General features: G+C 41.5%; 5 protein-coding genes and 1 long non-coding RNA gene across 13 annotated transcripts in view; 3 read left to right on the top strand and 3 right to left on the bottom strand.

Annotated features, from left to right (window-relative positions):
- Positions 1–560: 560 nt before the first annotated feature.
- Positions 561–10,329, bottom strand: HSD17B11 (hydroxysteroid 17-beta dehydrogenase 11). Of its 3 annotated transcripts, XR_012639239.1 has the most exons (8): positions 10,042–10,329; positions 8,132–8,239; positions 6,602–6,733; positions 5,862–5,968; positions 5,002–5,139; positions 4,593–4,709; positions 3,451–3,610; positions 561–2,180 (listed from the first exon to the last, which is right to left on the bottom strand). XR_012639239.1 is itself a non-coding variant. In XM_074950567.1 (7 exons), the coding sequence occupies exons 1-7, from the start codon at positions 10,249–10,251 to the stop codon at positions 2,084–2,086; spliced, it is 909 nt and encodes a 302-aa protein (XP_074806668.1). In that variant the 5' UTR covers positions 10,252–10,323; the 3' UTR covers positions 561–2,083. The 3 variants fall into 3 exon arrangements, 2 of the variants coding, with proteins under 2 accessions (XP_074806668.1, XP_074806669.1); XM_074950567.1 differs by lacking the exon at positions 3,451–3,610 and having other exon boundaries at positions 10,042–10,323; XM_074950568.1 differs by lacking the exons at positions 3,451–3,610; positions 6,602–6,733 and having other exon boundaries at positions 10,042–10,318.
- Positions 10,330–14,464: 4,135 nt separating this feature from the next.
- NUDT9 (nudix hydrolase 9) lies at positions 14,465–67,823 on the top strand. 6 transcript variants are annotated; one of them, XM_074950562.1, is made up of 10 exons: positions 14,465–14,520; positions 19,674–20,037; positions 21,589–21,794; positions 22,975–23,214; positions 25,028–25,123; positions 28,210–28,296; positions 30,090–30,201; positions 30,652–30,798; positions 32,593–32,677; positions 33,812–35,081. In XM_074950562.1, the coding sequence occupies exons 3-10, from the start codon at positions 21,661–21,663 to the stop codon at positions 33,985–33,987; spliced, it is 1,077 nt and encodes a 358-aa protein (XP_074806663.1). In that variant the 5' UTR covers positions 14,465–14,520; positions 19,674–20,037; positions 21,589–21,660; the 3' UTR covers positions 33,988–35,081. The 6 variants fall into 6 exon arrangements, with proteins under 6 accessions (XP_074806663.1, XP_074806664.1, XP_074806661.1 ...); XM_074950560.1 differs by lacking the exons at positions 14,465–14,520; positions 19,674–20,037 and adding an exon at positions 66,171–67,823 and having other exon boundaries at positions 21,598–21,794; positions 33,812–34,004; XM_074950558.1 differs by lacking the exons at positions 14,465–14,520; positions 19,674–20,037 and adding an exon at positions 35,129–39,869 and having other exon boundaries at positions 21,598–21,794; positions 33,812–34,004.
- On the bottom strand, positions 60,862–88,609 carry SPARCL1 (SPARC like 1). The gene is given in 11 exon segments (XM_074950233.1): positions 60,862–60,890; positions 63,392–63,540; positions 64,153–64,301; positions 66,147–66,305; positions 67,911–68,463; positions 68,465–69,147; positions 70,926–71,097; positions 71,246–71,253; positions 72,052–72,105; positions 72,240–72,304; positions 88,492–88,609. Coding segments are annotated over 11 exon segments (2,139 nt in total).
- A 22,803-nt stretch (positions 88,610–111,412) lies between these two features.
- On the top strand, positions 111,413–118,589 carry DMP1 (dentin matrix acidic phosphoprotein 1). The gene is made up of 5 exons (XM_074950556.1): positions 111,413–111,714; positions 113,199–113,272; positions 113,384–113,431; positions 114,669–115,019; positions 116,394–118,589. Exons 2-5 carry the CDS (start codon positions 113,219–113,221, stop codon positions 117,876–117,878), a joined length of 1,938 nt encoding a protein of 645 aa, XP_074806657.1. The 5' UTR covers positions 111,413–111,714; positions 113,199–113,218; the 3' UTR covers positions 117,879–118,589.
- A 4,592-nt stretch (positions 118,590–123,181) lies between these two features.
- LOC141986256 (uncharacterized) lies at positions 123,182–132,732 on the bottom strand. The gene is made up of 3 exons (XR_012639240.1): positions 132,651–132,732; positions 127,741–127,790; positions 123,182–123,258 (listed from the first exon to the last, which is right to left on the bottom strand). It is a non-coding gene; the product is annotated as an uncharacterized LOC141986256 (long non-coding RNA).
- A 3,931-nt stretch (positions 132,733–136,663) lies between these two features.
- LOC141985775 (uncharacterized) overlaps positions 136,664–144,179 on the top strand; it is an 8,953-nt gene continuing 1,437 nt past the window's right edge. The window contains exons 1-3 of the mRNA XM_074949969.1: positions 136,664–136,826; positions 140,680–140,748; positions 142,127–144,179. The exon at positions 142,127–144,179 is cut by the window's right edge and continues 1,437 nt beyond it. Of these exons, the coding sequence (XP_074806070.1) occupies positions 136,710–136,826; positions 140,680–140,748; positions 142,127–143,026 (1,086 nt within the window). The 5' untranslated portion in view covers positions 136,664–136,709 and the 3' untranslated portion in view covers positions 143,027–144,179. The remainder of the gene's footprint in view (positions 136,827–140,679; positions 140,749–142,126) is intronic.

Raw genomic sequence — 144,179 nt, forward strand, 5'->3', positions numbered from 1 at the left:
GTCTTTGTCACATACATTAGCACTATGAATATCTGTGGCACTATAATTAATAGTAGTTCTTTGTGAGTAGCTACAGAATGCCTCATTCAGAAGCACTGAAGAAATAGACAACATTGATACTTACCAGCATACACACAAACAGCAATGCCCATTTTAGTGAGAAACTTTAGAGGATGGATTCTTCATGAATTCCACTCCGTCTACAGGCCAGAGCTACTTCATATCAGCCCTGTTGTCCCATGTTCATTGGTACTGTCTAGATTTCTGAGGAACTGTTTCAACTGGGAAGCCATTGTTTTGTCCCACAGAACCCAGAGGCATGCTTGTATGTCAGGCCCTGAGTAAATCAACTGTCTGGACTTAACTTCTATCTAAATCTAAAACCATGAACCTCAACCTCTGAAGCTTAAGGATTAGGTCCATAAGGTTCTTTGCTCCAACCACTGGACTGAGACAAAGAGTCATGCTTTGACAGTGTGAGTTACACGTGAATTATGATTTATTTTTTTTAGCCAAGTGTTCGGCTCTATACAAGAAACAAAGATAAGAGTCTCTGTCTACAGAAGCTAACAGTGAAACATCAAAATGTGTGTGATCTGAGGCAGTACAGTACCAGATTTCTCATTTTTCCCCTCTACACGAGTGTGTGGCTGAAATCATTCATGGACTCAATGGCTGTTTGCAGCTGACTTCCTAGTTTGCATGCACACAACCGATTCTTACTGAAATCTGATATGTAACCATCAGCAATGATCTCACAGCTGCTCCATCTGATGCAGAGAGGAATTCTGGCCTCACAGTAGCATCCTCTTCCCCAGGAGCTCCTTTGAGTCTCTCTACAGTTCTCAAGGAAACATGGAATACTCCTGAGACAATACTTCCTTCTTTTGATGGGAGAGGATGGAAGCAGAGAGGAAGAGGAGTAGACAGTGATAAGGAGTGGCAAGGTACATGTACAGCATGGCCTCAGTGATTCATAACTTTGTCACTTCTCCACTGGACTACAGCAATGTGATATACCAACCTGGGCATGAAGACTTCCGTGCTTAGGAAACTCCAACTAATACAAAACACTTCATTGCATCTCTTCAGCAACACAGGCTACTGTGAGCACATCAAACCTGTCCTTTGCTCTCTACACTGACCTCCCATAGAATTTTGAACTAAGTCCAAAGTCTCAGTTCTTATCTTCAAGGTGCTTCACGGCTTGAGCCCAGGATATGTAAACAACTACATTCCTCTGCACAATGGACCCCTCTACAATAAGGGCAAAGTTTGTCCATCCAGGAGACAGAACTTTCTTTGGGGCTCGTCTGGTCTGAGCCTGTGAAGTGAACTCCCCCCAGGAAGTATGCCACTGCATACCTCACCGCTGTTTGCTCCAAGACCAAGGCACATTTCTTTAACCTTGCCTTCTCTAACATAAACATATAGCCACGTGCATAGTTTAAAAAAAATTCCCCCTTCCTCCAGCTAAAAAAACCCACAACCCTCTCTCAAAACAAGACACTCTAGTACACGCGCTTCTCCCCCAGGGGACAGGATGAAAGAACAAACAACATGTGGCAGTCATGTTACTTAGGTGCTCAGATACTATGGTAATGAGTGTGGTATAAGAACCTTTACAGAACAGATAGGATCACCATGATATCTGGGTGCCAACAAAATTAAGCAACATTCAGTCTGAAGGACTGTATTTTCCACTGCTCGCGCATAGTCTGTGTCGTGCACACATGGATTTGTGTATGTGTCTATTTTATTTATTTATTTAGCTTTACAATGATAAAAAGATTTCTACCTAAAGCTCTTGGCACCCTAACATATTACACAATACTAGCAAATCGCAGAAGCATTAAAATAATCACTGTAACAGGAACTCAGCCAGCCAGGCACCTACAGAAATTCACTGATGTTCAGAGCAGTGTTGCTGGGACTTTATCAAGTGTCACTGTTGTAGGAAGGCACCTGGAAAGTGATGGGTCTTCCATTTTCTCTCTGAATGAATCAAAACATTGAATAATTGATCTGAACTCAAAACATGAACCATCTGCAGCCTGTGCGGTTTGAGGGGGAGGGCGATGACCTAATCACTTATGACCCTGTTTCTGTATCCAACAACTGCATCAAATTGAATATTCTGCAGTTTGTACACTGCTGCCAGGGCACGCTCTGGAAGAATGCTGGAAGAGAGATTGAAACATTAAATTGAAATACTGATGAGAGACTTTAAAAGAATTAAATAGCCCAAAGATATGTTATTCCTAGAGTGCAGCCCCATTCCACCACAATCTGCCTCCCTTCATGGGGATTCCAAGGGCCTGTGCAGCATTCCATGGTGACATGGCTCCGTTGCTGGAGGCTCAGGGATGCTCTTGTGCTTCTGCTCAAGGATTTGTATACTGGATGCACTCTTTCTCCCACAGGGCAGCAAACCCTCACACCCTGTTGTTATGTTTTGGTGGCAGCTCCGTGAAGATTGTCCGGTGAAGTTTCCTCCCTCTAGCGTTCCTCCCATGGATTTTTGCATGTCTGGTTACTATTGGGCCCCAAGAAAATAAGGTAAGTAATTTCATTTTTAAAAATTCTTGATTTAGGCTCTCTCAGTGGCAGTTAGTGGCTTTGGTGGGATCCTAAACCCTGAATCTCTAGCCTTCAGAAGCTTTGAGCTTATGTGACTGATCTTATAAGGCACCTTTGAAACTTATCTAATAATAACTTTTTCTGTACAGTTGCCAAAAATTTGTAACTTTGTCTGTCCCCACTGCTGCATGCACATTTTAGCCATGTTAGCTCTCTTATTACTCAATATAATGAGGGCTTTTAGCTCATAAATCTAAAATGGTAAAAATGAGCCAACATTCTAGTCCTTTTTGGAACGGTACTAATCACAGCACATTAATGAACCGTTAATGCACTTCAGCAGGGTCCACGTAGACAGTCTGCAGCAGGGTAGTGTCACACCCTAACAGAAAGTTAGGATTTCTCAGATCAAATGTTTGTGGACACATCTAGCCAAAAGAAACCATATTCTCCTGAGACTAAGGGCTGGTCTACACTGAAAAATAACATCAGCATAGCTAAGTCTTTCAGAAGTGTGAAAAATCTGCACCCGAGACACACTGTTAAGCTGACCTAACCTTGAGGGTAGACAGCACTAAGTTGATGGAAGAATTCTTCCATCAACTTAGATATCACCGCTTAAGGAGGTGGATTATCTGTGCCAATGGGAGAACCTCTCCCCTCACTGTAATAAGTGTCTACACGTAAGTGCTACAATGGCAGCGGTGCTACTGTGGCATTTTAAAAGTAGACGTAGCCAAAGACTTTTTCTGTGGGGTGTGACATCAGTTTGTTAAGGATCCTATGCTCTACTGTCAGCGGTGTTTCATCAAACAGCAAAATAGTTAATTGGAAATGTTATTCTGAATTAGCTAATTTGACATGCAGTACCTGGTGCTGGATCTGCACTCTGGGGCAAATCCTGTAACCAGGCTGGATGTTGGGCAGATGTGCAAGAGGATGTATAGGGGAGAAATCCTACTTCCGAGGCTGTGGAGCAGTTTTGGAGCCATTCCGCAGAAGCTACTTTAGCCTTTATGAGACTGATGGCCTGGAAGGTTGAAATGTGGGTCAGGAAGATTGTGACACAGCAGGATCTTTGGCACCACTTCTGACCTTCTCCCAAGATGCCCATGCCTCACGCTCTGCTCACTGATCCAAGTGGGGCACCATGCTCTGCAGAAAGTGCATCTTCCCCTGCATATCCCCTAACACCTCTAACCACAAATCCGTCCCTCTGTGCACTTATAATCACATTGGTTCCACTGCAAAAGGGGCCCCTCTGAGCCAGTGAGATGGGGACTCAGCTAAACCTTTTTTGTGTAAGAGCTATTAGTATCATCGCAGAGAGAGACAATGTCCTGACTTAAACTATTTTGTGACAGTGCTATTGTTATATTTTAAAACAGTGAATAATAGCAATGTAGTGCTCGAGGAGGTCTTAAGTGTTCATTTTTCCATCTCCCCATGCTGAGGTGGGACCACGTACACCTAGACCAATCATGACATATGTTTGTCTAACCTGCTCCAATGATGGGGATTTCACAACCTCCCTTTGTAACCTATTCTAGTATTTGACTAACCTTATAGTTTGAAAGCTTTCCATAATATCTAACCTAAATCTCCCTTGCTGGAGATTAAGTTGACTATTTCTTTGCCTATCCTCGTTGCACATGGAGAACAATTGCTCACCCACCTCTTTAAGACAGCCCTTGGCATATCAGAAGACTGCTATCTTACTATATATTTTTTGTAAATCATTTTCTGGTGCAGATATGTGCTGTCACAGGAGAATAACAACTATCTGACATCAACATACTTATCAATGAAGATGGGGTGGTTTCGTTTTCTATTGATCACTTATCATTCAAGTTGCTTACTAGCCTGCCATACTTTCTTTTACTGATTTGGTTCCATTGTAATAAAATGAGTGTTTTTCTGAAACAAAACTTTAAGATAAAAAAAACCTTGATGTTTGCACATTCAGAAATAGTTATAACTAGAGTTTGTTTTCTATTATTTCCTGTACTTACTTTTCCATTATTAGACTTATCTTCAGAAATGATGGAACAAAAATAATTTTCTGGTTGGTCAATATCCCCTCTAGCAGTTTATTTACAACCTTCTCTGGCTCCAAAACTTTCACTAATCTGCAATGAAAGGAACATGTTAAAAGTAGTGCTGAATATCATGGAATTAAAAGGGTCAATACAATTCAAACTAGGATGCTTTAAATACTGATGAACCAAGATAATACAAATATAACTACTAAATGGGTTAACTGACATTATGGAGCTGAGATACTATGTATTGATTATCTTCATTTTTACATAATTGAACAGAGCACCAGATCTGCAAATGAGTAAAGTGTAATAGTCAGAAAAGACACTGCTAAGGGAAGGGACTTGAGATTCCCACTGTTCAATGCTCTTCAAATCTTACCTTGTACTTGGATTTTTGACAAAGCCAGTATTTATAAAAACAGGACAAAGGCATGATGTTTTTATTCCATCCTTTCCCAATGCAGAAAGTTCTTGTGTTAGGGCTTTATGAAATCCAACTGCAGCAAACTTGCTTGAACTGAAAGAGAATTACAAATGATCTGGCTGGAAAACAGTTCCCAATCCCAGTTACTTTTGACATAGGCAGAAAATTATCTGTCATGTAGCTCTACTGTATATACAATCCATCAGTAAGCTGTCAAGTAGGATCAGCTGGCTTAGTAACATCATCTTACCAAGTTTTCCTCCTCAAGAGGCTGTGTTGCCTAGTGGCTAGAGCACTGGACTGGGATGCAGAGCTGCCACTGGCCTGCTAGGGGACCTTGGGCAAGTCATTTCACCTCTCTGTGTCTCAGTTTCCCACTGGCTGGAGAAAACCTGTATATCAACTCCCTTTGACATGGCCGGTTTAAACGCATTTTAGTAATTTCAGCACATCTGCATAATCCTTTGTGGGTTGACTGCACATACATTATGTAAGAATATTAATGATCAGTGAATTGCTAGTTTTCCAATGACATATCACATGAGACCTTTATATACAGATTATTATAGCAATAGGGAGTTGGGGTACACTGAGCTGGTCAAAAGCCAGCTGAAACTCACTGCGAGATATCAGGGAGCCCCTTACCTTTTGGTACAGGCACACTGTTACGGTAATATGTACACATTTTGTACATGAGCACATACTTCTACAAGAATCTCTTAGAACTGGAATAGTATCTTTGGTGTTGGTTGTAAGGACAGTGGGAAACAAAATTTTAAAAATGGCGAAGGAGATAGAAATTTGAAATCACATACCAGTAAGTCACCATGAAAGAAGCTACCAAGTGACCAGCTACTGAAGCAACAGTGACAATATGGCCACGATTGTTCTTCATCATTGCTGGCAGAAATGCTTTTGTAGTCTTGAAAAGAGTTAAAAGAAAGAAAAAGTGTGTGTGACAGACAGCAACAGAACAAGCAAGAGAGAAATGTATTTTCTATATGGGTCACTGTTTAGTACATTTTAAAACAAAAGTATTTATTGTCTTTAAATAGTTTTAAAATATATTTTATTAAACTTAACACACTGACACTCTCGTGCAGGGGTGGCCAACCTGAGCCTGAGAAGGAGCAAGAATTTACCAATGTACATTGCCAAAGAGCCACAGTAATATGTCAGCAGCCCCTCATAAGCTCCCCCGCTCCCACCTACTGGCAGCCCCGCCAATCAGCACCTCCCCCTCCCTCCCCGCACCCCCCAATCACCTTTTTCGTGGCATGTAGGAGGCTCTGGGGGGGAGAAGTGAGGGCACGGCAGGCTCAGGGGAGGGGGCGGGAAGGGGTGGGGAGGGGGCGGGAAGGGTTAGAGTGGGGGCAGGCCTGTGGCAGAGCCAGGGATTGAGCAGTGAGCACCTCCCGACACACTGGAAAGTTGGTGCCTGTAGCTCCAGCCCCCGAGTCAGTGCCTATACAAGGAGCCACATAGTAACTTCTGAAGAGCTGCCCATGTGGCTCTGGAGCCAGAGGTTGGCCACCCCTGGTCTAGTGACATTTACCCAGTAATGAGCGAGAGTGTTGACCTCGAACATTTTTTGTATCTGCTGGTCCTGAGTTGAAAGCAGATCAGCAGTTGTAATCACTCCTGCATTATTCACCAAGATGTTAACATCTCCGATGTCTTTTTTCACCTTTTAAAAATTGAAGAATTTAAATACGTAGTTACATGCAGAGCTAGAAATTGTAGAGTTGACAGTGTTATACCAATTAGTTTAGTTGTTTTTAACTTTTGAACTTCAGCCTATTGTAGAACTTTGCTTTTTGCAGAGGAGAAAAATCACCAAAAGAATCAGGATTCATCAGAGGAAATTATGCAAATTCTAAGTCCACCCCTAAGGAGCTCATTGCAGATTTCGGGCTTCAGTGTGAATCAATCTCCAGTATTGGAGCTACTTAGAGAGCTCTAAAAAACCAGATTCAAAAGATATTGAAAGTTACCCACATTAGTTTAACTCATCTGTAGAATTATAGTACTTTTAATACAAAATTCTATGTTTAAGTGCCCACGGTGTTCTTAGTACTGGACTAGATATTAAAAAAAATGACGGTCCCTACTCCAAAGAGCTTACAAGGGGCAGATTCAGAAAAGGCATGATGTCTAGGAGGAAATACAAAGAAGGGCATTAGAATGGACATTTTTTTCCTTTTAATTATTGGTTAACTCCTCCTGAAGAAGGTGGTGGGAAAAGTGAGATTTTACTAATTATCTGAATGAGGTGAATGTGGTACTGTGATGATCAGGGGTCACACACCCCAACGGGAGAACAGAAGGTTTAAACCTCCCAAATGATCAGTAGAATGCATACTGTATTATTGTACTATACAAGCATAGTGAGTAAGGTCTTATGAAAGCAGGTGATGCTCTGATCTTGATGGTCATTATGACTACATATCCAGATTAGGAGGTACGCTGGGAAACTGTTCAGAGGCAATTGGGAACTTGTATTAGGAAAGGGATTTTATCTACTATGGAAGTGTAAAGCCTGAGGCTGTCTCTGTATGTTTCGTTTCTGTGTAACTCATATACATTCGCTCTCCCTTACTATTTCATCTTTGAATCTGTGTTTTTTCTGTTCAGTAAACATTTTGTTTATTTTCATCCCAAGCAGGTCCCTGGTGTGTAAATTGTGGAGTCTTCCAAAGTAAGCTGGTATCTGGCTTCATGCCTCCGGAGGCTGACAAACCAGAGGGGAAAAGTTTGAGTGTCTGATAGTGAAGAACTTGGGGAGGAGGGATCTGGGGGTACTTGGGATTGAAAGGGCTGTTGGTTTCACCCTGTAGGAGTAATTAGGCTGGCAGAAGCCAGGGTGAGATCTTATGCTTGTGCGCTGGCTACTGTTGTCAGGGATTGGAACCACAGATGCACAGCACAAAGGCCCACAAAGTTACAAGGAAGGTAGTGATGGAACCCCTTACTGGTGTGGGGGATCACCAAAACATCACAGGTACCCCCAGCTTCTCTTCCCCAATCTTCACTGAAGCTGTAGCATGCTTGGGTAATCTTTGGGACATACACATTGCAGTCTTACCTTCTCTGCAGCACTGTAGATTTCTTCCCTTTTACTGCAATCCACCACAAAAGCATGAGCTGCGGCCCCCAGCCTTCTGCACTCTGCAGCTGTTTCCTCAATGCCATGCTATAAATGAAAAAGGGGAAAATCACAGATTCTCAGAGGTGCCCGGACTGGATCATATTATTAGGGCACCAGTCGGTCCTCTAATTTTTCACACCCCTAAGCATTGTAGCTATGTAGACCTACGTTTTAAGTACAGATCAGGCGTAAAAGTTTGCAGCCTGGGGGCATATTTTCCTGTTTTTTGTTAAATAGCTTTTTCTCTCCATTGATGCCATACAGCAATGGAAAACATTTTAAAAACAGGAAATATGGTGGCTGAACCATCAACATTGTCTGAGAGACTCAGGCGCAGGCGTAGAACCTGAAAATGCTTAAATTCCCTCCTTCCCCCAAATTGACTAGATTTTGAGATCATGGTGTCCCATTAAAAGAAAACAGAACAGACCGGTATGTTGACTGCAATTCCATTTAAGTGAATATTTATGTGAACCACAGCATAAAATCTTCTGAAGGGGCACAAACCAGTCATTCTACTTACACCCAGCATACCAGTCAGTGCTCTGACTGCCATTCGAGGCAAATGCGGATGTCGAGCACTTGTGTGAATGTGGATGTAAGCCAGGGTCTGAATGAACTCTCCCCTGCCATCTAGCGATGAACCGAGGGTAAAGACTTCAGGAGCAGTGCGTCTCACCTACTCTGCCCAGGTGTTCCGCAGACAGAACTGCTTTGCCAACGGCATCAATTTTGGCTTTTTTGGGTTAAAATTCCCTTTAGTATTCAACTGGCAGAGCCTCAGAACAAGGCATCACAAAGGTGCCAGCAGTGGCAGAGATGACAACAGCAATAGCAAGCAGCGAGTGGTGGCAGATACAGCAGCAGCAGCAAGAGCAAGCAGTGGAAGAAGCAGCAGCGAGCGGCCAACAATGGCAGTAAGTGCTGGCAGCGGCAGAGGCTCCGCTCATCCATTTTCTGGCGCGGGAGGTAAACCAGCCCAAATGCAAACCTGGATTCTGGGGAACGTTACGGACCTCGGACAACAAATGCAAGTGGGGGAAAGGACTAAAGTGTGTTAAAGAAACACTCATTTGTGGGACTTCCACGCTGCAAGGTGGGAAACTGAGGCAAAGGACGCTGCCCAATGTACGGTGTGGCAGATGTTTGTTTATGGTTAAGGTTAAGGTTTTGTCACAGTGATTTTTATTAAAAGTCACGGACAGGTCGTGGGCAATACACAACAATTCCTAGAAGCCCGTGACCTGTCTGTGATTTTTACTAACGGGGGATGACTGAAGGCTGAGCCTTGCAGGGGGTCGGGAGGAGAGATCCCCAGGCCCACTGTGGGACAGGGGAAGGGGTCCAGCACCGGCCGCTGCCATGCTGACAGTTCTGGGGCCCCTGCTGCAGCCCCAGTGGCTCAGAGCTCTTGGGTCCCCGCCACGCATGGTGGCTCAGAGCTCTGGGGTCCCTGCCACCCCCAGCAGTTGAGAACTCTGGGTCTGGTGTCTCAAAGCTCCAGGTGCCATCGCTATCCATGGGGGCTGAGAGGTCTGGGTGCCCCTGCCACCCATGGAAGCTCAGAGCTCTGGGTGCTCCCACCGCCTAGAGCGGCTCAGAGATCCAGGGTCCCCGCCGGCTGAGAGCTCCAGCCCCAGGGCTGGGTGGGGGCTTGAGCTGCTTCTGTTTAGTATTGTTAACAAGGGCCCCTAGATACTGAACCCATCCTTTATTGCTGCCAACACAACCAGGTAGAAGAGTTATATGTACAGTATATGTGTACATTTTAATCTAACCTCCTCTTTCTGATAAAAGACAATAATTTCAGGGTGGGGTGATACTGGAGATGAAGTTTACTACATTACCTTATTGATGTCCCATAGAACCAATCTGCTTTGTCGATTGGCAAATTCATAAGCTGTAAGTCTCCCAATTCCATGACCAGCACCGGTAATGAGAACAAGCTCTCCACTGACAGACTTTCTTTTCACAGGAATGAAAAGCTTCACAAAAGCCTCTATGTAGGAGTAAATTATTATAGGTAAAAGCAACAAAAACTCCATAAAAAGGTTCATTTTTCTACAGACTTTCAGTACTTTGATTGACCCTGATGGTCACTATTTAAAACACTGTAGGTTATTTATTTTTCAGAGACCAAGAAGAGCTCCTCCACTGGAGACAGTGGCTGGAAAAACTGCTGTTGATGTGCACATGCCACTGAGAAAAGTTGTCTGCTGTGTCTGTAAAATTAACTACCTCACTGCCAAATCAATTACATTCAACCTGTTCAACAAGACACAGATAATTAGGACAGGACTGAAACCTGCTTGGAATCTGTCTAACAAATAAGATTGTCTTTATTTTCATGTGTCTGCTGAAATATGACCTCGTGGGATTCAGATTAATAGATTATAAAGCCCGAAAGGACCACTGTGATCATCTAGTCTTCCCTCTTGTATAATACAGGGCATAGAACTATTTCAGAATTAACCGTTTACCCCAGAGCATATCTTTTACAAAAACATCCAATCTTGATTTTAAAATTTTCAATGATGGAGAATCCACTACAGCCCTTTGTAAATGTTCAAGTGGTTAATTCCCTCATTGTTAAATATGATTTTGAGTTTGAATTTGTCTAGGTTCAACTTTCAGCCATTGGATCTTGTTATAACTTCCTCTGCTAGACTGCTAGAAGAGCCATCTATTACCAAACTTCTGTTCCCCATTTAGGTATTTACAGACTATGATTAAGTCACCTGTAACCTTTTCTTTGTTAAGTGAAATAGAGCATGCTCTTCTTGAGCCTCTCTCTGTGAGGCACAGTTTTTTAATCCTTTAATCATTCTTGTGGCTATTCTCTGAAACCTCTTTAATTTATCAACATCTTTCTTGAATTGGGGAATCAGAACTGAGTCTGGTATGAGTGTTCCACTATTTTGCTGGAGATCAATGACTGGCTGATAGGCCTTTAACTCCCCAGATAATTAAGGAATCTTTAATTATTTAGTTCCAGGGTAGATGGTGATATTACATTGCATTGTAACGTGATGATTCAATGGCTCAACATGAAAACAAAAAATTTGCAATGGGATTTTTTTAGGTTTTCAGACTAAATACAAATATAAGGGAATGTTAAAGGGGGAAGTAGAAGTCTGTGTATGCTCTTGATTTAGGGGAGTCCCAGATATTGCCAGGTATTACCAACCTCAAGTGTTCAAAAATCATGAGATTGTCTTAAAAATTGTGAAATTGTAAATAATACACCTTTTTCTTTGCCTTTTGATTACAACTCACCTATGTTTTCAAGCTTTTCTCTGCAATCATGAGAGCTAGAAACTTATTATTTCATAAATTATTTACTTTTTGTTTAACCATTACAGCTACAAAGACTAGTCATTGACCAGGACTCTTGCGCTAGGCCAGGGGTGGGCAAACTTTTTGGGCCACATCGGGGTTGTGAAACGGTATGGAGGGCCGGTAGGGAAGGCTGTGCCTCCCCAAACAGTCTGGCCCCTGCCCCCTATCCGCCCCCTCACACTTCCCACCCTGACCGTCCCCCTCAGAACCCCCAACCCATCCAACCCCCTCTGCCCCTAACCACCCCCCAGGACCCCACATCCTATCCAACCTCCCTGCTCCCTAACTGCCCTCTGGGCCCCCCGTCCCTAACTGCCCCCCCCAGAACCCCACCCCCTATCCAACCCCCCCTGCTCCCTGTCCCCTCTGACCCCCCGGGACTCCACCCCCTAGCCAAACTCCCCCCACTCCCTGTCTCCTGGCTCCCCCCCGCGAACTGCCCCCTATCCCCTGATTGCCCCCCCGGGACCTCGTGCCCCTTATCCACGCCCCCTTACCCTTACCCTTACCAAGCCACTCAGAGCGGCAGGACAGGCTTATTTGAAAGCCTGGGAGGTGGGCGGGCAGAAGCCTGAGTGGCGGTGTGGCTGCGGGGGAGGGGGGGTAAAGGGGGAGGGGCTGGGGGCTAGCCTCCCCGGCCAGGAGCTCAGGGGCTGGGTAGTACGGTCCTGCAGGCCGAAGTTTTCCCACCTCTTTGCTAGGCAATATTCAGATTCAAGCTGGGATTCTCAGGCAACCTCTTGATTACAGAAAATGTGGCTTTTAAGAGAAAATGCCAAATCTAAAATGCAATAATCCAAATGCTGTGAAATTGTGATATAATCAGGAGAGTTGGCAGCACTTTATGAAAAAGGTTGAGAACCCCCTGATCACTCTCCCCCGGGATATGTAGGCTTCCAAAGGAGATTGTGGATCCCCATCTGGGAAAGTTTTTAAGAACAGGTTAGACACACGTGTCAGGGATGGTCTAGGTTACTTGGTTCTCCCTCAGGATGGACTGGATGGCCACTCAAGGTCCCTTCCAGCCCTACATTTCTATACTCCATGCTGCGATTTGGGGTGCATTTGTGTCAGGCGCTCACACTTGCTTTAATCCAGTCTGCACGGGTACCGAGGACAGTGAAGGCGCAGCGGGCTCAGTGTGGGCTCGCTGTCCAGCGCAAGGCCACGGGACAGGAGTAGGGATGGTGAAGCTGCCACACCTTCGCTGCCCTCATGCCCCGCTAGCCCTGGTACCCATGCAGACGCACCTGCCCCTAGGGGCCTGCTGAATAAGTTTGCCAGGCATTCAGTTTTTGACCTGGCTGTGAGAAGTCTCGTGGGTGGTGCAGCATGGACCCGGGGCTAAGGCAGGCTCCCTACCTGCCCTAGCTCCGCACAGCTCCAAGAGGCAGCTGCAAGCTCCTTGTGGCCCCTAGGCGCAGGGGTGGCCAGGGAGGCTCCACAGGCTGCTTCCTCCCTTAGTGCTGGCTCCGCAGCTCTCGTCGGCGTGGAACCACGAGGGCAGTGCGTAGAGCCTCTCATGCGCCATGGGGCTGCATGGCAGGGACCTGGCGGCTGCTTCCCTGGAGCCATGGTAAGCGCCACCGGAATCCTGCACCCCCTCCCAAACCCCAACCCCCTGTGCCACCCCGGAGCCCCCTCCTGCACCCAAACTCCCTCCTGGAGCCTGCACCCCCCCCAACACCCTGCCCCAGCCCTGAGCCCCCTCCTGTACCCCAAAGCCCTCATCCCCACCCCCACCCCAGAGCCCGCACCCCCTCCCGCACCTCAAACCCCTCATCCCCACCCAGAACCCTCACCTAAACCCGCTGCCCCAGCCCAGAGCCCCCTCCTTCACCCAAAAGCCCTCATCCCCCCCACCCCCCGCCCCTCATCCCCACCCAGAACCCTCACCTAACCCCCCTGCCCCAGCCCGGAGCCCCCTCCTTCACCCAAACTCCCTTCTGGAGCCTGCACCCCCCCAACACCCTGCCCCAGCCCTGAGCCCCCTCCTGCACCCCAAAGTCCTCATCCCTGGCCCCACCCCAGAGCCCGCACCTCAAACCCCTCATCCCCGGCCAGAACCCTCACCTAAACCCGCTGCCCCAGCCCGGAGCCCCCTCCTTCACCCAAAAGCCCTCATCCCCCCCGCCCCAAACCCCACCCAGAACCCTCACCTAACTCCCCGCCCCAGCCCGGAGCCCCCTCCCGCACCTCAAACCCCTCATCCCCAGCCCCACACCCCCCTCCGAGCGTGGTGGAGAGCGAGCAGCCGAGGGTGGGGGATTGAGGGGGTGGGTCAGGGGTGTCCGGTTTTGGGGGATAAGAAAGTTGGCAACAGTCTTGCCAAGCAGCCATGGCCCCACAGCGGCATGGGGAGGTGTGCACACACGCCCCACGGCAACGATAGCTGCAGGCCGGCCCTGGTGCACAGCCCTTCCGCCCCCAGTATCTGCACAGCTGGGACTATATTTCCCTCAATCTCGGAGGCACCCCTCCAGCCTCGAATCGAAGCCGCGAGTTCGCGGAAGGATCTCTATTGTGAAGCTCCAGGAATCCGGCGCGCAGAAGGCGGGTGAATGCGTGCGCAGCACCCTACCGCTGCCGAGAGCGCAGCCAATAGGAAGGGGCGTTCGCTACTCTGGCGGTGGGACTGGGAGGAGTCCAAGCGCCGTCAGGTAAGAAGCAGGCAGCACGTCACAGCGGCTCGCGCGATAGGTGCAGACGCGAGCTCCGAGGGGAAGCGGCAGCCGGTCGCTGCCCTCGTCGGCGCGGTACGGGCCTGCCCGCTTCCGGCTGTACTCCAGTCAGAGCGAGGCTGGTGAACGACGCCTTGCTCGTTTCCATGGCGGCTGGCGTGGCCCCAATCGGCTGCCAGAATGAGGCTTGATTGACGCGGGCATTGCCCTATCGCTAGTGGAGTTTCAGGGCGAGGGGGAGGTCCAGGCTAGTAGCCCTGTGAGCCCGGGGGTGGGACGGAAGGAGGCAGCCAGCCTCGCCAGGGGGTAAGAGGCCCTCCCGGCCAAGGCGGAGGCCGCCTGGGGGTGAGGGGGGGCTGGGCGAGCAGGCGGTGTCAGCCGGGGAGCGGGGTGATTCCCGTCTTCGCATCGGGCCTCCCGCTTCCTGGCCTGCACCCACCCCCCGTGGGGTCCCGCGGGGCGGCCTGGTGCGGGCGGCCCTGGGGGGCAGCAACATCCCCACGCGGTCCCGGGTCCCCGTGGAGCAGCCTGGGCCCGGAACGGCGGCAGCAGGGCCGCGGTGGGCTCCCGGTCACGGGCGGTCAGGGCTGGCTGTGTTACCGGGCCCTCTGCCCTGGGAGTGCCTGTGGGGAAGGCCTGTGGCCTGTGCTGTGGAGGCGGACAGACTCGATCGTGGCAGGGGAGGGCTGTAGACCCCAGCGCACAGCACGCTGCTTTGGTGTCTGTCACAGCTGACTTAGACCTGGCCTCTAGGGGCTCTTGCATGTGTCAACCTGCGGGGTTCTTGTAACGCTCCCCTCCTCTCCCCTTCCCCGCTCCCCAGTGGCGTGTAAGGAATTAGCTAGCGCCCCTGCTCTTTGATGGATGGCTTCTGAATTGCTGACAGGGAGGCTAGCTCGTTCACCTGCACATCTACCACTGTGATATATGCCATCATGTGCCAGCAATGCCCCTCTGCCATGCACATTGGTCAAACGGGACATAAAAGAATAAATGGACACAAATCAGACGTCAAGAATTATAACATTCAACAACCAGTCGGAGAACACTTCAATCTCTCTGGTCACTCGATTACAGACCTAAAAGTGGCAATTCTTCAACAAAAGAACTGCAAAAACAGTGACTGCTGAATTGGAATTAATTTGCAAACGGGATACAATTAATTTAGACTTGAATAGAGACTGGGAGTGGATGGGTCATTACACAAAAGTAAAACTATTTCCCCATGTTTATTCCACACCCCCCCCCCCCCCCCCCCGTTCCTCAGATGTTCTTGTCAACTGCTGGAAATGGCCTACCTTGATTATCACTAGAAAAGGTTTTCTCCCCCCCCACCCCCCCACCCCCCACTCTCCTGCTGGTAATAGCTCATCTTAAATGATCACTCTCCTTACAGTGTGTATGGTAACACCCATTGTTTCATGTTCTCTATGTATATAAATCTCCCCACTGTATTTTCCACTGAATGCATCCGATGAAGTGAGCTGTAGCTCATGAAAGCTTATGCTCAAATAAATTAGTTAGTCTCTAAGGTGCCACAAGTACTCCTTTTAGCTCTAGGGATGGGGTCCTGCTCTTTTAGAGCAAGAGCATGCGAGTTGTGTCCCCACTGTGTCTGGATTCCAAGCGGCCACAGAAGGTTGCCACACAGTGACAGCTGCCAGGTTCCTGGGTGACTGTGAATTTGTTAAGACTTTCAAAATAAGCAGTTAAAGGAAACACTTGCACAGGGCTGGCCTACAACATTTTGGCACCTGAGACTGAGGGCTCAAATGACGCCCCCCTGCCACCTCGCTTGGGCCAAAACTTTGAAAGGTCTTAACTCTGCCTTCTTCCTGTTCTTCTTCTCTGATGGTACTGCTCTGCTACCTACCCCAATAAAGGACAACTAAGAACGTAAAATGCCTTGTGCAAAAAATTTTAAGTAACACTTAACTTTCAAACGCCTGAACAGCAAATGTAACTTTTCTTGTGTGCATACTAAACACTAAAAAGAAAAGGAGTACTTGTGGCACTTTAGAGACTAACCAATTTATTTGAGCATAAGCTTTCGTGAGCTTCATAAGCATCCGATGAAGTGAGCTGTAGCTCACGAAAGCTTATGCTCAAATAAATTGGTTAGTCTCTAAAGTGCCACAAGTACTCCTTTTCTTTTTGCGAATACAGACTAACACGGCTGTTACTCTGAAACCTATACTAAACACTGGCATTTTTATCTGAATACTCAAAGTGGTGCTTTCTGTGCCTTCTTGGCTGCAGAGATTTGAACTGCTTCCTGCTGAAGGTCCACAGTCTGGGCCAGCTCATGCTCTATTGAGATGTTTGCAAGGCCGACCATTGTGGAGCGTAGGTGTGTTTTTATTAACTTCAGCTTGGAGAAGCTGCGTTCTCCATTGGCAACTGTTACAGGAAGTGTTAGAAGTATGCACAGAGCAACAAAAGCATTTGGAAAGAGGGTTGGTCATCTTATTTGTGTACATTCCAGAACAGCCTTTGGAGTTGATCCTGCTGAAATGTATCTTGAAAGGGCTTTCAGTTCATCACCTAAATCACTCGCATCAATATCGCGCATGTCCTCATGTGTCAACATTGTCTCTAGTGCCCTGCATCGCTGGTGTAGGTATTCTTCAGGTATAGTGAGGAGTTTTGGAATATCATACAACATCCCAAATACACTGCTGTGTTCCTTGAGCTGTATGAAACATTCTTCAACTGACTGTATTGCACAATCTAGCACCTGGTTAAAGAATTCAACTTTGAATTGTTGTTTGGGGTCTCTTATGGGATTATCCCGTGCCTCGTAATCAAAATGTCATCATCTTCGGTGACTCTTGTATTCTTGAATGGGTGGGAAAATAGCTTCAGCGTGAAGTTCCTCCGCCAACTTCTGTGCACTCTTCAGAACGTTTTGAAATCCCTCATCTGACTGGTAAGACTGTAGGTATGACTTTGCTTTGTCCAGTTGTTCCATTGCTCCACATATATAGAGGTCAACACCTTGGAGTCTCTTGCTTACAACATTTATTTCAAATAGTATGTCATGCCACAACACTAAGCCACACAGAAATTGGAAGTTATGTATGTTTCTGGTGATTCCATTTCCCTCTGACATTGTTCTCCCATGAACAGTTCCTGTCATAGCATTACCCTCCATAATGGCAACTATGGCACCATCTATCTTTCCAATTTGGTGTTTGTTAGGCTTTATCGCCTCCACTCGACTTTCCCATCGTGTGGCACTCGGTGGTTTCTTTGTCAGAGAGGATGTTCCCAGATGTTGCTTCAAAATTGGCCATCGATGAGTTGATGCAGAGAAAAATGCTTTGAATGACATTAAAAAATTCAGCAGCCTCACTAGAAGCAGATGCTGTATCACTGACCACCAAGTTCAATGAATGAGAACTGCATGGGACAAAAAAAGCTTGAGGGTTTAACTCTCGGATCCGTGTCTGCACTCCTCTGTTCTTTCCTCTCATGTTGGCACCATTATTATAGGCCTGACCTCTCATGTCACAGTTCCCGTATCTTCCAGCTTTTTAAGAAGCACATTTGTCATACCAGATCCTGTAGTATCATCAATGTCAATACATTCTAGAAAATGCTCTCTGACACTCACCATTGCAGAGACATTTTCCCTAGGTTCTGTTGTTGTTGCAAAACGCACCAGTAAAGTCATTTGTTCCGTATGGCCGATGTCAGGCGTGCAGTCCAGAATAACAGAGTAATATCTTGCTGACTTCAGATCTGCCACAATCTTCTGTTTGACTTTTCTTGCCTGTAACTGTATGATCTCATTTTGAATTGTTTTTCCAAGGTAGTGGTGTGTGTACATTTCTTGGATGGTGACTTTTCTTAGATGCTCCTGGAGTACAGCATCAAACTCAGCCATCAGCGCCACAATTTTAAGGAAGTTTCCATTGTTTGGCACGTACAGCTGATCTGAAGTGCTACGCTGTGGTAGGTTTTGGGTAGCAAGCATTCTTAGCATGGCAATGAGCCCTTTCAAAACATTTTGCCAGTAAAGAGGCTCTGATGCAATCTTCTCTTGATGCTGATTGTCTGTGGTGGCTTTTAACCTTAGTCTCATCTCAAGCTCTTTCCACCTATGGAATGCTCTCTGGTGATTTGCTGCTGTCTCATGGCATGCCAGATTTCTAGCCAGGTTTTTCCAGTCCTTTGTTCCTGTAGAACCCAATGTGACTGGAAGAGTTTGCAACAAAAACAGTATGCAGCATTCTGGGTTTTGGAGCACATAAGCCATGGCCTCTGCACTTTGTCACCATTAGGGATTTCACGCCAGTAATGTGTTGGATGGAAACTTCTATTTTCATTGTCTTTGGGGAACATGAAGTTTTCCACTTGCTGTGGCCCATGCAGTACAAGGAAGTCCCTCAGGCTACTGCTCAAGTGGGTCCACAGTCCTGGATCATCTAGACTTAAGGAACTAAACTCAGCAGCAGCTGTTTCTTGCGCCTCCACCAAACTCTTCTCTGATCTACACTTTTCTTCAGGAATGTGCATGGTTACATCCATTTGAAATGGAGATATGGATGCTGCAGTAGCTGCCAGGTCACCTGCACTCTGACTAACTGGAAGATCATGCATCTCCTCACTACTCACATCCTCACTGGGGCCAGAAGGCTCACCGTGAACATTTGTGTCTATGTATCTCAGGAGAGCTCCTTCCTGCTTAGATAGAAAAGCTTCCTTTGCTTTCTTTCTTTTTCTGAATGCCGCCCCCGAGGGGCGTTTTCTTCTTTCCCTCATGACTGCTGTTCTGTGCCAGCTATCGTGGGTCTCAACACTCAGTTGAAGGGTGTGACAGGTTGAATCACAGAAACGCCCTTGGGACTGCCACCTGATGTGCCAAGACTACTTCTGCTCCTGCTTTCCTGCCCTGTCACTTCGGACATTAGTGCCCTGCCTGGTTTGAGCCAGACCCGCTAGCCTGCTGCAAACCCAGATCCAGGTCTGAACCACGTCCCCTAACAGCGATAGGCTTAACTGAAAGCAGCTTACAGATGTGTTCCTGTCTTTAACAATCAGATGCCCAACTCCCAGTGGGTTCCAAACCATAAATAAATCCGTTTTACCGTGTATAAAGCTGATACAGGGTAAACGCATAAATTGTTCGCCCTCTAAAACACTGACGGAGAGATATGTACATCTGTTCCCCCCTGGTATTAATACATACTCTGGGTTGGTTAATAAGTAAAAAGTGATTTTTATTAAACACAGAAAGTAGGATTTAAGTGGTTCCAAGAAGTAATAGACAGAACAAAGTGAATTACCGAGCAAAATAAAATAAAACATGCAAGTCTATATCTAGTACGGTAATAAAACAGAATACAGATAGAAACCTCACCAGTTCCAGTAAGCTTTCTTTTACAGACTAATCTCCTTCTAGTCTGGGTCCAGCAATCACTCACACCCTGTGTGGTTACTGTCATTTGTTCTAGTTTCTTTCAGGTATCTTTGGTGGTGGAGAGGCTCTCTCTTTAGCCAGCTGAAGACAAAATGGAGTTTTGGAGTCACCTGGGCAAGTCACATGTCCATGCATGACTGAGTTCCTTACCAGCCAAGGCATATTCCTGGGAAAGCCCAGCTGTGGATTGGCATCTCCAAGTTCATTGTTGGTTATACAAATAAGCAGGCTGGTCACAGGGCCTGAGTGAGGGAAGATATCAGCGTTTTAAGGGCCTAACTGGCTCCTACTACTTCAGTTGACTGCCTGTTCTCCTCAAGTGGGTTCAGGGAAGCCACACAGGAAGCTTCCTGAGAAGCTGGTGTTAATCAGTCCAGGCTCCTGGGGGTGCTAGAGAGGTACATAAGAGGCTCCTCCTCCTCTCTCTCCCTGCGGTTCCTGCTGCTTTCTGTTGTTTCCTCTCACTGTTTCTCCTGCCTGCCTGCCTGCCATGTGTCTTGTGCCCTCCTTCCTCTAGCACAGCACTCCACCATCTCTGTGCATCTAGAGCAGAGAGAATACATATGCGCCAGCAGCAGACACAATTTTCTACATTCTGGGCCCCCCACAGTCTGGCACCTGAGGCGGCCTCAGTTCGCCTCATGGTAAGGCCAGCCCTGCTCTTGCAGGTCATACGGTGTCTCGGATAAACATATACAATGTGATAGTTTACCTGTGCCAAAAAACAACTAAAAAACTGCCCTCCCCCTTTTTTTTTAAAGACATCCTTAACAACAGGTGAGTTGTTTTGAAACCTACCAAAAACTTCTAGCTTATACCCTGAACTAATATTAAACAAACAAACAAACAAAACCAAAAAAATCCCCACCACTTTTCCTTTGGATAGTTATAATGGGAGTGAACCTACTGTTCAAAATGGAACCCTAGTTTTAACCTTAATTATGGAGCTTGTGCATAGTGGCCCTGTTCAGGTTAATTTTTAATGATCTGCTACTCAAAAACAGCAGTTTTTTTTCCTAGTATCCCATCTATTCATGTTATGGTTTTGCAGGGCACTGGAAACAGCAGTCAGGAGCCACTTTGCAATTAAGGCACTTCTATAAACATAATTACTAGATAATCCTGACAGACCCGCACAGCAGGGACTAGAACTGTGGTCCTTCACCTGTCAAAACACATGCCTTCAGCTAAAATAAAACCTCAGTCACATTGTTGAAGTACAGATGGACGCTTGGACGTGATTCTCCACTGTCTTGGACCTTGCATAGTCATGTATACACGTACGTAGTATGTGTAAAATATTACCAGATCAGAATAATCATATTTTATGACCACTTTGCACAGGAATAAATGATTACTCAAGGTCTCAAGCTTTGGCCAGCAATGACAGGGCACACAGTGCTATCGCCCTGATCCTGCAAATACTTCATGCATGTACTTTTTTCATGTAAGTATTGCATGGTTAAATTTAAGCACGAGTGTAAATCATTGCAGCATTAGGACACGTAACTCATTCCAATTAGATAAAACAATAATTAATAGCTTAGTCTTCAATTAAACCTTCTGCACATGTTTTCAAGAGATTTAACTGTGGAAAGGGGTAAAATAAGTCACTTTGATCGTTAAATGATGAGCAGCGACCTGGTAGTTTGTTAGCACAATTCTGTTTGTTTAAAAAGGTTTAAAACGTACAGTTTTAAAATTGTTGGACCATTTGTCTAAATCTAGTGTGACTTCCCTGAAGTCAGTAGAGTTGCACCTCTGCAAAACTGGAATAACTGACAGTACAATCTGGTTTACTATTTCTGTGTTTAGGATTCCCCCTCCTGCCCTACCCCACAAAGAATTCAACTTAAGTTATACAATAAATTAATATGGCTCTTCCTTGAGTGAGGTGGACAAGACGACACATCCTGCAATCAAATGTTTCCTACTTCATCTCCTGACAGGTCAGGTCACTGCATGGCTGTTGGGCACTGTGTTCTGGGGAGACAAAGTTTCCTGTGAGCATCCTGCATGTGATGGCAAGGTGGTGTCTGGCCCGGACTGTTACTGCGGTGTCCCTCACTGTAACTCTGTCTGCTGTTGCTGTCAGGTACCCTAGCTGCCGACTCCTCCACCCACTACTCCATCCATTCAGAGAGCTAGCCTACAGGTATTTAAATTATAACACAGCAGTGACATAACCCTGCTACTTCCCATAAACAATAAAGCTAGGTTGAGGTCTAAGGCCTTGATCCTGCAAATATGTATGTGCGTGCTTAACTTTACATGAGTAGTCCCACTGAAGTGTCTCGTGGGACTATTTGTGTAAAGTTATGTCTGTTTTGGCATGATCAGGGCTTATTTATCCCTGTTATTTACTTATTTACCCCGTTACACTTTCGATGGAGTGGCAGGGTATTTCAGATATTAAAATCAAAATTCTGCCATCAGATCTGTTGAACTTGGAGTTGCAAATATGTGAGTTGCACATGCATATCCAATGAGTGAATTTGGCCCTTAGTATGGTACATAGTTTTGGTAAAATCCCGAAAAGCAGCAGATGATTTTAAGTAAGTTTGTTGCAAGTAGTTACCATTGGAGACAAGTTACTTACTTTTGCATATGTTTACAGTTTTGGGCCTATTATATAATTTTACTGAAAGTCATGACAGTCTTGATGTATTAATTTTTCATTCTTGTAGAGAGGAATTAATTTTACCAAATTATAGGAAGTATAGCTAGGAAAAGAGATCTCAGATGGAAAGGTTGTGGGTCTAGTTGAGGAATGGGGCAATATTATCGCCTATTTATTCATTTGGATTTGTACGCTTTTTTATAAATAAAATAAAAAGAAGCAACATGACAATTCCTGATGTGTGTATTCATAATACTTACGTAACACTATAATGTAATTCCAATGAGCTGAACTATGCTGTATTTTTGGAATGTCACCACTTCTTTACTCAAAAAGTATTTTTGGTCATATAATGAGTTAATCTGTTGAAGAATTATGCTGCAATTTTGCTCATATCATCCAGTTTTTTTGAGTTTCTTTGGTTTTAGTAAAAGTGCGTTGTTTGGCTAGGGCTGAAAAGGTATTCAGTATTCAGAGCCTGTGAGTAGATAGATCAGACGAAGAAATTTCTCTGGTTTACTCAACTACAGCTTAATCACTGGGCAGATGGAACTGGCTGTATATTTGTAAGCTTAATATGTTACTACGACTTTAACAATTTTAACACCATGTCTTTTTTTTCTCTCTTTACAATTTGGAATTCTAAAACTTGGAATTAAATAACTTCATTAATATATTTTCAGGAGTGTAACACTTACTCTTTTCCACCCCTCAGTAGCTCAGTTCCAGTACATTGGTTCCATTTTTACCCTGTCAGCATGTTGAGCTGTTACAATCCAAATGAAAATGTCCACAACAAAGCTCACACCTCCCCATATCCAGGGTCAAAGGTTGAGCGCAGCAAAGTACCTACTGATAAAGTGGGCTGGCTAGTTGAGTGGGAGGATTACAGACCTGTGGAATACACTGCAGCCTCTGTCTTGGCGGGACCTACGTGGGCAGATCCGCAGATCAGGTGAGCAGTGTCGGACCAAAATAAATTGGGGGTTCTTCTAGATGAATGTGGTTCTGCTACCCAGTGTAGAGAAAGGAAGGAATTTGTTTTAAATACAGCTGATAGAGAGAAGTTTGATCTACTTCTGTTTTAAATATCTTTCCTAAAATTACATGTGCACCTGGTACTTGTGAAAGTGAAGGACTTAATAATCCTGGCTAGAGTACTGTAGAATTTGGATAGGCTCTGTGAACTGTCCAAACATCTTCTACTGCACTGCACCTGTGACTATGGAATAGGTAGTAATTTTCTTCTAGAATGAACGGGTGTACCAGGCACAGCCGGATATTCAAATGAAGCTAGTTCTGTAACACATGCACATTTCTATGGCAGTGAAAGGGGTTAGTAACATGAGGAGGGAGCTTCCTTTCTATATGGGATAAAGATGAGTAAAATCTCAGTCTTGCTACACTGTCCTTTCAGTCGTTATCGACATCAGGGGTAGAATGCTGCTGCAGCAGCTATATAGAGGCAGAGAAAGTGTTTCATAATATGTACATTTCCATTTGTTTGTTTGTATTTGTATATGAAATGCAAACAGACAGTAATAATACAATGTTAGAATTCTAGAATTGACCACTTGGATTCAAGAAATTCAGAAGTTAAGGTTCAGTGCCCAGCTTTAACTCCGCTTGCTTGTACATATGTATATCAGTCCTGTCTAATATTGTAATCATACACTATTTATTAAAGAATGCAATCTACATATTCTGCAACACTAGATATGTATGTGTCTAAGATATCTTGTGATGCTGTATTTAAACTGTATGCAAACACATGCACAAAAGGGGAGAAATAAAGTTAGTTAGTGCTTCAATCTTAATTTTCATGTTTCCTGACTTTGCGTTAATATTTGATTACATTTATTATTATAGTATTATTTGCACAGCATCTAATACCAAGGACTCTTGTAAGACTTAGGGTAGAAATGACTATACTGTGCTAGTGCAAAGTAGCCATAGCACAGGGTATATTCTCCCTCTAAATGTTCATAATTCTTAAAAGTGCTGATCCAGATGTTGTGTGTCAGTGTAATCTTCCAAGCAAGCCAGGTTTGACGAAAACTGGGTTAATGGTTGTAAAGTTATGAATATTTGATGAAAAAACCTTTTGAAATATGCACATTCTATATGTCTGTGTGTGCATGCCCCTCTATAGACTCGTGGCGTGATTTTCAAAGGCACTGATGGGAATTAAATGCAAACTCCGAAAGTCAGTGATTTAATTGGAAAAGTGTTTAGTGTGTATTTTTCATATGCTCATAATTTTGATAAATCACAGCCAATCAAAGGTCTCCTCGGGGATTGTATCTATGTCAAGTTTCAAAGCTTGGCTATTTTGTCCTGTAGACCTGGCTCCAAAAAAATTGGTTAAAAAATTATAAAATGGGAAAAATAAATGTTTGCCAAATTCAAAAGTGGACAAAGGGATTTTGTTCAAACTTTAAAACAAACACACACTTTTGGGCCAGAATCAGTCATGGAAAGTATCATCCCAAAAGGTGGATATTTTAGAAATTTAAAATGTCAAATCCATATATCACCTGTTAGAAGTATTGAGAGATTCTGCAGTTTGCAAATACTGACATTTTAATGGGGGCAGGGGAAAAGCTTAGAAAAATAGGGCTGCAATTCAGTTTTAGATATTTTGGTTAACCAAGTGCCAGCCCTGAGACTTTTGGTGTTTCAGATCCTTTGGATGGCTTTACAGCCTCTATAAATAACAGCTGTTGGTTATTTAGTAACTTACTCTATACTATTCTTCCCTGAAACAGTGCCAAAAACTTTTCTCCCAGATTCAATGAGAAGGATGGACAAGTGGAGAGGAGGAGTCTGAGTGGCTTGTATGAGGTTGAAAATGGGAGGCCCAGGTAGGTGTTTTTACTCCTTAATCTTCTGTGACAATGTTGTGACACTGCACCACATACTGTCATAGTAATATTATTATGATATGATTATGACATAATTATGGTGCATTTTGTACAAGATAAGTCATGTGAGATGTCATTGAAAAAGTTATGATTTGCTGAATGTGGTTAACTATTTGTATGCATGTATCATTTTTGTAGCTGAAGTTATGAATATTGACTCTGTATCTGTATTTCAAATGTAGTTACACCTGTGTAGTGCCCACTAGACAAGATGCTTTCAGTCTAGATGGCTGGTTGGGGAGAGCCTATTCAGGGCAATGAGCCATTAGGGAAAACAATAGGCCTTAGGAGAAGCTTATCTCCCACTTGGTGAGCCTTTCTGAGAACACTCCAGACAGCCTGTAAGTAATGGCTGCTATGACTCTACAAGGACATGTGACCCAAGCCACATGATTCTGGATTCCATCTTGAGATATCAATATTACAACGACTGAACTGGGGGAAGTGCTGGACCCCGGCTAAAGGAATTTCTAGCCTGTATATGAAAGACCTGGGGATTCCAAGCTGTCAGGCAAGTGCAGCTTGTCCCTTAAGAATCTGCAGCCTGCTTGTATCATCAGCTAGGGTGAGAATTTGCTAATTCATGTCCTGTCTTTCTAGTATCTTAGACTTAGTTTGTGTTTTTGTTTATTTATTAGGTAATCTGCTTTGATCTGTTTGCTATCACTTAAAATCTATCTTCAATTAATAAACTTGTTTTTGCTTTATCTAAACCGGTGAGTTGGAGTGAAGTGCGTGGGAAATTGTAGCTCAAGGGGCAAAGGCTGTTGCATATTCTTCTCCACATTGAGGGGATGGGGAGGTGCTCTCTATGAGCTTACACTGTACAGTTTCCTGTGCAGCTCAAGACGATATAATTTTGGGTTTATACTCCAGAGGGGGTGCGTGCCTGGGGAGCTGAGAGTTACCTTGGCTGTAGCCTTTCTATTGTTTCGTGCAGTGGCTAGGCAGAGAGCTTGCATGTAACTGCAACTGGGTGTGTCCCTAGGGTGTATGCTGGTGGAAGTGTAGGACTGGGGGCATGTCTGCAGCTTGTCACAACAGTGCAATGTGAGAGGGGGCCCAGGCTGGTGGGTCAGAGGGCTCAGTGTACCCCAGTTCCTGGTGGCACCCTGAGGGGAACTCCTCACAAATGTCATTTGAGAAGGTGTGTTTTTAATGTCTTTTTTATCTAATTTAGCATGTGTTACATACTAGACCAGAACAGCACATTGTCTGTGCTGACTTCACTGGTGCAAAGTCCCACACCAGAAAGTTTGCTTAGAAGAGAACTGTAAAGGAGCAATGAAGTGGTGGGCCTGTAGCTAACCCAGCTCCCAAGATTGGAGGATGGGTTGGATGTAGATCTACACGTGTGGGAGAATGTGCTGTAGGATGTGTTGCATCAGTGCATTCCTGCTTTAGCTTCTGCTGGCAGAACTTCTAAGGAAACACCACCTCCTTCCCTGAGGTGTAAGTCTCTCAGACTGGATGCAGCAGTTCTCATTGACACAGGAAGGTACAGTTTGTACCTCTCTGCAGCAGAGGTGAATCTAGCACACTATATTTAAACTGTTTATTCTCTATAGGTAAGTGTTTATAATAGATCTCCATTCTTGTGTTTCACACATCAGAGATGAGATTGGAAAGCTGGCTAGCAAGCTGAGGGCAAGATTGTGACCTTCCCCTACCTGCTAGTATACAGTGTTTCCTTACTCTTCTCGATGAACTACCCACATAGCCAGCCCATGTGTGAGGCTAGAGAAGACTGTGAAGGGCTGCTACTCCCCCCAGCAAAATGAGGTTGGGACCTTGACCCCTATACCCTGACATGTAGAACTGCTCTTGCAAACCAGTCACAATTCCTTCCTAGACTGCTCCTGGGATGGTGCAGCTACGTGTTCCGTCCTCTTTACTCTTTACCTTGGAGTAGGAACAATTTAGACCCTTCAGGAGAGTTATAGTTGTGATCTGGAGGTGAGACTACTTTAGTTCTTTAACATCATTTCATTTTTTCCTGTGTTTGGTTACAGTATTTAGATTCTAAGGTAAAAGAACAAACCAAAGAATGTCCCTCCAAAGTTCCAGGATGCCTTGCTATATTTTAAAATACAGCATTATAGGAGTTTACAAAACAAAGTTTTGTGGTTTAACTTTCGTATTTTATTGTCAAATTTAGGAAATGTAATGGAGCTTGATCTCACTAAAATGTTTAATAATATTTTCTGTCCATACCTTGAGAGAGAGAGAGAGAGAGAGGCTGAGGTATATGTCGACACTAAGAACTTGACAAAATGTACATTGTTATCCTCCTCTTTCCTTCTTCTGTAGTTCCTTATTATTTGAATGAAGCTGACTTCCCAGAATATTTGTACATATGGGTGTTAGGGTTCCCTCCCCGCTCTGAACTCTAGGGGTACAGATGTGGGGACCTGCATGAAAGGCCCCCATAGCTTATCTCTACCAGCTTAGGTTAAAACTTCCTCAAGGCACAAATACTTTCTTGTCCTTGGAACGGTACTGCTGCCACCCTCAAGTGAGTTAGACAAAGATTTAGGAAAAGGACCTCTTGGAGTTCCTGTTTCCCCAAAATATCCCCCCAAACCCCTTCACCCCTTTTCCTGGGGAAGCTTGAGAGTAAACAAGGTGAGCACAGACCAGCCCCTTGGCTCTTTAAGACACTAAAAACCAATCAGGTTCTTAAAAGCAGAACTTTATTATAAAGAAAAAGTAAAAGAAGCACTTCTGTAAAATCAGGATGGAAGGCTGTTACTTACAGTTTGTAATCTTAGATGCTCAGTTGAGGTATGGCTTTAGGAGTTGTATTTTCCCTGCCCTGGTTCCTTGCTGTCCCGGAGAGAACACAAAGAAGCACAAAAAAAAAACCTTCCCCCACAGATTTGAAAGTATCTTCTCCCCTTATTGGTCCTTTCGACCAGTTTATCTGAGCTTCTTAATCCTTTACAGGTAAAGGAGGGATTTTATGCTACTCTTAGCTGTATGTTTATGACAATGGGGGATTTCATATGTACCACCTTCTCTTTCAGAAATCCGTCAGGCAGGACGGGACTGGTGGGTCGAGGATTATTAGGGCGCTGGGGACCAAACCATGCTGCAGATCCTATTATAACTAGGTAAGGGAGACAGGATCAGAGGATGATAGGCCAGCAGAATGGAAAAATGTAGAACTTGCATTCATGTGTACATGTCAGGTACCTGTATATGAAAAACTATGATTATATTTTGATAGGTAACATCCATGTAATAGATATATTTATGTGCAGTTAGTTTAATGAAATATTAGGCAAATGCTTTATTTTCATTTTTGGAGAGGTGAATGGGAAGTAATCAGGACAGACCATTACTTTAACTGGGGAAGCGGATTTAAAAAAAAAAAATAGGAATAATGCAGCTGATAAACCACTGTAGGAAAGTATTCACAAGATGACGTGGTAAAAACATCTGAAAGCACAATGGTGTTGCAAAATACCTTGCATGATTCTCATCATAATATGCCAATGGGCCTTTCCAATGCTCTGTGTAAAATTACTATTTATCCTTTTTAAAAGATTGTAGGTTTGAAATTCGCAACTGGTAATAACTGAAATTCAGCACGGTACATCATGAGATGTGTATCTCCACTGCACTGTTTGAGATGCTGTCTGGTTTTAATGCCTTATCTGAGGAGGTCCTCTCTGCTGTTCAGGTCAAAACACATAGCAGTTTTATGATATTATTGCATTAAAATTCAATATATATATAAACATTGTATACAAAAACACATTAAAATAAAAATTGTTAGGTGGCAAAGTCAAGGACTCAAAAATTAGATGTCAGAATTAAGGTGATTGTGCAACCTTAATTTGGCTCCCATGGGCATATACATTGTGATACAGTATTTAATAACATGATCATATACCATTTTTTTCCATCACACCATTGCCTAATCCAATTTACAGGATGAGTAGTGCTCAGGAAGTGAGGCAACAGATCAGTATTTCTTTTTATGATCATGGTTCAGTGTAGGCCCTGTAGCTTATTTATTACATTCCATCCAAACCCTGCTCTAAGTACAAATTTATTACTTTCTTCATAGGCTTTTTAGGCTGCTCATCACCACAGTATAACCCTAATATCTGAAAAGGAGTACTTGTGGCACCTTAGAGACTGACAAATTTATTTGAGCATAAGCTTTCGTGAGCTACAGCATCCGATGAAGTGAGCTGTAGCTCACGAAAGCATATGCTTAAATAAATTGGTTAGCCTCTAAGGGGCCACAAGTACTCCTTTTCTTTTTGTGGATACAAACTAACACGGCTGCTGTTCTGAAACCTAATATCCGAATACTTCAGAAACATTAAACTCCCCGTGGAGATAAGAGAGCATTTTTATCCCCATTTCACAGATGAGGAAACTAAAACAAGGACATAGAGACTTATCAGGGCACATAGTGAATCAGTGGAAGAGCCAGGATAAGAACTCCCAGAGAAGCAGTAGCTAACTCCCAAGCCCTTTACTCATTCCTGCAGACCATGCTTTCTTGATGCCAGAGTGTCTGAGCAAACACAATTCATGTTGACTTTAGTAGCAATTGCGAGCACTCAGCACTCTTGCCGCAGGTATTTAAAAGTGGGCACGTAGAAAATAAGGAATCCACAATTTGTGTGAAAAGTTTTAAGTGACTTGCCCAGCATCACCTAGGAACTCTGGCAAAGGCAGGGATTTAATCCAGTTCTCTCAGGGCAGCTTTCAGCTGCCTTATTACAAGATGATGATTTCTGTTTTACAGTCCTGCCTCATTCACCACACCATACCTTCCAACTTCAAGAGCAAATACTGCAGGGGCAGAAACAGTCTCATTCACTTGATGACCTTGCTTAATTCCAAAGAATGGAAAATAATTTTCCTCGTTTGTCATTCCCTGCAGGTGGAAGAGAGATAGCAGTGGCAATAAAATAACTCACCCAATCTCTGGCAAGAACATTTTACAGTTTGTAGCAATCAAGAGGAAAGACTGTGGGGAATGGGCCATCCCAGGGGTAAGAACCAAAGCACCAAGCAGACATGACAATTATTGTCTAGTAAGGCTATGAAAATGTTATTGGTATTGATTTGACAGCTAGTGTGCATATCCTCTGAATGACTTCCCCTTGTGAGGCATATGAGGGCACTTTAGAAAGCATCAAGGAGAATTAAAATATTGTTTTATCAAAAAGCCATTAAACTGTTTTCTTTTTATTGCCATGGTACAAGACAGTATTTGCATCTAACTAGGACTATTCTTTCTGGCTTCATTTATTTACAGATTTCACGCTTCTTTTATTATTGTTGATTACTATTGGTGTTCATAACTCTTCAAAAATCCGTTATACCTCCTTGAATGATTTACAGTCTAACACAGACCAATAGAACATACTGAATAAAGAGCAGATGGAATAAGGAGAGCAGACAGGGTCAAAGAGATATCAGCATTTGGTGTTTTTGTTTAGGGTATGGTAGATCCAGGAGAGAAGATTAGTGCCACACTGAAACGAGAATTTAGCGAGGAGGCCTTAAACTCCTTACAGAAATCCAGAGCAGAGAAGGAAGAGATGGAGAAGCAAATGAACAGACTCTTCAACCAGGAACATTTTGTGGTAAACCTTTTCTTCTTCTATGGTAACCTTGTATCTTATTAAAAAACATAATTCAAACATCAATAGAATTTATAGGGGACTAAAGAAAAACTGTAGCAGAATGGTTTCATCCATGACGCCACTGTGCTGTACTGTGGGAGTGGATTCTACTTGTGTCCTTCCTCGCTTGGAAATATCCCTACAACTGAGGATTTCTGAACTTTAATATGTGGTTTCCTAGCAGGAAACTGTGCTTTGGTATCAGCCAGTTGCACGTTTGGGTGTAGAATCGTAACATGAGAGAGAACTGGATAGAGCCCTGCTTATCTGGGATCTACACTCTGGAAAAGGCATAGTCTGGAAAAGGTCAATTACATCCTCATTTTATGTATCATTTTCTTAGAGAGACTGATGTATTGTTTTGATGGCCAAGTAGAGTTACTGGAGGTACGAGCCCCTATGAATCTTCTGGCTACAGCTTCCTTAAATCCTTGTCTAATGTGGGTGATTACAGTGCACTTACACCGCATTCTGTGCCAGTCCCTTAATGGAAAGTGCATGTCAATAAATTATGTAAGGGTCATCATTACTGATCCTCCTCCGTTTTGCAGTAAAGGCTGCTTTGCATTGCTTGGCACCTCAAGGCTGGGGAATGGAGTTGGGGAATTGATAGGAAAGAGAGCTTTGGACAGTGATGCATTTGTTATGCCTCACCAACTACTAGTCTCTCAATAGATAAATATCGCTCTAGACGAGGAAGAAAGCCCAGGATCATGGATTATTTTCCTCAGGAGACATTACATGATTATAAAACTTCAGTAATGGAGAGGGACCTCACAAGAAACCATTCAGTTCAAAGGACAGCTGTCAAAGCAGCTATCGAAAAAGAACTGAGAGTGTTAACTGGAACTGGTTGTAATGTCTATAATAATTTTAAATCTTTTTCCCCCTCTTCTTTGCAAATTTTCTGTGGCATTTTGAATTTCAGTGAAAAATGGTTCAGAGCTTTCAGGAAAATTTCATTTAGGTTTCTCAGATTTTTAAATGTTTTCACCAGTTCTATTAATTTTTGTGCCTCATCAATGGATAGATGCAGACTGCCGCAATCATAGCGAGTCTGTGAAACTTGTTTAGAATGCCATTCTATTGAGTATTCCAATCTTTATCCTGTGGATTAATTTCCTTTCTGTGAACAATAATTAATGTGTCTGAGCTCAGTGGGTTCTAGTGATTAAATGATTAATACCATTTATTATTGTGGTAGCATGTAGAAGCCCCACGCTATGCTAGACGCTGTACAAATGCAGAACAAAAAGACAACCCCTGCCCCAGGGTGCTTACAATCGAAGCATAAGACAAGAGACACTGTGGATACAGACCCGGGGGGCGGGGGAGGGGGGCAAGAGGGGGGCATAAGGAAACAATGAGAAAATATTGGTCAGCGTGATAGGCAATGGTCTCAGCACACCAGTTGCTTAACTGTCAAGATTTTTTGTCTGCATTATGGGAAAGGAGTGTTTTTTAAAGAGGGATTTGAAGTAAGACAATGAAGTGCTTTGTGAATGTTATAAGGAGCTCCTCCCATGTGTGAGGGGCAGCATGGGAAAAAGCACAAAAATGGTTGTTTTCAAACTTAACAGGAAAAGCTTTTGAATGTGCTGACTCGTTTCGGGAGCAGATCATGTACTCTTCCAGAACATTGCAAACTAGTACAATTTACAGTCATTCCTTAACCAACGGTGAGGCCTTTTAAGATTCTGTGTCATCTCCTATAATGTTGTGCCCTCAGCTTAGATTGTCTGTTGTCTTTCTTAGGTGTATAAGGGATATGTGGATGATCCTCGTAATACAGATAATGCCTGGATAGAGACAGAAGCTGTGAACTACCATGACGAACCTGGTGGGTATCCACATTTTTACCTTTTTAGCAGTTGCTCCCCTAAATATGCTGTTACAAATTACGGGGAAGATGACAGAAAGGTGGTACAGGGCCTGAGATGCACCTAACTCATCAAGTGTGAAAATTAGATGTTAATCTATGGAACAAAAGTCAGTGGGTGAGTTTTTTCCCCAGAGGGGTTCACCCATGGCACACAGTAATCTTTTTCTCCAGCTCAGCCGGTTCCAATAAATATTCCTAAAGGTTAGTTGGCTAAATTATGTTAAGAAAAATAGGTGCTTTGGGAGGATATCTATTTCAATCGAACATATTGGAAGAATCGTGAAAATGTAACTTAATTTTTAAGATTTTATATATATTTAGTATAAATTATTGGATAGAGACCAGACATTTAACTAAGCCTTGTTCTTGCTACAGTATCTCTTTAAATTTGGTTTACTCTTCTGTCCCATCATGAAACTTGGGAGGAGGGATTTAATTTTTCAGAACTGTTCCAGTAACTAGCCAGTGCAAAGGACTTGTTGCTTGTTTAGAGGCATTGTTTTTGGTGAAGACCTATAAAGACACCCAATTATTGTTGTCTTCACTCTTCATTATAGTGTGGGATTAGGCCATTGGTATTTTCAGGTACCCTGCTGAAATAGTAGTATCAGAATCTGGTTTACATCTTGGTGAATGGCATGCGGGATGGAAAGTTTCCAACCGTTAGCTATATAAAGGGTATAAAACATTGCAGCAATAGGGGCAGAGGAGAGCAGAGATCAGTTGAACCTAAAACTTATTTTAGCAGGAAGACAGTGCATGTAATCACATTCATTTTACTAGCTAGCCATGGCACTTGTGAAACTGCAAAAATGGTGACACAAGGGTTAAGGCTACCTGTTCCGTTTCCAGCTCGACAGTATAATGTCAGTTATGCATGTAAGTATGAGAGAGGTAATTGTAACACCGAGGAAGAATGTGCTTAATGTCCTCGCTGCTGTTTAAAAACCGGAATGGCATTTTCATGGCAGTAGTTGTAGTGAAACTGGCATGAACAGGCCTCCTGCAGCTGAGAGTAATGGAGCATGCAGGATAGTGAGAGGGCAGGAAAGAAGATAAAATACTGTCTTAAATCTTTTGTTTGGCAATCAGGTGAGACGATGGATAACTTGCTTCTGGAAGCAGGAGATGATGCTGGGAAAGTGAAATGGGTTGACATCAGTGAGAAACTCAAGCTATATGCAAATCATGGCAACTTCATCAAACTTGTAGCTGAGAAATGGGGAGCACACTGGAATGAAGACCCTGTTCCTGGCTGCCATAAGTGATGCTACTGGAAACCGATGCAAGTATAAAAAGGAAAAGAACATGTTACTTTATTTAGAGAGGCCATCTTTTGTATCTTCAGTTTTGTTAGTGTTCAGTACTGGGTATAAATTGGTACATTAATTGCCTTTTGGTCAGAAACTAGTGCTATACGTGGAACATAATGGTAAATACATCAGACATGAAGGGCAAAAAGCATATAGAAGCGCTCCAGTTAAATAGCTGGAATATTCTATGACTGCAGTTAGGCATGGCCTAAACCAAAGCATCTATAAGACTTTTCTCTTCACAAAACTCTAGAATCCAAACTGGGATGAACTCAGACTGAAAACAGACTTTGCTATCACGTTCTCTATTGCCTTCTCCTTAGTGATTTCCATTCAGCTCTTAACAACTGCAGACAGACATGGCAGTGCCGAGATTCTAAATTGTCTTGATTTTTATACTAATTTGTTGGCTTGGAATTTAGCTTTGTGTGCGTTTGCTGATATCTCAGGAAGAGAAACTTTTCAGGTAGGCATGAGGTTCAGTGTGATGAGCTAAGTGATGATTTACTAATTGTGATATGAAAGTTATATAATAAACCAAAAACTAAATGAATTCACTTTCGCTTTAGGAAACCACTGGCAAAAAAATAAAAGATCTTGTCTGAGAAGTGAGTACTCCTGATGTTGAGTATCATGAGTATTTTGGTAGACGGAATTGTTGTTGTGTTAATCACTCAAGAACAAATCCAGTAATGAATTTGAGTTGTGAGGAACCTCTAATACAAGGTTGCCCAAATATTGTGACACAAAGGGTCAAACTGTTAATTTGCCAGGAAGCCAAGGGTATGATCCAGTATGCATGTATTTTATTCCAAGACACATTTATAAGTGCACATAACCAGAATATGTGCTTGTACTTGTGCCTTCCTTGATAAGAGACACACAGGTTTGGTTGAATTTGCCAGCAACTAAGAACCTGTAGCTGATCTGCTTGTATTTTCCTGCTGTTAAAGCATGAAAATGGCTTTCTGGGCTATATATTAGGACTCTGTGGGCTGAATTTTACTCTTGGGCTACTCTTCAGGCAACTTTGCTCTGAGTCATCTCATCTTTCCCCTAGCACTGTGCTAGAGCAGATCTTTGTTTTCTTTTTTAGATCCTCCGTAGAAGATCCCTGATTGATGTGTATCGTGCCTGGCTAATTGAATATCTCTAATAATGCTAACCCTGATAATACTGCATTTGGTTGCTGACAATCCCTCAATGTTGCAGTACTCTCAGGGATAGCCTGATGACTCCAACATTGGGGGGCGAAATTACATCAAAAATGTCTGCTGGCAAGTGCTAAGATTCAGCTCTAGAAAGGACTTTGAATGTGGTCCGCTGATTGGACACACAACTACACTCAACCATAAGCATCATAACGGAGACATTTCGACCAGCCCAGTACCATGGGTTCCCCGTGTTACGCAGCATCACTCCTCCACACATCCATTGTGAGGATGCTCTAGTCCGAATGGTTGAGAAGATCAGGGCAAACCTGAGCCTACCACCATTCACAGACATCTTTGACCACCCAACAGTACGTTTGTTGTCAAGGCCCCTATTGTGGGCCCACTTGTCCTGTCGAGATTTCTCTGTGATGTCGATGTGGTTTGAGCAATGGTCTGTAGCTGATGTCGGAAACCATTCTCTTATAACTGACCCAGCCATGTGTGGACCCAGCCGTGATTTGCCCACACTGCTCATGTGTCCTTCTGAACCAATTTCAAATGGGCCAGGGTAAATATGCAGCCAACCCTCACATCTGGGGCCAACAAAAGGATTCCATGTGCAGCTGTGGCCAAAAACAGACAATGCCACGCATCACTGGCGACTGCCCTGTGGCCAGATTTGATGGTAGTCTGAGGGACTGAACTTTGCTGCTGCCATAAATTGACTTGGCAAACTCCACTTTTAATAAGAAGAATACCCTGCATCCCTCCCCCCCTTAGTTGTGTGTTCCAATGTTTAGCTGTTCATATGTATGATGTTCTGCCAGTGTTTAGCTTGAGTTGTCCTTGCTTTTGCTTAAGTTCACCTTATTTCTGTCCACTTACTCTAGTAATTGTCTGCAACACATGAAGGGTTGGTATGTCTCCTCCCACCCTCCTTTATATTTAATAAGCTGAGCTCTTTACCTTTCCTTACAGACCTTGCTTCTAAGTATGTTATCCTTCAGGTATGCTTTACGCTCTCTGCCTTCAAATTCTAAAATAATGTGACACCCAAAAGTGAATTCAGCATTTTTTGGCTGTTGTGCTGAATAGTTAGAATAACTTGTTTTACAGGAGGTGCACCTCTTTAATATAGCACTTGTCTTTTCTGTGACTGTCTGCTACATAATTGCAAATAAGCTCTTCAAAACCAAACAATGCTGAAACTTCAAACTGTATCAAAGTGTAACTGCTGCCAGCACAATGTGTATTATCAGAGTTGTTGACAGTGTTTGGTGGTTGAAGCTTTTGTGCAGATTTCTTGCTTCCCCCCACAAATCAAATGGGCAGGGTGAAATTGTCAACGTGAATAGAAAATTCCATTGCATACTATATTCTTTTGCAGTTCGTTACTCTCTCAGCATCACTGATAATATCTGAGAGTGATATGTCAAACATGTTCACCTCAAGAGGGCTGTTGAGGAAAGTCAGATAATGAGTTAAGGCTCATTTTTCAGTGCTCTCCTATCAGGAATCAGGGCCTGGAGCCAAGCCAGTCTCTGGGCAACCTAATGAGCACAGCCTGTAGTAGGCCGCCTGATTGGCTCCACTGTCTTATTAGTGGGAAGAGTCTGCTCAGAGCATTTGCAGACTTGGCTGCAATAGCTCCTGTGCCTGCTGGTTCCTAGCCTTGCTCCTACCTTGTTTCAGTCCTGGTGTTGCCCTGGACCCAGCCTTGCTACGAGATCATTGTTGGCTCCTTCATAGGAAAATGAGTAGGTGTTATTAAAGGCAATTGAGTTTCTCCAAATCCATGGAACACCTACATGCTTTACAATTACCTGCTATTTGAGTGTCTCTCAAAGACTCTTCACCTTTAACTTCACACAAACAATTTAAGCTGCTATTTCTTAAGTTTCCCAATGTCTCCTAGTATGACTGGTCTTTTGAAAGCCATTTACTTAATGGTCACTCTTCAACCCTAGGGCAAAATTCTGCCAGTTGCAAGTGTGGTTATCCAGTCCTCACTGTGCTACAAAAACATATGGAAGGGATGGGTAGTTATATGCTGTAAAAAGTTTAAAGAGCTGATAGTATAATTCAGTGTTCATTAGGAGTTATTCTCATCCCTGAGTTGTCACTGGTTGTAAGGGAATGGGAGCCACAGGAAAAAAAGCACATGAGGAGTATTTAGGAATGCAGTTAATTTGTGACACTTGTAGAGGTTTGTGAAGTTTGCCCACCTGTTCACTCCAGTCTGCAAAATGGCTAATTGAATAGTTGCCATCTAAAATATGAGGAGAAATAATATATATCCTTTACCAACTCTATTGCTTACAAATTTTTAAGCACTGTTCTAAGTTTGATTTTTTGTTTTTGCTTCTGCTGCTACACAGGACTAATATTTTGGAATAGGGTCCCATTATCTGTGATACCATCACAACTAAGAATGGACCTTCATGTTGATCGACTGATTTGAAAGACTATTCAGTACTTTACACTTTTTTTTTTTTTTTACCATTCCCAAGATAGGGAATGTGGATTTTTTTTTTTTATTGGCAGTGAAGAAGAAATAGTGGTACATTTGTTGCAAGAGTAGGAAATGAGAAAAAGGCTCTTGGGGGAAGTAGCTTTGGGAAAGTGTAAAACTAATCTAGCCAAATTATGTCTGCTTGTGGCTATATTGTAACAGAAAAGGAAGGACTTAAAACTAAAAACCCAACTTACATGCCATCTATATGCTTGTTGGATAAACTTTGCAATCAGAAATTTTTATACAACTGTGCATATGTTTCTGGAAGTGTTGAGTCAAAAGAAATAGTTCTTACTGAATATTGCAAAAGTTTAGATCTGTATATTGAAGAAACATTAATTGTTCTGGTCCATGAATGCTGTTTTTATTAAAATTTCATAGTCATATTGTCATTGAATTTGTTTAATCAAGCATCACTGAGTTAAAATCAGATTAAATATAGGAATGTTTTATGCAGCTTTTTCATTCTGTGTTGTATGTGAAAGATTTAAATTTCCAGGAGGGGGGAGAGGACAGAGGAAAGACTAATACTAGGGGTTTTGTGTACAAACAATTTTCTGATTTGTTGTTATTGATAGTCTCTTCATGTATCATTTAAATTTCATTACAGAAACAGAAGAACTAATTTGTTTCAATTATTAATATGTAGGCAAAAAGCTAGTAGTCTCATTTTTCTGTATTTAAGAGCAGTCCGTAGTTAGAGATTTATTTTAGTGTCTTCTCCCACTTTCTCCACCACCCTCCAATTCACTTGCATAAAGTTGTTCTAACTATAGAAGTTGTGCCGCTATAGTTAAAGAAACCTATTTTCAGGGTGTTACAAATCCTGTACTATAACATTCAAATACATTTTTGTGTTTGAGGTTAAAATCTGATGGGGCCACTCTTTTCACTTCTATACAGGGAGGAGATCTGGAGAATAAGAAAGTAGTACTGTTTCTACTGAAGTTTCTCTGTGGTTACCACATGGTTTTTGGACTCTACAGGTCAGGAGGAGCAGTAGATGTGACTGAGAGAATGGCTACTATCCAGTGCTTTATCCCACTATAATTACTGGAGACTGACAGCATTATTTAAGCATGTGGTACATCTCATTATGTTATTTCCTTGTACAATCCTAAATAATTTCTCCCTCCATGGTATGTACATCCTTCAAAGATTGGTGTCCTGTGTCACTGCACATTCTTTGTTCCCTTGTTTATCTCCACACTTTATATAATTAGCTCTTTTAGTATTTCATCATAATCTTGCTCTTTATTTTCATCTGAACTTTACTACAAGTACAGTAGAGAATAATTCTGTATGGGAGGGGAGATGGATTTTATTTCCTGTGGAAAATAGTCATGCCACAATTATGTTAATAGAAAATCAAGGACAATAAGGAAGTGAAAATGTTTTGATTTAAAAAACAAAAATGAGGAAGGCACAAATTGTGTCTGTCATTTAAGCTTTCAAATAAAAATTGCTTATAAATAGACCTAGGTGTACATTTCTTATTGAGTAGGTGTAAGTTTGGCTCATCTTTAAGAGCAGTCCTTTAAACAGACTCAGTCAGAAAATGTTCAGTCAATGCTCAGTCTTTATTAAAATATAAAGTGTGGAACATATGGTTTGGATGAGTAGAATCATCTGCTGTTAAGGGGTTAGACAAAGAACACAGATGAATGTTAGAGGCATGTATAGGTATACTGTATCTCCAGAATTTTCAGTGCACCAGTAACATTAAAGGTGTGAGAGAGAATACAAATTCAAACAAAACAAGCAAAAAAAAAAAAACCCTTGATGACTTAGAAGTAGATAAGTTGCATGGAGGACATCATTAAATTCCCAGTGTCATCTGCAGAATGAGAAAACTGAATTAGAATCTCAGATTGAACAGCTGTTTCTGCTGTTCTTTATCATTAAATAGAACATGTTAAGTCATGGCACTAGCAATGAAGTAAACTATTGTAAATAAATGACCACATGAGCAAAAGCAGATCTCTTATGTCAATGGGAGATAATTGAGTAGCTTCATACATAAAATATGAACGTACTGTAGTATTTAGTAATCTTAACAGAGTTATTATTAAAACTAACAGTCCATGTTTCCATAAAATATAAACATTTCACAAAGTATTCATTAACCAACAAAACAAAATGATTTACCCACTCTGAACCTGGAACCTTTGTAGAAGTGGGGGGGCCAAAGCCCAAGTGGATTCCTATGCCCCTTCTCCCCTAACCCTGCACTCCCTTGTGGCCCCAGCCCCCTGCACCCTCTAGTCACCTGGTCCAGCCAGTCTCCTACCTCCAGCAGCTGCATGTAGTTCACCAGGAATGAGCTGCACAGCCCATCATCTTTCTGCTCTTCCCACCAGTCACCTGCAGCACCATGATCAGCTCCCTCACTGCAAAACACAGCCCCTTCCAGCGTTGCTCTGTGCCTGCCTGAGACTTGCAGTTTGGGGGTGTGTGATGGGGCCTCTGCCCCATACTGGCCCATAACGGGTTAATAGAACCCTATGGAAGCTGCGCAGGAGGCAGCCAATTAGGGCTGGGGAGCTGAGCAGCTTCAATCACTCCCTGGAGCTTGAGGAAGGAGGAGGACTGGCTGCCTCGCAGGCTGAAGGCTGCAAACACCTGGGACAGAGCAGTGTGTAGCAGAAGTGACTGTGGCAAGATGCCACCCTAGGATAGCACACTGGCATACAGAGCTAATCCCCAGCACAGCCAGCAGGAAGTACCACAGTGGTGAGTCGCACCCTGTCACAAGGGGCAATGCCCACTCTACCCTCCAAATTACGCTCACGTTAAAAAGTGGGGGGCCCTGGCTTCCCTTGTTCTGGCACCAGTGACTGAAAGTACAGTATTTACTGAGAGGGGAAAACTGCACCAGTTCCACAGACAGCCTGTTATTTCTCTCAAAGAAAGTGACAATATCCCTTGAATCAAATTTAGTTGTTTCCTTCAGTTAAGATTTATTAATGCACCGTTCTGTTAGCTTAAGTGAATTTTAGTATGTATTTGCCATGTTTTTCCCCAGGAAGTTCTCCAGTTAGGCTGAGCTTCCTCTTTGATCACAATGCTTGATCTTAGATTATAAACTCCTTGGGTTAGACAGGGTTTTTCCATTTTGAGTGTTTGATACAGTGCCTCGCCCAATAAAGTCCTGACCAGGCCTCTAGCTAATATTGCCTTACAAATATTTATAGTATTGTTGAAAGTTAGTGTACAAATTAGGTCAACTTTAAGGCTTAGGATTTTTGTAGCTCTTTTTAGGATTTTTTGGTAAATCTATGCAAATCACTTGAAATACAGTAAGTTTTTAATTACAAATGAAGAGTCTGTAGCCTTTACACTAAAGCTGGGAAAACTTTCGGTGGGCTAGGGGGAATGAATACTTTCTCCTGCTGCTGCCTTCATATATCTTACAGTTCTCTGTTTTTATACTGCACTTATTAGTGTGTTATCTGAATGTCAGATACTTCCATGCAGTGGTGGATTAAGAATGGATGGAACATAACTAAAATGCCTCCACCAAACCCAAGGGACTCCCACAAGAGATTACAGTTTTGCAAAAGTGCTTGTGGTGCTCCCCCTGCCCATGCTACTTCCTGCTCCCCAGCCCCCATGGAAAATGTCCTCTGGGAAATCAACCAAAATAGGCAGGTTTGGGGAGGTGGAACCCCTGGTCTACTTTGTGTCTGTCTGTCAGTCATTGACCTCTCCATCCTCATCTAATCTAAGAAACTTTGTAATTTGAAATTCATGAGGCCCCAATTCTCTGTTCTGCACCTGGTGCAATCATGAACACCAGAGCAAAGTGGGTATAAAATGCTGCCAGATCAGAATGGCAGGATTTAACACCCACTTTGCACCAATATAAATGATGGCCCAGTACAGGGCAATGGAAGAAGAGCCCCATGAAGTTTCCACTCCCTTATGTGGTCGATTTCTCCACAGGGCAACGATGGGTTGAAATATTTAAAATCTCCTCTGTAAGCTCTCTTTTCAACAGGAGTGTGAGAACTTGTGGATATTTCTTACTTTACTAATTTTACCACCACCAGAAATGATCCTCCACCAAACTAGTCAAAGTGCAACCTATGTTTACTGTTTAATTGTACAGCAATAATAGCTGTAAATACAAAACCAATAATTTATCCCATTGATTGTCAGAAACTAAAGATACAGTAAACTTGTTTGGTTTAAAGGCAGATTAAATCTGACAATCTACAATAAGGTGTCTTTGGAACAAAGAGGACTTAATCGGATGTCTACATGATGATCTATTTTTAAGTGCAGGACTGCAAGCCAGAACTGAGTTCTGATACTGACTTGCTCTGTGGCCCTCGGGCAAATTACTTAACTTTGCCTAATTTTCCCAGTCTCTTATCTGGGTACCGAGGATTCATTACTTAATGCTTCGAAGTGGCCTATGCTCCAATTAAAAACCTCTGGCTGGCCCATGCCAGCTGACTCAGGTTCACAGGGCCCAAGCTAAGGGGCTGTTAAATTGCAGTGTAGGTGTTCAGACTCAAGCTGGAGCCCAGTTCCCAGATACCATGTATGTAATTTTCATCATTTTATCCCCTTTGGACCTTGGCCTCACTTGGAAAAACATGGGTATTGTTAACATTAGTTAACAAGTGTAAATTAACATGTTAAAATCCTAGTGTAGGTAAGGCAGTTGTGGTTTTAACACCTGTTAGGTGGTTGAGGTAAACTCGAGACTCTCTCCTTAGGAATTACCTTGAGCTGCTACACATTTAAAAACTACAACTGCCTTGTGTATGCTAGACTTTTAATGTATTATCACACATTCTTCCTAATGTAGCCATGGCCATAGTCAGAGTCCAATCACTGAAACATGTGCCTAACTTTATTCCTGGGTGTATTCCAAATGCAGTCTATTTAGCCATGTAAGAGGCTCCATTATTTTATGGCTAAAGTTAGGCATGTGCTTGTGTGTTCACAGAAGTGGAGCCCTAGTTTCTCTTGCTAAAAAAACACCCTTGTAGACATCAGCAGGGGATCAGGAAAACCTTATAAAATATTTTCAAAAGAATCCAGAAAAAAGTCAAGCTGCTCTATCAAACTGCAATTTAGGAAAAAACCCTACTCCCTTACATAGTTTATTCCTCTATAGAGGAACAATTGACTCAAATTGTTAGACTCATTCATAAGCTCTCTTTTCAAGAAAAGCAAGGAAACTTGTGGATATTTCTTCTGTAACTAATTTTACTAACCCTAGAAACAGTCTTCCACAAAACCAGTCTATTGCAAGATACTTATACAGCCATAGTAATCATAACAAATATAAAGTATGGGCTTACCCCAGAGGAGGGGGAAAGCTAAAAATAAGACAAATATCCAATAAGTTATTAGATTTAACAAGAAACTGTCAGATCAAAGAGTGTTGGCCCAAAATTTAGGCTTTGAAAAAAAAAAACACCACAAACTTTAATGGGGCAGGACTCACCCAGCGGCACCTCCTGCTGGCGGTCTAGGAATTAGCTCTTTTTACCAGCTCCAGAGCACCTTCTGCTGGTGTCTCACCATTGCTGGCCCCCCTGTGTCTGTCCCAGACCCTCCAGGCAATACCCCACAGATCTGGGTCTCCCCACCTTGCCTCAGCCTATGGGCTACTGCCAGTCACCATCTAGCCCCCTTTCACTGGGGCTAACTGCAGTCATAAGCCAGTCATCATAGGCAAGGGGGGTTTGGACCTCCTGCCTCCACCTACCCTTGGGCCACCCAGCTGCAACCCCAGTACCTATTTGGTCTTCTACTAGGCCTGAAGCCAGGGGGTGGGTTTCCAGGCCAGAGCTCCCCAGCTCCTCTAGCCTTCCCCCAGCCCTGCTCCACCTCAGGTACTTTGGTATGCTCCTAGCAGCCAGGTTTGTCCCTCCCTCTCAACAGGTGAGAGAGTCTCTGTGCTTCTGGCCCACTGCCCTCTTATAAGGGCCAACTGGGCCCTGATTAAGCCAGCTGCAGCCTGATTGGGGCATGGCCCCCAGCTGAGGCTGCTTCTCCCAATCAGCCCTGCTTTTCATTCCCTGTCAAAGCCCTCTCCCCGGGCTGTTTTAAGTCTTTTAAGGCAGGAGCGGGTGACTCCCGGCTATATTAACCTAAAACAAATAGAAATGTTTCTTTGAAATTGATAGATTACAACATCGTGCAAATGCATAAAAATCTGAAAATAAAACTGGCTAGTTTCTTTGGATTGTCCAGCCCAGGAGAAATTCAGGAAGTAAAAACACAGCAGAAATAGTCAAATAGTAAATGAGTTTTCAAATGTATTTGTTTTAATAATATGAAGTGTTGTATGCAACATGGGCAGGGCTTTTTAATATACCAGTACTTTCTAACCTCACAGTGGCATTAATTAAAAATATGTTTATTCCCTTATTAATGTACAAATTTCTATAAACTTGAGTGTTAAATACAAACTATGCTTCTTTTCTTCTCTACTCCTCCATATGGGTTCAGATATACAATAATAATTGTGAGACTGTATTCTAGAGAATCATTTGATATATTTTGAAAATCTAATCTGGCTCTTCAGCATCTGACTTGATAGCTTTATGCTTGAGCTAATAACCTTAAAGTTCTTGTAATTTCATTTAGTCCTACAATCTAAAATTAGGTCTCTGAGGAACAAAGAGGATTTACAAATAGACTATTATGTAGACAAAATTGATTAAATGCAGACCTGCAAGCAAGGAACTCCTGATTTTGAATCTGAGTTCCGATACTGACTTGCTCTACTGCCTTGGGCAAGTCTCTTAACTTTATCACCTCACTTTCCCTATCTTTAACCTGGGATAATACTAGTCTACCTCATATGGGTACTGAGGATTCATTACTTAATGCTTCTACAATATTTTTTTTAGATATAAAGTACTGAATGGATATAAAGTACTGCAGACACTTCAGTATATTTATTTATTATTTACTAGGTGGATGAGGTAACCTCCAGGCTCCCTACTCAAGAGTTACCTTGAGTTAGCTAACATGTTTAAAACTACAGCTGCCTTGTGTATGCTGGATTTTAACATTAGTCAATTATCTAGTTAGTTAGTAACAAATCTACCAACATGTGATAGCAACACACCCTCTTTTCCTGTGTCATAGTCAGAGCCCAATCCAGCTCTCACTTAAACTCGTAGCTAACTTTATTCCTGCCTGTAGTCCAAATGAAGTCAGTGGAGCTTCTTGCATGGTTAAAGTTAGGTATGTGTGTATTTGTTTACAGAAGAAGAGCCTTAGGTTTTCTCTTCCTAAAAAGACCCCTTTAGACATTTTCAGGGGAGTAGAAAAAAATCTTATAAAAATATTTTTTAAAGAATTCAGCAAAAAACCAAGCTGCTGATTCAAACTGGAATTTAGAAAAAAATTAAAATAAGTTTAGTTGACTGTCCCTTTAATGGTCAAGATATTTCACTCAATCTTTGTAACATCTCATAAAGTAGTACATACACAAAAGTCTTAAGGAGCAGCACTGTCCTTTTCCACACAAAGAGTTTAACTGCTTCTGATTTGTCTATTTCCTCTTGACATGCTGATTCATGCTGGAAGGGAGAGTCTCAGCAGGAGGTGCATTGTGCAGTTAAGGATAGGGGCCTTTTCATGCACAAATAAATGTGGCTCTGATGTTGTGCAGTAATACAGATGCAATTGTAATATAATATAGAAGGCTGGCCTCACCCCCACTGGGATAAAGGGAGATGGAAATGGCTGAAAAAAAACAAAACAGTGAAATCAAGATAGCAATCCAAAAATCAAATTCCTACACTAGATGTGTCACTCAATCCAGATTTTAAAACTATTTTAAAAAATGTGTTGTCTTTCAACTTCTCGCATATCGGAGAGGATAAACAGGTGTGTCAAATTTAGTTGCTCCATGACGTTCATCATTTTATGTGCACTAAATGCTTGGTCCTGTACCCATTGAAGTCAATGGCAAAGCTTCCACTGATTCCATGGTGCAGGAAGAGACCACAAGTTAGCAGTGTGCTATTGTAATTGCTACAGAATCTATTCTAAGGCTAAAAACATGTAATATAAATGCCTTATTTGAAATGAATGGCCTTGACATCTATATGAATAGGACTTAGCTTTATTCTGTAATATTTTTATTGCTTCTATTAACCTGATTTGGTGCCTTGAGCTTTGACATTCTTCCCTTCATTTTTCCTTGCTTTTTTAATCTGCTGCTTTTATAACTGAATCAAATTAAGCCCCTGATGCTGTAGTTTGTAGACAGTCAAAATTTCCCAAACAACTGGAGATTTGCCAGTGTAGGGACTGCATGTTCCAGACCTGAGTTTGGACCTCTAGATCAGTGGTTCTCAATCTTTCCAGACTACTGTATCCCTTTCAGAGGCTTATTTGCCATGCACATCTCAAGTTTCACCTCACTTACAGAATTACTTGCTTACAAAATCAGACATACAAATACAAAAGTGTCACAGAGTAGTATTACTGAAAAATTGCTTACTTTCTAATTTTTATCATATCATTAAACAATTTGAATATAAATATTGTACTTACATTTCAGTGTATAGTATATAGAGCAGTATAAACCAAGGCATTGTATGAAATTTTAGTTTGTACTGACTTCACTAGTGCTTTTTATGTAGCCTGTTTTAAAACTAGGCAAAAGCTAGATGAGTTGATGTATCTGCTGGAAAATCTGTGCACACCCTCAGGGGTAAGCATACCCTGGTTGAGAACCACTGCTCAAGGTGAGCAGCAGGATCTTGATTTAAATTCCAGTGTCAATATTTTGATGTGGGACGTTTTGTTTGGTCAGTGGAACTGGTATTGCTGTATTCTTTTCTCTCTTTTCTGGCACTGAGGTAATTGATTCAATTTTTATTTCTGAATGTGCCAACTACACTCTGTTGCATATGTTAGCCATGGAGAATACAAAAAGCAGCCCAACCATATGTAGCTACTCCCCATTAAACCATTAGCGAGATAGATGTAACACTAATGTGGTAGGTGTAAGATATAAAGCGGATTGAATTTACCACTCCTGTCTGGTTAAAAGGGAAAGGCAAGCCGGTGGGGCGGAGGCAGGAATTCTAAAAGTCAGTTGGTTCTAATTCAATACCTTCCCTTCTTTTACATACATGCTATGGACCTAACCCTGCAATCAGATCCATGCCGGCAGAATTCCCCCTGTGTTAATTCCATTTCAGGATAAATAAGTACAATGTTAACACAATATATCTGTTTAATCTGCTTTGATTGTGGATGAGCAATATATATGGAGGGTATGCTTCAGCATTAAAGAAAAAGCAGATGGTGTCTCTGTTGTTTGTATTATACTTGTATACAAAATTTTAAGTGTGCTATTTTATACAATTCATATAATATGTGTTAAAAAACCCTACATTAAAGGAACATTAAGGTTGCAAAGTCAAGCATTCAGAAATTCGGAAGTGTTAGAAGTAAAGTTAACTCCTTTGTGTGTAACTAGCATGAGGGGAACCTCTCTGGCTTGTGTTATGCAGGAAGTCAGACTAGATGATTAATATGGTCCCTTTAGGCCTAATATTTATGAATTTCTGAAGGTTATAGATAGGGTAAGCAGGAGTACCCATTCACAAGAAAAACTGAAATGCAGCAAATTTAAATCAGATAAAAGGAAATAGCCTGTAGGACTCATCATTACTACATATAATTGAGACAAAAAGCTTAACAGGATTCATATAAGGATTGCAAAAAGAAAAGGAGTACTTGTGGCACCTTAGAGACTAACCAATTTATTTGAGCATAAGCTTTCGTGAGCTTCATCGGATGAAGTGAGCTGTAGCTCACGAAAGCTTATGCTCAAATAAATTGGTTAGTCTCTAAGGTGCCACAAGTACTCCTTTTCTTTTTGCAAATACAGACTAACACGGCTGTTACTCTGAAACATATAAGGATTGGATATTTATACGGCTAAGGAACACATTCATGGTTATGTGAGAGTAAAACATATTGTACAAGGCGAACAAACTCTCATGTCTCAGGTCTAAACAAATCTATACTCCTGGGGTTAAAGAGAAACTTCCCCTGTGGGCAGATAATTCCATATGTTCTTATGACAGTTTAGTATAAAAGTTCTAAAGGAAATGTTTAAAAGCTATAGTAATCTATATTTTGAATAAGAATAGATGACTCCAGAGGAGTAACATAGCTGAATTCATTCTCTGGGCTTGGGGGCTGTTGATAGAACACTCAAGGTATTATTATCTCAAAGTCAAATTCTGACCTGGTGTGAGAGGACACAATTCCATTAGCTTCAGTGGGTTTACAGCAGGCTTGAATTCATCCCTCTGTATCTCGGCTGGAGTTTTCATAGGAACCAAGGAAATTAGGAGCCTAACTACGATTGAACTGTGATGGCATTTGGGTATCTAAGTCTGCTAGGCATTTTTAAAATCCTATGCTAATGCATTTTCAGTATTGTTGAAATGCCTTTCAACTTGATATTTAAGGCCCTCTGAATGTATAGTGTCAACCTAGTTCTGCAAATAATGTAAATTTGCTGTGGGGCCATTTAATACAGTAAAGAGATGAATGGGTGAATTGGTACTTAAGTTCAACTACAGTATTTTCTTTTTAATTGTTTGCTCTAGTTTATTTTATGTTTCTAGTGTTTTAGGTTCATTTTAAAGTGAAGATATTAAAAAGAAAAGTTATCTGAGCTGGATCATATAGAACAGGGATATAAATAGGGCCCGACAGAGGGAAAAATTATAAAAAATACTAAAAAATTGTTTTTAAATAGTACTAATAATCATAATTTGAAAATGTTTAATGATACTTTTATCACTGTTTCTTCATTGAGATTTAAGATTTCATTTGGTTCTGGTTTAAGTGATCATTTTGCTTAAACTTTGGTCCCAGCATAGTTTAACTAGATTATTATGGCAAAAGTAGGATACCTATTTTTGCCTAATGAGATTTCCGCAAATATATGGTGCATATTTGAATATCTCATGCTGTATGAACATGCAGATAGGCGTGTATGATCCAAGACTGGGGCCCCTCACTGCTGTTATAAAACAAATATGTAATAATATAGAGTTGCCTTTCTTTCAGTGTGGGATTTGTGAACCTTTGCCTCCCCTCCCTCCTTTTCATTAAAAATTGAATAGCTGACAAGTCAGGAAATACTGACAAGTCAGGAAATTCAAATTTATGGTCCTCATAGCAATTGGAACTCACAGCCACATTGCTTATCCATTAAATGTTCAGCCAGAGATGATATCAGGAAACACTGCCTCTGTTGTCTAGGGTACTTATATGGCCCCCATTCCTGAAGCATATGAGTGTCTCAGTCTTTAATGTATTTATCTTCATCTGTGCTGAGTTACAGGGGTGTGTGTGTCATCAACTAGATTCTCTAGTAGTCCAGAGGACTTGTGCTTGGACCAGGCTTGTGTTGACTTGTTTGACGCTGCAGTGCCATCTAGTGGTATGAGTATTATAATTATTGCAGGTTTCAGAGTGGTAGCCATGTTAGTCTGTATCAGCAAAAACAAGGAGGAGTCCTTGTGGCACTTTAGAGACTAACAAATTTATTTGGGCATAAGCTTTCAAGCTTTTCAAAATCAGAAACTACTGTGCTGTATGTATCTAAGGCTTTGTCTACTCTGGCAAATGAAAGACACAACTTTTGTCATTCAGAGGTGTTAAACCCCTCCTCCCACTCCCAAAAGACAAAAGTTTTGTCAACGACAAGCACCAGTGTGAGCAGTGCTTTGTGGGGTTGGAAGTTTTTTGTCGGCAGGAGAACCTCTCCTGCCAACAAATACCGGCTACACCTTGCCCTTTTAGCAGCACGGCTGTGGTGACACAGCCGTGTCGCTGAAAGCTGTGTAGTGTAGACATGGTCTCAGTTTCACCAGGTTAAATCCAGAGTAACACTGGATTTATACAGATGCATATGAGATCAGACTCTTCCCCCAGTACCTTACCTTTCAAGAGTTTCACAGCTCATGCCGTTAGTGTTTTCTTTCATTTAAAATGTAAATATGCAAGTAAAATTTCAGTATAACAACGTGAGGTTGCTTTCTGTTACCACTTTTGGGACTAACTAAAGGACCTCCTAGAATTATCTTAGGCACTGTGGAAAGGAACTCTCACACCAATGGAAATTATTTGAAAGGCCTCTGACATTATTATCCACAGATATAGTTATTACTAAACAACCAGGATGCACCCTTGTCCCAACTCAAAAAGTAATTGTCACCACTGCTGTGTGAGCTCCATTTGATGGTGATCCTGAGATAATGTCATAGTCGTGTATAACTGTAATGGTAATTATTTTGCCTCCTAATTATAAGGCTGAGATGGGACAAGGAGAAGGTACTGGGATCCAGATTAGGTTTGGGCTTGGGTTGTTGTAGAATTAGATTTCTCTACAAACTTCCAAAAGCTTGAAAAATAAGAATAAACATGTTGAAAAAATATCTTGATGGTAACCTGTCAATCAGAGAGTGCTCTGATATTCTGTAATTAGAGCTTTTTTCTCTCTGAAGTTAGTGAGTCTTTTTCCCCTCATCCACCTCTAATGATTACATTACCTGAGGAGGCAGTTGAAATGAAGGAAACTGTTGTGGAGGAAATGGAGCTGCTTGTGGAGGAAACTGCGATGGAAACCTTGGGTGATTCCTACGCGACAGTGGAAAATACAAAGCATTGTCAATATCAGTAAATTCAGACTCAGGATTGTAAATAGTTTTGAGTCCATTTTAAAGCTAAGAAATTAAATGCAGAATGTTAACAATAAGCAGGAGGTTTACCTCTCCACTGTCACTTCTATCACTCTCATCCAGCTTTGGAAAACAAAAGAAGATATCATTAAATCTTACCCTTACGTAGAGCACCTTTCATCCCAATACCTATAAAATAATTACAAAGTACACCCTTCTAGCTTTAATTAAAGTTCCACATGTCCAACAGCAAAGGAGAGACATTTTAAAAGAGGAACTCATTGGAACTTCAGTGGAATTCACCCTTGTACATCAGGAAACCTGCTTCCTGAAAGGTGAAATCTGCAGTGCTGATGACCTATGGGGGGGATTCCTTGCTGGTGCTTGTGATCTATTTGCTTGTTGTCGATAAAGCTTTGAGGTAGAAGAGGAATAACATAAGAAACTATTTCTTTACCATCTATCAGGTTTAGAAAAAAATGTATTTTAAGGAAGTTCTTCCAATAATGAGAAGCAACATAGTTTCCATTTCTAGTCTTCCAATATTTGTATAGCTGCTTGTTCATTACTGACAGGGACTGGTACAGCAATGGCCATGCTCAGAACACAGGAGAGAAATAGAAATCTCATTCTGGTGGAGTAACCAATGAAAATGGAGATTAGAAATAAATAATTGGACTCAGTAGTTTTGGAGAAAGGAGAAGAGGATGCTGTCCTGTGAGTAGGGCACCAGAATATGGAATCAGGCAACGTGAGTTCTGTCGTATTTCTGCCTGTGTCTTGCTGTGTGACCTTGAGCAAGTCACGTAATCCCTGTCCCTTGGTTGCCCATCTGTAAAGTGGGGCTAACATATGATAACAAATGCTCTGCAATTTAAAAATGAAAAGAGCTATATTAAGGGTTAAGCATTATTTTAAATTATTTGAGCAGAGTTAACTTAAACCCTACCCAGACTACTACTTACAATGTTAAATTCCTTAGCAAAATTTATAAGAGTGAGTAACTTGGCGTTGGTCCACACTTTGCAATTTTTAAGGCATGCTTCTCCTGTGTAACTGCACTATATTCAAGCCCTGACCCTGACTGACCGTTTTAGAGCCTCCAGCAGGGCCTGTGGAAAATGTAGAAAGGACACACTAACATCTGAAAAAGCACAGTGTGACTAGTAAAATGTGGGAGTTCTCTGCGGATATTATTGCCACAGTAGTTGAGGGAAATTAATTGGAAAGTCATCCACTGCAAGGCACTGAGTGCTGTGAACGTCGCCTCAATTGAGACTTGAGCACACAGAGCCCCTGGTGGCTGGCACAAAGCATCTCACAGGACCTCGCCCTAAATTTAGACCTTTTACATATTCATCATCATCACTAATTTAAGATCTGGTCCAGTGCTTTCTGAAAATTCACACATACTGCATCCCCTGAATTTCCCTCAGATATTGTGGCAGTAATACCTTCAAAGAGCTCCGATGTGTAAGTTAATCAAACTGCGTTGTTGCAGATGTTCTTTAACTTTTCTCCACAAATGGCCCTGAATCTAGTTAAACTCTCTGACCTATGATTCCTTTGTTCATGTTGGTTCCTATCCAGAATATTGGAGTTATAGATAATTGCCAGTTTCCAACATTTTGGAATATCTCCCAAATCTAAAAGGACTGGCTGATTTTCTTGCTTTCTTCCTTTATGCTCATAGATTAATGTTACATAGATCTCTTTCTTTGTCTGCTTTTAGAGCGACAGAGATGTGATGTGTGTGGCTAATAATGCCACAGTTTTATCACTTCCCTGAACAACTGGAAACTAGCAAGAAACAGGAGCCAAGGTTTTCAAAAGTGACTAGCGATTTTGGATGCCCAGCGTGAGACACCTTAAGTCCTGATTTTCAGAGGGTGAGTTCTTAGCACTTTTTGAAAATCAGGCCCCTTTAAGGCACCTCAACGCATAAATTTATGTACTCAGAATTGCTAGTCACTTTTGAAAACATTAGCTGAGTCAATGAGGTAAGAGCTCCTAGTTAAGTTAAATCCAACTGTTCTGATTGTAAGCTTGCTGACTTGTCAACTTTACTACAGGTTACTCATATTTAATTTGTGGGATGGCAGTCTCCCGTATGCTATTGTAAATGTGCTAAGGCTCATCCAGAGGTTCTGAACCTCCTCACCTCGTGCACCAGAACCGGTCATTCTTTGTCTATTGCATCATTTATATTTTGGGGGGCGGGAATGCTTAATTTTCATTGAGATTTTCTGCTATTTGTTTCTCATTATTTCTGTTCCTTCTCTTTACTTCTGAAGCTTTTTCTAATGTTACCATCCTTTCCTCCTCCCATCTAATGCCTATTGAGATCCTACATATAAAATTAATGTCTAATGATTATTTAAACTCATCCCAAATTAGACGATAATACTTGCATTACCTTGGCCTGGCGGGGTGATCACTGCAACACTCAAGAAATCAGCTTGTCCCAGTGAAGTCTGCATGTGCCTGGCTAGTATTTAAATGCTGTTTCTAATGCCTTGGCTTTAATCAGAAAACCACAGTTCACCATGAATCACAAATTCTTAATACCTGTTGGAGAGTTAGTTTAATTTCCTGTCAACTGCTAAGATTACAGAAATCCCAGAGACTCACACTGGAGCATGTTAAAGGGCTGGCAAAGGAAATGCATGCAGAGGTTATTGCATGCACAGCATGTTTTATGTTGTTCTCAGTATTGGTGCTGTTCTGACTTATGGAAAAAGACTTCAGAAGCTGATCTCGCTTGCATGGGTACAGCCACCCTGCCTAGGTGCTCAGCATGATGGGACTGCTTGCCCAAATGATCACTTGTGGCTGGTGTTGGATTCCCCAATCTCCTTGTTATTGGGGCAGGAGTAATAAAGAGTTGCTATCCTCGTGCGAACCGAGGGCAGCAGAACTGTACCTGGCATATCCCAATGGAGGGACTCACCCTCAATTGAACAGCACCCGCTAGGCAGGGGACATAGGCTCCAAAGCCCAAGGAGTTGAGAGAGGGTGTGGACAGGTACTTGTACCTGGTGGTGTGGGCCCTGTTTAAGGGTCGTAGACACCATTTGACTCTTCGTCTCTCCATGGTATAATAAAAGAGCTAATTTAGACTGAATTTAGAGTCTTGTTACACCCTGCAGAGCTGAAATCACTGATACCTAGGTCTAAGTATTAGACTTACTTTGGGACAGTGTCTCTATTGCAAGAGACTGCCCAGTGTGCACCAGCAGTGAGGCTCCCCCACTAACAGCTGAAATCATTGAGAGCTGTGTTAAGTGGTGGGGGGCCCTGAAGACATCTTGGCGAGGGGCTAGCAGGGTGGCTGGCGGAGAGGCGTGACCAGCAGGGCGGCTGGTGGAGAGGCGTGGCAAGTGGCTAGCAGGTCCCCGCAGAGGCATAGCAATTGGCCATTGGGGCAACGAGCAAGTGCCTGAGTAGTGCAGCATGTAAGGTGCCTCCTTGGCGCCCCCATCCCCCGTCTTCCACACAGGGTGGGAGGTAAACTCTGCAAATGAACCTCTGAATTCTGGGGCTGCACTGGCCAAGGGCAGCAACTGTGAGTGGGGTACAGAGAAAGGACGGGCTTGTTAAAGGAACTTTTGGGTTGCTGGACTTAAGACCCTGAGGGGAAAAGGACACTGCCCAACTTACTTGGGGGTGGGTCTTTTGCTCATGGTTTGTGTTTATGAGCTCTAGTTGCGGTGTTTTCCCAAATTAATGCTGAGTTAATTCCCTCCTTTTATTAAAAGTTTTTGCTACACACAGACTCTGTGCTTGCAAGAGTGCCCAGGGGATGGTATGTAATTGTCCCAGGTCAGTGGGTGGGGGCTCGAGCTGGTTTTGTGTTGTATTAGTGAAAAGGAATCCCTAGATACTGAACCTGGTCCTTGTTGCTGCTGGCTTCACCTGGCAGAAGGGTTACATATGAATGTACATATATTTTAAAAAATCCTCACAACCTTAGCATTTGCCTGGACTTCTCTCTTTCTTGATAGATGAAGAGAAATTATGTATTGGTTGAATTCAATAGTTAAAAATAAATAGTTTAAATAAATGAACAAACCAAAAACTATTCTGAGGAGGGGAACTATCACTCGGGGTGGGATTTTCAAAAGCACTCAGCATGAAAGTAACTTTGCTTTCCTCTGAAGGTGACACCACAGTGCTTAATTGTACTGAAAGTGGTGCTGGGGCTCAAGCAATTCTTTACTTTCATAACTGTTGCGGCAAGACCAGAGGTGCCAGGGCAATGAACTGCCAAGCCCAGAAGTTACCGGGCTCAGCCCTGGCAAGCCCTGGCACAAATTAAGCACTGGCCAACATACATTGACTTCAGTTGGAGTGGAGTGAGGCAATTGACTCCAATAGGAACAGAGTTGGGCCAATACTGAACAATTTGAAAATCCCACCCTCTCTTTCCAGTTTTTGATTAATTGGAGTAGAATTTATACCTAACTCTGATAGGACAGGAAGTGAAATATATGCTGGAATATATTAAAAATATTATAATGAGAATTAATGATTATTCTGATATTAGGCGTAGTGTAGAGATCAGGACCTGATTCTAACTCAGGAGTTACCATATTGAAGTCAGCAGGGTTACACTGGTGTAAAAGTGGAGTGGAAACAGAATCAGACCCCATCTATGTAAAAATGTACTTCTAGTTGCATTTATCCTGACTAGACATTTCTGTGAAGGACATAGAGCTTAATGGAATGCAAGTGATTTTGAAGCTTGTAATTGAGTAGAGAGTTGAGAGTGGGGAACATAGTAATTATACAAAGCCATTTTAGAAAGTTTTTATTAAAGATGATTTGGTAGGCTCAGTACAGATCAAAACGTTGGATTTTTTACCTCACCGCCTGTTAAGAATTAATGTTGAAATGATTATAATCAATCGGAAAGTCAAGTGTGCTGTGGATAAGCCTCTTTAATCTGTCTGTCTATCCTTGAGTTTTAAACTGCTGTCTATTGCCAAAATATCTGAGTGCCTTCCATGTAAAGTAGATAGCAATAGTGTAGTCCTCTGTAGACTTCACAGGGTCTCTGGCTCTTCTCCCCAGTGGGCTAAAATCTCTGCATAGGACAAGATTTTGTTTTTGACTCTTTTTAGATTTCATTAATTTACTTTTTTCCCCCTTTAGACTGATTTATTTCAGTTTGTTTTGTTTTTAATATTTATTTATGGGTTGGTTGGGTGTTTTGGGTCAAAAAGGGTCTCAAGTGTTGTAGCACAATCTCATCCCACTCATTTTGGAGTCGTGGGACCAGATCCTCTCAAGACTGGTCCATCTGTTCCCAGTGCAGTTTGGTCAGGGGATGAGCCAAGGGAAACTGCAAAGGTGGCATAATCAGGTGCTGGGCTGGTCCCATTGAGAACTTAGAGTAGCCTCAGGGCTGTTCTATCATACACTGGTTTCAGTAACCCCAAAGGGGTTTGTACTAAATGTTTGGGCAATCCAGTAAAGTTGGTTATGTCATGACTGGGACAAGGATGTTCAGACCTAGTGGTTGGAGCAGGAGTTGGGAGTCGGGCTGAGTCAGATACTGGGAGGTCAGAGTCTAAGTCAGGACAGAGGGCAAACTGAGAGTCAGACATCGGGTAGGGTCAGGTTACGAGGAGATCAGGGTCAGGCACCAGGTTACAGATAGTAATTGAAGAGCAAAGCTAAGGACAAACTAGGGTCAGAAGCCGAAATATCGGGTCTGGAGCATAGACAGGCAGGCACACACAGCTTCCTATCATGGCTTCCTGATTTAAATACTGGTACCAGCCAATCAGTGGGCTGCGAGAGGGTGCCACTCAGGTCCTGCTGGGCTGTACTTCCTGCCAAGCCCAGCCTCACAGAGTCCTCCCATGGGAGCCCAGCCTTAGCCTGCTGCGGCAATGCAGCGCCCTCAGCATCACAGAACCTCCCAGGTTCCAGCCCTGCAAGTTTTTACAGGTTAATTACCTTCACTGTTAAAAACGTCCACCTTATTTCCAGTCTGAATTTGTCTAGCTTCAGCTTCCAGCCACTGGCGCATTATACCTTTCTCTGAGCCCATTGTCAAATATTTGTTTCCCATGTAGCTACGTACAGATGGTAATCAAGTCACCCCTTAATCTTCTCTTTGTTAAGCTAAATATATTGAGCTACATGAGGCTATCACTGTAACCCTTTAATCATTCTTGTGGCTCTTCTCTGAACCCTTTCCAGTTTTTCAACATTCTTCTTGAATTGTGGATACTAGAATTCGACACAGTGTTCCAGCAGTAGTTGCACCAGTGCCAAATACAGAAGTAAAATAACATTTCTGTTCCTACCCGGGATTCCCCTCTTTATGCATCCAAGGATTGCATTAGCCCTTTTGGCTACGTCGTCACACTAGGAGCTCATGTTCGGCTGATTATCCACCACAACCCCGAAATCTTTTTTCAGTTTCCTGGGATAGACTCATCCCTCCTGTAAGTATCGCCCACCTAGCCTATTTAGCCATATTAAAACACACATTGTTTGCTTGCGCCCAGCTTACCGAGCGATCCAGCTCGCTCTGTATCAGTGACCTGTCCTCTTCATTGTTTACCACTCCCCCAGTTTTTGTGTCACAGTGCCCTCTTTCTGTTCAGATGTTCTGCACCTTTGGGGCTATAGAGGGGCCATGAAGCTATTTGTACTTCCTCTCTGTGACCTGGAAGGTTACAGGAGGATTCCTTCCTCATAACCTCTATAAAACTCCCCCTTCCACCAGGTGTGGGTTACAGCGTTTGGTGTGGGATGGAGTGGTGGTGGTAGGAGGATTTAGCTGCTTTAGAGAGCAGGATAGATCCTTTATGTATAATTATTTCATAAAAGTGTCAACAAACTATGCCTCTAATTCACTGAAGCTGGTTAGGTGACTCATAGCAGTGGAAAGAGCAGACAAGTAATGGTATACTGTGGTCAGACAGAAACAAAAATACAGACAGAAAATTATATCCTCTATAAGAGATTTCAAGCTAAGAGTCCCATGGGAGGGATCCTCCTTCATGGGAATAGCATAGGCAATGTGCTCTGTAAAAGTAATATGCTTATAAGAAGCACACGAGATTTTTTTTTTAGGGGAAAGGCAATACACCACGTTTATTGAAGATACAACAATTAGCATATGCATTTAATTACACCACACACACACACACTCACTCACTCACTCACTCACTCTCACTGCCAGTCGGTGTTATAGTTACCAGTTCAGAGTCCGGATTAATCTAGTGGCCAGCTAGGTTGATCATGGGTAGGAAGGAGCCGGGTTCTGTAAGTTACGACACGATGCTTTGAGGAAGTCTTGGCAGGATGAACCCAAAGTTTTATGGCAAGGCACCCTGTTTATGTAGTGATTTTTTTTTATTGGGACCAATGAGTTTTGCACCGTTATGCTGTAATTAATTGTTGTTTGATGAGTGCTTGGTTTTTTTTAAATTGTTTTTTTTTTTTATTACAGCTATTTTGTTTTTTATTGATAGGTGCTTGTTTTATTTTTAAAGTTGTTAATTTGCCTTTTTTGGGCATTTTATTAGGGGCGTGTTGCAGCCTTATGGTGCCCTTGCATTTGTGTTTGTGTGTATATTTGGTTTAGCGATAGCTTTTATACTTTTTTTTTTTACCCATATATTTTTTATTTACATATAAAACAGAATTAATTTACACAGAACATTTTAAACAGGAACATTAAGTTGCATTGCACAAGAAAACAATTATGGCATTTTTAAATTTATTTTAAAATTGCTATGGCTACAATAAGGTAATGACCTTAAAACATTTGTTACTGCCTTAAAATCAGCCAGACACAGATTCTGGCTGATGCGTTTTTACCAAATGGCCCATTAGGCCGTTCCTTTTTGCTATTTAAAAAGGGTGGCTGGCAGGATGTGATTAAATTATACACCAATACATACCAATACATGCTACATTATTATTTTTTATTTTAAATTATACAAAATACAAACATAAAATTTTATTTCTATATGTCCCCCTTTTGACCCCTCAAGAACAATTTTGAGTGGGTCATATTTTATACTATTGTTTTATAGCAATATATTGAGACAATTTGAACTTGTGGTTGGAATTTAACAAACTTTTTTTGTGTTTAATAGCACATACAACACATTTTTACCAAGCAAACACAGGACAATATTAACACAATGAATAATGGGTGAAATATAATAGATAATATGCTTTTAAAGGTTGGGGACCAGCCTTTAAAAACATTGTACCAGTGATAGGCTGTTAGGTTTTTGTTTTTGTTTTTTTTAGATTTAGCAATTTTTAACATGTTTTTATTTGTATGTAATATTTGAACGACACGCTTTTTTATATTTTTTTGTGTATGTTGTAAAAATTGAGCTATTTTTGTTTTTGATAACAAGTGCTTAGTTAGATTGTTCTAACAGTGGTTATAGTGCTTTGTGCTTTTTTATTTTTGGTAAATAGTATGTGTGATTGCTAGTATATAATACACGGGCATTACATTTATTTATTGACTGATATTTGTATTTTTTTAAAAATACTGTTTTTTAGGATGTAACGCATACACATTGTTTGTTGTATAAAACGCGTTACATTTTTAGTTTGTTTTGCACATGTTTTTAATGAGGTATTTTTGCTACATGGTTTTGTGGTGACAGGTAGGTTCAAGCACACCCATTTTTGAGGGCTTTATTTTGTACATTTTTGGGTATTTAATTTTTTTTTTTTTTAGTTTATTGATTTATAACCCGGGGTAGCCAAAAGGATTTTATGGTTAATTTTGGGAGCGGGCTTACGTTTTATATTTTTCTTTTTATAGATTTTTGGTGAGTAATTTTAATAATAATTTTACCTAATAACAAATTAGCCTTAATTATGCTGGAAACATATTGCATTTATTAATATTTGTAGGTGTTAAATAAGGATTTTTTTTATTGTTTTAAAAGATGTGTTAATACCTGAACATTTTTAGATTTACCCAAAACATTTTGTGTGTCACTTTAGCATGAAGTGATGCTAAATTAAGAATTTGCATTTTAGTACATTTTATGGCTAAGACAGTTTTATTTTTTAATTGTATTTTTTGTTTATATAGCAGCGAGGAGGTGGTGTTTAGCCACCGCCACATATTTTATGCTTTAGATTTTTTTAGATTTATTTGTATTAAGTTTATAGTGGTATTTGCCTGCTTGTGCATGAGACTATTTTGAAGTTGTGACAAGGAACTTAATTTATTTTTAATTACCTTTAGGTTTATAGTATTTATAATTTTTGCTTTAAAACCAATTTTTTTTAATATGGTATTTGCTACATGAGAATTTTTTGATTTTTGCCTTTTTGCAATATTGTTTTTGTAAATATAGTTAAAATGCTTTTTTTTTTTTTGGTTAATGCAGTAGGTTGGTTTTTTTTTAACATAATATATAACAATGCTAGCAATAAGACAAACAACACAAGATAAAAGACAAAACACTTTTTTTGTGTGTGCAACAGATGGTATTTTGGGTTGTTTGTTAGCTGGTACCAACTTTTTTTAAAGTTTTGAAAGACAAAAAGAACCCTTTTGGGGTGACAGATTATTGCTTAAATTTTTTTTTTAATAAATATTTTTGCTGATTGCAGGCAAAACAGAGGAATTACCCTCACACTTTGTTGTGTTTTTGTTTTATAGGCAGGCCGTGTTTTAATGGCTTTTATAGTTATTACATTTATGAGGGAGGGTAAAAAACCCAGTAAGGATTGCTGCTTTATTAACCTTGGTCAAAGAAATATATATCATGAGTTAATGTACAGTACAGACCAAAACTGGCAGATCACCTCTGGGGGTGCTGACCTTCTAAGGAAGAAAGTTAAAGTGATGGTGATGACACTTTTAAAGAGGTCACTTGAAACATAATGCATGCTATATTTTGTCTTCTCACCTCATGATTAGTTTAAAATAATGCTTAAATTAAACATTTGTGCTGATGCCTGTTCTTTTAAACAAGGTTTTAAAAAAATAACAAATCCAAACACACTTTTATTTCATGCTTTCTTTATTAGAATATTAAGAAACTAGCAATACGGTACATTGACAATAAAATAAAGTTGTCTTATTTCTAGTTTTCTGCAGTATACCACACAATTCACACTATATGTGTTGACTTGAAGAGCGGTATGCTGAACAGTTCTATCATGTGCACAATTCTTTTTATTGTGTACAGAGAGATATTATGGATTGTTAAACTCCAGGCAGGAAACAAATGTTTAGATATGTCACGCAAGAAGTTCTTTAATTCTGCTACTGTTCATTGATTTAGAATTTTTATTTGTTTGTTTTTCTTTGGGAGTAACCCTGTCAGTCTACAAAAATCTTTCTGTAAGCTCTCTGTTCAAAAGTGTTAATCTATCAGTATCATGGAAATATAATGGCTTCACAGATTTGACTGGTACGAGGACAGGGTGTTGGAACTCTGTCTTGCTAGGTTCAAAACAGGAGGTTTTCATCCATGTCTTCTGTGAAATAGAGAAGAAGGAAAAAAAGTTACCATCATGATTGAACCTTTAATATGAAAGACCCATGATTGTATCATGAATGGGTTATCATTAGCTAGTCAGCACTTTCTTTCTAAAGTTTCACAGGGCTCAGATGCTGGGCTATTTTATTCACACCTCTATACAAACACAGATGCTCATGTCAAATTGAGGTGTCATCCATCGTATATCTTCTCTAACCAAGCTGCTTTCTCATTATGCAATATATTCCCAATGTGTTTGTTGTTCAGTAATCATCTCTTGCCTTTTCAAAATCACTAAGGACACCCCAACGAAGGACAAACAGAACCATTAGGAACAGCACATGCTATTGACTATTACTCCTTTAGTACCTTCATCCCCACCCCTGTTGCTCAGAACTGTGGTTGGTAGATGGTGTCATTGGAACAGCTGCTAATAGTTTAGGAACAGAAAAAGCTCTGAGTATTGATAAGTAAAGCTCTGTTCAAAATCAGCTCTCAATAAGTCTTTCTAAAACAGGGAGGTGCTAAAAGGGGTATGAACAAATTCGTTCAATCCCAGGTATTTTCTTCTTTGTAGCAGAAATCCTACTATCATATAGTAAATGAGGGAATAGCCTGTAACATTGCTATTCCTGCTTAACTGGTTACTGTTCCAGATAGAAGTGGCTTCTTAGTATAATGTGATCATAGTAGTTAGCAGCAGAAAAGACTTGTTATATGGATCCCTCTCCCTGCAAGGACATGAAGTCATATGAGATATGACATTAATACTACACAAGGCTTTTTCTGAGACTTGACCAAAACAATCAACCTGCATTGATCATGTCTAGAAGGTGCTGAAGAAAAGACCCTGAGTCTTGCCGAGTTGCACTTGATACAGGACCAAGGAAAGGGGGGAAGTTGGCTTGGCTTTCTTTTTCCTCAGTCCTCAGGCTGATGTGGGACTGAAATGGCCCACTGCATTACTTACAGCAGTCTCAGGGCTACCGTAAATTACACCTGTAGGACTGAGACCATTCCACCACTTGGAGACTGCCAGAGTACAAGGGACCCCAGTCATTCCCCTCACCATTTCAGGACATGGACTGGAATGTCCCCTTCATAGAAAGGGGGATAGTATAGAACCATCTACTTTGGCTTTATTTCACATGGGGAGTCCCCTATGTCAGGGGAACCTTCAGCTTTCTGGAGCAGCACATGGAACAGGAACTGAGAACCTGGCCCAAAGAGTTTGTGGACCTGTTTGTGACAAGTTTTAAAAGACGACTATGCTTCTCCTATGGAGAATCAAGTGCTATTGCTGAAAAGAGGTTTGGGTTTTTTTTTTACATGTGCATCTCACTGCTACTTTTAGTATTTTTTTTTAAAAATGACTCTCCGTATTTTGAGGGGGAGGCAGGAGGTGGCAACGTATCCAGTTTCTTTTCATTTCTGATCTTTGCATCCTGCTGCCCATCTTTGTCTAATGTGGAATCTGGCCAAAAAGATCTTTGAGTTTCATATCCTGTCAGTATTTTAATACTGAAGCTCAGGTGGCTCAGTCTCTGAACATTTCTAAATGGAAAACATTTATTCATAACTCAGATGAACCCCTTATTCTTATTTAGAAAGAAACAACACATAGTGTTTTGGAAAACTCTTCTGTAAAAAAGATGAGTGAGACCAAACTGTAGGTAAGGGACATGAAACAGTAACCATACTGTCAATGGTTTCAGAAGAATGGAGTGCAGTACCATTGCAGCAGGAAATAGGCAGGGTCCAAAATAAGCAGGTTTTTTTGACTGAACACTGATAGATTTCCTAGAGAGGTATATGGAGATGAAGAAGACACCAACAAGACATTATATGCAAAGTGAGCCATGCTGTAAATGTGTGTGTTAGGGAGCACCAGATTCTGATTCTAGGCCTGATTCTCCTTTCACTTAAATCAGTGTGAATCAGGAAGTTAATGGACCAGGGTAAAACAGGAGAGGAATTGTGAGTGGAGAATCAGGCCGTGAGCATCCAATATTTAGCCTGACTGCGACCAACTGCAGATACCCAAAATACAGATACCAAAGCAAGAGTGCCTCTGCAGGAATCTGCTATTGGACTGGAATCTAAAGAGTGGGGCATAGGGTTGAACAGCCAACCATTAAACAGCCTTTAAAGGCCAAATTCTCTTGTTTATATAGGTACAAATTGGAAATCAATAAGATTCTGACCTATAGTCTATATATAGACCTATAGAGCTCCTGCTCTGATCTTGCATGCATGGCACAAGCTAGGTCGCTGTGTATGTGATTAGATATTTCACCCACTGCAAAATAAGTTGGAAATTACTCCTAATGTAAAACTTTTGCATGATTTTGGAACCAACACAGAATGCTGTATCTTCTGAGGTTCTATCATCCCTGTACGCCATTTCATTCACCTCAGAACACAGCTAACGTGATGTTCTGGCCAGCGTAAAGGGAGCAGTTCTCCCTACCCATCTGTCTTTCAGCCTTATGGCTTTACCTTCTTTAATTCCAAAGCAGTGGCACCACTCCTTCAAAGAGACATGCTTATTCTTGTCAGCATCTCACTCCTGGAAAAAACGAGTTATGCAGTGTTCCATGGCAACTAGAGAAGCTTGCAAAGGAGCAAGCTCTGTGTGCGTCAATGACCTGAAAGGAAATAAAGGTAGCATATGATCTCTGTTTCTGGAGGTAAGAAATCAGGGTCAGTGAAGAATGTCAAGGTTACAAGGAGATAATAAAAAGCATATCCAATATTAGCTATCTTAATAAACTGGTATATCTTTAATATTGCGATAATTCTGTTCATATAAGCTTTGAAACTACAAATAAGCCAATAATATGTCACTGGTGCCTAAACCACTATGGATTACTCCCTTGTTCTCACAGCCTCACTAACATCCAACCCAGGTGAGTTTGGTGCTTTTGTTCCAGGATTAGGCCCTTAATATTTTCTGTGTAATCCAATAATTGTGCTATATATATATTTATTATGAAATTAGGGAGGGTAGCGGGTATTTGCGGCTAAATCCCGTGTCCTTGTAAAACCAGACAAGTATCATACAGAGGAAGTCTGTGAGGTGAAGGATCCCATTTACATGCACCACAGAAGTTACAATAGAGAGGCCAATTTACACCAGCTGAGGATCTGGCCCAGTATGTATGCCATTGAGAATAGTTGCACTTTTTGAAATACATAGTAAAGTAGAACAATCATGACTTAAAAAATGAATCAGAACTGAGCATAGAAACAGTTTCTACCTGTCACCAGGGTGCCAATCAAGCTGGCTAAACTGCCAGTGCACTGGGTACACGTACATATGATAGTTTTTCTCAAAGTCATGTAACAGAAGCTCAACTGGATGATCTCCAGCCATCAGACGTTTTTCATTCTGATAAATTTTCTTGACCTACACCAATAAAGGAGTTGATTGTTGTTTTCTGACAGAAGAACTAGTCTGAATAACATTCACATATCCTCATTCTCCACCCCCGTATCTTTGAAATATCACGAGAGGTGCTTTTGCAGTATTTGTGGCTGGAAATTGCACTAAAGAACCTGTCGTTACATGTTTACCAGCACATTTCTTCAGACCTAAGCAATATGGGTATTTCAGATAAGCTTTGGATACTTATCTGAGCTGAACCTGAAATCCTAGCACCTGATCTTCAGGTCCAGCAATGATGTGTGCTCAGTGCAGGATACAGGGGTTGCTGGGAAGTAAAGTGGCTGTATGTCGCATTACTGTCACCTGGATGCTGAGTCTGCTGGGTGCTAGTTCAGCCTCCAGCATAAGATTCCCCTGTACCAGAGAATCTTTGACTGCTCGTTTATGGCAGCTTTATAGAGTCTGTATATATGTGCTGAGTGGGTGGAGGGGGAAGAGAGTGAAAGGACCAGGTTGTGCCTCCTCAATCCCACACTAGTCTGCCCCAACTGGGAGCTTGATCTAACTTATCTCACCTGTATAAGGTCTGTAACTTAGTGGTGAATAGGCACAGCAGCGTTCTGCAATGCTAAACCCTGGCTACTCACTTTCCTCTCATGACACATCCACTATGTTGGGGAAAGGGGCAGCTGGCACAGGAGAGGGCTCTGCCAGTCTTGTCAGGTGTATGCCAATGAAGTTGTATCCCCTATGCAACAGGAATCATCCATTGGCTAGCTAAGGCCAGCGTCTCTCCACTTTGCACCTTCTGAGCAACACAAAGTGGCAGTAGTGCGTTTGAGAATCCGGCCACAGTCTCCATGGTTTTAGAGCTGAATCCTACAAGGTGCGGAGTATCTCCAGTTTTCACTCATTGCAAGAGATGTTCAGCATCTCGCAGGAGCAAACACCTAGAAAATAGCTCAGTGTTCGCACCAGTTTAGTCCTTGGCTTTTCTGTTGAGCCTGCCAGCAAGGTTGCCAAGCCACTAGGAACTAGACTGTGGCCACCAACTCTTGTCGCATAAATCATTAACCGGCCAGAAGATGGTGCAATGATATCATTAATAGAACTGGAATAGACCCACTGGAATAACATCCTTACCCCATACTAATCCTCTGTAACCTCCAGTGGTATGACAATGCCAGAATAATAGCAATGCAATTATACAGGATAGCTGAAATAGCTCTCTCCCTCTCTAACGAACAATGAATGTCAACAGCACCTTGCAGTTTCATAGCTCTCAAACGTATCATTAATGAATACTGGTTTTGTTTAATTATAAATTATTAGTGTATAGATCTGGATGAGTTCCACAAACAATTTCCCATGATTATTCAATCCAATTTTAAATTAACTTTTGCATTGATTGTGTTTGCCCAGTCTTTTGTGTCATGTGCTCTGAGTATCATGGCAGGAATTTCTTTGGAAAGAACAAATTGATGCAAATATTGGGGATTATTCATGGAAAGCAGATTTTGAACTTGTAAAAGTGAGAATTTGCACCAAAAATCAAGAACTTTGCACCAAAAACTTGGAAGAGTTACAGTTATTTAGCTGGGGAAGAGAAATGTATCATGTAACCTGGGTATCTAATGAAAACATACAGCTCACATTCTGAATTTCATGTACTGAATAGTCACAAAGAACTTCACACAACCAATCCACAGACTAAGAATTATTCACAAAAAATCCCACACTGTCTGGAGACATTTCGCTAACAGAAAAAAGGGGCTATGTTTATTAAGTCAATTATGTGTCACACATGATTTGCCCAGCTCAAGTGACATGACTGCAGCTGTGTTTTATTTGATACTAATTACTCACTTTACTCCTCTGTTTGTCAGATAGAAATCCAGACCTGTCCAGATCACGCTCATAGAGCTGCATGAGGATGTTCTTGAGCCAGTCTCTCATCCGGAGAGGGAACTGGTCCACTTCATAGTCCGTGCAAGGAGGAATGTCTGTTACAAACCACAAAGGATTCTAGTCACAAAGGGTTCAAGAGGTGCATTAAGTCCCCAGATTCAAGCATCTCCAAGCAAAGTCTGAGTCTTACAAGCAAATTTTCAGCTCAACCTTAAATTGGCATCTATTTTTGTGATGTAAAATTGGGAATGCCATTGTAATTTTGTGCTTGCAGCTATTTACAATCACACTTTAGGTTACTTGGATGCCCAGTTCCCTGATTATCTATGTAAGGCAGTTGCTTAGGTGTCTGTGTGAATCAAACTACCATCAAATATAATTATGAGCGGAGAATTGCACCAATAAGTATTTTTGCCTGAAAAATTTGCCCCCTTCTGTCTTTGGCTTAATTCTGCAAATGCTTAAACCTATGCTTAATTTTAAGCATATGAGAAGTCCCATTGACTTCATAGGACCTATTCAGAGGATGACTCCTATGTCTAAAGTTGAGCATATACATAGTATTTACACGATCGGGATCATAGGGAATTTCTACACTGCAGTTGAAGGTGTGATTTCAGCTTGGGTAGACACACCTGCACTAGCTTTAATCTAGCTGGCATGGCTAAAAATAGCAATGGGAATGACTGTGTAGCCTGGTGGTTAGAGCCCTCACATGGGAGATCCAGGATCCAGTCCCCCTGCTCCAAAGTGGAACAGCTTCCACAGGAGAGATGGAGGGTGCCCCACATCAAAGTATCTCAGAGCCCAGTGTCACCTGAGTGGTGGCAGATTCCAGATAAAATTCCTTCTCCGGCTCTGATGGATGGGAATCATAAACCAGTGGTCACCCACCTCTTAGTGAGTATCCTAACCACTGGGCTACAAGTTAAGAGGGGGGCTCTAAGAGTCTATTCCAGAGGTGCCCAACCTTTGTGACACCAAGTGCCCTCATACAACTTGTCAGGAGCTGAGGGGCTATATCTAATTTATATACAAGTATAATACTTAAAAATGAAAAGTAAACCTGTGTAACTATTGTATAATATTTGTTTGTGCTTAGACTATATCTTCCTTTATAGATGAATACAAATGTATCAAGAGTTAACCAATAATAAAAACGTGTAGTGGATCAGCTATGTTCTTATGCTGCAGACGCCAGGGAAAATAAAGGATTGTTACATATAATATGAGGACAGTCTAATCTTAAAATAAATTGTAAACAACAAACTGCAAAGCATTGACAGAGCAATTAGAGAGGGACAGCGGATGCCTTTTCGAATCATTCTCTCTCTCTGAGCCACGTGTTTACATCTAGTAAACAGCAGTGGCTTATTTTTTAGGACATTGGTTTAAGCCTAATGCACAGAGCAGACGTTTTACAGACGGGTGTTAGATTGGTATCCTGGTTGAAATTCACTATAGATGTTCACAATGAAGACCTGACTCTCAAAAAACACTGGAAATACACAAACGTATCGCATTCTGGTACTACTAGTCCAATCAGATCATTAAATGTTCAAATTGAAGATTGCTTGTGTAAACTAGGGTGAAATATATCCCATTGATGTGAAAAGGAAGATTTGGATAAAGAACCCTGTTTATGTAATTTATGAACTCTCTTGGACTTAAGTTTGGCTACAGCTTTACTTTTTTATCACCCATCTTTTTAAAGACACTTACATTATCTTCGGGTTCCATTGTGTTCACACTCCTTTGCACAAGGCTGGTTATTTTCTCATGTTCCTCACTGTCAGAAATGGCTGGCTCATGACTATAATAATCTTGTTCAAAGTGAATGAGGTGTTTAATGTTGACATTTTGGTCATCCTCTGTCTCATTCGTCACCACACTTTCATCTTCATCCTTTCCTTCCCCCGGCTCCTCAGAACTGATGCTTCTGTGATCATTACTCTGAATTCATTCACCCTTGTGGTAGGCTGCTTCCTTCTGGCTTTTGTTGAAATCATCTTCATCACTGTCAGCATCATTATTAGAATCATCATCATTGTTATCATCACTGTTGTCCTCAACATTGCTGGCCTCCATACATGCAGCAGCTTTTTGTGGATTCAGTCTTTTCACCACTTCCTCGTGGTCACTAATGCTCTGGGTACTATCTTGGAACCTATCTTCATCCTCCTGGCTTTGCCATTCAGCATTCTGATCTTGTTCAGTACTTTTTGGTGAGATAGTCACCTCTTCTCATTTATGGGACTGTGCTGGGGTATTATCCCTCCTCTTCTTCTTTTTGGTCAGCCTCTTCAAATTCCTCATCCTGCCTCTTAATTATCTGGAGAGGCTGACTGGCATCTCTCAGCATTTCATCAGATTGGCTGCTATCTTTATTCTGCTCACTCCTGTAGAGATCCTCTTGAATTTTCACATGGGCTTTTTGCCTCCTGTCTCGGTAGCCAGTTTCAGCCCATTTCTCTGTCTCCTCCTCCTCCTCCATTTCTTCACCACCTTCACTGTTTTTTTCAAATAGTCCAATGGGATTTTTATTATATTTCCATGTGTCTTGTTCCTGACCAACTGTGAGACCCTGCCCTGGGTTTTCCTGATCATCGCTAGCCGTATTGCTTTTCTGAACATCATTCTTGAACTGATAATGCTCACGGTTAGATTGATGGCTGCTGCTTCTCTCAAAGACACTCTCCTGACTGTCAGAAGCCAGCATTACACCCCTGTTCTGAGCAATGAAGTGAATACGCCCTAGACTACTTTTCACTTGATGCTCACTACTGTTTCTGTCCTGATTGTTAGCTGTCCTACACTCATCCTTGTCTTCATCATCCATCATCAATGTGTGCTCCTCCCTGTCACTGCTGCCCTGAATTGAGAATAAATCATCATTGCTGTTCATATACTGCTCAGACTCTGTGTTTTTCTTCTTTGAAGATTCAGAAGTATCTCGAAACTTCCAAAGAAAAATGCATGTTTATTGAACAGTATAATAAAGATTTCATTTTATAACTGTATTTCCAAGTCAATATTTAATATGCTATTTTCACTCGATTAATATACAGGATAAAATGTATCAGTGCATAAATTAGTGGAACATCCTGTGACATCAGTGGATTTGTGGGTGCTCAGTAAGTTTGACAATCAACCCATTTTTATTTGGGGCTGGGATTTCCAATGGAGTTAGACACCTAAATCCTACTGAGACTTGATAGAGGTGTTAGATCTCTGACTCATTTAGGCTCCTTTGGAAATCTCAGCTTAGGTGCCTAAATATTAACTAACATTAGGCACCTGTATTTGCAAACATTGTCAGCAGTAATGATCAGTTATCCTAGAAGATAAATATTGTGCTAGCAATAATAGCATTGGAAGAAATGTTCAACAGGCAGGTTGGGAAGAGAGGATAATGGGAAGAGAGGAGATTAAAATACTTGACTAGGTATCTTCCTGTGTAGTTCCTGGGTAGTACCTGTGCCTTATCATTTAAGGATCACCATATCTATCCTGTATGATGGTGATACAGCTCTGCTTCCTTGCTGACTTAACCAGGAGTCCCATTTGATTTGATGGCACCAGCAATACCTTACCAAAACCAGCTGTGAGCATCAATGTGTGCATTGAGGGGATGATCCTACAACCAATGAAGACAATGGCAAAATTGGAGGATCAAGCCTCATGTAAGTGTGGGACCCAAGAATGGGAGGAATGGTTGAATATCAGAACTGACCTAAAGTTTTTTACTCTACATTGAACTGAACCAACATTGGACCTTTTTAAGTTGAAAAAAGTATGGTTTAAGGATCCCACCCATCTCCTTCCATCAACCTACCAGACAGGGAAAGGAAGGAGCTGAGAGAAGGCCATGAGGGAAGTTTAAGATGTTGGTCACTCCCAATTATCTTCCCTACAGCCCTGCAATAGGGAACTTTCTTCTGTTGGCAGGGGTCAGAGTCAGTGACTGCTAAAGAATTACAAGTAAAGGAGGTTGCAGAACATTCACATTAAGATGTAGAACTCTTTATGTTTTTGTGAACCAAGTCTCCAGACCTTCAGAGGTTTGCTGATCAAAACCATAGAGCTTGACCCTGATCCTATTTAAAGCCCAGACTTCATTGCCCTCAATGGATTACTCATGTGCATGGGATTACTATATTTACAAATGCCTAAGCTACTGGCAAAACACTCCCATTGACTTCTGTGGGTACAGGATTGGGACCATTTTATAATGAACACTTAATGCTATAGGACTGTGTGTGAGTCAACTGCATTCTATTTTGTAAAGCCAAGCTCGTATAAAAAATACTTCATTAGCATTTCCCTCTAACCCAATGCACCTTCTGATATACAATATTTCTGTATGAAATATTCAAAATGAAATTCACAATTCTATTTTTTAAGTGGGGAATAAGTACATCTTTCCTCAAACATACTATTTTTGAGTCAAAATCTTTTGGTATTAAACTGCAAAAATTTGCACATGCATTTTTGCATATTTTGACTGTAAACTGGTTATCTTGCAAAAGTTGAATAAAAAGCAAAATTTCTATGTTGCAAAATGGTCAAGACAAAATTAGGGCAATATTTCATGAATGTCATTAACATCTTTTCACCTTTTTGTACAACATTAGTTACAACACTCTCTCTATATGTTTTTAGCTTAACAATTTCTAAAGGAACCATATGGGAACTTTTGGGTTATGTGAAAACAAATAGCTGATTTAGGAAATGTACCTGCAATTAACTATTAGCAGAGGGCAACTGGCCTTCTATAAATGTTGTGTATTTGCTTGCAACTAGTGAATCACCCAGTATTGGTACTGCAATATTTTGTCCTGCTGTCAATGTCTTCTCTATATGTTGTTTCTCAGAGACAGTTACAGCCTGGGAATTGTCTGGCATGAACCTGAAATTTATCTGAAAAAAATTAGTTATACTGTAAATTGTTCTGATGGATACATTATGAAATAGTAAAAGGCATTTCTCACCCCCCCGCCCGCCTTTATAACCTGTAAAACAATCCAGAGCACCATGTGTAATGGTAGGTAACTTACCTGGAAACCTGTTAGGAGCAGGACGTAACTCATTATAACAAAAGGTAGGCAGAGGGAGGCTGGATTTTGCATTTGGTTCTAGAAAAATTTGTGGGTTTTTTTTTACAAAACATCACAGGCTCCAGGCTCCATTTCTTTCTGAACCACCGAAGTTCAGGGGGTAGAGGAGTAAGAGACAGAGGTCTGGTTTGGGCCCCTCTCTAAATATGAAAACATGAGACTGAGCTTCAGTTGGTGTCCACTGACACCAGAGGAGGGTCTAGCTCAACAGCAGCATTCTGCCCATCTTCGATTAGACTCACCTGTTTCAAGTACGAACAATGAGCAGTAAAAGCTACATTAGATCAAAATGACATTTTCATGTACAGTAACTGTTATGATACCTTTGAGAGTCTCCACTATATGATTGTTCATATTATAGTTTCTCAGTTGGGCCGAAATCCTGCTAGCTTTACCGGGGTGTGTGGGTAAGGCAACCAGGATTTGACCCTTGGTTTGACCCACTATTTTCTACAATAAATACACAGATATAATGCTTAAATTTATTAATGAGTTGTGGGAATTTCTCCAAATGCTATGAAGACAGCTTTTAGGATGCATAAGAGATCTTATCAGGATCTTTGAGCATGCTTTTCTGCCATTGGCTAACTGACACGTGAAGGGTGAGGAGTTTCATAGTAATTCACGTGAGGGAACTACTTGACCTAAATGAACCTGCAAACAAATACATATACAGAAATGTGTTTCATGTATTGGAACTCAGTATTATGTTGTCGTCTGGTACTCAGAGAAGAAGAAACAAATACCTTTTCTGAATTTTTCTGCCCACGGATTCCAAGTTTGTACATTAAGGGATAGGTCTACAATAGAAAATGGGATTAAAACCTGCATATAAACAAAATCTTTAACAAGTCACTGGGAGACACTAGAGCATAATGATCTCAATACATGAAAATTCAAATGCATGGTAAGTGATTGATTGAAGAGAACTTACCGGAATAGCAAAAGCTGATCCCACAAGGCAAATGAAGAAAGTCACAGTCTTCATGTTTTCCAGGTCTTTAAAAGGACAAATATAAACACGAGAATGGTGGAATTTGGAGGTTTTCTTTCAGAAAAAGTGTGTCAAGGTTTGGTTATAACTATTTGAAGCTGTCTGATGCAAAAAGTTTAGTGGACATTTGGGTGGGTGGAGGGCAGTTGGGGGAGGGGAACACAAATCAGAAGCCACAAAGTCCACAGAGTCCAGTAGTGTGTGATTTTAATGGAGTTGTGCCTGCTTATGCCAGTAGCCACTTTGGCCCAGTTCTTTTACAATACGGCGTGTGAAGGAATACAGGGTTGGGTCCTGGGGGGAGGGCTCATGGGCTGTATTGTTAGTCCAGCTCTTCTGAGTGCCCAGTGGAACTCTCTCTCTCTCTCTACTCTTCCATTGCTATGACTACAGTGAGCCCCTGCTATGCACAACAGAATAAACAGCTAAAATTTTTGGACTAGCAAAATGAAATAGTAACAATATCTCTGCTTGTGGGGTAGAGAAAGAAACACCAGTAAAAAATCTTTTCCTTGTTTCTGAAAAGGGAAGACATTTTGGGCTTTTCTCCTTAAATCTAAAGCAGGCACTGCTTGACTGGATTATATAACATTGGGCTCTTGTGGTAATCATACAGGTCATACATTAAAATGGAAAAATACTTTTTGGCTTCTTTTGACATTGCTATGATGGTGCTGCTAACTAATCAATCGATCAATCAATCCGTAATGGCCATTTCTCAGTAAAGTACTCCACATAGAGGAGTTAAAGAGCTGAGATGAAGCCAATGATGCTTTCATGCACTTCATCCAGTCAGAACCAGGTACACTGGGCAACATGAAACTATGCCGAGGCTGGATCCTGCAACCCTTCCATACCTGAGTCGGCCTGACTCACATGAATACTCACAGTGACGTCAGTGGGACTGCTGACATGAATAAAGATGGCCGGTGTGAGTGAGGGATGCAGCATAAGATGGGAGAGGACGTGATACCGAACCCTGAGTTAGTGTCCACCCTGGCCTGTAATCAGTCATTTGTCTTTATGTGGAGAAAGTGGGTGAAAGAATGTGTGAAATCACTGACTGATCAATAGTTTTTAAACCACTCGTTGGTTGGGTGTTTACAGCCCACTTTGGTTGCTCAATGTGCAAACAATAACATTTTCTATCCTGTAATGAGGATTAGCTAACTGGATTGCCAGCCAGATGCCTCACTGTGAATGACTTTTCCTTGGCCTCACAGGGCAGAGGCCGACAAGAAGACTCCTCTCCACTCTTGCGCAGCTGTGCAAGAGGTTCCAACAATAGCAGATACTGTGGAGCTGATTCTGGCTTTGCGACAGCGCCTGTGGATCATTCCTGTTGCATATAAGGGCTGTAAAGGTGCTGCTAAGGGCTGTGAGAAAATTACCCTGGCACAGAACAGGCTAGGTACTGCTGACGTAAGCAACTCTGTTATTTCTTCTTGCAATCTTCAGTGTAGGAGGTATGCCTAGGCAGGGTTGGAGGGGACAGATCGGGGCAAGATAGGGCATATATGCACCACTTTGCATTACACAGGATTCTGGGCTACAAAGCAGCCATTAGGCAGCCCAGACAAGACTGCTATAGGTTAGAGCAGCCCGGGGGGCTGCTCTACATTACCCTGGGGGTGGACACACAGCACAGAATCTGCCCCTATACTTTCTATTTGCTTGGGGCACCATCTGCCTGCTTGAGGCCCAATCTAAGTGGTTCTTCTTTGTTCCTGGGTGATATAGAGCCAGACTATCCCCCACGGAGGGCTATGGCATAAATGATACAATCTCTGCTCAAGAGTTTGATAGATACTCAAGATCGGCCCAAACCCTGAATTCATACACACACATATGCATGCTCACACACCCTACACTTCAAATTCTGCATTTGTTCCCTATCCCTAAAATGGGCTGAACCAAAAGTGCAGCTCAGAGCTGCTCTAAACTTTGGGAAAGTTCATATCTAAACTCTGTAGCTTGAGCTCCTTTCTAATGTGGACAAACAATGTATATGTAAAATGTAACTCTCACCTTGGCCGTGATAGCTACAAAACACACACCAATGACTAGACAGCTGGCGTGCTGTGACCAGTGCTGATTACAGTAATAATTATGACTGCACTTTTGCCTTGTGCTCCCCTGTCTGTTGGCTGTATCTGTCTGTTGTTTGTCTCATCAGACACTTAGTCCCACACCTGCATTAAAGTCAGTGGGTGCAGCAGTCTGCCAGCACAGATGACATTGCAGGACGTGGGTCTTAGGAAGTTTTTTGGGGATAGGGACAACATTTCCTTTATATATATGTGTGTCCAGAGCCTAGCAAAATGTGGTTCTGATCCTGACTGGGGCCTTCGGGTGCTACAACAACGCAATCATAATGCTGTGTTAATAGGAACGCCGCCAACGAAGCGAAAGCAGGGCCTGTGAGCAGGAGTTCATATAAATATGTATGTAAAAACAACCCCCCACCTGCCTACCAAACTGACTCACAGCATGACCTTACTATCTGAATTCTTGTTTGACCTCACCTCTTCCCCAGTTACCATCTGTCACCTGATCATTCCACCGTAGCTAAAAATTAGGGCCTGATCCTGCAAACTATTATGCACACTAGTGACTTTACACAGGTGAGTGGCCAATGGGATTAGCCACATGAGTATATTCATGTATGTAAGTGTTTTTGGGACTGGGTCTTTAAACCTTAATGCTATAAAGTCTTATGCAGGTGCTTAATTTATATACTGCAAGTCTAATTGGGACTAATAATGCATATAAAGTTAAGCAAGTGCATAAGCCTTTGCAGGATCAGCACATTAAACTGTAAGGCCCAGATCCTCTCAGGTATTTAGGCACCAAACAACCATCAATTTCAATGGGAGTTAGCCACCTAAATACTTTGAGGATTTTGGCCTATGGTCTTTGGGCAGTATCCTTGTCATTTAATATCTCTGTAAAGTGCCCAGAACACTCTGGCAAATAAACATGACAATAAATAATAATAAGGTAACACTCAGTTTGTACTTGACATTTCTGATGGTGTTTCAAGCCTCAAACCTTTTGCTGTGGCAGAACCCAAAAACTGCCTTTTCCCCCCAGCTGATAAAGTATCTGAAGTTTGAGTCTGGCAAACATGGTAGATTCTTCAGGTTAGTGTCCTCCAAGATCAGTAAAGGAAAACAATATATTTCTCCACTCATGGTCCTACCTTGAGGGAGGTAGTGCAGCTTGGGAGATCAAGCTGCATTATCATTACACAGACCTCTTATCTATCATCAAAACTGAATCTGCAGTAGGGCCCCTGGAATGCTGTTGTTATTCAGCATAGTTTACAGAAGCAAGGGAAGGAGAATTACATAGCAACTTCATTCCATCTGCCTCTGCTGCAGGGCACTGTCATTGACTGGCCGGCCCTTTGAAACAACCTGGGTACAGCCTTGCCCAAGAGACTAAGCAGTTGTCGCTCAGCCTAACTGATGAGCTGGCAACATGAGGCTAATTAGTGACCCCAGCTGAGTGTAATGGGGCTTAATTGGAAAGACTGACCCCCCCCAGCTGTGGTGGTGGAGGAAGGTGAGCACTGCTTAAATAGAGCTGGGCCCTCAGAAGAGGGAAAAGCAGAATTTCTACTCTCTGAGAAGGGCTTAGAGGAAGTAGTTTGGAATTAGCTGTGGTCAAGAAAACAAAGCTCCTGGAGCAGGGTTAAAACTGGGGGGCCTAGAGTGGAGAGGATCTCTGAGCTAGGGTCTGTGATGAGCAAAAAAAAAAGAGAGAGAGAGAGAGGTGTGCGTGTGTAAGGCCAACTTAAGTAATACTTGGACTCTGAGCAAGACAGAGCCTGGGGGAATTAGCACCCTAATAAGGGGGAAGAATTGCAGTTGATCTCAGTGGGGTGAAGGACCTTTTTGTTTCGTCAAGCTCTAGGTGGGGTGAAGGACCCTGTATTAGCTTACAGCTGAAGCCCACAAAAGGACTGGACTGTTGTGTGAGTTGGATTAAGAGCTGAGCTAAAGAAGACCCAGCAAGGAAGTCTGGGGAAGAGACCAGCTGGGAGTGGGCTACCAGAGGGAGATGTGAGAGGTGAAGTCTCCTGCAATGCTGTGTCTCATGAATCCCCATAGCATTTATAGGAGGTGTGAGATTTGCTTGATGTAGTAGAAATGACATGGGGCCCCAAGGTTAGAGGATCATAAGTGGGAATCTCTGGGCTCTAATAGTAAATTGGAGGATCATCTCGAGGTATAAAGATCTTTATTTGGTGGAACACAGTTATAAATATCTGTATCAGCCACAAATGTTGAGATTCTGGAACATTTTCATTTATCATTTGAACAGTCCATAAAGATTCCAAGCATTTCTCAAGACATGTAATGAAATGTCCAAGGAATCAGATGCAAGAGATATCAAGAAATCTGTAAATTAAACAAAGTAACTATACCAGCAGTGGAATGGATCCTCCTGCTGGGTTAATCACTGATGAACTGGAAACTTTTGATACATGCAGAAAGATGCTTCCATTTTTTATATAATATAAAATACAGCTCAACTCTGCATTGACTGGGTGTTTTGCCATTGACTTCCATGGGAGTGGAATCGAGCCCTAATTATCTAAGGACAACTAAAGAAAATTCCTATAAATAGAGACCCATAGGAGGGGGGAAGAGAATTAGTTTAATTCTGCTAAGTTGCACTGAATCACTATGACTATTCAGAGTTCATGGGCTTTGGGCCAGTGGAACTCAGCCATGATGCAGCACTGACATATTTAGCCTCTTCCTGAGGGAGTAGCAAGGATGCAATGTTTTCTGCAACACCCCTTGCTAATTGACTGCAGAAAAGCTGTCCTAAGAAATTATCACTGGTGATATCTCAGTGCAGGTTGGTCTTTGTCTTTAGAAGAAATAAAATGTGGAGGAGTCTTGATGCCAGCACATCAAACAAGGGTTGATAGTTGTATGAAAAGCAATAAAGGTTAAATTTTGACCTCTCTGTCTTCCCTTCCTAACTTTCTCAGTGTTCTGTGAGTGCACTGGGAATAGGGTATGTGTGTCTATGAATAGGTAGGAAAGTGGAAAGAAAGAGAAGGAGAGGGGGAGAGAGAGAGAGAGAGAGAGAGTGAGTTTGGATCTATATAAAAAAGATGAAAAAAATCAATTGGAGAGTCTTATATAAATCGGGAGGAGCAAAGAGTGTTTGCTAGTTTCTAAGTCGTTGCCATGGCTGCATTGACTCTGCCATAGGACTGTAGAACAGAACAAGTTGCTAATGCATGGAAAACTTTACAGACAAGATCTACATGGATCATCCTCTGTAACTGTTTGGGTCCTGTAATGATTCAGCTGTAATTTGTTAATCCCTTTTTATTTCTGTTCCATGAAACACACATCATATATTTCAAGCCTCCTGCAAAAGTTCTCCGTTCAGAACATAACTAATTATTGAGCTTGATTCTGATCTCACATGCACCAATATAACTGGGAGCAATTCCAGTGAAATCATACCACTGTCAAAACCCAAAGTAAATTGGATCAGAATCAGGCCTGGTATATTTAACCTTCTTCCAAAATAATCTTCTTACTAGACAGGGCATTTTGGACATTGTGCTGACAGAAGTGGAAGAAAGATGAAGGAAAAAAAAAAGTTGCATTACCAGTGTGTTCCCCTGTGCAAATTCTGAAAAGAAATGTATTTAGCATTGGTTTTGACAAAGCAGCTATCCCACATGCATCTGCCCTGAGTATACCCAAAGGCTACAGACCAATACACACACTCAGAGAAGATCTAAATCGTAAATGCAGTAAAATTTACCTTGACTTATGTAGCCAAGTCCAGAATTTATTCAGTAACAAGTTAGAAAATAACCGAGGTTGAAATTGCAGCTAAGCCCTTTCTCTCTGGACCAGTCAGGAGAAAAAACTTTGACAAAAACCCAGAGAAACTCTATAAATCCCTTCCCCTTTTATCTCTGCCTCTTTGCCTGGAAACTAATTCAAGCCTATTGGAGTTGAAATTCTGCCACTATGTCAACCAGTGTCTGAAGTGTGAGATGAAAATTCAGTGCATTACATGAATTTTTTTTTTCAGCAATGAACCATAATAGTTTTTGTTACAAATTTTTGCAGTACTCAGGGGACACTCATCCTCATGTGCAATTAGTTTCAATAGAACAAGGCAAGACTCCCCTCATATGTACTCCTATGGATATGATCATGTCAAGTTTTCCAGTATTGGGCCAGATCTCCAGTTGAATTGGTGTCTTTCCATTGAAGTTAACACAGCTATGCCCATGTACACTAGCTAAGAATCTGGCCAATTAACTCTCAGTTTGTAGATTCTAAGGCCAAAAGGAACCACTGTGATCATCTAGTCTGACCACCTCTATAACACAGACCATAGGACTTCCCTGAAACATTTTTCTGTTTAATTAGAGAATACCTTTTAGTAAAACATCCAATCTTGATTTTAAAATTGCCAGTGATGGACAATCCACCACAACCCCTGGCAAGCTGTTCCAATACTTAATTACCCTCCCTCATTTAAAAAAAAAAAAAGTCGTATTTTCAGTCTGACTTTGTTGACTTTGTTTGGATCTTGACTGTAACCCTGGATTGACACTTGACTAACAAAAGGCCAGATGCGAGACTCAGTTATAGCGGTGGCACTGTTCAGTAATACTGCTGCAGCCAATGGAACTACACTGAAATCGAGTATGCTTCAAATTTTCATAAAAAGGACTTTTATTTCTTTATTTTATAAACATTTGAAAGTTGAAATCTGTAGAAATATTTGTTATCAGAATGTAGGAAAATAAGACTTGGTGATTTTAGATGCATCATTGCATGAGTGTGTCTCGAAACAGATTTTTTTAGGGTTGATTGGATTGGCCAAAGCATTGGTAATGGTGCATGCAGCCTTTCATCTTTATTAAAGTCTTTCCATTGACTTCAGTGGGTTTTGGATCAAGCTCAAGTTCTTCATTTCCAAATTTGTCCATAGAATTGGTGACTGAATCAATTTAAATTCAAGAACATAGGACGCATTTGTGTTCCATGATTGGACGTACATAACTCTGAGGATCAGGTTTTCAGTGCAGATACCTGTGGTTATGTCTTGTTTCTGATATTCTCTTAAAATCCACTGTTGCTGTGAATGTTCTGTTAGTAAACTCATTGCTAGAATATTTGGGGAAAGCAAACACAAAAAGGCTGTGAACATAGTCAAAACAGGTTTCAGAGTAGCAGCCGTGTTAGTCTGCATCCACAAAAAGAACAGGAGTACTTGTGGCACCTTAGAGACTAACAAATGTGTTTGAGCATAAGCACTTCATTGGGTGCATACAGTGGAAAATACAGTGGGGAGATTTTATATACACAGAACATGAAACAATGGGTGTTACCATACACACTATAACGAGAGTGATCAGTTAAGGTGAGCTATTACCAGTCCAAAACAAATTCATTTAAAAAGTCTAATGAATATTTACAGAAGTATTTGACCAGCTCTGTTGAAAAATATTCCCTTTTCAGCAAGGTAGCAAAAGCAAGCTAAGAAAAGACCATCCCTTAGCTTCAGCGTAGCAAGTTCAGAGTCCTCTGCAATGGGCGTGATGTGCAACTCCTTCTACTCCATGAGCTTCAAATGCAGCTTCCCTCATCTGATATGCACTTTTTCTGCTTGCCTCTTAATACACAAAGCCCTTTTCTCCTGGCCTGACAGCTAGGGCGGTCTTCACAGGGTGAGGCAAGATCTTCTTCTTTTTTCTTATCCTAGTGAAGAGATCCAGTGCCTACAGTTGTTTTTGAAGAGTAACTCATTAAAGAAATTCTCCCCCCATTTACCAGGATCATTGTGTTACTCATTCAGCAATAAATCCCTTACTCCTCCTGCACTTACTGATATCCATCCTAGGATTCTCTCTATTGTCATTCAGGACAATTCAGAGTGTGACAAAAACGCTGGCCAAAGTCTTTGGCATATCCACAGCTTGTCTGTGAGTCCTGCAGCAGAAGCAGTTTGAGCACAGCTTAGTTTTACTGCTCCATGCTTCTGAAATGCACTTGGATGGAATGGAAGTCATGCTTTCTGCGTATCTCTTGTTGCTGGGAGGGAAGTTTGTTTCCATGGTGAGGTAACCCTGACACATTTGGCCAAAATTGGTCCTTTGAAAAAACGACAAAGGTTCTTTGGCTATGGGCTGTCAGTCTCTAGGGTGTACCATGTCGCTATTTTAAAAGAAAAAGTGAATGGTCCAATTCAGCAGATTTGTGCTTGGAATGGTAACATAGACTGCCGCATTCTCAGGGGCTGTTGTGAAGGAGGAGAACAGGTTTAAAACAAAACATTATGTTAAATGAAACCATGTTGGCATATAAATAATGTATATGTCAGTATGAACATGGGTCATTTGACACATATGTAGAGGAAGAGTGGAGGATGAAAGGAGTAACAACACACTGCTCTTCTTCAGCAGCTCCTCCCATCTGATTAGTGCACTGGCATTTGTGCCTGTCAGAAGAACAGAGATCACTTGCTGAAAGCGAGGGGTGATGTTACACAGGGATTTGAATACAAAGAGGTAAATCATGAATTGGGTTCTTTGGGGAAAAGGGTGGTAGTAGAGACCAGTGAGGACAGAGCTGACATGCACATGTTTGTGAGAAAATAATAGCATTTTAATCAGTTTAGAGTGAACTGTCTTTAATGAACTCAGGACAACGAAAGTGCCTTTGTCTGCACTGGTATCCCATTTAACTGTCAGAATTTACCTTGGAATTACTTTGAGGTTCTACATTAATCACAAAGGGTGAAATTCATCCCTGTGCACAGGGCCCGTGCACCAGATAAGTCCCATTTCAGCTCTATTTCGAGGATTTATGTGGTGTTTGGGTCTTGCATGAGTTTTCAAAATGGGGCTGAAATGGGATTTATATGGCGCATGTGCCTTGTGCCAACCCTGTGCACAGGGGTGAAATTCATCCAAAGTCCTTAATCCTATGCCCATCAAAACTATTGTTTTCCTTTAATATGTTAACAATTAAACAATCCCCTAATCCCAGGGCATGGCAGTGATCCAGGACTACATGACATTATGTTTGGTGTGGTAGCAGGTCTGTGTTCAACACAGGAAGATGCATACTGTCTCAGCGACTGTCCACCAAGACAGAAAGAAGCCTGAAGGTACTGGACTTTAGAGGTGGCCATGTCTTGGAAAATGGGTGGAGGAGTTCAGTGCTGGCTGATAAATACCATATTCCTGACACTTAGGCTGCAGTGAGAGAAGAGAGATGGGGGCAGATGGGAGGAAGCAAGGAAACTAGACAGGTGGGACAGAGAAAATAAAGGAAACAGTATGGAAATTATAGGAGCGAATCAAAATAGGAGATGGTAGGAAAGAAAAAGAAGGGAACAGAGGAATGAAAAATCCAATCTGTCCATAAGCTTTGCTAAAACACATCTCACAATAGTATATAGACACTGAGAATAGAGGAAAAGGAACAGAAAAGGAACAGAAATGTTGATTAAATAGACTGTGTTTTCATTTCATTGTGGTCTGTGGCAAAAAAGTATGAGGGGATATTTGTTTGTGAGGGGGATGAAGAATTGAGACGGAAGAAAACATTTCATTTCCCAGTTGTTAGCTGTACATTTGCACTTATAGAACTGCTATGTTCATTCAGATCATGCACACACAAGGGGTGGTAGTGAGCCAGTTCACTCGGACAGCCACACCCCAGAAATTCACTTCCAGTTTTATGAATGAAACTTGCAACGTTTGTTGCAACCCCGCTCCTACTCACATTTGATTATGACTCAGAGTCCGACACAGAGTTTACAATTTTTTTAAAACAGCTAAATCCAGACTGAATTGAAATAAATAAATAAATTCTGAATTCATACTACAGTATAAAATATATTTCTATATGATGCTTCAAAACTTATGGAAAGTTAATATTTTTCTATTAATCCTATATAGGAATTTTTCATAGGTGTTAATAAACTTCCTGTGTCTTATTTCCCTATCGGGATGCTAGTACTTATCTACCTCACAGCACAGGGGCTTTGTGAATCTTAGTTCATTAATGGCGATGTCAGTGTTCATGCTCATTCAATCCCTCATGGTACCCCTGTCATTGTTATTCTGGAAGAGTATGTAGACGTTATTTCAGACTTTGCCCATCAGGCTTCTGTAGAAGTATATATACAGGTATAGGTAAATGTAAGCCGTAAGAGCTTCATTAACTCTCCCAGTTACTGATAGCTTGAGGAGTGGAGGATGAAGGTGAGGACAAATTTTCAACTGCTCGGCACCCACAGTTGGGGCAAGATTTTCAAAAGAGCTCAGCATTCAGCAGCTCCTACTGAGAGTAGTGGAGAATCCTGGCCTCTCTTCCCTATTTAGAAACAATTGCCTAGCTTGAGTAGGCCAGGATGAGGGAGGGTCAGAGAAGGATGCAGTCTAAGGTAATGGGCTATGTATTGTGGGCAGGGAGGTAGCACTGGAGAACAGAAGTAGTTGGTGCATCCGGCCAGTTGTGTCAGTTTCTGTTTGGAAAGTTCAGTTACATTATGAGGAATGAAAGGAATAAGAGTGGTTGTGTGCTTATGTACCTTATCCCTGAGGAGTTATGAGAATGTCTTATGTATGCAGTTTGAAGTTTGTGGTTCTTTAGCCACTTGGACCTGAATTAATGAGAGAGACTTTCAAGAGGAAATTCTCCAAAAGCTTCCTTCGCAAACATTAGTAAATACTTTACCAAAAATAAATAAATGGAAAACTCCATTGTCCTCTGAAGAGATAGTGTGGTAAATAGGCATTAATCATTAAAGTACGAGAGAGATGTTTTAATGTGGCTTTAATTGCAAACACTCACTCCAGTCTTAACCATTGATTGGAATGGACACCTCCATAATACTGTGTACATGTATGGATAATCTAATAAAGATGCGTTGGATTTTCAAAAGCACCTAAGTGATTTGGGAGCTTTTTAAAATACTACAAATACTACTCACAAACACACTGTATTGTGGAGAAAATGCTGAGGGGGAGACTTTCATAGTCAAAGCATTGTTAAGAGTCCAACTCCCATTGAAAGTCAATGAGATTTAGGTCCCTAAGTCCTATTTATGCATTTAGAAACCTCCCCCGGACTCTTAGCTGACAGTGATTTGGGTTTATTATACACAATGGCTGACTCCCACCACTTCGCACTAATTGTGTTGAAGGAATAACGAAGTATTTAAACAACTGGGGTTGTGGTAGAGGGAAAACTTGTTGGGAAAAGTGCTTTGTCTGAAACCTAGCTAGAATGCATTTGATTGCCAAGGTACTTCACTCAGCAAGTGCGCATTAATTCTTTTAGATGAACTTACTCTTTTAGAGGGAACTGTATTTAATAAATAGCAGGTGCACAGTCTGTTGGAGGAGACACCCCCATAAATAGTATAGGATGTTAATATAACCCGCCCCCAGATCACTCTGCGAATTATGTCTGAGTCACATTGTGTACACACACAGCACACACACACACAAATGAACTGGTTAGCCTTTATTGGCAACATACGAATAAGCTACACCACCAGCTACTGCTCCTGGACACCACCTCACCTCTAGCTGGTGTCTCACACAGCTTGCTCAAAATGAATTTCAACAGAACACAAATCCAAAAAGAGAGAGAACACACGAAACGCTAAGTTTTGGTCAGGCAGATTTAGGAAGTATATATTATAGCTGGAAAACGTGTGGTTTGATCCTGTGATCTTTCACAGAAGCAGTGGACCTTTAAGTAAGTGTTGGGGAAAATTAACAGAAATGAATTTGAATTTATAAATGTGAGTTTTCGCACAAGGATCCCATTTCTAAGAATTATATTTACCAAGCTAGGGAACCAAAATGTACAATATGATCTGTGTCCAATTAAAATTAAAGAGCACTTGAATCCAAATTTCAGATACTGGCAATGAACTCAGTGTGAATAATTGACCAGTCGAGTTATTTGCAGAAGTTAATCTGTGAATAATTTCAAATAATGAAAAAAGTGATATTTCCTTAAAAAAATTTTACAAACCGAGAAAGAGAACTCATCATATAAACTATTTTGCTACAAATTATTCATTCAGCTGTTTAGAACTTGGCATCTGAGATAAATTACAGCAAATATAGACTAATCACATGCAAATTTTAGTATGATGCAGGTGTTCAGATGCGAGGGTTTAGTTCAGCCCATCTCTACTGTGACTTGGAGCTAAACTTTTTCATGGTTCTGAAATTCATTTTCATAAATACATAGATTATAGGGCCAGACGGGACCATTGCAGTCATGTAGTCTGACCTCCTGCATCCCCCAAGCCATAACACCCCTCCCTCTACCCCCGGATTAATTGCTGTTTGAACCAGAGCATCATTCAGGAAAAACATCCAATTTTGATTTAAAAACCTCCAGTGATGCAGAATCCACTGCAGCCCTTAGTAGGTGGTTCCAATAGTTAACTGTCCTCACTGATAAAAATGTCTAGTCTAAATTTGTCTAGTTTCAGCATCCAACCAATCTTGTTGTACCTTTGTCTGCTAGATTGAAGAGCCCTCTATTATCAGTTTTCTGTTTCCCATGTAGATTTTTAAGTCACCCCTTAAGCTTCTCTTTGTTAAACTAAATAATTGAGCTCCTTGAGCCCTTCACTATAAGGCACATTCTCCAATCCTTTAATCATTTGGATGGGTCTTATCTGGATCCTGTCTAACTCCAGCAATTGACACACGTTTCCCAGTAATGGTTGCTCTGGTGTCCAATCGAGGTAATATAGCCTCTCCACTCCTATTTGATATTTTTACATCTACCCTTTTTGTTTTTACATCTACCCTTTTGGGTACAGCATCACACTGGGAGCTCATGTTCAGATGAGTATCTGTCATGATCTCCAATCTTTTTCAGAGTCACTGCTGCCCATAATAGTCACCATCCTGTACATATGGCCTGCCTTCTTTGTTCCTAGATGTATACCTTTTAGGAGCATATTAGAATGCATATTATTGGCTTGTGCCCAGTTTACCAAGCAATCCAGATCCACTGACATGTTCTCTTCGTTATTGATCACTCCCCCAACCTTTTTGGGTCATCCGCCATCTTTATTAGAAATGATTTTATGTTTTCTTCCAAGTTGTAGCAGGGTGGCCATTTACTGAGCACCTCCTCATGGCCAGCAGTCACTTTTCAGGCACTCATTCAGTTCAAAGGTAGTTCAAATCATCCCTCGTGGGGATCCAATTTATTGGGTCCTCTGGTACATACTGGCCCTCTCGATCCAAAGCCTAGTTCAATCTCTCTCATCATAGTTCAAAATAAGTCTTTCATATAAAACACAAACTCTCACAGTCCTCATCCCAGTTTGAGCTGGGCACATTCACTCCTCCCTGAGGGACTGTCTTTCTGTTTCTCAGCATTTCCTGCTTGGAGTTTGCCCTCCTCAGGCTTTCTCAGCAGCTGCCTTTCCCCTGTTGACTTAGGGCCCTGGAGGACCCTTCTTACTACTATCTACAGGCATAACAGCAGTTTCCTAATCTCCCCCCCCCTTCACTGCAACTTTCTGCTTTTTTTTTTTTTTGTACTGGAATTACCTGATTCCTCTCTGGTGGGGCTTATTTTGTAATCAGGGTTGGCTTAGCCCCAATACTCTGTAGCCAGTGGGGCAAGTCACCCCATAACTCAGGTAATTGATAAAAGTGTTAAATAGCATAGGGCGAAGACCTCACTAGAAACACACCCACTCAGTGTTTATAACCACATTTTCAGACCTATCAGTGAGCCAGTTTTTCATCTACTTAATGTGGGCCATGTTGACTTTGTATTGTTTTAGTTTCTTTGATCAAAACATCATGCAGCATCAGCTAAAATACTTTATGGAAGTCTAGACATCAACACCTTTACCTTTATCAACCAAATCTGCAATTGCATGAAAAAAAGACATTGTTAGTTTGACAAGATTTATTTTCCATAATCCCATGTTGACTGGCATTAACTATGTTACCCTTCTTTGATTGTTTACTAATCATGCTTTATTAAATGCTTGAATAAGTGGGGTTTTTTTCATTTCCAGTTTTCAGACATGACTAGAAATAAAAATTTTGGAGTTCAGGCTTTGGCTCATTTCTAATAAAACTAGATAAGACTTGCACCAATGCACTGCAAGGCCACTAGAAGGAAAAGACTGACAAAGTGGTAGAAGTCTTATTAATCTGCTTGTATATTTCTGCTGATTAGAATGAGGAATCACACAGTTAATGGATATACAGAATATAACTACAACTTCTATATGCATTTGTAACCTTTCCAAGTACAGCTATATGAGCTGAGCTCCTTCACTTGCTTGGGTTGCTTTTGACCACGTCGCCTACTCAAGCCAAAATTAAACATTAAAAAACGAAAGAGAGAAATAAACATTGTTCACAGCTTGGAAACATTTTGCTCTTGTTAGGGAGAAACTATTTTAAAGTTCAGACTCAGGAATGGCTATTTTTGCACTTCAGCCAGACAGACTTAACTAATGGACTGTAGCTATTGTTTTGTTGACCAGATCTTTAGAAAGCAAAAAAAGAGGGAATTGAGGTACATCAGAGCTGCAAAGTTCTTATCTGTATCTGAATCTTTCCAGGGTTCAGAGGTGCCAAGATAAAGCGCTTTGTCACATTATTATAGATATGGGAGCCAGCTACAAATTCAGATCCAGATCTGAAATTTTTCCAAAGTACTGGAATGTGCAGGTTTTAGTTTGGGTTCATTTCGTAAAAATCCCCCAGTATCCACCCCTAGCAAACTTGAAAATATGGAAAAATTAATATACTGATCTGTTTTAATGAATAGGAGTAAATAGTGGGGCAAATTCAGAGAAGCAATATGAGCAACGTCATTAACATTAGTGGAGTTGCATTATTTACACCATCTCTCAATTTGGCCCACTGACTTTAGAATTATCAAACACACCCATCTGACAGGAAGTCAGTAGTTTTCTGACAGGCAAATGAAAAAAAGATCCACAGCAGAAAGTTATCCAGCAGCAGTCCCCATGCGTGTGGTGGTGGATGTTTAAAAGTATTGGGTCGAAAGTATACAATATATGGATGCTCCATTTCAATATTTGTGAATGTAAGGCTTAACATAAACAGTGTTTTTCATCCTGACGGCTCATAAGGGGACTTTGCAATTTACATATGGGAATCATTTCATCCAACATGGAAATTCAGCTTCATGCAGGGTGAAATTGCAACCACTGTTAGCAATGAATAGTGATACTTACAAAAAGTTTAGGACAGGAAGGAAAGAAAAATACTAGATCTAATTGAAGCTACAGTGGTGATTTCTGTAAAAAGAGTGTCAATACTCAAATGGGAATTTGGCCAAGACACTGGTTAATAGCTCAACTTTTGTGAAAAGTGTCCTGGGATCTTTAATGATTACAAGCCGTCAGTCTTACTGCTTATCTAATTGCAAAATCAGGCATAAAGAAAAATATTTCACTTTAGCTTAATCTATTCATTTTTCATTCATTGGGGGGCACCACAGTCTAGTCTATAGGGCTCTGGACTGGGAGTCAAGAGATCTGAGTTTGATTTCTGGATCTGTCGCTGACCTGCTCTGTGACCTCAGACAAGTCACTTCATTTCTTTGTGCCTCTGTTTCCCTTCTTGCCCTTGAGCTGATCTCCACACAGTACTGACATAGCTAAACTGGTTCTAAAACCAGGTCAGTTAAATTGGTGGAACTCCCCATCCTGGACGCAAACATCAATTTAAGCTGAACTGATATACACAACTTAAAATTGACATGAGTGCACCCACAGCAAGGGAATTGTACTGATTTAACAAGATCAGTATTAGTTAAATCAGTGCAAAAACTGTGTGTAGACAAGCCCTTTGCTTGTCTTATGTATTTAGACTGCATAGACTATGTAGAATAAAGGGCTCAGAGTCTCAGTTGGGGCCTCTAAGCACTACTGTGACACAAATAATACATACTAATAACCTAGAATAAACATCTTTATTGTCTAGTGACTGAAATAAGGGCCAGATTCTGTCACCCTTAATCATCCTGAGTAGTACATGACATTTTACCAACTAGTTTTTTCTCATGTAGTTCCATTAAATCTATACGCTGCTTCATAGAGTAAGGATCACAGAGTCAGATACTGGCTGAATTTATTCTGTTACCAGCATGTATGTAAGATAATCCATGTGGTCCATCTTCATCATCTTCTGCAATCATGAGTCTCTCCTCGGGGGAAAAGAACAATAATTCCACATAAATGATGAATTTATTTCGGGCCATCTATTGTCATAAATCAGACCACTCCCACTGATGATATAGGGGAAGACTTTGAAAGGTACGAATGACAGTTAGGCACACCGTGCTGGCCCAACTCTGCTCCCACTGCCGTCTGAGGGAGTTTTACCTTATACTTCAATAGGAACAGAGTTAAGCCAATCCCGAGGGCTTTTGAAAACCCCTACCACAGTGTAAGAGTCACTCGCCGCCGCAGATTTGTTTGTGCATTTCCCATTGATGTCAGTGGGAGTTAAACAGCTGGATCTAGGGCAGGTTTTATTCTAGGTTTTGTATTGTTTATCAGCTCTGCCTTAGTCTCTATATTCTCTATGTAACAGTGTGGGACACACCTGGTAGGAAAAATTAAGGTCTGCATGCTGTCTTTTAGGGGTTTATGGAGGAGTTTTGCCGAAGTAGGAAGTTGTTTTAAGTCATTCTGATTGATTCCAAACAGATAGTAGCTAGCCTTTGGGATTAAACCATCCTCTGACCTGCCCCTTCCAAATGCAGCATTTTCAGAAAGTGCAAAGTAAATAATCCAAGTAAAGGGAAGTCAAAAACAAACTAACATAAGTACATGCCCTTTAATAAAGTCTCAGAGAAGGAGTAGTTGATGCTGGTTTAGAGCGTCCCAGCTAAGGGCTTGTCTACATGAGGGAATTAGTGAGCAGCAAGCTAGGGTGTGAATTTTCAGCTCACTAGCTACTCCACACTAACTCCCTGTGTGGACACACTACTCCGCCCTAAGAATGCCCTCAGGTGGTTTAGTTTAGTATGCTTGAAAGTTAACTAAGCTGAAGTGCACAGGAAGTGTGTTCATGCTGGGAGTTTGTGTGGAGTAGCTTGTGTGTGGTAAATTCACACCCTAGCTTGCTGCTCACTAACTTCCTTACACAGACAAACACTTAAAGTCTAATAAATTCTGTGGGCCAAGTCAGGCTAGTCCCCTGGGGCCTGAGAGAAAGTGTCCCACACTCACAGCAGCCTTGGTAACTTCTTACCCGCCTCTGCCCGACTCAGCTTCTGTTTCTGTTTCAACAGGCCAGCCCCGAGACAGAGCAGGGAGCCTCTTTGATTACACCCAGGCTGTTCTGGTTGTGAGCACCTGGTAGTCCCTTAAAGTGAAAGTACACTTAATCACAGGCATCATATCACTATTTATTGTTGATTGATAATATGCAATCCAATATGCAAAGGGCATATTATGAGTGGGTGGATGGCATGGAGATTAAAGCACAGGACTGGGAGTTGAAATAGATGGGTTTATTTCCCTGCTCTGCAACAGACATCCTTCAAGTAACTTTTGTCAAGTCACTTAATTTCTCTCTGTACCTTTGTTACTCCATCAGTAAATTGGGGATAATAATCTTTACATACCTTATAGAAGGTATTGTGAGGCTGAATTCCAATGTTCATAAAGTGATCTGACATCCTTGTATAAGTCATGTTATAGGGCATAGTATTTTTATAAATTATATTACAAACAGGTGATTGTAACTGGAAGACATCTTCCCCAGTAAGCCTCTACTTGATGAATACAACGGATAACAGTCTTTATAATCACATAGTTATGGATCCTGGAAACTAGAGAAACAGGAAACCGGTGATGATCCATAACTCATAAACGCTCAGTACTCAAATGTGTTTCACAGATCTCAGGATGATGGTTTCGGAGAAGTTCCACTGAAAGCTTTGGACTATCCGGTAATTACTATAGAACTATACACAATGATGGCATAAAAAGGAGGCTTTGTACGCTCTAACTATAGTATCTTTCAACAGGTGGATCAATTGTTTTTCTTCTTTTGCTGCAAACACACAGGATGCTGGTTTTTTTATCTCATATAAACACAAACTAACCAAGACCTCTCTGAATAAAGCTTTAAATACCTCTCATGTCTGCCACGAGACAAAACAACTTCAGCTTTAATAGGCACAGGATACAAGATGATTCATGAGACATAACATGCCTCCATCTCCACAGACACCTGTGTCAGTCAGCCCTCTCAGGGTTGTGCCAGCTCATGAAAGCACTTTGCTCAGGATTCCAAACAAAAGGATTTTGTTGTGAGCTGCGATGGGAAAGCAAAATCCTGTACTAACTCTTTAAATTTTAATACAAAAATAGCAAACATTTTATCCAGGGACTTTTGGCCTGAATGATCCCAAAATGCTTCATAAGGGTAACAAATTGATGAATGAACTAAAGCCCAAATTAAGAACAACCATACTAGGTTAGACCTGTGGTCCATCTAGCCCAGTATCCTGTCTTCTGACAGTGCCCAGTACCAAATGCTTCAGAGGGAATGGACAGAACTGGGCAATTAACAAGTGATCCATCCCCTGTTATCCAGGCCTACTTTCTGGCAGTCAGAGGTTTAGGGACACCCAGAGCATGGGGTTGCATCCCTGACCATCTTGGCAAAGAGCCACTGATGGACCTGTCCTTCGTGAATGTATCTAATTCTTTTTGGAACCCAGTTATACTTTTGGCCTTCACAATATGCCTTGGCATTCTACTTTCATCACACCACATCCAGCTGACACTGCAGAGGGTACTCAGGGCGTAGAATGTAATGAACTGGGTTTGAATTTATCAGGGGTAAAATCATTGGGACTTAGGCGCCTAAGTCCCATTTATAAGCTTTTGAAAATTTTATCCCAGGCCCCTCATTATAATATTCCGATTCATATGAAAAGGCTGACTGAAGTTTTAATGATTGTTTGTTTTTTCATGCCCGAGAGCAGCAACCCTCTATTTTCAGTCTCATTGATTTTTATTTTAGATTGAGAGACAAAAAAGGAGAGAGAACTGAAGTCTCCATGAGAGAGAGCACTGTGCAAATGTGTCTCTTCTATCACACGCTGCATCTTGAACTTAAACTCTATAACTTAAGCTCTATAAATGAGTGCCTCATAGCTACAATAGGCAGACTCCTTAGAATCTGGAAGGTGCCATACACAGGAGCAGGTTATTACAATTCCATAACTGCATACAGCACAATGATCACAAGTGGTTGAGGCCTCTGTTATCTATCTCACCCTAAAGTATTTCAAGCAGTACAGTGCTCCCTAACTCTCTGCTTCTGTATCACTTCAGTGCTGACTCAGAAGAAGCATCTATATGAGTTCTTGTCTCCCACAAGTAGCTCCACAACTCCCTGGAATGGAGCTGAAGCATTTGGGACTTTTTTGCTTTTCTGCAGAAGTCAACCATTCCCTGGATAAGTCGGTCACTTGGGGTTTGCAGGGCCTAGAAGGCTGCAGATATCTTCTACAGGACACATATTAATGTTCTTTCTTCATCTCATTCTTTTCTCTGCCACATGTGCTTGGAGCTTGGACAGTTGTTTCTTTTCCCACAGATTAGTGAATACCGCATGTGGATCTTGTTTGTTTGGGTTGTTGCAGACAATAGGCCTCCTGAACATCAAGCTCCTGTTAATTTTTTTGCCTCTATGAAGCATGTTTCAGATGACTTTTTATGACCTTCTCTCTCAAGACAGAGAGCGAGCACTCGTGTGGGAGGTATGATACTTGTCATTCATGAATCTGTGGGTTTAAAAATATGACTTATGAAATGCCTAATGAGAACAGTTTTAGAAGGCATTTTACGCCCAAAATATTTCAATTTCTTAGGAGAACAAAAATAATTTGGATGAAATTTCTATTTAAAAACACAATCAAGTAAACACAAACAGGAAGGAGTTGGAGCACACTGAGACATGACAAACATAATGCTATGTCCAGCGATGTCTGAATTTCATCTGTTATCCTGACTTTTGCCTTGCGTGACAGCTCTGGTAGTTCCTTGCAAGCCAGTTAGGGGTGGAATTTGAAAGGTTCAGAAGACTGATTCAGAAAACAATTGCTGCTTATCCAGAGATCTTCCAAACTCCTTTTTCTACCAAATCAAGACTGAAAACTTACCAGTACAGGCTTTTTTCTCAGATTTCCAGTCCCATGCTTCTGGTTAGAGCTGTCTGGAGCCTGATAATTCCGCTTTGCAATAACTTTTGAAGTTTTGAAATTTTGTTTTTGGTTCACAAGGGAACCAAACCAAACCTTGTGAACATGTTTACCAAGTGGAATTGTATCGAAATGTCTATTTTTTCCATGTCTCTTTCTGGTCATTGAGAGAAAGAAAGTCCACCCAGGACTGGAGAAATTGTCTCATCAAAAACTTCATAGAAATCGATATGTCTCTGCAAAACATTGCAGTGTTGACGAAAGAGCATTTTTCAATGGAAAAATGTTTAGTCAAAAATGTTCTGACCAGCTCTGTGTCTGATCAGTCTTTATTGCAGTGTATTAGCATTTCTGTTCCCAGTCCTAAATTGAATCAAAGGGCAGAAATAAGTTGAAATATTATGTGGCCTTGATATTTTAGACTGGGCTCACCCCTAGCAGCTCCTGCTTCCTTCTCCTCAAAGCTTTCCTCCCAAGGCCTTCCACATTGTGACGTCAGTGCAAGACCCTTCAGTCAACACCATGGGCAGTAAATCCTATTCTTTCTCTCCTGTGAACTCGGGTGTGTGGTTGTGGCAGTGGATTCTATCTGTACAATCATTGCCATCATCCCCCATGGCAATAACCCTTCATCTTCTCTCATGGCCTGGGAAGGAATCGCAGCAGAAGCTCCTCTGCTCCCTTAGCAAAACTAGAAGCAGGGGCTCATATTCACTCAACTGTTTTCCCCTATCATTGGCTCCATTGACAAGGGCTGTGTGGGGGTGGCATAGAATAGACCTCTTGGCTCTTGCTGACTCCTGGAGCAGAGGAGTTGTATAGCAGCATGAGCTCGAACTCCGTTAGCTGCCCAATAACCACTGAGGAATGTTCCTGGCCCAGGGTGGACGGGCACAGAAACAAGAGACAGGATGGAGAAAGCGTCACAGTAGTTTTCTCACTCTCCCTGTCACAAGATCTTGCCCGCGGAAAGGTATGGGGTGGCTAGAGCCCTTCTCCCAAGCCTCTTACCCCTTCCAACTCCTCCAGAAATGCAGAAGCATGTCAAAGTGGGAGAAGAGGTGTTGCATTTTTTTTTTTGAAACCTCAGACGGTGTCTGATTGGGTCCAAACTAAGATGTAGGCAAAGATTTGGGTTGTTTAGCTAAGCTAAGACGTCCTCTGTCTGGACTGCCCTAAGCTTGCCCTTAGACTGTCACAATGTTTCTCTGTTCTAGGAATCAGTCAAGATCTCCTAATTTAAATTTAAGATTTGACAGCAAGTGTAAGCCCAAGTCTGACAATTCCTCCCTCCCTCCACTTTAACTAACTGGCTAACCTGTTCTTAAGGGAAGGATGGAGCATGGTGAAGATGTAAAGAGCCTGGGGTCAGGGGATGGAGAGTGTGGCAGTATCTCAGCAGTGTGTGCTGAAGATACTTTATTGGAACAGTCATATGAGAGCAACAGACAGTTAACAGGAAGGGATGGAAAGTGATGGGTCTGGATTAGCAACAGAACACTGATTTCAGAGGGGAGAGAAAGAGAAAAGAACTGAACACAGCAGAGAGAGAGAGAGAGATACAGGAAAGGTGGAAGGAGAAAGAAATGACTAAGGCAATGATCAGAGTAGAAGAACATGATCATGGAGGGCTGCACTTTTTGAAGACCATGGGGTAACAGAGGCTTTGCTGAAGGCCTAATTTGGCTAGCAGAATCTTTATTAATGGTGAGGGAAGGAGAAGGAAAGAATCCAGCGTGACGCTCAGATTGCAGACTGAGTATGAAGGGCTGTCAGTTTAAAAAACATGTAGTGAGTCCATTTGAATATGGGGGAGAGAATGAATATGGAGCAACATGATGCCATCTTTGCAGAGCCACTTTTCAAAGTAGAGCCACATTTCAAGCATCATATTAAAGGCTTAAATTGCTCACAGAGCATTATACCCCAGTGCACTGGGGTGAATTTCACTTTTTTGAGTTGTCATGCTCTAACATACAGAGATGTACTTAAGAAAACTATTTCACATAGTATTACAATGACACACACAAAAATACCTCCTTTAACACATGTATAATGGCTGAGAATACCATCATGGATTTGCATCCATCTAGCATGTTTCAATCATGTAGTATCATGGATGTGTAGACATGAGTAAAGTCATGGCCTAGTGAAGGAAGCTTTAATTTAAATTATTCTTAGCTCTTTTTTTGTACAGTAGGTAGGATATGATTGACAGCAGAATGTAAAGACTGCTTCAGACTGTAGCTTTTTGTTCTTTGAGGAGTGTCCCTGGGGGTGCTCCACTTCAGGTGTCTTGGCGCCCTGAGCTTCTAATCAGAGATTTGTAGTAGCAGTGCCCCGGTTGGCCACGCATGCACCGCAGCCATCTCGCACTGCTCCGAGCGGTTACACCACGTGCAGCCAACCGTCCCCCAGTTCCTCCTCTACCGCCTTTTGGCTTCGGTCGGAACGACAGCAGAGCCCTCATTGCTTTAGTTCTTTCCCAGCTAGTACCCGGCCAACCGGGGCACTGCTACTACACATCTCCAATTAGAAGTGCAGGGCGCCAAGACACCTACCGTGGAGCACCCCCAGGGACAATCATCTCGAAGAACCTCAGTTACTGCACAAGGTGAGTAACCTTCTCATGTACTTAGTATGCAGATATAAAAGGGCTCTAAATTTGAAGTTTTGTTTTGTGTTTATTTTTGAGGCACAAGATTTGCAGTCATTAACATTTTTTTCTGTATTCAGATCATTTCACTATTTTAGCTTCATTACAGGAGCTTTTTGATAAATTCTGGAGTATTTTAGCCTTTTCCATTATTCCACTCTTCTTTTCCTTCATCCTTATTTCACATATGCAGACTGATTTCTGTTATGCTTTTCAACTTTTTTCCTGGAGATTTTCTGCTTCAAATGCTCATCAGAGCTAATGCTGAGAATTGTACTTGTGAGGTAAACTATATTTTAAAGATGAATGGAGAAAAAAGGGTTTTGAAACCTATTCCTTTTATACAGACCCCACAACATTTTGAAGATTATCGGTAAACAGTCCTATGAAATTAAAAATAGGAGCCATTTTCACTTAATAGGGAAAAATGTGGATGTCCGTGTTCCTTCATCCCCTGCACCCTGCCACCAATCCATTTTCATCCTAAGACATTTTAACCATAAAATGTTCATGTGTCTTATAATTCTGGAAATTAAATTATATCTTGGATGGATACATCCGAAACTAACAAGAACAAACAACCACCATAGAAGCGCCCACCAATCTGGAAATTGTTGGGTAAGCAAAATCCCTGGGATCATTGAGTACCCTGGACTGGGCCTCAAAACACTGTCATCTTCTGGGCTATCTGAAATTCACTCCACTGCTTTGGCCTTCCTGCTTCAAACAAACCTTGTGTCTTTTTAATAGGCTTTTACTAAGTTGTTATCAAAGAATAATATTTGTTTAAAAAAACCCTATTAGTCCTGTGCCAAATGACTTGTAGTAACTTCAGATTTTCTTTCAGTGCTGAAAACCCAAAAATAGTTGTAGGGAGAGGAAAGAACTTGGGTCAAATTATAGTTTTACTATGGAATGTGGTGGTGGGGAAAAGAACCATATGATGGAAACACAGCTTTTCCCTGTGCAAGCAAAGTTTTATGCTTCTGTGTACTTTAGAAGGAAGTAAGAGCCAAAAAAGAATAAAGTATAAAGACATCACGTTGCAGGAAGGTATGACTGCTACCTTCCTTTTCCTGGAAATTAGATATTTAGGGTCTGCTGCCTAGAAAAGCCAACCTATCATCAAAACGTGCATTTACAGTCAGGATCTCGCTAAATCCTTCATGTTAGCAGTAGATCCGTGCAACAACTGCAACCAAATAAGAAGCTGTACAAAACTCACCCACTTGTTATTTGGTTTTGCTAGCAGATCTAAATTTAGAGATGAGGTTTGTCGAAAACTCCATGAATGCTTGCACATTTTTTGAGGACACCTGGGCTAATTTACGATTTGGATTAAAATCATGCACAATGAGGGCTCTGTGGTTTGAATGCGTTAAGAGGTGAAACTCGACAGATTCAACTGAGTTTTGCTTTGAGTTCTTGGCTTCATTCTACTCTGAAAATACAGACAGGCCAAAATCACAAAATTATTCAGTTTTGTGTGTATAGGATGAGGGGTTGGGCAGGTTGATAGGGTCTGAATTTAAATTCTAGGATTGGAACACATATATAGATATGAGAGCTTTGATTGTGGATTGAGTCCAAAATTGGAAGGGGCCTATTTTCAGGTAATGAGTTTGATATGACTGAAATATGGAGAGAATGGCTGCTCTCCTGAGTATTCAACCTGGTGGAAATCTCTTGAGGGAAAAACTCATTTCACAAGATTTCCATCATTCACGAAAGTGGGAATCTCAGGGGCCCAGATGAGATTCAGTGTTTTGGTTCTAACTCTTTAAGAACAGCTTGTGAGATTCCAGCACCAGTTAACCCAAACCTAATCTTATATTTCAGATGAGACTTGACCTCAGACCCCCAGTTCCAAACTCTTGGCTAAACCAAATCTGACCAATCTCATTGTAAAACTCAGGAGATTCATAACCATGAAAATGAGGTAAATGATTCCTGTGAATCCAAACCACTGAGTTTCACACAGCTTTAGTTGCTGGCTGTGTACATTCCAGCCTAACGCACAGCATACATTTTATAACACTGTGTATGTTCTCACATAACTCCTTATGGCCAAGTAGCATAGATACACTGTGCGCTCCTCTCCCAGCCCTAATTTTGCAACCAGGCCTGGATCCCTGTGACTCTATTTATGCAACCAGTTCTAAAAGCACCACATGTATTTCCAGGATCCCAGGAAGCATGTAGCTTTTCACATTTGCATTCAAAGAACAAAATCTGGATGCTATACGTGGAGGTTTCCAAGAGATTCAGTTATGCAAACTGTACCTGACAATTCCCTGTACACAATTTTTTCCCTCCATCCCTGTGTATTATCTTGATATGAAAACTGACAGTGTCAGATACAAGTGTAATAATAATAATTTACCTTTTGTGTAGCACCTTTCATCTCAGGATCTCAAAGCATTTTACAAATGTTAACTATGCCTGAAACACCCTTGTGAGACAGGTATTGCTATTAAACCTATCTTACAGATGGAGAAACCTGAGGGACAGAATGATGAAGATCACACCGTGAGTGAGCAGAGCCAAATGTAGATCCCAGGAGTCCCAACTCAGTCCTTATGCTCTAACTATTAGGCCTTGCACCTTCCTCCTAGAAAGAGAACCCAGTAGATGTGCTTGAATCTATTTGGGCTTTGATATATGTTCAAAGTAGCTAGGGCAAAGGCACATCTTAGAGTGGTAAATATTGTTAAGAGCTTCCAAAGTTTTTCTGGCTCTCTGATTTTTGGGATTCTTTTTCAGGGGAATTCAGGCTAGAGAAGGAAGTCCTTATATGGAATTTCCCGTTGTTGTCTCTTGAGTGATGTCTTGCTTCAGAAAGTGGTGTTTGCGCAATTTCCTTAAAGACGACCACAAAGCATACTGTATAATTACTTGCAGGAACAGCAAAGACAGCTCCAGTAATTCACAGACTTTAGTATAAACGTGCCTGGCTTGAAAAGGTGTGAGGTATTTGCTACAGGGAGGAGGAAGGCTGCAAAAAATGTATTTTCAGTGGCCTAGGAATGTTGGAAAGGTGCATGTGGTGGAGACCCTTAGGAAAGTTTCCTACAATGGTTTGGGTTCCCAAGTTATTGTAAAAGCTGAAGCAGAAGAGATTCTTGTACAAGGCTGATACACTCAAAAGGGAATTACACTTTAAAAGAGCTGGTGGAAAACTGCAAAACAGTGGTCACAAACAATCATTTGAATACAGAACAGCTCTTCATGTTGGTGCCTCTTGTTGCTTGCTATTTACAAATGCACAATTTCTTGGCAAATGGCTACCCTACGTAAGAAGAGGGAACAAGATTAGCTGGTATTCACTCATTATTTGTCTCTCTTTTGCTCAAAGAGTTTCAGCCATGCAGAAATAATAGTTGGTGATGTCCCATCATACCTATGAAAAGTAATTAGCACATAATTGAAGTCAGCAGTTTGTGACTGATTCTGGAAACATTTACACAGGTGCTTAACTTTATGTCGGTGGGGAGTCCCATTTTGTTGAGTCTCCTCGTGGAAACAAATGTAAGTGTTCGTGGGATGGGTCTATAATGCATCTTATTCTTAATTAACACTTTAATTAGCTCTAGTCCTGAGCGAGAGTAAAGGAACAACAGAAAAGTCTCCCTGTATGGAACTCTCCCACTTTGTTTAGGTTATGGGCTTCAGAGCTGGCCAGAATATTGTGGGTAATAATTGGCAGATATGGTCAGTGGCTAAGTGAGAAAAATATACAGGTGCTCAGGAAGTGGGAAACTTACCACCATTTATTCTGCATTTCAGTTAACACAAACCCACTGCCTCTGAGGCTACGTCTACGCTTGGAGCGAGGGGAGTGATTCCCAGTGGGAGCAGACCGATTCATGCTAGCTCTCTTTGCACTAGTGCACTAAAAGCAGCAGTGTAGCTGCAGTGGCACGGGGAGTAGTGCGCAGCAGCACGGGATAGCCACCCGCGGGGGTCTGGGAGGGTTTGTACCTGGGGCAGCTAGCCTGTGCTGCTGCTCACCGCTGCCGCGCTACCCCAGCTGCACTGCTATTTTTAGCACTCTAGCTTGATGAGAGCTAGTGCCAGTATGTCTATGCGGGCTGGGACTCACACCCCTAGCTCTGAATGGAAACATAGCCACAATCAGCTGATCTAAAGCCCAGTGAAATCAATGGAGTCTCTCTCTCTCTCTATTGTTGAAACACCTTAAGGAGACGTTTAAAACATACATAAACACACACTTGTATCCAATTCTATAAATCAACCCATAAATAAAATATTAAATATAAAACTAGGCTTTGAGTAGTTTTCTGATAGCCTATGTCTCATTCTGCTCACTTTATTCACAGGAATGATCCCTCAAACTCAGTGGTAGGCTGCTCATATTAAAACGGCAGGCAAGATTGCAGGACAACATTGCAATCCGCGGTTATCATGCAAGGTAACAATGTGACAAAGCAAGATGTATCATAAAACAAAAATCCATCAGGTAGAATACCAGCTACCCTGTCTGAGTTTGGGCGCATTTATTAAATGGTCAAGTGTTTGATAACAGAGGAGTGGAATGGAATTATTTTTTTGCACATCTTTTGAACAGATTAAATTTACAACAGACTCCCATGTGTGTGGTGAGATTACACAACATTATAGTGAGAGGATGCAATAACTATATTACAAGGATCTAGGACCTCATCCTGCAAAGACCTGTGCACCATGCAAGACGAATAGTTTCACTGAAGTCAACAGGACTACTCACAGTGGATAAAGTTAAGCATGTGCATATCTCTTCTCAGGACTGGGATCACAGAAGGCAGCTTGGAGAAAAACTACACCAGACATTCTATATAAGCAAATTCTTAAAAAGAAAAAGGACTAAAATAAGAATTAAAAAGTCTCAAAAGCTTTGTTTCATTGTGGTTGAGCTATGTCATATCTAAAATCCCAAATGGCCTGTAGGACAAAGTATTCTCTCATGTTTAATACACTCTAGTTTATATATTTAAAGATAGATTCACTTGTGAACGCATCCCAGAAGTCTACTGTTTTCCCAGACAGATAATGATCAGTTTTGCATTGTCCTTTGGACTAGACTCCCTCTTTGCCCGTGGTGGGGAGGAGATGTCAGAAAGGTAATTTTGTAAACCAACCCCAGCCTTTTCTCCTCCTTCCTTACATGACAAATATTTTTCTAAAAGAATTACAGCTTTGCCTCAGCTGAAAGAACAGCTGAGCTACACATCTAATACGGGACTTCGTCCTAAGTGAACATTTGCAGCCCAGGCTTAAATTCAGCTGGAGCTGTGTGGAGTGGAGCGCCAGACAATATTTTCAAACCCACAGGGCAGAGGCCTGGGGCTCCATGAAATACTCTGTGAGAATTTAAGCCCTGCTTGTACCAAACATTTTTCTAAGATCCTATAATCTTGAGGGGGGTTTTTCAAGCTTTCAAAAAGGTTGTGGTATTGCTTCCTTCCCAGTTCCACACAGCAGTCATAAATTTAAACAAAATGAAAACTTAATTATAATAATATACAAACCAAAAAGGATATAGATTTCTGTTTATGACAGAGTATTCATGTGTCCCATATAGACTTTCCCTCTCCTCCACTAGACAACCAAATTTCTATCTTTACGAGCAACCCTAATCTAATAGGCATTGATCTCACTTGATTTTGCCCATGTCTTTTCCATTTCTTACTGTCCTTTTACAGTTTAAATAGTTGGACTTTGCTTCTGTCTCACTCTACTTTTCTGAGCTTTACAAACCAGAGTGGTGTGAAATCTTCATGAGAAAACTTAAACCCAGGAAAAACTCACTTGGCTTTATTTCAAACTTGAAACTCAGACTAGGTTAATCAAAATAGTAACTAAGTTGCATGTGCCTCCATTGTGAAATCTAGGCCCAGTTTTGAGCCAGCACAGGACTATTTACAAATTTGCACTGAAATAATGCCAGGCTGATGTTGTAATTGCCCCCCAGTGTCGACAGGAATGTTCCAATCATGTTAAGAAAAAGGCCGATAATGCGAAAATATTCGTCTGGAAGAAGTGAAACAGTAACAAGAGAAAAGCAAGGAGGCTGTTTGTCTTAGATGCTTTGCTTATGCTCTACAGTACAATTTCCAGCACAAGCATTGTGTGGTCCAGTAATTGTACACATACCACCCCAAGTCAGCTGAGTCCCTAGACTGGTCAAACACACACATGTTTTATACCTGAGGTTCAGCCACATTGCTTTTTTTAATTAAGCTTCTCCAGAGAATATTGTAGTTTATGGCTTCATGAAATAAATTACACAGCTCTCATAAACATAAAGCATAAAACAAAAATCCATCAGGTAGAATACCAACTACCCTGTCTGAGTTTGGGCACATTTATTAAATGGTCAAACGTTTGATAACAGAGGAGTGGAATGGAATTATTTTTTTGCATATCTTTTGAACAGATTAAATTTACAACAGACTCCCATGTGTGCAATGGGATTATACAACATTATAGTGAGAGGATGCAATAACTATGTTACAAGGATCTAGGACCTCATCCTGCAAAGACCTGTGCACCATGCAAGATGAATAGTTTCATTGAAGTCAACAGGTAGGTAATCCTTTCTCCAGTGAACATTCCCATTAACTTGCATAGGGGTACTTGCATGAATAAAGACTACACAGGTTTATTCAGGAAAGAACGCTGTATTTTTGTATTATTTCAGAGATTAGAGGCTATGCATCCACAGCCCATGCTGGTCTTGGGATTGGATACTGCACCAGAAATCAAACCCAGGGTCTCCTGCCCATCACTGCAGAGTTTTGCAAATACGTGGCTGAAATGATTGTGATTGAGAAAGTGAAAGAGACAGCAGCCAGATCATCAGCTGATGTAAATCAGTGTTGTCCGTTGTCACCAGCAGAGCGTTGCTGATTGAGGACCTGGTCCACAAAATGTGCAGTTTGTTTGTTTGCATCTACTTATAAAACTTGTAAAATAAAGTGATTAGTGTGGTATTGGCTTTAAGAGCATTCACATATTTGTACTAAGGACCAGAGATACTTTATACAATAATATGATGTACACGTCTTAAGCGTGTATACATCCTCTGATTGTATACTAATTTTATAGCATTTACATTTGATACATGTGTTAAGATTTCTGATTCATTTTATAATCTGTTTCTTTCCAGTCCATTTATATTGTTCCAGACTGAGAACACTAAAGAAGATGAAGAATATCATTATACTTCTTTGCAGTCTGGCAGTAGCCTGGGCTACTCCATTAAGTCTCTTAAAAATCTTCCTTAGTGGGACTACATAATCAATCCCTTACCCATACTGGCGAGCAATTACTCCCATGAATAGTCCCACTGAAGCCACAGGGGACCGTCTGAGTAAGTAACTGGTTGCTATTGTAGGTAAGGGTTCCATATCTGGCCCCAAAAGTTGGAAAATCAAACAAACTTCCTCTTTACCTCTTATTGATCACTTTTATTTTTATTCCCTTTGATTCACATAAGAACCTTTGTCTTCTTTTTAAAAGATACATCGAGGTGAAAAGGAGAATGACAGCATTGCTGGAGAACACCAAGTGAGCTATGCGATTCCGCCCGCCTTCCCTGTAAGCTTCAATTCTCCTACCTACCTCCTTCCCCACTTTGAAAATGCCACCCGGTCTTTATGTCCTCCCATCATTTTTATAAAGTGATCTACTGGATGAAAGCCAAAGAAAGAAATAAAGCCCCTGTACAGTTTTAGAAAGGTCACTGCAGCCAAATATGGCTCAGGGCTCAGTCCTGCAATCACAGCCAGATTCTGCTTGGCTGTTACGTGAGTGCTCAGTTCGTGGGGAGTGTACAAAAGCCACCCCCGCCACTACTGCATGCTGTGCGTGAGCCAGACATACTTGCAGTCCTTGTGCTCTCACACAAATAAGTAGATTGTGAGGAGAGTAGCTAGGACATGAGCTGAGCCTTTGGGTTTGTGTTTGGTCTCTCATCCATGCTTCTCTGAATTTCCATGGGTTTGATGACTGCATCTGAGGTTTTGATTCACCCCATCTCTAAAGATAACTTTAAAAAGTGGCATTGTAGGTGAGCAATGTGGACCAAGGAAACTATACAAGTTCCCCACATTGTTTCCTGCTTCACTCTGTAGAAAAAGACTACACAGGGGATGGTCTGTCCCTTAATCCCGGAAGCGTGATTTGCTACTGCTTGTTTTACAGATGAAATTTGGAGGACTGACTATACCAGTCATGGGCAACGTTCCCTCTAATTTTTGACAGGCCGTGTGTCCAAAAATGTCTTCTGTGCAAATTTTTGACAGGCCGTGTGCGAATTGTTGTGCTTCTGTGCTAATTGTGTGCGTGGTTTCGCCGTGTGCACAGGGTTTAGGATCTGTGTGTGTGCGTGCATGCGCACAGCTTCGAAGGAACAGTGGTCATGGGTATTTTTGGTAGTTAATTGTTCATCTCTCATCTGACAGGTGGCTCAACTCCACACCCAGGGCGGAAATGCTGTTGACATACATGGGTATTTGCATTCTCCAGAAAAGCTAGAAGTGACACAACAGGTGTGTTTTTGGAAAAAAATTGATGCTGTATTTGTCTAATCTCAGGCGTGAACTTCTTTTCATGGAGGGAGGAGTGCAAGGACACTGGCAATGAAAAACTGGTGTGTGAGACTGGCAAGAGGGCTGAATTATGGTGGGAGGGCAGGAGAGGAATTTAGTGTGTTTAACTTTTAAAAAAGCAAACACCTAAATAAGCACGGGTGAGCCTAACAACAAACTCATCACTTTGCTTCAGTCTTGTAAGACTTTCCCCCACCATTCATATTTAGACTATATGCTCTTTGGGGCAGGAACTGTATCTTTCTCTTTGTTTCAAAAGCATCCAGTACATTTTGGGTATGACCATAGTCTACATAAATAAATAACAATGAATTAATATCTGATTTCTGGGCTTTGGATTACATTTTGTAATATGGTGCCAGAGTTGGGAGCGATGGCTAGGAGGGGTTGCATAGATGGCTTTAAGTCGTCTCTGCATTTCCCCAGATCTTGGGTCTACACTGTAACATAACAGGTGTTTTAGTCGCTATGACCAAGAGATTAAAAAATGGTATTTACCATCAGACTTCCTAAGCATAGTCTGGGATTTTCAAAGGATCTTAAGGGAATCAGGTGCACAGCTCCTATTGAATTTCCCATTGAAAATCTCAGCCAGATCTGGGTCTTTGGCTTGGGTTGATCTCTAATTGCAATGTGCAGGCAAATGAGTAAATATATGCAACATTTCTGCTACTGCCCACAGGACTGTTTGTGATCCACAAATGGATGTGGAAAGTTTGAGGGCGCCATTTGAATATATAGGTTTGAAAATATGATGCTTAAAAAGGAAATGGAAAAGCTGACCTGGAGGAAATTCACTCTATGAAGAGGCAGCGGCATCTTGCTAGACTTGGACTTGTTGATAGAGCTTAGGGGAAAGGCCTATTTTTCATTTTCTTGTTCACCATATTTAAGCCTCTACCTTGAAGAATGCATTTCTTTGACAGGTGTTTACAAATAATTATTTCCTGGGATCGATCTATCCTTTCTTTCATTTCCAATCATATAGGAGCCCGATAATGAAAGCAGCAATGACAGCAACAGGAATGAAGTTACTGTGAATGGAGGCAACACCGGTGGTGGAATGGTAAAGTGAAGGTGGTGACACTGGAAGTGGAAATGGCAGTGCTAAAGGTGGAATTAATCATGTGACTGGCAATCCAAATGCAAACAGCCAGAAGAGTGAACCCAGAGGTACCGATGAAAAGTCTGGCAACATCAGCAGTGAAGACAGTGATGAAATGCATGATTCTAATGAACTCATACAAGGGATGGCCCCACTGACAGCAATGAATCTGATGGCTCTGTCAGTCCTGAGAAAGGATGATGATTCAAACCCTGATAGTGAGAACAAGTGCAGTGGCCAGCAAGATGATACCAGCGAGTCCAAGGAATCAGGCGGCGAGGACCACGAAAGCACATCATTCAGCGATACCGAGGATACAGACAGTGACAATGACCGCAGCGAGAGTGACAGCGACAGCAGCAGTGACGGTGACCCCAAATCAGACAGTCGTGATAGCGACAGCGATACCTGTAGTGACAACAAATCAGATGGCAGCAACTGTGATCACACTAGTGACAGTGACGGCAAATCAGACAGCACTGATAGCACTAGTGACAGTGAATCAGGTGGCAGTGAAGGTGACAGCAAGTCAGCTAGGAGTGAGCGTGCACCTAATAGTAATGACAGTAGTGGTGACAACAGTGGCAATTCACCCCATACAGAACTCCCAACGGACCGTGAATCTGAGGAAAATGACAGTGACGGTAGCGCAAAGTCAGAAGACAAAGACGGTAAGAGCGAAAGCCAATCACAAAGTGAAGGCAGTAATAGCAAGGACTCAGCGAGTGATGATTAGAACTGGGGAAATGAAAATCCGTAGTGACACTGACACTAATTTACAGCAAATTCCATTTGCTGTAAGTGGGAAGAGAAAAAGGACTTAAACAAAAACACCAATAGTACCTAGACATTATCTGAACTGTAATCAAAGATACTAAGCAACATTAGAGCAAGGCTAGAAGAAAAATGTATTCCCTCAGTGCCGTCCAATTCCAGTCAGTAAATGAAAATAAATACTGAATGCATGTGTCAAAGTAACATTTTCGGTTGCTATAATTTTATTAAATTGTACATCATGTTCAAATGAAAACTAGTGAGTGTTTGAAACTGTGGGATGATTTAGCATCAGAATGTATCAGTAAGTTATAATACTTGAAGATTTATAAGTTGTCCCTCAATCTAGGACAAACCACACATTGTGGGTAACATTATTATTCAACATGTGTATTGCTAATATATAGATCTCTCTCTCACACACTCTCTCTTAAACACACCCCTTGCCATGTGATATTCCTATATGCTGCTGGTAAACCCACGTTCTCCATTTAATGACAGTTGTATGTAACTTTCCCCCTCTTTTAATCCAATCATTTCAAAATTGTATTTTTAGAAGATGAAATATGTAATCTGTAAAATAAAGATTTTTTTTAAAATGTAGTCTATTTGCCTTCTTATTGGGAAGGAGTCTTGGTCTTACCGGCGGTGTTAAAAGAATGGCATAGAAAGTTTGCGGTAAAATCCAAAATTCTTCTTGTTAATATGAATCATTTTACAACACCTGAAAGTGCACTAGGCACCTCAGAATGCAGTTAAGAACACACAGTCCCAGCTTAAAATGTAAAGATCTATGTATTTACAGAGCCCAGATACAGGGCCGGTGCAAGGAAGTTTTGCGCCCTAGGCGAAACTTCCACCCCCTGCCCTGAGGTGACCCCCTGCAGCAGCTCCCCACCGCCCCCTCTCTCCCTCCCTCCCCTAGGCCTGGGGAGCCGTGCGGCAGCTCCCCGCTGCCCCCTCCCTCGGCCCAGGGAGCCGCGTGTGGCAACTCCCCACCCCAGCTCACCTCTGCTCCGCCTCCTCCCCGAGCACGCCGCTGCTTCTCCCGCCTCCCAGGCTTGCGGCGCCAATCAGCTGTTCGGCGCACAAGCCTGGGAGGAGAGAAGCAGAGCGGGGCGGCATGCTTAGGGGAGAGGCGGAGCAGAGGTGAGCTGGGGCGGGGAGCGGTTCTCCTGTGCACCACCTCCCCCCCATTACTTGCTGCAGGCGGCCCTCCCCACACCCACCTGCCCCAGCTCATCACCGCTCCACTGCCTCCCCAGAGTGCACTTTTGGCCGCCCCCAACCACTTGGCGCCCTAGGTGACCGCCTAGTTCACCTAGTGGTTGCCTTTGCCCCATTCTGCTGGGCACTGTACAAACACAGAGGAGACAATCCCTGCCCTTAACATAAGTAGTCCCCTTAAGTTCAATGCTATTACTGTCCCACACGAATTCAGAGAATACAGTGGACAGGATTTTGCCTGCCTTCCCCAAAAGCACCTGCTGCACCCTCATGCAACACTAGAGGGGTTTGGAATATCCAAACCAAATTTATTTGAAAGATCATCTCATCCTTTGACAAGCCCTGCATTTAGGGTTTGTTCCTGCTCCTATTAAAATGTAGTTATTGACTTAAATGGGACCAGAAGAGGACCTTTAATATATGATTTACTCTGCAGCCCATTCACATGAAAGTTACAGGCCATTCTGTGAGGTGCTAACCACACTCAACTCTTGTTGATCTCAGTGGAAGTTGATGGTGCTGAGTGAGTCACAAGGCCAAACTAGGCAATGGCTGATGTGAGCCCATAATGCCTATAGCTAATCATGGTATAAAGATATCCAGGGCTTGTCGGAATAAAGAGGAAGGCTGCAAGGAGTATTATCAGGATGTGCAATGCTCATGTTTATCACTTACCCAGACAGCGACATTTTAACAGAACACAACGTCAGGTGTTTGGAGCTTGAGTTAAATGCAGGTTCAACCTAAAAAAACAACACTATAATTGTTTAAGGCACCAAAAAATGGTTTGTGATGTGAAGCCTAGGAGTGTAATTTTGTTTGAAGTTCAGAGGAAAGCACATCCCAGGTTATTGAGCGTGACAGACAACGAAACCACAAACAAACAAACAAAAATCAACGAGAAAGGAAGAAAGCCATTTATGGAAGAAGGGAGTAAAAACACAAAAGATTTGACCCAGTGCCTATGGAAGTCAACACCAGTCTTTCCACTGACTTCACTGGGCTTTGGATAAGACCCAGATGGAGCTAACAGAAAGGAAAGCCGAATGTACAATCGAAAAAGGAGAGAAATAAAGGGAAAGAGGAAAGAGAATTACAGCTGCAATAGAAATGAAGGGAAGAGGATAGTTATAAAAGGAATGTACAAAGAGAATTAAACTAAAGGCACACTGTAAGAAAAGGGATGAGAATCAAAGAAAGCACAAGGAAATAGAAGAGACCATGAAGCTAAATGGCTGCTGTGGGCAGATTCAATGGAGAGAGTTATAAAAACTGAAAAATGATGGGGGCGAAAATTAACACTTGAGAAAAGGGAGCCAGAGAAACTGGTCTAGGCGACAGGCTACTGGAGACCTAGGGTTTATTCCTGGTACTGCCACTGACCAGCTGTATGAGCTTGGGACTCTGTTTCGCCTAGTCTTTGTCTGTCTTGTCTTATTAGATTGCAAGGTTTTGGGGACAGGTACTGTTTTTTGCTATGAGTTTGTACAGTGCCTAACGTACCTGAGTCCCAATCTTGAGTGAGGGCTTTAGGTGCTACTGGAGTTTAAACATCATGATAGTAAATTTACCCCAGTGTTGAGACGTATCTAATTTTTGCTTAATTCAAAGACCCAGTACCCATACTGAGAAGAAAGCAGGGTATCTCTGCAGTGGGAGCCCACAAGGGAAGGCGTCTTGATCCAGACTATAGGGGAAAACAAGATTTGTTTTACAACATTGTTTTAAAATTCACAAATATATCTATGTTTGTGTCAACAATTAAAGACTATGAACAGAGAATAATAAATATGACTAGTCACACAATTAACAGTTATTCAGCACCTATGTTCAAAACATCTGACATTCATTAATTTATTAATCCTCATGAAAACTTCATGATGTAGGTAAATATACTCCTTTTAGCGATGGGGAAATTGAAGCAGACACAATTTAGGGTAAAATTTTCAAAGGCGCCTAAGTCTCATTTTTCAAAGTAACTGTGGCCCAGATGCTCAAAGGTATTTAGGCTCCTAGCTGCCATTGAAAACTGGGTCTTTGTGGCTTCAGGCCTTATGCATTTAGGAGCCCAAGCCTCACTGAAAGCCCCATTTAAAAATGTTACCCTTAATGACTCATCCACTTCACAAAGGATGATGGTACCAGAGGTGGGATTAAAATCCAGAAATAAGGAATTTCTGACGTCCAGCCCTAGGCCAGCTAAGAGTAAGAGACTGGAAGAAATCCCCTCCCTCCAAAGCTGTTGTATGACAGCTTACTCAGAGGGACTCCTGCACCCAAAGCAGGGTTTCCATAGCACTGAGGGGAAGCTGCACAAAAGTCAATGCAATTTACAACTACATTACATTTTTGGCAAATTACTGATAGTGTGGGTTTCCCCATATTTCTGCTTCGAAAACTGTCTTTCACTGCATTAGGAGTACACTTTTTTTAAAAAAATGGCATGAACTCCACACTCTCCTTGTTTCAGTAGTGTTATAGTTGTACCATAATTTTGTGGAAACTAAGGGCTCAATTCTCTGTTCCTCCCAAAAGCGGATTATTGCACAAATGGAAGGGCAGTTCAAAGAGGGTGTAAATGCCCCCTTCCATGCTTTTTTCCCTGGCAAGAACAATTCCACCCCATAGTAATATTTTATAAAGAGTAGTTTCCATTCAAGACCGGAAAACTCATTGCAGATGACTGAACTGTGGAGTTTTGTGTGCCCACACACAACAGAAAAGCAAGGAAAATAAATCTCAAAATTTACTTTGGTTCTGATCCTGTTCCCACTGACTTCCACAGGAGCAGGATATTGTGCTAATTGCAGTTTGTTTTTATTTGCCACACTTTTTGTGGTCTTACCTCACAATATGCAGCTTCTGAAAGACATGCAGCTAAATGACTGGAAAAGTTATTTCAAGTGCTTTCCCTCAGTGATGTGCGGCCAATGTCTTAACATAGGACTCCCACCATTTCTTTCCGTATGGCCTGTACTAAACACGACATCTCCTGGGGAAATGCGTTACAGAGAGAGGGACTGAGGGATGGGAGAAATCTACTCATTCCTTTACCCAGTTAAACAAAAATGCCTTCTCATAACCCAGGAGGGAAGTGACACCACTTGGCAAAGAAAACTCGTAAAGTGCCCTTCGCTGGAATTGTTTATACTTTTTACTGAAAAAGAAACCAAGCCAAATTCCATTCTCAGTTACATCAGTGTGACTCCAGAGTAAAGCTGCTGAAGTCAGCAGAGATACTTTGGACTATTGATGTTAAACCTGAGAGTTGAATTTAGTCTACTGAGTATAGTGAGAGCATAACACAATGTTGTGTAGTCTGAAGTTGGGGAGAAAGGTAAGAACTCTTTAGGGAAGTCTGGAGTTACCCTTCATTAGGACATCACTCAAGAAAACCCTTGCAATTTAGTGGAAGCTGGTCCGTTTCAAAGGCAAAATATTTGCACTTCAGGCATATTTTTATGAGCTGAAGAACTAAGTCATCTCCAGCAGGGATGACTTAGCAATGTCCAAATGAGGACATGGAAACTATTCCAACCTTCCCTTCAGTTTGGTGGCAGCATTTGAAGAGACTCCCTCGCAACACATCACTACTTTTCCCGTTAGACCTTAAATCCACTTCCTTGGAATAAACCGGGGTAAAGAACCAAAGGGAATGTGTGTTTGGTACTTACTAACATTGCCTAAAATTTTCTCTCTCTATTTATATATATTATTTACATATATATATGAGAGACTAATAAAATAACAGTACTAATTATGTGTAACACATACATAGTGCTTTTCAAAGTATTTAATCCTCATGACAACACAGCAATGCAGATAGGTATTATTATCCTCATTTTAATGATGGGGAAATTGAAACAGAGAGGGTTAGGCGACTTGACAAAAGTCATATATGAAGTCTATGTCCAACCCAGGATTAGAACTCAGGAATTCCTGGCTCCCAGCCCCAAATTCAGACCTCTAGAGGATGATAAAAGAAGGCAAGAAAAACCTCACCACCCAAACTGCTGTATGGCTTCCTCTAGCACATGCATCTATTTGGCTCAAGTCCTATTTAGCTTTTCCTTTCCATAAACAGATCTAGGGACTGATCAACAGAGGCTGATGGGAGAATGCCCACTGAGTTTGAGAAAAGTGGGACCAGACCCTCCGTTTCCAGATTTACTGTGTGAAGATAGCACCTGCGGAACAAGGAGATTTCATCCTGATCCTTTTCAGCGTGTTCTCACACAGTGGTTAAAAACATACAATTCCTGGAGCATAAGTGTACAAACTGTCTGCTTGTATGACCTGAAAATATACATTAACAGGAAACAACCCCTGCCTGAGTATGACCGGGATCTGGCCATGTGTGTGGGTGACACTCTAATTGTTTGTGCTCGTAACCCTGTATGTATGTGAATGGCATAAATTTAGAAATGAAAATAAAGCCTCAGCAAGATCTTTCATTATATGAAAACTAGGCTAGTCATTTTGAAACCGCAAAAGGCTTTTTTTAGGGAAAATCTCTCTCTGGAGGCTGAAGGAAGTGTGGGGGTGCTGGATTCCCAGTGACACCTTATGACATCATTAACCCTGTGAGAGTACAGATTGGCCACCATATCTGCAGCAGAGTTTAAATTCATGCACTCGTGGAGGAGGCTCCAGCTACCAAAGCAACAGGGCGATACAGGTATTTAACTGGTCCTATGCCTTTGTGACATCTGACGTGCCAAAGCTAAGAAGTCCTGAAGAAAGCCTGTGTGACGTGCATACAGAAGTAACTATTTTAATTTCTTTGGTTTATTCTCAAAAATGAAACAGCATGTACATGTTAACAGTTCTTGAGCTGTGATTTATAGAAAAGCACAACAGAACATGTCTGGGAAAGAGAGAGAGGAGGGGTAGGGGGCAGATTGTTTGTTTTCTAAGGAAAAAGCAAAAGCTCATCTCTCATTTTGAGATCTGTGTGCGCTTATTTAAGCAAGTAAAATAATGTAGTGTTTCCTTCCTAGAGCACATTTATCTTTTGTTTCTGTGTCACATGTTTATCTGATTTACCCAGTGTATAAATCTGTGAGTAAAGATGTTTATATGTGAGGCCTTATAATTCTGATTTTCTTTGCCTTGGGGGGGGGGGAATGCAGCAAATTTGTGACAGACAGCTATGGTGTTAGAGTATCCCGTGCAATAGACTCAGTCTCAGATATATCCTTTTGCACAAAGACACTGTGGAACAGATCCTGCCATCTTTACCCTTGTTGCAGCGCGCCTTGCTCCACAATTATTGTGTAGCTAGATGCTACTTCGTGTGAGTCGGGGTGGCAGAATCAGGCCCCCTGTTAGTCTGAAAGAGTGAAAATGTGTTGACTTACCCATTGCAATGTTTATGGTTGATGTTACACAAAAGGGTTTAATTCTCAAAGAAAAAGATTACTTAAACCCACTCCTAAAATCTGTTCTTTGTGAAGCATTAGACTGATTCAGTGAGACTGAATTTGCCCCCCAGTATACAGTTAGCCTATTCCAGAATTTTGTTTGGGATGGACAGATTGTGTGCAAGGCTCCATGTGATTTTTCTCCACTACTAATTTAGGATGAAAATGTAAATATTAAAACAAAGTACCAATAGCAATAGACAACATTTGGTACTGTGACCGTGATCTGTGGTACTAAACTTTTTAACAGGTTGATAAGCAGCCCTGGGTGACACAGTCATTAAGGAACTAGATTTCAGAGTAACAGCCGTGTTAGTCTGTATTTGCAAAAAGAAAAGGAGTACTTGTGGCACCTTAGAGACTAACCAATTTATTTGAGCATAAGCTTTCGTGAGCTAGCTGTAGCTCACGAAAGCTTATGCTCAAATAAATTGGTTAGTCTCTAAGGTGCCACAAGTACTCCTTTTCTTATTAAGGAACTAGCGAATCATAAACTGTTTTGCACCCTGTCATTAAAGTTTAATCAAGAAAAATCTGCATTTCTCCAGGTATCCCCTATTCCAAACCAAAATATGAAATTTAACTTAATCTTCATGGCCCAGCTTCAAAAGCCACTAGAGATTTTGGGTGCTAGACAAGAGCATGTGCTCAGCACACTTTCCAAATCAGGATCTTTTAAGGTGTCTCAGGTTGGGCACCAAAAACCGAGGCATCCAAAATCACTAGGTGCTTTTGAAAATCTTATATGCTGTTATAATCAATCATGCTGAATTTCAATTAAGAGCATGTGAAAATACTTTTTTGTAACACCCCTACTTCATTGCAGCTACAGACACTATAATCAATATGAAGACAGTACTCCTGGTAATCTCTCTGTGGGCTTTATCCTGTGCTCATCCTGTAAGTACTTATTATAAATCATTAAAATCCCTAGTCTCAGCATTTTAAGCATGCCCAAGACCTTCTGTACCACTTCTGTTCATTCATAAGTTGTCTTTTCAATGTGTTTAGGTGCCCAGCCATCAAAATGCCCATTCTGAGAGCTCTGAAGAACAGGGGGTAAGTTAACCATCAAGAGTTTTTCAGAAGACTCTATTTCAGCAAATAGCTTATGAAACAGTATTGTAAAGCGGAACTGGTCTCTGGTTAATAGCGCTCAAAACACTACTAGATTAAAATAGCTGCTATACCTCTAGGCTTTGAGTTATATCCATTTTTCAAGGTCATTTTAATTCATAATGGTTTCAGCCATTTCTACATACACCCTCTCCTCCCCACCCCCATATGTGGAGATGATAACTAGGTGATAAATTGCATTACATGCTTTCGGCCACCTCAACTACGTGCTGCCCACTAATCCATCCCCACAGGACTTACTGTAACAATCCAAAGATCTGAACAGCTTCAGAGAGCTGCCATTTGAAATAGGAATGCTGCCAGAGCAATGTTTCCTCCTTCACCACCAAATATGGAATTTCTTCCTGACCTTCCCACAATGCGAGGCACGAGACAGGCATGGTTCAGCCATGGACCAATAGCTACTCTTTAAATGTAATAGTATCACAGCTTTCAAGTTTGGTATCTTCCAAACCCATAATGCTAGAAATGGGAACTTTATACCACTGGAAAGAAGAAAGTCCCATCTTCCCAGTGGGGGACAAATAATTTGTTCCTGACTCTGAAAGCTTATACTTTGTTGGTTCTAAAAAAATGGAACTGGTAGACTCCAAACCACTTGTGGTTTTGGTTTTCCTGAGCCCAAAAGCCTCCCATGGTTTCGCAAATCTCTATCAATGAAATTTAAGTGACAACACCAAATAATTTCTGGATATAATTTTGAATGATCCCTTTACAAAAAACCCAATTAGTTCATTTGAAACGCCAGCTGCATCCATGGCAAATATAATAAAAACACTCCTTTTATTTTACTCAAACTGAAATTACTTGAGTATAAAAAGATTCAGAGCACTTCAAAATGCATGAGCTGTTACTAAGACAGAGCCATCATATATATATACCCATCTCTTTTACCCAATAAAAACCGCAAGATGAAGCATAACCAAATGTTTGGGGTTTCTTGCATAAGGCAAGCTGTGGTTCTCATTAGAAACAAATAAAACCCGTGCAGAGGAACTGGTAATTAAGAGTCTTCACACTGCTTGCCTGACCCAAAGCCAAACGGTAATAAGCAGTTTACTTTACACCAATGGACACAATGTGGCCCTTACCATGGCATCAGTAAAACCGCAATAACATTTGCTTAATCAAAGTACCTTAATTTCGCCTTTTTGTGCAGGACACAGCAAGCGAAGAAAGTCTGAATGAGGAAGCAGATTGGGCTGGCGATGCTTACAGCAGTCCTAAAAGCAGTGCAGAAACTGGAGGAGAGGACTCCAATGCTGATGAGCATGATGGCACTGATGAAGAAAACCACGACCCATCCGTGGTTTCTAGCAGGAGCTCTGAAAGTCATCCAGATGATGTCGATGCAAGGAGCACTCAAGATTATGAAGAGGATGACAGTTTCCGAATTCAGCAGGCTCATCGGAAAAATTGGGCTGATCATGAGGATTCTGGTGACCTTGATGATGTGGAAGAAGTAGATGAAAACAGTCATGGTGATCAATCAACTGAGAAAAACTCTCTGGTAAGTGTACATAGCTCTCCTGTATAAGGCTCAGTTTCCTAGCAGATAACATTCTTCTTCTGCCAGTTGTCTGAGCAGAAAAAGTGGTTAGCAGTCTTAATTCAATCTGCCGTAAACATAGGGCTACAACATAACACATCCCAGATAATTTGCTGTAAATTAGCACTGTAATCAGATCAGGCTCTGTTTTCAAGAGACAGAGGATTGTGCTAACTGAGCTGAGTTTTGGAGAACAAATTTGGATTTGGGTAAGTGCATGGGAAATAGAGTATCACTCCTCTGGCTTTGTAATGGGAGCAGTGTGTCAACTAAAGACAAACAAATTGGATGTATTTGAAATTCACATATATGCAAAATTGTTATAGGACAAAATTTGACTACATGGAAAAACATAACCAAAAATATACAATTGTGTAAAATTATATTTGAAATGAAGCCCTATCCCCCGTTTTTTTTCACCACTAGATTATAGTCCTTCACATGAAAAACGTTGTTCAGATACCTAACAGACCTGTGGACATATGGAAAGCATTATTTTCTGATATCTTTATGGTCAAAAGCATAAAAACTCAATATTCGGCCATGGGTCAGATTTTCAAAAGAGCTCAATATCAGCAGCTCCGATTTTTTATTGCACAAATGGGCCTGAAATCAATTACTATAAATTTGAAAACAACACTGGTCAAGATTTTCCAAAGAGCACAGCACCATGGAGTCCATGTGGAAGTTCTGGCTTTTTTCAGAATGGTGCAATGGGCCAGATCACTGCTTTTAGTGTTGTGGACCATTACTGTAGAATATTTTAGGAGTTATATTAAGGCATATACAATTACATGTAGAAATGGAACAAACCAAATCCCTGTATCCAAACACCCAGAACTTCAAAAGATGGATCAGAATTTTGTGGCTTGAGCCATGTTATATCACATCATGCTCTATTTATAGTGAGTGTGATGAAGCCATGTCATCCCAAACCAAGTAATGCCATAAACTAAAATTCACCCCTCTCCTGCCATAAATCCAGTGAGGACACACATTTTAAACGAGTGGATTACTTGTTTACAGTATCTAAATTGAATCCTAGTAGAGCAGCAATTTCTAGGGGGACTTATTTTTACGACTCCTAAAATGTTAACTGAAGTGACATTATTATTTTATTTGGTGGTTTGAAATCTAATTTGTTAGATATACATTTTAAGGCATACTGGGCCAAATTCTGCTCTCAGTTACACCCATGTAGCATTACGAATTTTGATGCAGTAGCACGAGTATAAATTATAGTAGTATTTGGCCTACACAATTTAGTAAACAAGTCGCATTTGTAAAATACAGCAAGGAAGTGTTTACAATGATTTCTCTTTGCCACATCTCTAGGAGGATGTAAACGAGACTCTTGCTATTGACCGCAGTGACCATGGAGATCACCACGCCAGGGACAGCAGAGAATCAGAAGACAATGGTGACATTGAAAATGATGGATTTCTTTATCTATCCAACGGCTTCGACTCTAGCAAGGGGGACGAGGAAAGAAATTATCTGACAGATGAGGAAGATGAGAGCGGAGATGATACCTTTGATGAAAATAACGAGGAAGAAATTAACGGGGCAGACCCTCGATACCCTGCTCGTCCCGCTGGAACAGATGAGCACAGTGCAGTTGCTGATGGAGATCTAGATGGTGACCATAGAGCTACCGCTATGGGGAAAAAAGATAGCAGCAGCAGCAGCAGCAGCAGCAGCAGCAGCAGCGAGAGCAGCAGCAGCAGCAGCAGCGAGAGCAGCAGCAGCAGCGAGAGCAGAGGCTTTGGTCATGGGGAGGATGCCAGTCGTGGCAGGCATGTCCCCAGCAAAGGAAATCGAGGCGACAGTGACAGTGCCAGCAGTAGCCAAGAGGAGAGAGATGATTCTGATGATGAAGGAATGCAAGGTGATGACCCATCCTTCTTTGAGAGCGAAGCTGGCAATTCCAACATGGTTCATGGTGCCATTCATTCCAAAGAGAGCAGCCAAGAAACCAGCAGGGAGCACCGCTACGGCAAGCGGAAAAGCACCAATAAATCACAGAAACCTTCCCAGAGCCATGTGCTCCGAAATGGTGATGATACTTCAGAAGAGGATGATAGCGCAGAGCACAATGACAGTAAATCCAAAGAGGACAGCAAGTCCACAGAAGACAACAGTTGTTCTGAAGAACACGTTGCCAGCCACTCCAGAGAGGATGTCACCAGCCAGTCAAAGGAAAATGTCACCAGCCACTCCAGGGAGGATGTCTCCAGTCAATCAAGTGAAGAGAGTAGTGAATCCCAGGAAGAAAATGAGGAAAACTCCAAAGACGTGGATAGCAAATCAGATGAACACAGCGGTAGCAAATCTAAAGAAGGTCAGGAAGACAGAGACTCCCCTGAGGATGACAGCAATACATCAGAAAGTGACAGTGAATCCACAGAAGACACGAGGGATCATAGCAAATCAGAGGAGAAGAGTGAATCCACAGAGGACAACTTGGAATCAGAAGAAGATAAGGATGGACCATCTCACAGTAAATCGGTTGAGAGCAGAAGTGCTTCAGAAGAGAGCAGTAGCAGTGAAGAGAGCAATGCCAGTGATTCGAATGAAGAGGACATCAGTTCTGAAGAGCAGCAAGGTCAAGACAGCAAGTCTGCAGAAACCAGTGATAGTGAATCGAATGAAGAGGAAGATAGTGAATCCAGAGAGCACACTGCAAGTCAATCAAGCAGCCAGGAAGATGATAGTGTATCAAGGAGCATGGACATTGAAAGCAGAAAGTTAGTGCTTGATGTTTATCACAACAAACCCATTGGTGATTATGATGACAATGACTGCCAGGATGGGTATTAAAATATACATTAAAAATCCAAACTATATATGACTTGTGGGGGGGAGGGAAAAATCTTTTAATTTATTTACCCTATAGACAGTATTAAGGTCAGCAGCTCCTTCTGAGAAATATTCTGTGAACAATAAGGGCATGATGATTTTGTAGGATTTCACTATTTCAGCTGGTGTTTGCCCAATGTGAAATTAAATGAAAAATGATGCTTTAAATATGAAAAGGATAAATCTAAGTGAGAAGCTGATTTATGATCCTAGAACTGAATTAGTAAAAAAAAAAAAGGAAAAGCTAAATATTAGTTAGGAGAAGTGTTTGCAAATAAAATAAATGTATTTTTCAGGGAAGATAGACCCATCACTGTGCTAGCTTTATGTTCTCCTATAATTCATTGCATTATGTCCATGAACATTGTTAGGAGCGATGGTTGAGCATTAAGGAGAGAATGGATTTATTACACAAATATTTGCATCTACAACTTCTTTAAATTCATTCGTCTACAGTCCAAATGAACTTTAAATTAATTGCCACTACTGCACATAACAAGGAGAGCGGCTAGTCACTGCACGTACAGTGTATGAAGTATCACTTCAGTATGGGACGTACGTAATATTTTGTAATAAATGCACAGAAAATGTGTTGTATCCTTTTGCATTGATGGCATCACTATTTCAGTGTTAACAATAATCCTATTTGACTTCCCTAATTAATATTAAAAACACCAGACTAAATAGTCACATGGTTTGAGTTTTTACTATTAGGTTATATTAAAATGAAACATTATTTGGAGTCTAACTGCTGTGAGCAGAAACAAAGAGTTTTCTGAACTGGTAACTTTAACATATGAAGCATGGCCGACTCAGATGGACGAACCACTTAAGGAAAAATAGCGCCTAATTCTGATCTCACACTGTTTTTATACCAGTGTAAGACAGTGGAGTCATTTTTGACTTGCTCTTACACCAATGAGATCAGATGCAAACCCTGTACTTGTGCTAATTTTGCAGCAGGAGGCCAGCATTTTGAAGCATCCCTCTTCAAAATGCCACTTTCAAAAAGAGAACCTAGGTGGAATATTATTGCAACATCAGCTAATCGTCTTTCTCTGATGCTCTATTACCATTCCCAGAAGTGCAGCCTCCACTAAATGCACTGGGAGTGAAGCTGTCTCTGTGCTAGACCAAACCAACGACAGTCCTGTGTTCAGAGGTGCACACACATACACATACCATTGACCCTGACTGACCCCCCTCTGTTCAGAATGCAATCATTATCATTTAAAAGCTTAGCAATCACATAAGGCTGAAATCTCCTATTGCCAGTACTGGACGGTAGAAAGACGCAGAGGAGCACAACTCTGAACATGACTGAGGATGTGGAGTTTTCTCGGCATGCACCTACATGGCCATGCTAGTAACAAGACGAACCTGTGCACAGAAGGTGACAGCCCTTCTGGATCCTGCTCCAATTCTCTGGTGTTGGTTAGGAGAAGGAGGACGACAGGAGCGTTCTGAAGGCTAGGACAGTGGAGGGAAGATGGTATGGGGAAGCTGGGAGGAAGGGCGCAATCAGAAGCGTGGCCACACATTGGTGATGGAAGAAGAAAATGGAGAGAGATAAGGGAAAAGGAGGTTGATGAGCAACACAAAGGAGAGTTGAGAATGTGCCTGGGTTTTAGTGATGGTGCAGGAGGTGGGAAGGGAGAACAAACAAAGGGTGCTGAAGCTGGAGGGGAGTTGGAATGGGAGTCTATCTGGGTGCTGGTGCTGGTACTGGGGTTGCAGGGAGTAGCATGGGAGGAGGATTGTGGGCTGAGCTGGACTTGGAGCTGGTGTTGGTGGAAGGGAGTAGGGCAAGGAGGCTGAGAAGTTCTTCCACCACCAATATGTTGGGAACTTAACTCTAGAGCTGCTCCCCAGCTGCAGCATCCTGGCTGAGGGCAGGTTCGGGCAGTCCCTCCCTACTTGCTTTAAACCTATGTTGGCATAGCTGTACTCCCAACATCAAATTCTTCACGAAGGGCAAGGAATGCTCTGGTTCAATCCCAGCATCATGTTCAAGTGTTTGTGGGAGGGGGGTCCCCTGCAAATACTTGTTGTGGTACCAAAGAACATGGAAAGTTAAGCAGCCTTGATGATGCTGATCCACAGCAAGCAATTTAAATACAAGGACCTGCAGGATGGACAAATTTCCTAAATGAAAGCACATCAATTTTTGTAATTAGACTTAAAACTCTGAGTTGATCACAGAGCAGATGATGTATCGTGCTTACATGATATTCAAATTCAGTAATTGCTCCAGTTCTGAGAAATCCTGAGTCAATCCTGCTTAAGATCTGGAAACAGAATCTATGTAAAATACCAGTAGATGAAACTGCATGAATTTTACCTCTTGGTGAAACATTATCTAAGGTCAGAATCTGTAAAATTACAGACCAGTAATGCAAATCAATTTGCAAATGCAGTTTGAATTATGAAAAGGCAATGTCAAATAAAGTAGCTCTTATTTTGTTAACAATGACCTCACATTACGGGTGGAGTATTGACCCCTTGATATGGGGTCAGTATTTGCTGATTCAGCAGAGCATTTTCGCTATGTAATTTGCTTTAAGCTCATGCGAAGTCCCATTAAAATCAGTGGGACTATACATATACTTAAAACCAAGCATGTGCTGATGTGCTTTGCTGAATTGGGGTATGGAATCTGGGTTACGGGACTACAAACAGAGTTTTATGGATGCCTCTCCCACTACTTTTGTCTCCTGATGTAAAATGATTAAGCAACAAGGGCCAAATTCTGGAAAAGACTGAAAATTCACAGAAACGTCACCGGAATGTATGGGGGAAAGTTTGGAAGTGTGACATATTGGAGCTCCACTGAACAACAGATCCACTGGCCATGCCCCTGGTGTGCCAACGTTTCGCTGTGCAGGACTGTGTGTAGAGCTCAGCGAGATCTGATTTGTGCTGTATAAAGATCAATGGTTTCCCCATGTAGTCTTCTGTGAACAAGTCCCATGGAATTTAACCAAATGTTAAAAAATTTGCATAACCTTTTTAAACCACCATACCGTGTGAAATTCATGCTCCACTTCAGTCAACGGGTGTTTTGCTATTGACTTCACGGGAGGCAGGATTTCACCCATAAAATGTAATAGAGAATTATATCCCTATTATAGAATTCTGTAGGATGGCTCAAAAATTGATTCTATGAATCTAGTGATTTGATAAATGCAAAATACATTTTAAGAGTAATTTTGGTACAACCCTAAGTTCTATAGCCTTTGACTCATTGAAAGCACATTCTTTGCTTCAGAATCCCCTAAGTATTTGGGCCTGTGTATGGAGAACACTAACCAATACAGATGAACACGGCTACCCCGCTGATACTAAGAGTGTTTTGTTTATCTCCACATTGTGTGTGGATGTTGGTCTTTCCTTCTCAGGTTGAATCAAAATCCTTCTTCAATTTAATCCAGAGGAGGTTTGAAAAACTGAGATGTGGTTTTGTTTGTTTGTTTGTTTGTTTGTTTAAAGAAAGAGATAGAAGGTGTAATCCTGGCTCTATTGAAGTCAGTGGAAGTCCCATGTCTAGGGGGAAGTGATGTAAAATAGTCGGGGGAATGATTAGGTATACACAAATCAAACATATGCCTGGTAAATGTTGGAATTCATGCAGCAGACTATGTACTTGGGGCCTGCTGAAGTTAATGGGAGTCTTTCCTTTGACTTTGGCTCAGGCCCTAACATGCTGGAAAGATTTCTAGGGGGAGCACAGCGTTCTAACATTAAAGTGATACCTAGGCTTTATGAATTTCTTAGAACAACTTAATGTAAGAAGCCCCAAATGGCAACATAGCAATGAATAAGGACTTTCAACAAGAGATTAATCAGATCAATGGCTAAGGCCTTTTACCTTATAAATTATTTTTTTCTCCCAGCAAGTAAGACTGTGTGGGCTACATTCACAAATGGACTTAGGCACCTACCCGCTACTTTAGGTGTTTAAATCCCAGAATCAGGCCCCACGAGGACGAACAAACCCCCCACTCACCTGCCACCGAACCCCAAAAATTTGTCAATAAATGTTCCCTAGGAACCCGAGTTTCTGCCTCTGAGTAAATGAACTACAGCCCCACACCAGATGCCTAAGCCCCAGAGTGATGCACGAACCGGGGGAAGATGCATGTTCCTCTGCCTAACTTGCCTGCAGGCCGAGTCTAGTAAGTGTGCTCAAAGCTCACCTACCAGATTGGGCCCCTATGGGCGATCTTACACAAAACAGCCAGGAGAAGAGGAGGAAGGGAGGCAGTGGACCTCCCTCATAACTTTTAGCCCAGAGGTGAGGGTGCTCACCGGGGATAGGAGGGGCCCTCCCTCTCATTCAGATTCTTCTCTGCCTGAGGGGGAAAGGGATTTGAACTGGGATCTGGGTGAGCGCCGTAATCCCTGGGTGCTGGGATATTCTGCAATGATGTTCCCTCAGTCTCTCCTGTTAAAGCTGTTCCACTGTGGGTATATCATTTTAAAAATACATTGGCGCAGGGGGACTGGCTGCTCCGTCTCCTACCTCCCAAGTGAGTGCTCTAAGCACCAGGCTATACACAGTCATTCCCATGGCTGCTTTCTCTATGGTCCAATGATTTTTTTCCTTAGTGATTCACAGTGGAACAGTTTCCCCAGGAGAGACTGAGGGCCACCTCCCCTCGGAACATCCCATAGCCCAGCGGTTAGAGCACTCACCTGAGGGGGGCTAGTTCCCTGTTCAAACCCTTCTCCCCTCAGGCACTTGAACCCATCTCATGTGAGTAGCCTAGCCACTAGTAAAAGTTACAAGGGAGGTGGTCCTCTTTCCCTGCCCCACAAAAGGGAAGGATTGCAGCTGAGACGGCCAAGCACAGGAAGGTGCCTCTATGGCCTTACGTGCCGATCTCCAAGGGAGAGGTGGGCCTTAACACACATCCCATTGGCTACCGTAGGATAGGAACTGCTTAGTGTGCTGGCTTTTGTGTATCCCATTCTGAGGCACCAATCTCTTCCAGTTCATTGTATAGGGAGCCCAGGCTCTGTGAGTCACAATGATTTTCCAGGCTCCTAAAAGTTAGGCATCATGGGGATATTGAACGTCACCATGCCTAACTTTCTTCGTGACTCTAGCCCTAGCTGTTTTACCTAGCATACAGACTGTTTGTTTGTTCTTCTTTATATAAAAAAAATACATAACATTAGCGGTTTGTATTAGATAGACAGTAGACAGACCTTGACTTACTCATGTTTTGGCAATGTGGAATTATTAGTGGAGAGATGTACTTACACAGATGCCTGCTGATGCAATTGCATTTAAATTCCTCTGGAGCCAGTGATATGTCTGCGGGGAGCTGGAATAGATCTACAAATTAAAGACCCAGAAGGAAGTTAATTAAATTTTAACTATTTATAGCAAGAAAAACGATACTTAATTTGTGAACTCAAATACTCTCTCGAGCACTGAAAAAGCTCTTAATTGACCTTCTGGTTTTAGAGGATCTGCCTTTTTATTTATGAACTAATCAAAAGAGACTCATAGATAAGTGGTGGAAAGTAATTAAGCATCTAGCTCATGATACAGGCTGTGTAACTGTATTAAAAGCCACAAAATGTTTAGAAACCTTGAAAAGTGAAAAAATACTGATTTGGTGAAACCATTTAATTCAGCCCATTTTTTAGCATTGTTATTTAGAAATATGTCAGTGTAGGAAGTTGCATTGTGATTTCTCAGATACCCAGCAAGTGGCACTGCTGTTCAGATCAAATGATGCAGCCCCAGCTAGCACACTGAATTGAGTTTATAGGCCTACTGTGTAAACACCTCCAACAAGCCTAGGCAAAATAATACAATGAAAGGAATGGCATAGGAATCAGATTCTGAATTCCTCCCAAATGTATGCAATAATTTCTTTAATAAAGAAATGAGTCTAACTTCCCAGGAATTCTAAATCAGCAACAGGGTATGCAGGACCTATTCAGTTTCCTAATTAAAAAGCCCAACCTGACACAAAGCAACCATACGACTGGGGGATTGCGAAAGTTGCTTAAAACTACTGTTTCAAACACACACATACATAACTACCACTCAGCACTCATGAACTGGACCTCAAAATCGGGCCCAAAGTATCTGGATTCTTGGATGTTTGAGGAAAAAGTAGTAAGTTTCTGTCCTCTGCCTCATCTTTTCCCTCTATTCCTCCAAGGAGCCCAGCTAATACAGTAATGGGTGACAGTATAAAACTCTAAGGTAGAATGAGATTTAGTGGACAGAACACTTACAAATATCATTTATCTAGGACTTACAATGGCCCTTGGAAATAGATAAACAGAATTTCTTCATTTTATACATGGAGAAAATGAGAACCAGAGAGGCTAAGTGTCGTGCCTACAGTCACATAGCAATTTAGTTTCAGAACAGAACCATGACTAGAACCTGGGGTGGAATCCTGGTTCTGTTCAAGTCAGAGGGAGTTTCACACCAAGTCTCTTGACTCCCAGTCCTTTGCCTTTAGGGCATAGTGTCTCCAAGCAAATGAAACAAAATCTCCGGAGTTGACTCTGTTCTCATTTATACACTTGTACATAGGGAATAATTCCCACTGAAGTGAGTGGAGTTATATCAGTGTGACAACAGAATCAAGCCCTAAATCTCAGTCTCCCATCTAAAATGGGGATAATAATGGCAAACCTCCCCATCTCTAAAACAGGGATAATATTTGCCTCTCCAGGGTACAATGGGAAAACTAGATTGTTTGCACATTGCTTTGAATAAGAAAAGTGGTAAGTACACCATAAATTATTTCAAGACACTGTTGAAAGAGCATTAATGTAACTCTGAACTGCTGCTTTATTTGGATTTCCACAATGTCTTGCAATCTGTTTTTATACACGAGTATACAGCTTTGAGGATCTGCAGCCTTCAACTGAAGATAGCAGAGCCTATGCTGAATACCTAACAATGAGAACTGTGCTAAAGTCATGCTTCTTTTTCATCCATATCCACCTAAATTCTGAGAACAACATTATCTGTTTCATGCATGACATAAAAAGACAGTTCAAAAAAACCACTGAAGTGCTGCTGTCTTTTTGAAACCTTCACACTTCATGAATTTGTGAGCAATTTCATGAAACCAACATGCTTTCATCCAGAAGAATGAGAAGAAGAAGGAGAATAGCCATTTTTGCAAAACTACTGAAGGAATGCTGAAAAGAACCCTACCATGATTGTTGGAAAGATTTGTTAAAGATTTTGTTAAGAAGATTACAGGATGGTAGCAAAATACACACCTCACTGTGCTACTGTTCTTTTTTGATAACCAAGGGGACAATGCTGCATCTGTAACATAGGGATAATGATACTCACCTTCTTAGGAAAGCGCTTTGAGATATACTGATGAAAAATTATATTTAAAAGCTATTATTATTACCAGCCTTATTACTACTTAGCATAGCACTAATTGCTAGGAGTGTCCCACTGCAGTTTACTTTTTATTTCCTTGCTTAAAAGCTACTTGTGACTTCAGTGGAACTACTCAGACTAGTCAGCACTACTCCAAGTAGTCCATACCTGGCAGTAAGTGCTTGCAGAATCCAGTACAAAAGTCCTTCGTGAAGACATGCACTGTATTTGAAAAAAAGTTACATCCTTTGACATTGGCAAAGGGCTGTGGCAGCCAGTCAGATCACGCTGTGTCAATAGTCATGTGACAAGTTATAACTATTAATGTGAAAAAAAAATAAAAAAGAACGTTTACAAAGGGATATAAGAAGTATGCTTTGTATGACACCTGTCCCAGGGATCTTGGGAACAGAAACACATTTGGATACTGTGGGGCACTAAGGATAAAACGTCGGTCTGGACTCTTTATACCCTCACACCTCCCTGATACCTCGATCCCAGAGGACTGAGGTAAAGGAGAGTTGTATACCTTGCCTGCAAGCCCAAAGCTAGCAGAACAGCTCAGCCATGTGCTTTACAAATGAGATCATGCAATTTGATGAAAAGGTCATTTCTCTCCTACTGCTCCCAAAATCTAAAGGAGTTTCCATCTTTTGGGCCTGGTGTATACACTGGTGTAACGCCATTGGTTTCCACAAAGTTACTGCTCATTTGCACCAGTGGGAGAGGAGACTCAAGTCCTGTAGGTCAAATCCTATAGTCCTGACTAGTCTTTCTTCAGGTTACACCCTTTACCACCACCAGGACCTGCAGTGGATGGTTTGCTTGAACGAGGATTTGGCCCCTTATTTACAGATAGCAAATATATGCCACACTCTCGTAATCAAATCAGACCTCTCTGGGCAAACACCTGTGCTGTGCAGAATAATTAAACTCAACCGTCCAGTTGGATCCCGGTGTGGGACTGGGGGCTTAATTGCTCCACAGTATATTCAGATTTGGGAATATTAAAATAGCTCTGCCACCACCTCTTTCAAAGCAAATGGCCCACCACAATTCTATGTCATTTCTTCTTCTCTGAAGAAGAATCAAAGATTAACCCTTTGGTTTGCACCAATTTTCAGATGCAGGTTTCAGTCAAAGAGGAAGTAACTGTGTAATGATCAAGATGACAGAAAACAACAAGTTTGGCAAGATAGTTAAAGCATTTCAGAAATTTGATAGACTTCAGTGATTCCATTAAACTATACATTTTTTACTTCAGATAGCTGAATAATGGGAACATTTTTTGAGAAAATTTGGTCTTTTTTTGTGTGGAAATGAAAAAATGTTCCACCAGCTCTATAGCTGGTCAGAATGTAGGATGCTGGTTTTGTGAAAAAAGAGTGCATCACTTTTTTTCCACTGAATAATTTTGAATTTTTTTGACCAGCCTTTTTATTAATGGATATCACGAACCCATTAATTTAATCCATCCAGGATAACCAACACAGGGTCAATAACAAAAGCTCCATGGACTGCAATGGGAACAGGATTGGACCCTGCTCTAAGATTTTCTTTCCCCCCCAAGAGCTAAATACCATTATTACTGTGGCATATTGATCTCAGGGACTGGAGCAGGAGATGCAGCGACTCTCTGAGGTGACTATACCACAGTAATGAAGCCACACCAAAATGGCAGGGCGCACAGTAACCAGCTTTCCCACCTGTGTCTTTGCCTCTCATCTGACAGTCTTACTTTTTTTTTCCAGATTACATCTGAAATGGAGAGCACTAAGCAGCTCCGGAAACTTTCCCCTCCTTTCTGGTGCACTGGGTTCTAAATATGGTCCAAGTACCACAATACTGTGGTCAAATCAAAATGCCAGTTTTCAAACTGAGCGCTTGGTCACCTTTCTCCCTCCCCACCATAACTGGGAACTGTATTTTTAGGAGCCAGGAATGTGGCCAGATAAAATTAAATGGGGATGAGTAACTTTCTAACTGATTTAGCACACACCGAGACTGTCACATACGCCCCATTCCCCCACTGGGGGCTCTGTTTTTTTTCTTATATAATAGCACAGGCTTGTGGTCATCATAAAAATAGGAAAAGGGTTTTTGAACTTTTTTTATTTTTAAAAACATGGTCACTTTCTCTTATTTTCTGTAACTCAGAGCTATATTTTCGGAATACCACAGGAATGCAGTTAAAAAAAACCAACAACTTTATTTCAATTTTTTTTAAGGAACTCTCCCTATTACACCTTGTGAGGTTATGTTGACTGTGCCTTTAAATCTTCAGCAAGAAGTCAGGCAGGAGGGCCTGAAAAAGAGATCTAGGCAGAAGCTCCACAGTGAAGCAGCAAAAGATACAGGACCTTCATGAGCAACACTCTTCTCCTTATTATAATAAAGCTGCTTGTACAGTATTGGAAGAAAGTGACTCTTTTTATGATTTCTTACCATTGTCACATGATGCTCCTCAGTCTATGTTCATGGACCATTTCCCCACCCTGTAAATAAAAAGTAAAATGAAGTTATTTATATAGGAAATATTCAAGACTATTTCACCCTCTACCTTCTTTTCTCTCCACTATAAGAAGGTGTAATAAGCTCTTCCAAAGTTGCTATTTATTTTAGTGTTATTAAAATCTATTTTAATATTGCTAAAAGAGCAGACTTCTGACCAGGCTGTAAATGAAACACAAAGAGATCTTCCTCCTTCGTTGCTCTGCTAATCTCTCTAACCCTTGCCAGATATTCACCAAGAGCCTCATTCTCTATCCATGACTTGCACACACTTTAGGCAACCCAAAAAGTTCAAAAATAAGAATGGCTTAAAAATCATGATTTTTTAAAAGAAAATCTGAGGTTCTTTCACTTTGCTTTCTTGTTACTGAGCTTTTAAGGTGAACTCACTTCATGTTTTCAAGCTTTTCGCCTCAGTTATGGGGGAGTAGAAACTACTACTACCATACTTTTTTCATTTTAAATGAAAGCTGAGAGTCTCATACTGATGTAATCTCCTGATTCAAGCAGTTGGGGCTTCAAGAAAAACACCAAGCATTGCAAGACTCAAGATAAAGTTGAGAGAGTTGGCAACACAACACGTGAGTAAGCTTTGCCCACAGAAAAAGCCCCATTGTTTCCAGTAGGACTATTCACCCAAGTAAAGATTGCAGGATCAAGCCCAAAATAGGCAGCCCCCTGTTCTTCCCCTCAGAAAAACTGCAGCTGAAGCCCACCTGCTCACTTGTCGTTACATTAAGCATGGACTTCAGTGCTTTACTGAATCAGGCCCTTTAAGCACAAATCACAAATAAGTGCTAATAAAGCTCTCTAATAAATGAAGTGATATGGCTAGCTGCACTTTTGACCTCTCTCTCTGCTCTTCAGAGCGACAGGCCCTGCATCTTCCCTCAAGGTGGAATTTTCCCACTCTTAGACTGGGTCCTGGGCTACCTCTGTACCAATCGTGATTACTCAGCAGGCCTGACTGGCTTTGGCATCTGCAAGTCTTCTCTTTGGGAGCTTTGACCAGTGGTGAATAAAGCAACTCAAACCAGCCTTTTCAAAACAAAGTATTGTTTAATCTTAATAGCAGAATCCCAGTATAACAACAAAAAGGGCTTTTAACACAATAAACAGTCTACATGCATATTTGTCTTAACTAAAGTTTAGGTAGGCGTTGGATACCCCCACCTCTGGGAAGTGGAATTTGGCCTGCTTTGCAGCAGTTTTTGCTTCTCTCTCTCCCCCACAGTGCTTTTTGGGGCTCAGTTTTGTCCACCCTAAAGTTTTAGTTTCCAGAGCTTCCCCCTCCCCAAGTCCAGGTGCTGAACTCAGTGTGGTCAGAGGCAAACTTCAAAGGGAATGACACCTGCATTGTCTTTTTTAAGTATCGGTAAATGGAATGATCTGAAGTGACCATCTGCTTTCCTGCCTATAAGCAGCTGCTGTTGGAATTAAGCCTTTCGAGCCCTATAGCCAACACCACAATAACAATCAGTCAGATGGAGTGTATAATATTCATAACACATTTCAGGCATTTCCTTCGCAATATGTATTTTCTATTTCATTCTCAGGACTGTCTCTCTGATCAGGCCAGGCAGACAACAACTTCCACTGATGTCAGTGGGAGTTCTGCATTAAGCAAAAAAGGAATAATCAATGGCAGAAAATGGCCCTAAATGAAGACACAATTGTATGAGTGTAGTGCAGCTCTGTCATGCTGTGGCCACTAAGGGTATGTCTACCCTGCAATGAGATACCTGCGGCTGGCCTGTGTTAGCTGACTTGGGCTTGCGGGGCTCAGGCTGCAAAGCTAGAAAATTGCAGAGTAAACATTTAAGCTTGGGCTGGAGCCTGGGCTCTGGGACACGGAGCCTGAGCCCTAATGCCGACAATGCAATTTTATAGCCTCTCAGCCTGAGCTTCACGAGCCCAAGGCAGCTGACCCAGGCCAGCTGCAGGTGTTCTATCACAGCGCAGACATACCCTCTGTGCCTTTGCACTGCCTAAGTGGGTTGGTTTTTTTCTGCCTGCTGTTTTTGATAGCAGCATATTTTTAATTAAATGGAGGGGTTGAAACAGTGGCTGTCTTTCCTGTTCGGAAGTGGCAGATTGTGCCTTTGCAACTTTTGATTCAACAGGGGTCAGATGAGAAGCTGCAAAGTATGAAACTTGGGGGTCAGCTTGATCCAGCTCTGCTCTATTCCCACCCACTCCTTAAAGCTCAGTCCAGTTTCTGAGACAGACAAAGGAAGATGAGCTGACTGCAGATTGCAGCACCACGTCCTGGGGAAATGAAGCTCCATCGGGTTGGCACTCACAATCAGGGCTAGATTTTTCAAAAAAGCTCAGCACCCACTTAGGAAGTGGAGCAAGTGGGCAGATTTTCCAAATGAGCTCAGCACATTGGGAGACTGAGTTCTTCTGTAAATCTGGCCGTAAGTGTCACAATGTGAGCTCTGGGTGCTGAACTCCTGAAAACCTGCCCCATAATCCCTAGTGTGTGGTGGCTGGGAATCTGCAGGGACTGATTTGCTGCCAACTGCTGCGAATGGACTCTGCAAGGTTTGGCTTCTGGGGCTAACAATTACTGGAGATTTTGCTTAATGAGTCACAGATCATCACGATAGGAGAGTGGTCACTAGTTGTCCACTGGTGAATGTGGATTTCTGTCCCTTTAACCTCAGTGTAGTGGCATTGCTTTTAGGAATGCTTTCCTAAACAGTATTCTATGCTGTTAGGTATGTAGAAGTGCAGACACTTGTAAAAGTTGTAAAGACACTTGTAAAAGTTGTAAAGACAACTAACTTCCCTACCCTATCATCAGCAATTACCCTCATATTAGTAAGGACTCAGTTCTTTACCATTCCCTTATGTCACGAGGATGTAATGTTAACAGATTTAAAGATGTTAAATAGGCAACAATAGCATCAAGTTCTTCATCACAAACCACTTCAATGGTCATAAATAATTTTAGAGGGAGGCCATCGATTTGTTTTCGTGGTGTTATTTCCTCTAAGCCACCACATCCACACCCTTGAGCGAATATTGGTGGGACATCTGTTCCCACAGTATTTGACATATGGGAAAAACAGCTTGAAATATTTGCAGACAGCTCTATTTTTGTTAAAAGTTTGTGTTTGTCCGTTAAGTTTCAGGACTAATTTTGTTATTAATTTATCTATCAAACATAGTACCTGATGCTTGAGGCCAGAATGCAGGATACATATATATTTTTCAATATTTTTCTGAGTTTTCATGTGGGTTTTTATTTTGGTAAATATAACTGAATACAGTGATTTAGCCAGAAATAGTATCTGGGAATTTAAAGGGACGCTGGTCGAGGTTGGTTTTAAAAAAACAAGAGTTTACAAAAGCTTAAACCAAGAGAAATATTTCCATTACTTTTTTGTCAGTTCTAATGGGGAAAGCTACTTTAAACAAATAACCACTCCTTTGACATGTTTGCAACTCAATCATTACAGCACTGTGCAAACCTATGACAGCCAGAAAGTGAAACCTGACCAGAAATAGAGGTGAAACTGACTAGTTTATTTTCACTGCCTAAGCTGAGGGGGGAGACCCAATAGCATGAGAGGTGCCATTTTAATTTACTATCTGCTTTATTAATAACAAAGGTAAATACATTTGTTTTTTAAAAAATATTGATTTATTTTAGCGAGACAAGGTAGCTGAGGTAATATCTTGCATTGGACCATCTTCTGTTGGTGGAAGGGACAAGCTTTCACTTACAGAAGTTGGTCCACTAAAAAAAGATAACCTCGCCTACCTTGTCTCTCTCATATCCTGGGGCCAACACAGCTACGACAACACTGCATGCAACCACTGATTTATTTTAGGCATCTCTATTGAGCTCATCACCACTGATTCTTTGCACATTTACACTGGTATAAATCAGGAGTGACTCCACGGAAATCAACAAAATCCTACTGGTGTAAAAATGGAGTCAGCGCAAGGAGAATCAGGCTCCAGGATTTTTAACTTGTGAGTGTGCCTTTAAGCTAAAAAGTAATGAGAGGTTGCAAACCCGAAGAGCTTATCCTGTGCATTTCATTGATTTATGTTTATTTGCGTAACACAGTGTAATCCCCCTACCAAGTTGTGTGTGTGTGTAAGTATCCTGTAAGAGCCCAGGAAACACAGTACTGAGCCCTGTCATCTTTTATCACACTGCCGATGCTGTCTTCCTGCTTTCTAAAACTGTGCACCCCCAGACATGTGTGTGGTCTAGTATTTGTTTCTGCTAAGTGCTTGCGGGGGGGTGGGGGGGTTTGAGAAGAGATGTTAAGAATAGGAGGGACTTTTTTTTTTGCCTTGCTCTGCAAAATACTACGTAGACTAAATGCATTTTCTTTGCTGAAGCAGATAAGTTATGACTTCTTAACATAGGCATTGACTATAATAGAATATAATCAACGAACCGCTGAACAAAAGTCACTTGAGTATAGTCATAGACAGTGACATAGTCAAAGGGTCCCATTGCAGTAAGCATTTTACACCTCGCTGGACCTTTTCTGACTTCAGGTAAAAGAGGCCTGCTTTTCATCCGAGAGGTCTGGTTCTTACTTAACTTTAAATACATCTCTGTTTTCCTCATAGTAGAGAAACAGTTGCACTATGTCCCAAATAAAAAGTCAACAGAACTGATTATTTGAAAAACAACAGACTTATTATTTCCCGTATTTCCAAAGACCCCTTCATGTAGCCTGCAAGATACAGTCAAATATTCAAAGGGTGGCATCTAACATTCCCCTGTAAACTTTGTACGTACATCAGTTGCACTAGCAAATCCTGAATTTGCTTGTACAAATGAAGAACTGCACATTAAAAGTGGTACTTACGTGAGCAACTGACAGCTGTGCACTCAGAAATGTAGGTTTGCCTTGGGCTGCCTCATAAAAACCTTTTTTTTTTGACCAAAAAGACCTTTCTGAAAGAAATGAAAATTCTTATAGAAAATTTTAGTTTCCTTCCGAGATTTTTTGTTTGTTTGACAGTAACAAAATTATTTTCAAAACCCAGACTATTTATTTTAAAAATGTTTCAATAAGTGTTTGGGGTTGTTTTGTGTGTGTGTGTGTGTGGAGTTCTTGGCTTTCTCCCTTCTCTAAAACAAAAACAAACAAACAAATTGAGAAGAAAAAAAAAACCTTAAAGACAAACATTTTATGAAAAACAAACAAAAAAATCAACATTTCAAAAAACAAATTAAAAATCCTTTTTTCTTAAGTCAGTTGGGTGCTTTGGAAAAATCCCACACTTAGATACCCAAATATGGATGTAGGAGTCTATCTTTAGGCTCCTTATTTTTGAAAATTTTGGCTTACGTGCTTTAATCCAACACCAGGCCTACATTCCACTCAGTGATGCATAGACCTTGTGATTATTCTTTGTACAAGAATGAATTTCCCCAACACTAAGTATAATGACGATTACTGGGCCAAATTTATGCCTGATGCAAACCGGCAGCGGGTTTAATCTGTGAGTGAATTTTGTTCTTTGCAGTTTTAAAACATAAACTTGCAGAGAATGTACGGTAAATTTCCTGCTTTCCACACTTATTTTCATAACAGCAGAGTTACTAAGTGATTGGCCATCCATATTATTATACTGTGACACCCTAAAATACAAGGTAGAAGAGAACCACAGGTTTTTTTAGCATAAGTGATTAAATCTCTACAAACAAGCAAAGTTTATAACTGAATGGTGACAACAATCCTCTCCCATTTGAAACCCTGCTCTGCCTCTGTCTGGAAAGCACTCGTTAATTTTATTATGGCCTGAATTCTTTCCAAACCTTCATTTTTCAATAGCATAATCACTACTTTAATTTTAGGGTGCTCATTATATGTGTACATGTATATGCATAATGTGCAAAACTATTTTTTCCAAGGTTAATGTCAGCTTAGCAATTTTATGTCTGAACTAGGCACCAGGGATAAATTTACCAGGAAAATGGCATAAGCCAGTCTCCTTGTCTGTTCAGAAAATCTGGGTTGTGTAAATCAAAATGCAGTTTAGTCAGAAATGTGACACTATTAAAACAGTACATTGGAAGTACAGGAGAAAGGAGAGTTTTATGCCTACAGCACTGGGCTCGGAATCAAAACAGCTGGGTTCCATTTCTGGCTCTGCCACAGATTTTCTTGTGACCTTGGACAGGTTGCTTAATCTCTCTGAGCCTGATCCACAGTCCACTGAAGTCAATGGGTGTCTTTCCATTGGCTTTAATGAGCTTTGTTCTCCATCAGTAAAACGGGGATAATATTTCCTTTCTCTGACCCATTGTCTGTCTTGTCTATTTAGATTGTAGACTCAGGGACTCTCTCTTACTATCTGTACTACACTTAGCAGCTGGAGGCCTGAAGGCATTACTGTAATATAAATAATAATTCTTACTCGACATATGTTCTCCTTGTGCATCCCCAAGTCGTAGCTTCTTACAATAATTGTCAAACATGTTTTTCACTCCCGTAAGGAATACGGAGACAATGCCTCTGTGGAAGCTTGATCTTTCAGCTAGACTCAGGTCAATAAAACCCTTAAAAACCCCCTAATATTCTATTTTAAAATGAATCCTGTCCTAATACAGAACAAAACACCAAGGCTGAAATTCTCACCCTATGGACATCAATGGCAGTTTTATCGATGAGGCCAGCATTCCGCCCCATATTCTGCTCTCCTTTACGCTAACGCTACCCACATTGAAATCAATGCACGGATGTGAACTATATTTGCCTCAAAAGCATTTAAAAAAATCCGGGCAATTTTGTATGCCTCCTTTACCAATGTGGATAAAAATCCATTCTGTGCCCTTCAAGGGCCTGATCCTGCCCATACGGATGTCAACGGCACAAATCCTGTTAGAGCAGTTATACCAGACACCCCTATTACTGGGGAGATTGAAAGCACTCACAATGCGTGCAGAGGCTACCAGGTATGCAGTGTAACCACAGTGTGACAGTCCCCAGGAGGACCCAACGTTGAGAGGTCCCAGGGTTGCTCTTAGCATGAGGCAGTCTTGTCTGTGCCTGCTGTGGATCAACTCCCTGACACCAACAGCCTCTGGCAGCACAAGCAGTCCCTCTAGACCTCCACAGGGCTTGCTCTCAGGCACACACCAACCCCCCGAGTCCTCGGTGTCCAGTCCCTTATCCACTAGATGTTCACAGAATTACCAGGCCCACTGTTCCCAAAGGAACAGCAAACACCAGCTTGTAATATTCAGCTCAGGACCAGCACTTAGCTTAACGCCACAGCACTGAGCTATATTTATAGTGAAACAAGGATAAGTTTATTATCAAAGAACAGAGAATCAAAAGATAGTGAGTAAGAATATTGGTTACATATAAAACAAAATCATACCACGCTTTCTAGAGACTAAACTTAACTAACAAGTTAAGCTTCTTTAGACAGGAGGTTGTCTCACCCAAAGTTGTCTCCAGCCAAGCCTGGCTGAGACCCCTTCTTTCATGAAGCAAACACACTCTGTTTACTTCCTAGGTGAAGGATGGCAGGATGCCTGCTTTGTCCCCCCCAAATATAACAGAGCAAACCTTTGATGTGCACCTCAAGATAGGGTCCCCCCATGCAGGTTGCTTCTTCCAGTTACCTTTCTCTCTCTCTCTGACGTATTTACAATCCTTCAGTAGCATCCGGTTTAGATTGGTGAGAGGAGACCCATTTGCACCATGCAGTACTTAACTTACTTGCAAACAGCCAGATAGCTAAACAGTTCTTGTCTGACAGAAAACCAGTTTTTCACTTTTGCTGGTGACCAGTCTCTCGTTGCAGACCTAAAGAACATAATGTTCAGTATAGATACATAACTCCTTGCATCACATCCGTCCATACGTTTTGCTACAATGACATTGGCTTTTATTTGAGGCACCCCATGGCACTTTTTGGTGAACTATAACGTACATACAGGAGATCCCTGTAACCCGTATGCATCCCCTTGGCTTCAAGAGATCTCGTCATGTGCTCTTGATCATATAGATCATCATGTACACACGTACCTCCTTATTGTTACTTCCTCCTTCCAACTCATGCCGCCTTCTTTGTTTCTTGCACCAGTTGGATCCGGTTATACAGATTATGAGTTGTTTGGGACAAGGAATTTCTTCCTGTACAATGCCTAGTGCAGTGAGGTCCTAACCCTTGACTGGGGCCCCAAGGTGCCACTATAGTATGAAGAAATGGCACATATGTATCAGTAAATTTACCAAATTGTTACAGCTTGCTGGTTGCTTGCACTAAAATAAAGTCACATAGTGAAACTATTTTTTGCATAGCATCTTTCATACAAACTTTATTCCAAAATTACGTAGAAAGTTAGACATAGCAGCAGAAGGTATAAATAAGGAAAAGGAGGTGTGTTTTCAGAGGATTTTTGAAAATAAAAGAGACAATGAAGGAGGCAGAGATGCAGGAAGGATCACATCACTAGCACTCAGAAAGTGGCTATTAAGGGGAAGATTAAAAGATAACTCAGCAGGATTAAGAGTGTCAGAAAAATTTTACCTTTCATTTACAAGCCTGGATAGTTCACAGAAAAATATAGATAAAAAAGTGTCACATAATCATAATGCCAGGAAATAATGTGTGTGTGTGTGTGTGTGTGTGTGTATATATCTTCAAGAAAAAATACACTTAACTTGTATTTCACATAGGTCTTTCTATAATGGAAATTTTAATTAACTGGAAAGTAGCCTAAAAATTTCAAGAACAAAAGGGCAAGTAAATACATCTCAGATTCTATTGTGGGAGATTAGTGGGGTTTAGTTTAAGACTTTGTGAAGACATACTTAAGTTACTGTGTTACAATTGGTTGTTTGGAAGCTTGAACAGAGTTTAAATTACTTCGAGGTATCAGGTTAGGCTCATATGCCTAGGGGCTGATGCACAAAGAACATAAATGCTGTAATATTGGCAGATTCTTTTTCAGAAGTTCTTTAGAAAATATCCCTAAACAGTGTTACTTTCTGCTAGATCCTTTACTGCAGTGCTCCAACAAGGTATGTGGGTAGCTTTAAAACAGGTTTTCTGGTAAAATTCAAGTTCAGTTTTGATTTCATGAAATATAAATGCCAAGAAATGTATCTAGGATGTTTTGTTTAAATCTCGTTTAAGCTTATAGTGTGTTATTTGTATATGTGTATGATGGTCACACCTAAAATGATATTGCCACTGAAGAAAGCAGCTCTTTTTGGTGATACAATCCCTTTGCTCATTCATCAGACATATAGGGTTAAGCTATGCAATCTGCACAGTGCCCGTGTAGGGGGCAGGGTGAAGCCGCACCACAGTGGGAGGAGCACTGACAAATTGTACCTCAGATTGCACAGTCTTTCCTGGGACTGCTTAGACTTCATAGTGGCTGAGCAGTCTGAATTACCCACAATAATGGCTCAGTGCATGGGGAGAAGGCAGCCATGACCTAGCCCTCCCTGTTTAATTTGCTTCCCAGAGGAAGCAGGTGATTGACCCCTTGCATGGTTCCCTCTGTGCACTGACATAAGGGCTGATCACAGTCTGGTCCACAATGGCGAGTATTTTTAAGGATGCTCTTTTCACTAACTTCTGCAAGAGTTAAAAACACTAAAGGCTCAGCCTGCAGGGTCAGCAGTTGCTGGCTGTGGACTCTTCCATTTTTCCCCTCACCTCAGCACCCACACAGAGTTAGAGCAGGAAAACGCTGGGTTCTGTGGGCTTGTATTACTTTAGGCTTTAGCCACATCATCTGATTCTGTGGCTCTCCCTTCAGCATTTGGGCATCCAGTACAAGGGACACACATTTTAGAAATGATTTGAGCTGGATGACCCTGGGTGCAAAAAAATTCAGAGGTGCTTGATTTTCCTAAATTACACCCCTGCTCCATACAAACCACTGATACAGGTCCTTTGACACTTGAAGTGAGAATCCGATCCAGAGGTAATTACATTTCCAACTCAAATATTCTGACCTTGGTTTCTTCCAGAAGGTGATTGGAACCAGCTCCCTCTGGGCCAGTTCAGATCTCCTCTAGATGCTCCCAGCACCCCTTTCATAAATTCCTCAACAGTACTGATAAGAGAGGGCTGGCTTGATTGGCACCTACAGTAGGATATTAACATTATCATCCTTCACTCAGTGGCAACCCACAGAGCCATAATGGCCTTTACCAAGTGGAGGAGGACATTCACTCAACCCTGGTAATCTCGTAGACAGCCAGGCCAAGACCATCTGATATATAGGTTGTTGGTTTAGCTCTTTTGTTAGAGGAAGGAGTACTTTTTTCAGCCACATAAGGAAAGTTTCTCTTTCTCCTGAATTGGGCAGTAATACCTGTGAGGGGAGGAGTCTCCATTATTATGAGTTTTCTACCTCCCTGTGGTTTTCCACAACTTGGACCCTGTGTTAATGAGAAAATATAGACTATGGTTTGGCCCATTTCAGTGCTGAATCGCTTGGCCAGCCACAAAACGAAGATCGGCAAACGGATGCGGCTTTTTTGTTCTCAGGTGGCACATAAGGCCTAAGACCTTGTCTTGATAATTGAAGCCTACATTTGTATACTTAGTGCTGTATCCACAGAGAACAAAATCAGTTGACTATAGTATTACAGTAGTAGATGCCAGATGCTCCCACTGCAAATAAAGCCTGTTGACAATATACGTTAATTCGGCAGACTGGCTGTCCTTCTGAGATTGTAAAACTCATGTGAGATTAACATCCTGTCAACATTAAAGGTAAGAGAGGTCACACAGACCCCAGACATTGTAGTTAAAGAGGAGAATTATACATATCATAAGGAGGCTGGTGCTTCCCAAAGATATTTTTTTTAAATGCATTTTCTTCTCAAAAGGCTTAGTGAGACTAGTACATGAGAAACAAAGAGGATTTGCGTGAGACTTCTTGTAAACAGCCTGCTACTTGCCAAACAGAGCTCTCACACTAATCCCACTAATGCCTCACAAAAAAAAAAAAGACATAACAGAATAGCAGTCCTCACATGCAGAGTCCATTTTTAACTATACTTCAGCTCCACCTATGAATTATGTGGTGGATGTGTCTATGTAACTGTGATGCCTTGTTTTGTGTGCACTGCACCTTTAAATTTCTAGGAACTTTGTCTGTGTGTAGCGACAACAGCCATTTAGATCTCAGAGTTGCTGCAGCCTCTTCAGACATCACACTCTCTCTCTCTCTCTCTCTCACACACACACACACAGTTCTCTCCCACAGAGACATTACTTTTGTTCCTCTTTATTGTTATTTTAGATTAAGGAAAACAAAATAATTGAGACTGAAAGTATATAACTGGTCTGTGGGAAAACATGGAAAACTACAAGTTACATATGTGACAGATTTGGAGCTGCCTGTAATAATTTATGAATACTATATCTTGACTGGGTTACGGTAATGTGTAACCTTACCTAGACTGTCAGTCTAGTTTGAGTTAATCCAATGGCAGGATTGTCGGGAAATGCACATGGGCTGAGGTGGGGTGCTGGGTCCTGATATACACTTCTCTACAAACACTAGAGAAAAGACAAGAGCTATTCACTTTGATGCCCTGGCTTGAACACCTGCGGAGCTCACCAAACCGGTTTGTAAATCGAAGCCTAGGAAGAGAGAACTGAAACTTGGATGGATTAAAAAAAAGCGACTCTTTCTCTTTCTGGTGTAGTTATTTTTAGGGAACAGATAGGCCAGATCCCCAGAGATTAAGGGTCTGGGATAAAACTGATCTGGCTAGGACTCCAGGTAAAACTGACATGCATAAACAGACATTTTGTTGTTTTAAAAATCCATTTCTTTAATGCTACGCTTTGTTCTTACTGTTAAGATGAATCTTTGTTTTAAGAAGCCTGTTTTGGGTTACTGGATTCACTGCTGGTCACAAGCTGCTAAAGGGAAGATTTTCAGGACTGACCCCAGTCAGACCTGCCGAGTAAGCACAGTAAATACACAGAATAAGGAACCTTTTGGTCTGATTCAAGAGTGGGAGAACTGTCGAATTCCACCTTGAGAGAGGTGAAGGAATGAGACCTGAGACAGAGAGACCAAAGAAAGGGGGTCAGAAGTGCAGCTAGCCCTGTAACTGTGACAACATTGCTGCAGGATGACAAGTGAAACTTCTGCTTCGCTTCTTCTTTTTACCAGTATAGACTGGTCCTGATCTCAAAACTGAGACCAAACTCATAAAAAAGCAGGCAGGCCAGTTGGGCATTGTTTGCCACTTTTGTCAGCATCCCTGTGCAAACCTGGTGTAGTAAGACAAAAAGAAGAAAGCAACAGTGGGAAAAGAACCCAACCCACAGAAAATAATAATACTCACTTTCAGATGCCACTAGCCTGCATGATGAAGAAAACACTGTTCTGCATCAACTGAAATTAGACACAGCCATTATAACTGAGACCTAAGCTGCACATTGGAAGACAGTTCAAACTGGCAGTGGGGTAGATATGTGGAGCTTCCTCCTTGTTCCAATTAGAATCTAAATGCACTTTACTTAGTCCAAACATTCTGATAATAACAAACATAAACCTCAGCCTAGCTTCAGTCTCTCAGTCCTAGGTCCCATTATCTTCCACCAAGAGAACCACTTCCACTAAATAGAGGCCGACGTCAACAAGCCACAGCTGGTCCAATAAGCCAGCGGGACTCAGTCAGCCTCTCCCTGTAAGGTCCCAACATGTGCTTATAGGGGGAGTGAAAAGGAGAGCTCTGCCACTCTGTTACAGCAGTGAATAATTCAGACAGCTCTATTAAAACACATGGTTGACAAAGTGCCCATCTGTGCTGATCAAATATTATTGCTCTATTATATTGTGAAATATTCATGGGCATTGGTAAGAAATAACATACTTTCCATTTCTTGCAGGAAGTAGTTCCAAGCATGAATACTCTGCTTCTGTTTATGAGTGTTCTAGGTATATCCTTTGCTTCTCCAGTAAGTATGACCCCCCCGCCCCTGCAAGCAACAAACACTATCAGAGTTACCGGTATCATCCAGTGATTTGCATCTTTGTGTATGACAGGTGCTCCATTGGCCCTTATATTAACATAGCTGCCACTGAAATCAATGAGAGTCGGCGATTACAAGGACTTCATGATCTAGTGACAAATGGTCATTCATTCATTACTTAATTGACTGGATTATGCTTCCCTTTTGTACACTGTAGCGAAATTATTATTTATGATTCTGCCTAATACTCTTAAATAACATAACAAATCTGGTGCAGCTTGCAAAATATAAACGGAGCAACTTTTTTTCTTGATCTGATCCTACTGCATCAAAGAGACAGTCTAAAATGATCTGAATTTTTCATTTTTATCTGACTGGCGCACATTTAAAATTTGCATTCATAATGTCTTTTGATGCTTTGTTTTACTAACATCGCCTCTTTGCAAAAATATGTGCATAGCAAATCAATTGATGCTTTTCCCCATCTCTAACTCTACATCAATTTAACTTTCCAATTTTGAAACATAAGCCCGTAATCAAGCTGTTTCCCTGGAGCCAATAGTAGAGTCTGCTGGAGGGAAGAGACTGTGTTACAAATCTGGTCAAAGGCTTACCTGGCCTTGTTACAATATCCGAGTCTTCTACCTGTCTTTTAAAAGGGGCAGGTGTCATAACCTTTTAGCTAAACTATTTCTTTTGAGAGTCTTAGGTATTGTGCAAATTGTACTGCATTTCCTCAGCCCTCAGAAAATGAGACTCAATCCTGCAGTCCTTACCCAGGGAAAGCTGGAAAAGGACAACAGGGTCAGGCTTATGAGGCCAGATGCTGATCTCCGCTACACCGCTGTAAATCTATTTTCACTTTGATTTGAAGCAAAAATAAATAGTTGGTGCTTTCAGTGTGCCTAATGTATTAGTGAAATTGCAAATTATTTCAATTGTTGTCAACAGCATTAGATGTTTTGCTCAGCTGTAAGAGAAGTCCATTTTGCCCATAGCTTAATGCTGGCTACTGCAAGTAAACTGAAGTCACACAGGCTCCAGTTCAGCAAGATGCTGCAAAACACTCAAATGTGTGCTTAAGTCCCATTAAAGTCAGTTGGATTTAAAGACGTTTCAGTATTTTGTTGAACAGGGATGGACTTGCTGAATCAGGGCTAAAGAGAAGATATAGATTGTCACCAAACACTGGTAATTTGGCAGGTGACTATTACATTTCCAACAGAGGAAATGGTAATTAATTTGTATTTTTAAGTGGATTTTTTCTTTAGTGCTCTGGTACTTCAGTACATTAGGTAAGATATCCTATTCCTTCATTGTGCTTTAGCAACATAATATAGTTTGGATTGTGTCCTCTTGACAGATCAAAAGAAGTGTAAATTTGCTTGGAAGTGGCTATGCGGAAAATGTTGCCAATGTTAATGCCATTAATGCAAACAAAGAAATCTTAAGCAATGGCTCTGGAAATGCTGGGAGGAACCAACAGAATGACGAGAATGAAAACAATGGGCACCCAGAAGGAGCAAAATTCAGTAATTATACAAGAGGACCCAATCAAACTGGAGAGGTGTCTGCAACTGATATTAACAATCCCCAGGGGGCTTATAAGGACAAATCCAATAATCAGCCAGCCCCTGAGGACCCTGATAATACCCAGGGAACACAAAACATTGATCAAAATGCTGAGCTCCGCACAGGGAAAGGAATTAACCATCCTCATTTAGACCTACATGTGAACACAAACCACACCAGTGAACAGAATCCATCTGAACATTTGCCAGGGGAAAACAGCGTTTATGGTTCAGCATGGGCAGAAGAGGGATTTGCACCTGAGGATGCAGAGCTCTCCACTGACAAACAAGATGTCATAGAAGCCCACACTGACAGTGGCTTTAACGTAGGGGGAAAGGATGAGGATATGGATAGTAGCCACCATCATTCTGACAGCTGTTCTTTTAACGATGAAGGCATGCAAAGGGTTGATCCAGGTAATGCTGGCGATAGTGGTGACTCTAACTCTAGTCAGCAGGAAGAAAGCAACAGTGACTCTGAGCAACCCACTCCAAAACAGTGCAAGAGTATGCCCAGTGAATCAAAGAGTTCGAGTAAATCTGGTCACGAGAATACTAGTGCCTCCAATGATTCCGTCAGCCATAGTGCCAGTAGTGCCTTCAGCGACCCCAGCGCCTCAAGTGACTCCAGTCATTCCAGTGAATCCAGTGAATCCAGCAGCTCCAGTGAATCCAATGAAACAAGACAGTAGAGTTCAATAAGTCAATAGTGACATTCCAAAGGCATCAGATACCACTCGCCGGCAAAACAGAGAAAAAGGCAACAAACAGCCTACAAACAGGTATCAGTGAAAATAATTCCAATGATTCAAGTAACTAAAACTAAATTGGTAAATGGTAAACAACCACAACTGAAAAGACACCCCTCCAATAGTATCCCCAAATAAGTACTCGCCAAAAGAAAAGGAGGACTAGGGGCACCTTAGAGACTAACCAATTTATTTGAGCATAAGCTTTTGTGAGCTACATTCATAGGAATGCATCTGATGAAGTGAGCGGTAGCTCACGAAAGCTTATGCTCAAATAAATTGGTTAGTCTCTAAGGTGCCACAAGTACTCCTGTTCTTTTTGCGAATACAGACTAACACGGCTGCTACTCTGAAATCTGTCAAATAAGTACTGTAGATCTCTAAAGGACTCTACTTAATTTGCTTTGGTGGTTGCATAATTTCATTCGTGTTAAAGCTTTTCATAATAAAAGAGAATATTATGTTGCATGAACAAGCATATTTGCCTTCCCCATTTGCAGCTTGTAGTTCAAATTCTCTTTTCACTGACACCTGTGCAACCCCAGTGACTTGGGTGTCACTCGGAGATGAATTTGTTTCACATTCAGATCGTTCCAGAATGTTTCAATGACATTGTGTAACTGTGCCTTGTAGCCTAGCACTGCAGAATCTTAGCGTAATTTAATATTTCAAATTTTCTTTACACATTTGTAATTTCTTAATCAGAGCTACAAGAAAGATTGTTGTTTACCATGCTGTGTCAAAGACATTTCCTACTGCTGCCTTGTATCACTGTTATCTGTAATCTGTTCATTCTCTCCAGCTATTTTCAGCCTCATCTATTTACTGTAATACTGTAACTTCCCAGGGTGATGTGCATTAGAAAGAAAGGGGTGGTTTGGCGGAATATGTGAATTTAGCTGGTAGCACCAGTCCAGTCTCTACTGAGTCTATCACATCACAGAAAGCACATGTGGCACTAAGTGATACCCTTGTTGGCATAAAGACCACAACTTTCTCTGCTGTAGTTGGCCCCTATAGGTCATAATTGAGTCATATTAGTGGAGCAATGTTGGCGGGACTGTACTACTGAGGTGGCTGAGGAAGTTTGGTCTCC

Source organism: Natator depressus, chromosome 4, assembly GCF_965152275.1.
Source record: "Natator depressus isolate rNatDep1 chromosome 4, rNatDep2.hap1, whole genome shotgun sequence".
NCBI classification, from domain to species: Eukaryota; Metazoa; Chordata; order Testudines; family Cheloniidae; genus Natator; species Natator depressus.

Bases quoted from the DNA above. Each gene is read 5' to 3' on its own strand.
- NUDT9 (XM_074950562.1), top strand. From the start codon at position 21,661: ATGGCAAGGTGGTGTCTGGCCCGGACTGTTACTGCGGTGTCCCTCACT. The intron at 21,795-22,974 runs GTATTTAAATTA...TCCACCCCTCAG, and splicing joins TTCAGAGAGCTAGCCTACAG to TAGCTCAGTTCCAGTACATT. The intron at 23,215-25,027 runs GTGAGCAGTGTC...TCCCTGAAACAG, and splicing joins TGGGCAGATCCGCAGATCAG to TGCCAAAAACTTTTCTCCCA.
- DMP1 (XM_074950556.1), top strand. From the start codon at position 113,219: ATGAAGACAGTACTCCTGGTAATCTCTCTGTGGGCTTTATCCTGTGCT. The intron at 113,273-113,383 runs GTAAGTACTTAT...CAATGTGTTTAG, and splicing joins CTTTATCCTGTGCTCATCCT to GTGCCCAGCCATCAAAATGC. The intron at 113,432-114,668 runs GTAAGTTAACCA...CTTTTTGTGCAG, and splicing joins AGAGCTCTGAAGAACAGGGG to GACACAGCAAGCGAAGAAAG.
- HSD17B11 (XM_074950567.1), bottom strand. From the start codon at position 10,251: ATGAACCTTTTTATGGAGTTTTTGTTGCTTTTACCTATAATAATTTAC. The intron at 5,969-6,601 runs GTAAATGTCACT...ACTCTTTTCAAG, and splicing joins ACACTCTCGCTCATTACTGG to ACTACAAAAGCATTTCTGCC. The intron at 2,181-4,592 runs GTAAGTACAGGA...TCTCTCTTCCAG, and splicing joins ATAAGTCTAATAATGGAAAA to CATTCTTCCAGAGCGTGCCC.